At 48.1% G+C, this 121,896-nt stretch overlaps 3 protein-coding genes, 1 long non-coding RNA gene, 1 other non-coding gene and 1 pseudogene across 10 annotated transcripts; 3 read left to right on the forward strand and 3 right to left on the reverse strand.

Annotated features, from left to right (window-relative positions):
• Positions 1 to 41,298: 41,298 nt before the first annotated feature.
• Positions 41,299 to 41,859, forward strand: LOC118975775 (ADP-ribosylation factor-like protein 2). The gene has a single exon (XM_037029889.1). It carries the CDS (start codon positions 41,362 to 41,364, stop codon positions 41,830 to 41,832), a length of 471 nt encoding a protein of 156 aa, XP_036885784.1. The 5' UTR covers positions 41,299 to 41,361; the 3' UTR covers positions 41,833 to 41,859.
• Positions 41,860 to 42,737: 878 nt separating this feature from the next.
• SRL (sarcalumenin) lies at positions 42,738 to 99,181 on the reverse strand. Of its 5 annotated transcripts, XM_037029940.1 has the most exons (9): positions 99,167 to 99,181; positions 93,062 to 93,114; positions 82,177 to 83,057; positions 55,238 to 56,209; positions 53,280 to 53,381; positions 52,091 to 52,186; positions 48,960 to 49,076; positions 47,764 to 47,997; positions 42,738 to 46,016 (listed from the first exon to the last, which is right to left on the reverse strand). In XM_037029940.1, exons 3-9 carry the CDS (start codon positions 82,235 to 82,237, stop codon positions 45,205 to 45,207), a joined length of 2,394 nt encoding a protein of 797 aa, XP_036885835.1. In that variant the 5' UTR covers positions 82,238 to 83,057; positions 93,062 to 93,114; positions 99,167 to 99,181; the 3' UTR covers positions 42,738 to 45,204. The 5 variants fall into 5 exon arrangements, with proteins under 5 accessions (XP_036885835.1, XP_036885834.1, XP_036885837.1 ...); XM_037029939.1 differs by lacking the exon at positions 99,167 to 99,181 and having other exon boundaries at positions 93,062 to 93,304; XM_037029942.1 differs by lacking the exon at positions 99,167 to 99,181 and having other exon boundaries at positions 55,901 to 56,209; positions 93,062 to 93,296.
• LOC118975832 (U6 spliceosomal RNA) lies at positions 58,635 to 58,740 on the forward strand. The gene has a single exon (XR_005064146.1). It is a non-coding gene; the product is annotated as a U6 spliceosomal RNA (small nuclear RNA).
• Positions 87,514 to 87,667, forward strand: LOC118975838 (uncharacterized; annotated as a pseudogene).
• On the reverse strand, positions 95,551 to 108,090 carry TFAP4 (transcription factor AP-4). Of its 2 annotated transcripts, none has more exons than XM_037029945.1 (7): positions 106,460 to 107,203; positions 100,401 to 100,566; positions 100,185 to 100,283; positions 99,596 to 99,766; positions 98,506 to 98,646; positions 97,759 to 97,911; positions 95,551 to 96,866 (listed from the first exon to the last, which is right to left on the reverse strand). In XM_037029945.1, exons 2-7 carry the CDS (start codon positions 100,473 to 100,475, stop codon positions 96,672 to 96,674), a joined length of 834 nt encoding a protein of 277 aa, XP_036885840.1. In that variant the 5' UTR covers positions 100,476 to 100,566; positions 106,460 to 107,203; the 3' UTR covers positions 95,551 to 96,671. The 2 variants fall into 2 exon arrangements, with proteins under 2 accessions (XP_036885840.1, XP_036885839.1); XM_037029944.1 differs by lacking the exon at positions 106,460 to 107,203 and adding an exon at positions 107,803 to 108,090 and having other exon boundaries at positions 95,553 to 96,866.
• A 6,794-nt stretch (positions 108,091 to 114,884) lies between these two features.
• Positions 114,885 to 120,035, reverse strand: LOC118975812 (uncharacterized). The gene is made up of 3 exons (XR_005064143.1): positions 120,006 to 120,035; positions 119,684 to 119,748; positions 114,885 to 119,593 (listed from the first exon to the last, which is right to left on the reverse strand). It is a non-coding gene; the product is annotated as an uncharacterized LOC118975812 (long non-coding RNA).
• Between the last annotated feature and the right edge of the window lie 1,861 nt (positions 120,036 to 121,896).

Genomic DNA, 121,896 nt, shown 5'->3' on the forward strand with positions numbered 1-121,896 from the left:
ACTTTCTAAGGGTGAATTTCATGAGATGTGAATTATATCTCAACAAAAAGAGCGAGTGAGAGGAGAAAGAATAAAACCAGACAACAAAAAGTAAATGAGAATAATTAGTTAACCAAAGCCTTTTTTTATAAAGATTTTATTTATTTGTTTTAGAGAGATGGGAAAGGGAGGGAGAAAGAAAGGGAGTGAAACATCAATGTGTGGTTGCCTCTAGCACACCCCCTACTGGGGACCTGGCCTGCAACCCTGGCCTGCATGTGCCCTGAATGGGAATCAAACCAGCGATGCTTTGGTTTGCAGACCTGTGCTCAATCTACTGAGCTACACCAGGCAGGGCCTCCAAAGCCTTTTTTTACTTCCATATGAGTCCAATAAATTGATCTCTTAGCCTGAAGACACATGGTGGAAATTTCCACCAATGACAACCTAAATGTTTTTCTCATATTGCCTCTTCTTTGCAGGACTCCTCAGTGGTTATCCTGACATGGCTCATAAAGCAATGGGTAAAAAATGCCATTTGTATCCACATATCTTGAGACACCCCCAGGTTCTATAAAATAGCTTAGATCCTTTCATCAATTTGCAGTGTCAGTCCTCTTTGATTTAACATCTGTGATTTCCAAGGTGACAAAGGCACAACCCTGATAATTATATTATGTTCTGTTGCCTAGACTCAATAACTAAAGGAAACACTGTCTATTAGAAATGAATAAAAATAAAAACATAATTTTCCCATTCAAAAAAAGCCCATAAAGATGGATAGATATAAAGTATTTTGTGTAGTTACAGGTACATAGTAGGTGCTCAATGAATGTTAGCTATAATTATTACTGTACTGCTAGTGAATGTGTATAGAATTCACAGGCCTTCCATTACTTCCTCTGTGTTGACTTCCTCTCCTTCTCAAGGTTCCATTATTTGGCTTCCCCTAGTTAATCTTCCATGGTCTTGAGAGATGACTGCATAAGAGTTGATAAACTGACTCAAGCTGAGATATCAATGATTAATAGAGCCTTGTAGTCACTTACCTTGTAGTCACTTGCCACTTAGAAAGAGGTACAGGGGTTGGGAGCTCACTGAAGCTGAATGGATTTAGGAAGTTGTGAAGCATGAGTCAAGACCAGCCATTCATATGGAAAAGCCACTGTTAACAGCTATAAGTTGTGTGGGACATAGACTCAGGGGATCTCCAGGGTGTGGTAAACTGTGTTAGCCATGTTGATTAGCCTCAGATATGGAACCCTCCTGCCAGCTCTGTGGCTCTGTGGAGGAAGGCTCAGAAAAGGGACAATAGCCTCTGCCCATCTTTCTGTCAGGGGAAAAAAAGCTGTCCCCCAGCTGCTGTCTTGATGCCAGACACTTCAGGTCCCCCATGTATGCCACTGGTGCCTTCCAAGCTGCTACCCTTGTGCTGGAGCTCAGATGGAGTGAGTCTGAGCAAGTCCATGTGTGGGTTAAGAGGAATTGTGTGGGACTCTAGAATTTCTTCTAGTGACTCAATCTCTGCTGGTTTCTTCAGCCAGATATTATGAGGACTTACCTTCCTGGCACTGGAACCCTGGGCTGGGATGTCTGGTGTGGGGCTGGGACTCCTCACTCCCAAGATATCCCTCCCAAATTTTTATCCACCACACATGAATTGTAGGAGCAGCCTGTTCTGCATCTCTGCCCCTCCTACCGGTCTGAATGGATGTAGTTTCTTCAGACTTCCATCCAACTTGATTTCTGACAGTTCTGAGTGATGGTGGTTCTTTAGTTTGGTTTTAATTTTGATGTGATTGTGTGAGGAAGTGAGTTGTATTTATGTCTGTTGCCATCTTGACTGGAAATCCCAGAGATTTTTTTTAACAAAAAAAATGGCCAAAACTGACAGCTGACAGGGGTCTGGAGGGAGGCTTGTATGAGATTTAAAGACTCTGAAGTCACTGTGATCCACTGAGGGCCCCACCTGAATCCCACTGGTCTTCTTGCCATTTCTCAGACTCACCTGACAGTATCATGATTCTGTGTCTGTGCCCAGGGTTGGCCCTACCATCCCAAGACACCCTCCCTCTTCCTGAGACTGTCCTTAGGCATCAGGCTCCAGCTACACCACCACCACCCCACCCCCTAAACCTGCATCCAACACCAGGGGAAATTAATCGGTTCTTCCTCAGTCTCCTCTGACAGAGTGCAACCTCAGCTCATTGAATCAGGGGTTCATTGGGCCAGATCTTCAGCTTTACCCTCAAACTTTAGGCCTAGAAGAGTAAGCCTGGAACTGAATCTTTGATCTGCATGCTGAGCTCACAGGCTTGGATGGAGCTGTCTGCCCAGGAGTATTGGTTGAATCAGCTAGTGAATCCAGCAATACTTTTACATCTCACAAATGTTAATTCACAATATTATCTTTGAGAAATAATTGATAATAACACAATTTTTAAAATTTAGGACACCAATTAGATTACTCACACATAATTTTTAATGTGCCCAAATATACATAACACAAAATTTACCATTATAAACATTTTAAGTGTACAGATCTGTGACATTAGTTTCCTCATATTGTTGTGCAACAATCGCTACCATACATCTCCAGGACTTCTTCCTCTTCTTAAACTGAAACTCTGTCCCCGTTAAACAATTCCCTATTTCCCCTTCCCACAGCCCCTGGCATGCACCCTTCTACTTTCAGTCTCTATGAATCTGATGGCTTCATGCACCTCATTAAAACGTAATCATACAGTATTTATCTTTTTTTGTAACTGGCTTATTTGACGTAGTATAATATCCTCAAGGTTAAAGCATGTTGTAGCCTGTGTCAGAATCATATAATTTTAAAAAGGCATTCGCTGGATCATCCAAAGATGCTGATGACCTCCTGCTGTAAGCAGGGCCTGCACTCAAGACTCCGGCCTTAAAAGCAAAAGGTAAATGACAGAGTCTCCACTTCAAGGTGTCAGCCAACTAAATTCATTTTTTTTAAAGATTTTATTTATTTATTTATTTATTTATTTTTAAGAGGGGAAGGAGAGAGGGAGAGAAACATCAATGCAATGTATGGTTGCCTTTTTGTGAGTCCCCTGCTGGTAGTTAGCCTGCAAGGAACCGGCTTGCAACCCAGGCATGTGCCCTGACTGGGAATCGAACCGCGATCTTCCGGTTTGCAGGCCCGCGCTCAATCCACTGAGCTACGCCAGCCGGGGCTTAAATTCATTTTTTAAATCTCTTTCTGTTAAACGTGGCCCCTGCGCGCCCGAACTTGGCCTCCTCCCTCCTCCCCATCCCCCTCCTTTCTCCGGCCAGCGCGCTGGGCCTGTGAGGCTCCAGTTACACCCTCTTGGGGAGCAGGGAGCGCCGGCCAGCAGCGCACTGTGCAGAGGGAGGGAGGGAGGGCTGGTGTTGTACACCCGGCAGGAAGGGGCGGGGTGCGGGCGGAGAGGCCGGCATCGCCCCTGGCCCATGCCGGGCCAGGGCACCCACCCGTGCCCTGGCCCATGGCAGAAGCCCCAGGAGGCAGCCTGCCAGCCCCCGGCGACCGCTGCACCCGGCTGGGCTTCGGGACTGGACCACTAAATTCATTTTTAAAGGATCCAATGCGCTACCGAATGAGGGACAGGCAACAAACCTGGCCTTCCTCTACACCCTTGAAAATGGATTTCTATACTCCAGCCAAAACGTATTCCCGATGCGAATCTGTTGATTCCAGAAGACAATTTAAAAATGGAAATGACTAATGGGAGGAATTTCAGGCCACCTCAGGGTTGTAAGTAAACAAGTAACAGATGGAGTAGGGTATCAACTCCTCAGGTCATGCTCAAAATAGCATAAAGCGGCCACTTACTCTTTCTACGAATCTCTCTGAAAGTTCTAAAAGACACCAAGACTTTCCGTCCAATAAAACCGCTCCTTCCTCACCAAGGATCACCAGTGTGCCTGCCAGAGGGCAGCTAAGAAGGCTTCGGACTGAATGAAAATCAGAGTTCCAGGAAGTGATGAAAAGCAAAGAAAGGAAGGTGGCATTCATAGAGCTCCTACTCAAAGCTGATACCACACTGGCGTCTTCCACACAACAACCAAGTACAAGAGATGTCATCACCTTGTGATTTTAGATGCAGAAACCGTGGCTTAGATGAGTTAATAAAATACCCAAGCTAATTAGTGTGGGAACAATTCAAACAAATTCAGGCTTGTCCAACCTCAAAGCTCTTTTCTTTAGCCCGTGATGCCTCCCATTCCTTGATGGAGAATGATGTGTTTCTCATCTCTACCCCCCACACTGCTCCCCCACTTAAGAACCCATACATGCATCTTGAGAAGATAAATCAGTAGTGGGACCAACCAAAAGCACAAGGAAGGGGTATTATTCTCCACCTGCAGAAACCATGAAGAGGGTGGGGTTTTCTCCAAAGAGGGCCATCTGGAAAGGACCAGTCTACTGTGAGACCTTGAGTGAGGAAAAAGTAAGTTCCTACGGCACCAACGGCTTACACAAGGGCAGGACTTCTGACTGAAATAAAGAAAACTCAGCCAGCTTTTCCAATTAATGATGACTGAGTCATAAAAAGAAAGAAAAGTTGGCTCCAAGCTGATGCTGAGAGAAGGGTGCCTTCCACGAAGTGCCTGAATAGGTGTCTCCTGCAGCAGCATCCCCCACTCTCTCCTCCAGCCTCCATGCCACACCTCCCGACACATTTTCATGGATAGAGGCTGCAAAGAATCAGGAAGCCTAGCCCACCTGGTTTGGGAGACCTCACTTTGGCCAAACAAATGATTGGTGAGGATGTTGCTGGAGAAGGCATTTCCATGTGGTGGAGTGGGTCATGGCTGATCTTGTTTACCAGCCACCGTCTAATTTGAGGGGCAGTTCTGAGTCTCTAGCCAAAACTACCTCTCCACATTGATGTCTGCCCCTGAGATTTCATCTTCCAAAATATCTCTTCGGATTCTTCTCCCCAGGAGACATCGTCTTGAGAGAAGAACATAGATCAGCTCTTGGTAAAACGTTACACACAGAATCAAATGGATCTTGAAGGTCACATTATTCTGTCCAGGGCAGAAATCTCTGGGCACATCTACTAGTTTATTCCAGGGATATGGGAATCACAATCAGGTAAGGAATCCTGTTCCATGGTTGTACAGCAACTTTAAGGACTTTTTAAAAAAGATTTTATTTATTTTATTTTTAGACAGAGGGGAGAGGAGGGAGAAAGGAAGAGAAACATCAATGTGTGGTTGCCTCTTGCTTGCTCCCTACCGGGGGCTGGCCTGCAACCTAGGCATGTGCCCTCACTAGGAATTGAACCAGCAATGCTTTGGTTCACAGGCCGGTACTTAATCCACTGAGCCACACCAGCCAGGGCAAGTTCTTTACTTCAAGACAAAATGTTTGTCCTATAGCTTCTACTCCCCATGTGGCATCAGGAACAAATGTGCTCCTTCTTCCAGGCAGTCTTGCAATTCTCCTCTAATGAGCTCACTCCAAATTGTCAATTACACCTCTGCTTTTTGGTGTGACTAAATGGCACACAAAAGACAAAGTGTAGAGCCCTAGTTATTTGTGTTCACATGCACACATTTATACAACCTCACAACTGAGGGGAAAACAAAAAGCTCCCAAGTGAGGTAACACAAGAAACCCATAGAGATTCTCAGATGTGTGGGGGGCATTCCTGGATGCAGAAAGTAGCTATTCCATCATTAATTCATGAACGTTTTCCACAGTTAGGATACTTGTGGAAATAGAAACAGGAAACTTAGTCACAGAGCCAGCCCTCAAGGACCCCTGAAAAGTCAAACACCAGAGCCTTGTAGGAAAAGCAGAAAACCCAGGACAGCAATGCCTCCCAGCACTAGAACTGGAAAGCCACTAGAAATCCAGAGCAGCATGGGAACCCTCAAGCCTTCATGGCCCTGGACTTTGGCGCTCTGCTATTGAAGTCATTCAACTTCTTCTCATGCTTTGTCTCTTCTCATCTCTTTTCTACTCCTCCTCTACCAAGTGTGTGGTTGATTCTACTACATTTCCCAGCTCACCAAAGCACAGCTCTTCAAGCCAGCTGGCCACTGCTGCTCAGGGAACAGCTTGAGGAACCTCATCCAGAGCTGGAGGCATTACAGTTTCACCCAAGAGGGGACAGGAAGCAGGACCACCCTGTGTCTGATCAGCACAGTGCACCCAGTGTCCGGAAGGAGAACTAAGAAGGTGTTTATTTCAGTGTATGAAGAGAATAAGCAGACACAAGACTTCTTAGGAATCATGTTCCCAGACAGAGAACTGGCTTGATTCCGAGATCCAGGTGGAAGGGACCCAGTGAGAATCACTGTGTGACTAGCAGCTTCTTGTTGGTGATTATTTGGGGTGCCTAATAGAACCCCAACCCCAAACATCATTCCATCATCTGCCTATTTACCACTCACCTTCACCCCTCTGTGGCTTCCAGTTTCCTCTATTAAAATAAAAATAGAGGAAAATAGCATATTCCTGTGCTACTTAGGAATAAATTTCAGTGTAGACTTCTACACTGAAGGCTAACAAACATTATTGAGAGAAATTAAAGAAAACCTAATTAAATGAAGAGATGTACCATATTCATGGATTGGAAGACTCAGTATTGTTAAGATGTCTGTTTTCCCACAAATTAATCCACAGATTCAATGTAATTTCAGTCAAAATTTCATAAGACTTTTTCAAAGAAATTGACAAGCATATTTTAAAATTTAAGTGGAAATGAAAAGATCTTAGAATAGCCAAGACAATCTTAACAAAGAACAAAGTTGAAATGTTTACCCTAGCTGATTTTAAGACTTACTAACTATAGCCATGGCTCAGTGGATTGAGCACCGGCCTGGGAATCAAACAGTCACCGGTTTGGTATTAGCATTAGCATACACAAACAGATCAGTGGAATAGAAAACAGAGTCCGGATTGGCCAGTGTGGCTCATTGGTTGGAGTATCTTTCTGTAACCAAAAGTTTGTAGGTTTGATTCCAGTCAGGTCATACAAAAAGGTCTGTCCAAAAAAAGTCCAGCCACTGTTAAGATAATGAGAACAGTTTGTGCAACATCGATGTAACCTGGTAGCCAAGAAGAGTGGATTGGAATGTGCATGAGTGAACAATCACAACTTTAGTAGTCATTGGGGAGGGAGCTAGACATTGCTCAGTGAGCATGTGTACTACGTGGCTGTCACATTCAAAATGACTAAGTGAGTAGAGCAACAAATCAGCCTCACATTTCTCATTAAGCTTGAACATTCCTCTGTGGAAACTATTAGGATGATTCAAAAGGCCACAGTGAACAACTGGTGATTGGCAGCTTCACCACGACAATGCACCTGCTCACACATCCCATCTCATGCAGAGTTTTTTTGGCAAAACATCAAATCACACAGGTGCCTCAGCCCCCCTCTAGCCCAGATTTGGCACCCCCTGTGACTTCTGGCTTTTCCCAGAACTAAAATGATCTTTGAAAAGAAAGGGAAGAGATTTCAGACTGTCAATGAGATTCAAAAAATACGATGGGACAGCTGATGGTGATTGGGAGAACTGTGTGAGGTCCCAAGGTGCCTACTTTGAAGGGGACTTAGGAATCACTGTCCTATGTACAATGTTTCTTGTATCTTGTATGTTCTTCAATAAATGTCTCTATTTTTCATATTACATGGCTGGATACCTTCAGTACAGACCTCATCTTTGTCAAAACTTATTGAACTATACACTTAAAATGTATGCATTTTATTGAAAATAAACTATAATTTTTAAAGAAGTATTTTTTAAAGATTTTATTCATTTCTCTTTAGAGGAGAAGGGAAGTAGAGGAGAGAAATATCAATGTATGGTTGCCCCTTGTGGGTCCCCTGCTGGGAACTGGCCTGCAACCCAGGCATGTGCCCTGACTGGGAATCGAACCAGCGACCCTTTGCTTTCACAGGCCCACACCCAACCCATAAACTATAATGTTTTAAAAACCCCAAAATAAGAAGAATAAAGACAGAAAGAGAGACTATAGGAAGGAAGGAAGGAAGGAAGGAAGGAAGGAAGGAAGGAAGGAAGGAAGGAGAGAGGAGGGAGGGAGGGAGGACAAAACTTATTCTGACAGATGATTCTTCCTTGTTTTAGTCATGGCCATCATGGGTTATTTGGTGGGTGGGGAGTCACCCAAATCTACCCTATTGGCTTCCCCCACAGGCTATAGCAAACTGCTCTCAATGGAGATCACACTGTGCTCAGGATCACCCCATGACCCTGTGACTATCTGAGCATGCTCTCCAACCAATTCTCATCACCTTACAGGGCACATTATGTCCTGTAAAGAAAACCTGCCTTTTCTTCAGCGAGCTTGCTGGAGATAGCACTCAGCTGGGTTGGGGTCATCTACTTGGGGCTGGCCATCCCACCCTCACACAGGCCCCTGCTTCTGAACATTCTCCCTTTCAGATCATCTGCATCCACTAACCACCAAGTGATTTTGTGATGCCAAGTTGTCCTTACAGGGAGATTTCCTGCAGCAGGAGGGAGTGATAGCTGGTTAGCTGGACAGTTCTATCTTTTGATGAAAATCAATAAACTGACATGGGGTTTTATTTTTTATTATAATTTATTGATTATGCTATTACAGTTGTACCAATTTTCCCCCTTTGCCCCATTCCAGTCAGCAGCCCCCCACTCTCTCAGGCAATGCCCAGTCCATTGTTTATGTCCATGGGTCATGTGTATAAGTCCTTTGGCTATTCCATTTCCTATACTGTACTTTACACCCCCATGGCTATTCTATAACTCTGCACTTCTTAATCCCCTTACCTCTTCACCTATTCCCCTACACCCCCATCCCATCTGTCAGCTATCAAAACACTCTCTGTATCCATGATTTTGTCTCTGTTCTTCTTGTTTGCTTAGTTTGCTTTTTTAGATTCAATTATTGATAGGTATGTATTTGTTTACATTTAATTGTTCAGAGTTTTGATCTTTTTTTAAATATATTTTATTGATTATGCCATTACAGTTATCCTATTTCCCCCCTTCATTCCCCTCTACCTGGCACACCCCTCCCCCACCATTCCCCCCCTTTAGTTTATGTCCATGTGTCACAAGATCTTTAAATTCTATATTTCCCACACTATTCTTGCCCTCCCCTGTATCTATTTTCTACCTACTGTCTATGCTACTTATTCTCTGTACCTTCTCTCCCCTTCTCCTCCTCCCACTCCCCTGTTACTAACCCTCCATGTGATCTTCATTTCTATGGTTCCACTCCTGATCTAGCTGTCCTCTTAGTTTGCTTTTGTTTTAGGTGTGGTTGTTAATTACTGTGAGTTTGCTGTCCTTTCACTGTTCATATTTTTTATCTTCTTTTTCTTAGATAAGTCCCTTTAACATTTCATATAATAAGGGCTTGGTGATAATGAACTCCTTGACCTTATCTGAGAAGCACTTTATCTGTCTTTCAATTCTAAATGAAAGCTTTGCTGGATAGAGCAATCTTGAATGTAGGTCTTTGGATTTCATGACTTGGAATACTTCTTTCCAGCTCCTTCTTGCCTATAAGGTCTCTTTTGAGAAATCAGCTGACAGTCTGATGGGAACTCCTTTGTAGGTGACTGTCCCCTTATCTCTTGGTGCTTCTAGAATTCTCTCCTTCATTTTCATCTTGGCTAATGTCATTATGATGTGCCTTGGTGTGTTCCTTCTTGGGTCCAACTTCTTTGAGACTCTCTCAGCTTCCTGGACTTCCTGGAAGTCTATTGCCTTTGCCAGATTGAGGAAGTTCTCCTTTATTATTTATTCAAAAGAGTTTCCACTCGTGGCTGTTCCTCTTCTCCTTCTGGTACCCCTATAATTCGGATGTTGGAACGTTTAAAGATGTCCTGGAGGTTCCTAAGCCTCTCCTCATTTTTTTGAATTCTCATTTCTTTATTCTTTTCTGTTTGGTCATTTCTTTCTTCCTTCTGGTCCACTCCCTTGATTTGAGTCCCAGTTTCCTTTCCATCACTATTGGTTTCCTGTGCATTTCCCTTCATTTCAATTATTTTAGCCTTCATTTGTTCCTCTAATTTGTGACTAAAATCAACCAGTTCTGTGAGCATCCTGATCACCAGTATTTCGAATTGTGCATCTGATAGGTTGGCTATGTCTTGGTCGCTTAGAGTTATTGGCTCTGGGGCTTTGAGCTGCTCCTCTTGAGCCATAATGTCTCAGTCTCTTTGTGCCTGTTACATATGAGGAGTGGAGCCCTAGTTGTTCACCAGGGCGAGGCAACTCAGTTGCTGGATTGTGACGCTATATGTGGGGGTGGGGTCAGAGAGGGGCAATGGTGGTCCCCTCTGTTACTCCCCACTGCTGGGGCCTGCGTGGTCTGTCTCACTGCTTGCTCCTTTGCCTGGTTTATCTGCGCGCGCCCGAATGTGTGACCACAGTCAGCCTGCCACCTTGCGCCCTCACTGGGTCTGCCCGTTGCAACCCCACCCCTCAAATCCACCAACCGCCGCCGGCACACCTGGGTCTGTCTGGCCAAGTTTTCCTGCTCAACCCCGCTCCGACCCAGCTCCGCCAGTCGCTGGCTTTGCTCGTCCTACTGGTCTGGCTGAACGGTTTGTTGTTGTCAGACTTCCGTATAATTCAATTTTCTGTGTTTTGGTTGCATTTTTGTTACTAAAACTTTGTTGTCTTTAAACTTGGTTGTGCGAGGAGGCACAGTGTTTCCACCTATGCCTCCATCTTGGCCGGAAGTCTAATTGTTCAGAGTTTTGATCTTCTTTTTCTTAAATAAGTTCCTTTAAAATTTCATATGATAGTGGTTTGGTGATGATAAATGCCTTCAGCTTTTTCTTGTCTGGGAAGCTTCTCATCTGCCCTTCTTTCTAAATGATATCTGTGCTGAGTAGAGCAGCCTTGGCTGTAGATCTCTGTTTTAGTGACTTTTAATATTTCTTGCCAATCCCTTCTAGCCTGCAAAGTCTTTTGAGAAATCAAGTGAGAGTCTCATGGGAATTCCCCTGTAGGTAACTAATTGTTTTTCTCTTCCTGTTTTTAAGATTCTCTCTTGCTCTTTAAACTTTGGCATTTTAATTATGATGTGTCTTGGAGTGGGCCTCTTTACATCCATCTTATTTGAGACTCTCTGTGCTTCCTGGACTTGCATGTCTATTTTCTTCACCAAATTAAGGAGATTGTCTTTCATTATTTTTTCAAATAGACTTCCAATTTCTTGCTCTTTCTCTTTTCCTTCTGGCATCCCTATTATGTAAATGTTGTAATGCTTTAGGTTGCCCCAGAGGCTGCTTACACTATCCACATTTTTTTGGATTCTATTTTCTTCTTCTTGTTCTGATTGGTTATTTTTTGCTTTCTTCTGTTCCAAATCATTGATTTGATTCTCAACTTCATTCACACTGCTGTTTTTTCCCTATAAATCGTTCTTTATTTCAATTAGTATATTCTTCTTTTCTGACTAGATTTTTTTTAATGCTGTTGAGGTTCTAAGTTCCTTGAGCATCCCTACAACCAGTGTTTTGAGCTCTGCATCTGATAGATTGTTCATCTCCATTTTCTTTAGTTCTTTTTCTTGAGTTTTGATGTTCTTTCATTTGAGCTATGTTCCTTTGTCTCCTTATTTTGGTAGCCTCCCTGTGTTTATTTCTACATCTTAGAGTTGCTATGACTCCCTGTCTTGGTAGTGTGGCCAAATGTAGTAGGTGTCCTGTAGGGTCCAGTGGCACAGCCTCCCCTATCACCCAAGCTGAGTACTCGAGGTGCACCCTTTGTGTAGGTTGAGGACACCCTCCTTTTGTAATTGAGCCATGATTTCTTTTGGCAGGTCAATGGGAGGGATTTGCCTAGGCCAGTCAGCTGCAAAGGCTTGCTGTGACCACTGACCACCAACCTCCGCCCTCCATGTGCAGGAGCAGGGTAGTGGTGCCCCAACATGGTCTGTAGCTGTCCACTGGGTGTGCACCCTCTGAGGTTTCCCAGGTGGTACAGGCCAAGATCAGCCTCCACCTATATTTTGCCTAGAGCAACCCTACATGAGCTGCAAAGTGATCTAATATGGCTGCTACTTGTGCTGAGCTTGGAGATTCCCAGGCAAAGCCAAGCTGTGAATCTAGGCCAAATGCTGCTAGTGCCATACCTGGAGCTGCTTAGCAAGAGGTATGGGGTTGGGAGCTCACTAAGGCTGGATGGATTTAGGAAGCTGTGAAGCATGAGCCAAGATCAGCCATTCATATGGAAAAGCCAATGTTAACAGCTATAAGTCGAACAGGACAGTTTCAGGGGTTCTCTGAGACAAGGTAAATAGTGTTAACCAGGTTGATTGGCCTCAGATACGGCACCTGCCTCCCAGCTCTGTGGCTCTGTGGGGGAAGGGTTCGGAAAAGAGACAATAGCCTCTGCCCCTCTTTTTATCTGGGAAAAAGCTGTCCCCCAGATCCCATCTTAATACCAGACAGTTCAGTTCCTCCCTGTATGCCACTGGTGCTTTTCAAGCTGCTACCCCAGTGCAGGAGCTCAGATGGAGTGAGTCTGAGTAAGTCCATGTGTAGGTTCTTTAAGAGGAATTGTGTGGGCCTCTAAAAGTTTCTTCCAGTGACTCAATCCCTGCTGGTTTCTGCAGCCAGAAGTTATGGGGACTTATCTTCCTGGCATTGGGGAGTCTGGTTTGGGGCTGGGACTCTTTGTTCCTGAGCTATCCATCTGGATTTTTATCCACCACATGTGCAAGTGGGACCAACCAATTCCACATGTCCACCCCTCTTACCTACCTGAATGCATGTGGTTTCTTTAATTCTGTAGTTGTCAGACTTCCATTTAACTTGCCTTCTGATGGTTCTGAGTGATGACTGTTATATAATTTAGTTGTAATTTTTATGTGGTTGTGTGAGGAGGCAAGCTGTATTTACTTATGCCACCATCTCGACTGGAAGAAAGCTGGGTTTTGATATTTTAAAAGTTTGGATGTTTTTTTTTCCTTGAAGGGAGGCCATGTTCAGAGAAAAGAGGGAAGAACCTCTAGCACTGGGAAGTAGGCCTGAGGACTCAGCCATCAATTGCATCAGGACGCCCTCAGCAATTAGTACTTTGTCTCCGTGTCAAAAGACACTTAGGCCATAGCTGGGAGGCTCAGTTGGTTGGAGCTTTGTTCCATATGCCAAAATGTTGTGGGTTTGATTCCTAGTCAGGGCATGTACAGAAGGCAAAATTGATGCTTCTGTCTCTCTCTCTTTCCTCTCTCTCTAAAATCAATAAGTGTATCCTCAGGTTTGGATTTTTTTAAAAAGACACAGTATTTAGCAGGTTAAAAACAGTGAAACAATTGCATTTTTATTTGGCTCAACACTGTTAACCATCTAGTGGCTTTAAGACCCTGTATGCAGGGCTGAAGATCTCTGTCCTAATTGTATTTGAGGATGGGCTGTGGGCAGCAGGGCACCTGCAGGGAAAAAATAAAACTAATAATAGAAGGTGAGAGGCACCAAGTGCTGTACTAGTGTGCGTTACACATCATGTACACCATGAAAGATCAAATAGCAGGGAGGTGACTTTATACCCTTCACATGCTATGTACCAGTGCAATGGGTCAATGGACACAATGATTACAGGTGCAGCCACACACTCCAAATGCTCCCTCCCATGTAGAGGTGTAGATTATCTTGTGAACAAAAAATCAGAATGCTAGTGGGATCATTGCAATGAAGGGGTGTCTGAGTTCTGCCAACTAGGATTTGTGCCTGAGAGTGGATTGGGGTCAAGGTTCAAAGGTGGAGACAAGCACAGACCTCAGGGTGCACAGCTTCCCTGTTACATCCTACATCCAGAGGCAACAAGATCTTCCCATTGCTGAACTTCTTGAGTGAAATAAGGAGGAAGGGATTCCTGCTCTGGGAATAGGCTGGACTCTCAAACTAGGTTCTGGCGTGAGTCATTTGCAGATGGCTGATATCACAAACAATGAATGAGCCAACTGTATCATCATATCTGCATGCAAAAAAATAATAATAGTCACATTGCTGATATAGCATAAGATGAGCAGTAACTGGATAACCTTTGGTGACAACAGTGAGAAAATCTGGAAATGAAAAGAGGAAAAAGAAGAGAAAAAGGAAGGAAAGGAGGGTAAAGAAGGAAAAAAGAGTAAAGGGAGACAGTTGGAGAGAAGGAGGAAAGGGTATTTCCCTTTGCTCAAGGAGTGCAGGCCAGACTTTCCCAGATATAGAGAGCTTTCTAGGACTCCTGACCTCAGAGAGTGAGATCTGTGTCACAACAGAGGAGCAGGCTGTGAGCCCAAGGGGATGAAACAGCCTCTCCTGGCTTGGGTATCTCACCTATTTAAGCCACAAACCATTTCCATGGTACAAATCAGAGGAGGAGAGAATGGGGTATTACAGTTAAGTAGAAGATTTTACAAATCACTTTTTTTCATTGTCACTACTTAAGTGCTAATACTCTGAAGCCTGAGGAGCAACATTCTTCCCCCTAAGTAATCAGAAATAAATAAAATAAGAACACTCCATACTTGGTAAATCTGCATTCATGTGGGCCACAGAGCAGAACATGGTGGAGGGGGTGGGCAAAATTATGGAGTTCCTTAGCAGAATTACAATTCCAGATGGCACCAGCGTGGAGACTGAGTGGGATGCAGCAGAGAAGGCAAAAGGCAAACCAGGAGAGAAGCCCACTACAAAGAAAGCTGCAGAAGCTGCGTGTGGGAAAAAGAGTGGACATTTGCAGCTCAGTGGGCCTGTGGAGAGGGCTGCATTGGTGTCCATTGTCCTGGCTCCTCTTTTGCAACGGAGGCTCTGGAACCAGAGACTGTTGGCGGGGTTCTATCAGATGTGTGGAGCTTGAGTGGAATATGCACCAGGCAGGAGAGCTGGGAGCTCTGCCTCTACTGATTGACAGTACAGCCCTAGGCTGCATTTCCTCTCTTTGGGTCTGTTTCTTCATCTTGAAAATGATGGTGGATGAAGGGGAGACACTGTTTTTTGGTAATGTCTAAGGCCTATAGAACTATCAGTGTTGGAAGAGAGGGGCTTGACAACCCTGTACAAAATTCTATCCAAATATGTTTCTAGCACCTCCAACATTAAACTATTCGCCATCTTTCCTCTAGCTTACTTAGCCACTTAACCTTTTTTACCAGGCCAGTAAGCTTGCAAGAGGGCACCCTTTCAGATTCACCAAAGAGAACCTTCTACAAGGGATACATGCAGAGTGAAGGGGAAAGCAACTCGTACACATGCAAGTCTGTGACTTAAGCCCAAAGACTGAGAGCCTGAGAAAGCTCTGGGTCTTAGTGGTGTTTCCTAGCTGTCTAGGGGCTGACCTCATATGTGAATGCCATATGGTGACATATCCAGGACTACAGAACTAATGGTGCAACTCGGGCCATCCATGAGGGGGGATAACTTGGGTGTGGGAATTGGGAGGGCACATTTTAAGGCCCTATATAACACAGCTTAGGCAATTGCTTACGCCCTTCATGAAAAGACCCACCATGATATTCTCTCTCCAGTCAGCTTCTGCAAAATCAGAGGAAATGGGGACCAGAGATACTCCAGGCTGACTGACTCATCCTTGTCTAACTCAGTTTTTCTCCCAGGTGAGGTTCATTTGCCCCCTCAGATGAAATAGAGGTTTCCTGGGTTAGAAAAGTCTAAGGTATACTTATATAAGAGGATCAGACTGAAGGAATAAGAACTGATTTGGGAGAACAAAGGGAGAGAGGGGGTGACTGAAATTCTGAATAGAGATGTAAATTCACCAAAAACTTATAACACTCACGCCTACTCAATAGCGTTGGCCAATAAGTGATAATATTTGCTATTATCACCATTACTGTTTTAGTTCTACTTTCAAACGGCAACATTTTAAAAACATCTTTATTGAGATATACTTCACATGAGGAGCACTGGCGGGGGGGGGGGGGCAGGGCCGGGAATATAAGACAGAAAACTGTACTTGAACAAGAATTAAATAAAAATTAAAATTTTAAAAAAAGAGATATACTTCACGAGCATAAGATTCATCCATTTAAATTGCACAATTTAATGGTTTCTAATATGTTTGCAGAGTTCTGAAGCCATCACCATTTTCTAATTTTAGAATATTTCATTACCCCAAAAAGAAACCCCATACCTGTTAGCAGTCACTTGCCATTCTGCCCCTCTCCCCTCCTAGCCCTAGGCAACCAATAATCTACTTTCTGCCTCCATAGATTCCAAAAATGGCCGTTTGCCCCTTCATGTACTTTTCCTGTAACTAGGACATGGTAGACATCAGAGGGCACTGCTATCTTAACCAAGATCTCAAGATCTGACCGAAAAACACAAAAAAGGATGCTCAACATCCTTGATTATTAGGAAAATGAAAATCAAAACCTCAATGAGCTGTCACCTCACCCTCATTAAGTTGGCTACAATAAAATAAATAAGTAAATAACAAGTGTTGACAAGGATGTGGAGAAATTGGAAGCTTTGTGCATTGTTAGTGGGAATGAAAATGGTGCAGCGATTGAGAAAAATAGTATGGCAGTTCCTAAAAAAAATTAATAACAGAATTATCAACCATTTCACTTCTGGATATAAACCCAAAAGGATTGAAAGCAGGGTCTCAGAAAAATATTTGCACACCTACATTCATAGCACAATTATTCTCAAGAGTGAAAATATAGAAGCAACCTAAGTGTGCATTGACTGATGAATGGATAAATAAAATGTGGTTATCCAGGGTTGTTCCAATACACCAAGGTTGTGGGTTTGATCTCTGGTCAGTGCACATACAAGAAGTAGCAAATAAGTGTGTAAATAAGTGGAAAAACAAATTGATGTTTCTTTCTCGCAAATCAATAAAAAATAATATATTTTATTGATTATGCTATTACAGTTGTCCCATTTTCCCCCCTTCACTCGCCTCCGCCCTGCACATCCTCTGGCACCCCTATGATTCGGACATTGGAATATTTAAAGATGTCCTGGAGGTTCCTAAGCCTCTCATTTTTTTTGACATCTTGTTTCTTTATTCTGTTCTGGTTGAATGTTTCTTTCTTCCTTCTTATCCACACCATTCGAGTGCCAGTTTCCTTCCTGTCACTGTTGGTTCCTGTACATTTTCCTTTATTTCACTTAGCATAGCCTTCATTTTTTCCTCTAATTTGCCACCAAATTCAACCAATTCTGTGAGCAGCCTGATTACCAGTGTTTTGAACTCTGCATCTGATAGGTTGGCTATCTCTTCATCACTTAGTTGTATTTTTTCTGGAGCTTTGATCTGTTCTTTCATTTAGGCCTTTTTTTTTTGTCTTGATTTACCTGTGATGTAGTGGGGGGTGGAGCCTTAGGTGTTCACCCAAGAGGGGTAACCCGAATAGCTGCTTTGTGACACTGTACGCGGGGAAGGGGTCTGAGAGGGAACAATGGCACTTGCTCCGCTCTCTGCTGGCTTTTAGTCACTTCCCCCACTTCCCACAAGCAAATTGGGCCCTTCTGGTGCTGATTCCCAGGTGGGTTGGCTTGTGTAAGTTCTAGGACCCTGTGGGTCTCTCCAATGAACTCTCCTGTGAGGCTGGGAGTTTCTCCCACTGCAGTCTCAACCCTCACAAGTGTTTTCAATTGGTGTTTTGAGGCTTTATTTTCCCACACTTAAACTCTGGGTTTCGAGATCTGTCTCACCCCTCAGTTGTTCCTCCCGGTTTATCTGCATGTGAATGTGGGACCACCTGCTCCACCAGCCACCACTGCCAGCCAGCTGCAGCCTTGCGTGCCCCACTCCACAATCCAGTACTGGGTCCTCCAGCCACCGCCTTGCCACCGGTCCTCTTTGTGAGCCCGTCTCCATTCTTCCTACCGGTCTGGATGAGTGTGTCTTCTTTAACTCCTTGGTTGTCAAACTCCATACAGTTCAGTTCGATTTTCTGTCAGTTCTGGTTGTTTTTTGTTTTTAAATTGTTGTTATCCTTCTTTTGGTTGTGTGAGGAGGCACAGCATGTCTGCCTATGATGCCTTCAACTTGGCCAGAAGTAAAAAAAAATTTCTTTAAATGTGGTCTATCCAAGACCTAGAGGATATTATGGCAAGTAAGTCAGAGAAAAAAAATACTGTATCATTTTGTTTATATGTGGAACCTCAAAAATTAAACAAATGAACAAGCAAACAGACTCACAGATACAGGAAACAAACTGATAGTTGCCAGAGGGTTGGGTGGTGGGGCACCAGCAAAAAGGCGAAGGGAGTTAAGAGGTCCAAATTCCCAGTTGTAAACTAAATGATACACAAGGGTGCAAAGTATAACAGAGGGGAATACAATCAATAATATACAGTAACTTAGTACAGTGACAGATGGTTACTAGATTTCTCATGGTGATCACTTCATAAGGTATATAAATGTCAATCACTATATTGTACACCTGAAACTAATATAATATTTTATGTCAACTATACTCTAATTAAAAAGAGCTTTACATTTCTCAATGAAAAAAAGTGGCTTACCCATACAATGTGATAGTATACAGCCTGAAAAAGGAAAGAAATTCTGGCAGAGGCTACAACATGGATGAACCTTGAAGAGACTATACTAAGTGAAATAAGCCAGTCACAGAGAGAGAAATATATGATTCCATTTACGTGAAATACTTAGAGCAGTTAGATTTATAGAGACAGAAGGTAGACAGGTGGTAGCCAGAAGCTGGAGGAGAGGAAGCAGGGAGTTGTTGGTTAATGGAGACAGAGTTTCACTTTTGCTAGATGGAAATAGTTCTGGAGGAGATGGTGTTGACTGTGTGCACAACAATATGAATGTACTTACTGCCACTGAACTATACATTTGAAAATGTTTAAGATGGTAAATGTTATGTTATATGCATTTTACAATCTTTAAAAAACATCTCGTGACCCATACCAAAAGCCTTAGACCAGGGGTACCTTTCTTATGACACACAAAAAACCTAACCCTTTATTTCAAGCTAAACATAGGCTACTTAGCAAATATTTTTAAAATGTTACAGAGTATGCTTTAAAACAAACGAACACAACTTGTTCTTTTCTCACTAACCCTTAACTTTTAGCAAACAGGCTTTATCAATTATTTTTGTAAGGTCACATTACTGAATGCTTATATGCAAGGAAGGAAGCCAAGTACATACCATGCATTAATTTATGTAACCTTCCTGACACTGGGAAGTAGCTCCTGTTACTCATCTCATTTCACAGAAGCAGGACTGAGGCTCAGAGATACTAAGAAATTTGCCCAGAGACCCCAGTCCACAGTCTTCTATACCCAAGACAAGTATTGAGTACTATTTTTATTAAACAATGATAGTTCTCAAGAAAAAAATGAAAATGTTTTAATCAGTTAGAGAGATGTTTCAACAAACCCCCACAAAAATTTTTTCTTAGCAATTCTTTATCAATAATAGGTCACTAATTGCCTTCCAGAAATCATTTTTTAAAAGCCTGCATCTCTTACAACAAAAACCGTTCAGTGATTCAGTTAAGCACTTTTTAAAACATAGAATGTGGGCCTTTGCTGGTGTGGCTCAGTGGATTGAGCACCAGCCTATGAACCTAAGTGTCGCTGGTTCAATTCCCAGTCAGGGCATATACTTGGGTTGCAGGCTGGGTCCCCAGTGCAGGGCACATGAGAGGCAACCACACATTGATGTTTCCCTCTCTCTCTTTCTCTCTCCCTACCCCTCTCTAAAAAAGTTCTAAGATAAAATAAAATGGAATGGAATAGAATGTTATTTGAGAGCAGACACATATGATGATTTCTTAGCCAAATTCCAGTGCTCTCAAGGCCTGTACTGTAAAATTGGAGAACTCATGGAAAACTGAAGACCAGAAACAAGCCAGATTCATGTCTTTTACATAGTCCCTCCCATCACTCAATCTCCATTGCCACCACTGTCTCTATACAATGTCTCTTGTTCGTTGTGAAACATGACTCATTCCAATCAACAATGAGTTATTGACCATCTGTCTGTTTTGGCAAAGGGACACTTGGAGGAAGCCTCTTCTGATGATGTAGGCCCTTCCCACAGGCCAAGCCTCCAACAGCCAGGGTTTGTGTTCTGTGACCCCACACTGGTCTCTCTTGATTGGACTAAGGGCTGTTTTCCAGAACATATTTGGAATCTGAACTAACAGATCCTCATTTAGTCTTGGCTGGTCTCTTGAATGGAAGGAATTATAATTTGGGCAGATGGACTAGTCCTTCTCTGCCTCACGTTTGGACTGGAGGCAGAAGAGCCGATCTGCCACAGCACACATTAAAGCAATCACCCCCAGACAGTGCCTAGATGTTACTTCTTCATGGCTAGAAAGCTCCTACTTCATGTCCCTTCCTGAGCCCCCACTGGTATTCCTGTCTTTTGATCTCATGATATAACTCTGAGGCTTATTTTTAACATTTTATTTATTTATTTTTAGAGAGGAAAAGGGAGTGAGAAAGAGAGGGAGAGAAATATCAATGTGTAGTTGCCTCTGGTGCACCCCGCAATGGGACCTGGCCTGCAACCCAGGCGTGTGCTCTGACTGGGAATCAAATCAACAACCCTTTGATTCCCAGGCCAGCGCTCAACCACTGAGCCACACCAGCCAGGGTGACATCTCTTTAGTCCAGACCAGCCAAGACTAAATGCCCTGGGAAGGGGGACCACCTCCCTGTCATCAGTCTTGTCAGTGCTAGCTTTTACAATTTGCTGATTTTTTAGAAAGAGAGAAGACGGGAAAGAGAGAAACATAATTTATTGTTCTACCCATTTATGCATTCATTAGTTGATGCTTGCATGTGGCCTGACCAGGGATTGAATCTGCAACCTTGATGTATTGAGATGATGTTCTAACCAACTTAGCTACCCAGCCAGAGCTATCTCTGAGTCTTTTAAATATATTCTACTCTTTGGCTTAACCTAACTCCAGATGATTTCTGTGCATGTAATAACAGAATCCTAACTAATACTGTAGTAAACTAATTTCCTCACCATTTATATGATCACTGGAGTTATTTATTCCTACTGTAGTCAGATTCAAAGAAGAAGAAGGGATCTCCAGTCTGGAGTTACCCACCTGCCTGAAGAGGAAAGCTCTCCACATCATTAGGACTTGAAACAGGCCTCCATCTTCTTGCATGCCTCTAGAAAATGTACAATCATAAAACATGAAATAGAGTCATGGTTTCCAGAGAGAAGCAAAATAATGTTAGATAAACTATATAATGTCATTTAAAAGCATTCAACTTTAATACTACATTTGTCTGCAAAAATGGAAATGAAGCAAGTAAAGTTCCCTGGTGAAAGTACACATAAAACTTTTTAAAGAAAACAGGGTGAGGCCAAGGAAAGGATACTGCTGGGAGGCAGGAGTGAACCTGAAGAGAAAACAGTATTCTTCAGACATGCCCTTGAGAATGGGCCAGAAAGAATATGTTCCTATTGATCCATCTGTACACCTAGGGCAGAGGAGGAAGCTAAAAAGCCCCCAGTCTTCACGAAGGGAGAAAAGAAGGACAGAGAGTCATATCCTCAGGTTGAGGTAGCACTATATCTCTTGGTTCAGAGCACAGAGTTCACATCCCATATACACACCATGCTCATTCAAACCTGAGGTCTCTGTGTAACTCTCCCCACAGCCTCAAAGACCTTTCATTCCCCTACCAACCACCTCAACCTCAGTCATCCTTTAATGCCCTGGGAAGGGGGACCTCCTCCCTGTCATCAGTCTTGTCAGTGCTAGCTTTTTCAGATGTCTCTCCCCTCTCAACTAAATTCCCAAAGCACAGAGAATCACAGTTGGAATGGCCCTTACAGAAAACATTTAGCTTGGTCATAGCTCCTTTGAAGCTCTCAATTACAAGTTCTATGAATGTGTTAGTATCATTGAGGTTGTAATTCTTCAAAAACATGGCAAGGACAAAGCCACAGAGAAGCCCCATCCTCTTGTGCGTGGTGAAGTCCCACAGTGCAGAGAAACTGAGGGGAAGAAGCAACTCTGAAGCAACTGACATGTGCATTACCTAGTCCACCAAGTCTCTTTTGCAGAAAAGGGTCTGACTGTTACAGAGCTCTCACATTATGCATCAAAGCATCTTTGTAAACATCAGAAACAGAATGGGAAGAGACAGGAACAGTGAAATACACGTTGCCAGTGATCTAACTGATCAGAAATGGTATGTCCAGAGAAGTATCAGGGACAAATGTCATAACTTCATTGATCTGCATATCAACATCACCAGAAGACCCATCTATGCACTCTCAGCATCAGAGTCCAAAAAAGTCAGAGCAGCCTGAATACCGAGTGCTGCCCAGACACTCGACAAAGAGGTGTTTCTGTACTCTGCTCTGGTGTTGCCAATGACTAGTGATGACCCCAACCTCCTCACCCTTCTTCTTTTTGAACACAGCACCTGCAGGGCTCTCAACTATGCCGGTCACCAGGCATCAAGACTGAGGGCCCTGGCATCCTCTTGGCTGAGGGAACCAGGTTCTCTGAAGGGAAAAGGTATGGATGAACAGAGCATGGGGCTACTGAATATTTGAAATCCACACAGAAACTCAGTGTCCTTCCCATACACCACTGAATTAGCCCTTGAGTTTATGTCTATTAATGACACCACCATCCTCCCCTTCCTCTAGACTTAGTGCTTGGGATCATCGTAGACTCCTCCTTTTCCTTTCCTCACAGCAAATCAGCTGCCAAGAACTGTTCACTCTGTCCCCCGCCCCTCCCATGTGTCATGTCACCCTCTTTGTTTCCCAAAATGGTGGAATGGAAGGAAGAGGCTTTGGAATTAGAGCTGCCATTCAGTAGCTGTGCCTTTTTTTTTTCTTTGAGATTCAGTATTTCCACTAATAAAATGAAGATAATGATAACAATACCTACTTTACAGCTTTAATGTGAGAATAGAGACAACATTTGTGAAAATGCCTGGTAAAATGCTTACCGTATAACAAGTTCTTGCCATACCCTAGCTTCCATTCTCTCTTCCATCCCTCCTGTCAAGGACTGAGGTTAGCCCCTCATTGCTCCCTTTCTATTATTATATCGATGGTAGGCAGAATCTGAACATCACCATCCCCACGATTTCCCACGTGAATCCCCAGGACTGGCATTGTAATTATGTTAGCACATGGCAGAGGGGATTTTGCTGATGCAGTTAAGATTACTAATCAATTGACTTTAAGCTAATCAAAAAGAAGTTGTCCAGGTGGGCCTTACCTACTCACAAGGGTCCTTTAAAATGTTTTTTCCAGCTGATAATAGAAGAGGAAGTCAGAGATTCAAAACACCAGGGGTGTTTGAGGCATGATGCTAGATTGAAGATGGAAAGGCTTACATGGAAAAGTGATGGAGTGGCCTCTAGGAGCTGAGAGCAACCCTCAGCTGACATCCAGGATGTCCTGCCTGGACATATGACTTACAGAACAGTGTGGTAATGAATGCATAAATGTTTTAATTAATTTGAGAGAGGGGAAGAGGGAGGGAGGGAGGACAAGAGAGTCAGAGAAACATTGATTTGTTGTTCCACTTATGTATGAATTCAATTCTTGTATGTGCCCAGACTGAGGATCAAACCCACAACTTTGATGTATCAGGATGATGCTCTGACCAACTGAGCTACCCAGCCAGGGCCTGAATGAAAGTTTTTAACTGCTAAATTTGTGGTCATTTGTTAGGCAGCAATAGAAAACTAATTGGGCCAGAAAAGGAAAGCCTGCATTTTGAAGATAGAGATGAACCTCAAAGATTGACTTTGTCTTCTTCACATACTTCCACCTCCTCCAGAAAGCCATACATACCCTCTTGAACTTTTGAGGATTCTCTGCCTCTGCCTTCCTATGTCAGTAATTATCTACTACTCCCTTGGCCCTGCACACATACCAGCTGCCAGTGGGACCCTCCGCTCCTCCACGGTCAGTTTGTCTTCTTAACTCTGGTCTAAGTACTTCCAACACAGAAGCCATAACCTGATCTTTTTCATATTCACCAAAGCACCCAGGACAGGGCCAAGCACACAATAAATACTCACAAGTATTTGTGAGTTAAGCCATTTTCTTTCAGTTCCAATGACGAGCAGGGCCAATGAAGGGATCAAAAACCCATCTGGCCACAAGCACACAGAGTGACTTTCCCATTTGACTCTGGTTCCATGGCCTCCTGGGATTTACAAAGCACCCAGGTGGGGATATCCCGTTTCTGAAGCCTGACCTTTCAGTAACCTGGTCAGTCATGTTTAAAACATGAGTCAGGCTACTATTTCTCTAAATCATAGTCTTTTTTAAATTTAATGTTTACAACCATAATTTGCAAGCACAAAGGAAATGGAAATAATGATAACAAGGGATCTCACAAAATGCACTACCTATAGTTTGTACAATGACAAACTCATTCTGAATACCTACCATGTCTAGACTAAGAGCCCCTGGAGACAGAGAACTAAGAGAAGCCCTATCCCTGAGCACAGAGGTCATGGCAGCATGTTTGACAATTTGGAAACCAGGAGATTGAATGTTTTCAGGTCAGTAAAATGAGTGACAACAAAATCAGGCCTTCTGCAGGCAGGCAGTGGGTGAGGTTCCCTACTGAGTTCTACCTGCCCTGTGACTCTGGGCCTGCTGTCTCTGCCCCACCCCAGACTCCAATAACATGCATATGGTGTCAATGTCTAGATGTGCAACAGTCTTGGCAAATTACATCCAGAGCCCTCAGACACAGATGAAAATGTGAATCCGTTGTGTTTGAACAGACCTTTACAGTTTACAAGGCACTGTCATATTCATTATGTCATTTGATCCTCCCAGGAGCACTAGGAAATAGATGGGGTGAAGATTTTTTCTTTTTTTAAGTAGATTTTATTGATTATGCTATTACACTTTCCCCAATTTACCCCCTTTATCCCCCCTCTGCCCTGCACCCCCCAACCCTCCAGCATTCCCCCCACCTTAGTTCATGTCCATGGGTTGTACATATAAGTTCTTTGACTTCTCTGTTTCCTATACTACTCTTAACCTCCCCCTGTCTATTTTGTACCTGCCAATTATGCCTCTTATTCCCTGTACCTTTCCCCCACTATTTTTCCCCTCTCTCTCCCCACTGAAAACCCTCCATGTGATGTCCGTTTCTCTGATTCTGTTCCTGTTCTAGTTGTTTGCTTAGTGTTTGTTTTTGTTGTTTTTTAATAGGTTCAGTTGTTGATAGTTGTGAGTTTGTTGTCATTTTACTGTTCATAGTTTTTGATCTTCTTTAACTTCTTAGGTAAATCCCTTAAACATTTCCTATCATAAGGGCTTAGTGATGATGAACTCCTTTAACTTGACCTTATCTGGGAAGCACTTTATCTGCCCTTCCATTCTAAATGATAGCTTTGCTGGATAGAATAATCTTGGATGTAGGTCCTTGCCTTTCATGATTTCAAATACTTCTTTCCAGTCCCTCTTGCCTGCAAGTTTTCTTTTGAGAAATCAGCTGATAGTCCTATGGAAACTCCTTGTTGGTAACTGCCTCCTTTTCTCTTGCTGTTTTTAAGATTCTCTCCTTATCTTTAATCTTGGGTAACTTAATGATGATGTGTCTTGGTGTGTTCTTCTTTGGGTCCAGTTTCTTTGGGACTCTCTAAGCTTCCTGGACTTCCTGGAAGTCTATTTCTTTCACCAGAATGAGGAAGTTTTCCTTCATTATTTGTTCAAATAAGTTTTCGATTTCTTGCTCTTGTTCTCCTTCTGGCACCCCTATGATTCGGATATTGGCATGTTTAAAGTTGTCCCAGAGGTTCCTCAGCCTCTCCTCATTTTTTTGAATTCTTATTTCTTAATTGTGTTCTGGTTAGATGTTTATATCTTCTTTTCATTCTGTATTGTTGATTTGAGTCCCAGTTTTCTTCCTTTCACTTTTGGTTCCCTGGATATTTTACTTTGGGTAGCCTTTATTTGTTTTTTCCTTTTGTAACTGAGCTCAACCATTTCAGTGAGCATCCTGATTAACAGTGTTTTGAACTCTGCATCAGATAGGCTGTCTATCTCCTCATCACTTAGCTCTTTTCCTGGAGTTTTGATTTATTCTTTCATTTGGGCCATATCTCTTTGTCTCAGCACATCTATTAAGTTGTAAGGGGGTGGGGCCTTAGATATTCACTAGGGTGAGGTTCCAACTCTTTGCTGAGTTGTGGTGTTGTCTATGGGGGAAGGGGTCAGAGAGGGAACAATGTGACTCACTTGCTCAGCTCTAGTGCCACTTTCCAATGAACAACTGGGAGTTTCTCCCACCATGGCAACTCCTCGGGTAGTTTACAGCCAGCTTTGAATCTTAGTTTCCCATTCAGCTAGCCCTGCCTTGCCCACACAGTCCACCACCTTGCTTCCAGTCCTCTCAGCCAGTCCTGGTCTGGTTGAAAGCTCCTTTAATTTCTTGGTAGTTGGAGTTCCATGCAGTTTGATTTTCTGGCATTTCTGGTTGTTTGTTATTTTTAGATTGCTTGTTATCCTTCTTTTGGTTGTGCGAGGAAGCGAAGGGTTTCTACCTACACCTCCATCTTGACCAGAACCACTCCTGAAGATTATTATCTCCATTTTACAGTTGAGGTAATTGAGGCTCAGAGGATTGAAGCCATTTACCCAGAGTCCCTGGTTTGAAAGCCAAAAAACCATGTTCTTTCCTCTCTGCCACCTTGGATCTAGTCTTTGGGTCCAAGTGGGAACTGACACAAAGACTGGCTAAGCTTTCCAAGCTGGCCTTAATGGCTGGTGATTTGAGAATTTTTTTATACAAAGAATAACTTAAAAGTAAAGATTAGGAATAAGAGGAAAATACAAGAATGCTTAATGTTCTTGTAACACTTTATACTTTTCCAAGAACTCACATATTTCTTACCTTATTTGGTCAACAGAAGAATCTTGTAGGGTTAATAAAACAAGTATATCGTCACCAGAGATTGGATCAGAACTGGTCCCCACTTCTTTTGATTCCAGGACTCTTTCCTTAAGCTGGTGAGGGCAACCTTGCCACTTATATCCCACACTTGTACCTTTGATCCTGAAGGTCAAGACCGGGAGACAATTTAATACCCTTCTCTTGTGTGTCCACACAGGTCCAACATACAATGACCTTTCATCCAACTGTGGCCTCCCTGGCCAGAAATTGGTCCCATGAAGCAGGCATCTCCCCCTTCTGGTTTTAGGGTTACATTTACAGAACAGGATTTATATAACTGATTTACCAGGGAGAGCAGAACCTGTCGTACCATTTTCATCCATTTAACAGACATTTTCTGAGCAGAGTGAGTACCCCTCTAGGTTAGCCCCTGGGAGTTAGAGAGATAAATCAGACATATTCCTTGTTAACAAGAAGCTCACAATGTAGTGGAACTGATGGGAACACAAATACATGACAAGATCCATGACATTCACAAATAGATAACAGGATGGAATAAATGTCACAACAGAGGTATAAGCAAAGGGCTGTAGAGTTCATGAAATGAGAGCACTTGGGCTGGACCATATAGACAAATGGGGAGATGAAGACTGAGGCAACAGCATGAGCATCCGGAAAATAGGGACACAGCTCCGTAGGGGGCAGCATACAGTTGGCTTGTCTCCAACCTGGTATCGAGGCTGGTTGGAATCTGGACGAGACCATCAGCTACATCTAGTCTGTATCTTACTCTGAATATGAGGGAACCCAAGACACCTAGACCTTCCTTCTCAGGTTCCATGGTACTTGCAAGATGGCTTACACCAAACCTTAACTGCCCTCTTTGTTATTCATCTTTTCTGTTCTTTAGTTGGTTCTCACAAGTGTTTCGCTTTCCCAGCTAAACTACAATGCTGACTCCTGATTACTTGAGAACATAGCCAGGGGGCTTCTATCTTCTAGCCCAGTCAGCATGAGGCTAGGCACACTGTAGGTGCCAACAACCCACTTGTTGACTCGTTCAAGTCTATAGGCTCAAGAATCGTAAGATGACAGTTTTAAAGACAAGCACAGCAAGAAAGGGCAGTACTTGTAACCCCAGCCAGGAACAACAAAGAAGGGATAAGGAAGAGACACATACCATATTTTGCCATGTATAATGTGTACTTTTTGCCCAAATTTTTGAACAAAAAATAAGGATATGCATTATACATGGGAAGTACTAATTCTATATTTATATAAAGGCTTTTATATAATTTATGCTTATACATTAAAGTATAACTCTAGAAAGCAATAACAGTATCTGTATGCAAAATAATACCCTGGAATGTGATAATCAGTTTTGTTTCTAAATATAAATAAATAAATAAATAATTTAACTAAAAATGAAAATAAAAGCGCTTTTTTTCCCTGAAAGTTTGGGCCAAAAACGTGGGTGTACATGATACACAGGAGCACATCAAACATAGCAAAATGAAATACTTCTGGTTTCAGGGTTCCATTTTATAGAAGTGATCTAAATTATTTTTAAAGAGTTTATTTATTTATTTTTTAGAGAGGGAAAGGGAGGCAGAAAGATACAGAGAGAAACATCAATCTGTGGTTGCCTCTTTCACACCCTCACAAGGCACTGGGGACCTGGCCCGCAACTCAGGTATGTTCCCTAGACTGGCAATCAAACTTGCGACCCTCTGATTTGCAGGCCAGCACTCAATCCACTGAGCCACACCAGCCAGGCCAGAAATTATCTAAATTTAAATTGAGGCTGAGACTTGTTGGATCACTCTGTGGGGCTGCCCTGTATTGCACCTTTGGCTCTCTTACATGGAGATTCCAATTTCCCTTTAATCCATTTTTCTAGATCCCCCTCGTCAACATCTTCCAGTAAACATGGTGTCTCATCCTTTCTCTTGGAAAGAGTAACAGGAAGGATGGCTTAGTTGCCATTGTCAATTTGGAGACCTAAGGTCTAATGCCAGAGAAGAGAGCAAAGCCAGGGCCGGAGGAGGAATGGAAACAATCCCTGAGGCAGAATATAGCTTCCTACCAGTTGGTGTCTAAGAAGGTGAGGTCTCATCTGAAGTGGTGGGTGAACACAACTGACAAATAGGGAAAATGAATAGGGACAAAACCCAAACAGCACTCATCCCCCACAAATGGAGGAAGCATGAGCAAGCGATAAAGGTAATAAACTAAGAGTAGGGTGGTAAGGGACAAGTACAAAAAAACCAAAGGCCCAGGTAGGTTCGAGGGCAGACAACTTTAGTTTGAGGGATTATTTAGCCTAACCTTCTCTAACCCTATATTTGAAGTCCTCAAACAGCCTTGCCTGTGATAGTCTAACCCTTTTCTACCCAGTGTTTCTTCATCTTTAACTCTTCCCATTCATCTTCCACATTGCTACCAGAGTGATCTTTGTACACACATTGGTTCAAAGTCTCCCCTCTGTCTTCAGGGTAAGGTTCAAAGTGGCATGGCTGCTCATGCCAGACCCAGATAAACCTTCAAGTCTAACCCCTTCTCTTCACTCTCACTCCTCTCTACATTCCATTATCTTTATTCCACTGACAATATACAGCAAAATATTCGTCAAAGGTGCAATAGACTTACTCTCATCTGACAGGATAATTTCAATTTCAAGGTCCAGCTCAAGTGTCACCTCTTTAGATAAAGCTCCCATTGCTCACTCATTTCCCCTAGGAAAGATAAGTTAATATATTTTCCATGCTCCATAAATACCTCTGTATAGCATTTATTACCATGACCTGCATTGATTTACAGAGACAGAGAGACCATCCAGGGTAGGAAAAGGTTTTGACTTCTTTTTTTAAAAATATATTTTATTGATTATGCCATTACAGTTGTTCTATTCCCCCCTTCATTCCTCTCCACCCTGCACACCCCCTCCCCCACCATCCCCCCCCTTTAGTTTAGGACCACATGTCTCAAGTTCTTTAGATTCTGTGTTTCCCTATCTACTATTTTTGCCCTCCCTCTATCTATTTTCTACCTATCGTCTATGCTACTTATTTTCTGTACCTTCTACCCCCTTCTCTTCCTCCCACTTCCCTGTTGCTAACCCTCCACGTGATCTTCATTTCTATGGTTCTGCTCCTGATCTAGCTGTCCTCTTAAGTTTGCTTTTGTTTTAGGTGTGGTTGTTAATAACTGTGAGTTTGCTGTCCTTTCACTGTTCATATTTTTTATCTTCTTTTTCTTAGATAAGTTCCTTTAACATTTCATATAAGGGCTTGGTGATGATGAACTCCTTGAACTTGATTTTATCTGAGAAGCACTTTATTTGCCCTTCCATTCTAAATGAAACTTTGGATGGATAGAGCAATCTTGAATGTAGGTCTTTGGCTTTCATGACTTGGAATACTTCTTTCCAGCTCCTTCCTGCCTGTAAGGTCTCTTTTGAGAAATCCACTGACAGTCTGATGGGAACTCCTTTGTAGGTGACTGTCCCCTTATCTCTTGGTGCTTCTAGAATTCTCTCCTTCATTTTCATCTTGGCTAATGTAATTATGATGTGCCTTGGTGTGTTCCTTCTTGGGTCCAACTTCTTTGGGACTCTCTGAGCTTCCTGGATTTCCTGGAAGTCTATCGTCTTTGCCAGATTGGGGAAGTTCTCCTTTATTATTTGTTCAAATGAGTTTTCCACTCGTGGCTGTTCCTCTTCTCCTTCTGGTACCCCTATAATTCGGATGTTGGAATGTTTAAAGATGTCCTGGAGGTTCCTAAGCCTCTCCTCATTTTTTTGAATTCTTGTCTCTTTATTCTTTTCTGGTTGGATGTTTCGTTCTTCCTTCTGGTCCACTCCATTGATTTGAGCCCCAGTTTCCTTTCCATCACTATTGGTTTCCTGTGCATTTCCCTTCATTTCAATTAGTTTAGCCTTCATATGTTCCTCTAATTTGTGACTATAATCAACCAGTTCTGTGAGCATCCTGATGACCGGTGGTTTAAACTGTGCATCTGAGAGGTTTGCTATTTCTCAGTTGCTTAGAGTTATCGGCTCTGGGGCTTTGAGTTCTTCTTGAGCCATGTTTTGGTTTGTTTGTGCCTGTTACATATGAGGAGCGGAGCCCTAGGTGTTCACCAGGGCGGGGCAACTCAGGTGCTGGGTTGTGACACTGTATGTGGGGACAGGGTCCAAGAGGGGCAGTGGCGGTCCCCTCTGCTGCTTCACACCACTGGGGCCTGCGCGGTCTATCTCACTGCTCACTCCTTCGCTGGTTTATCTGCGTGCAAGTGTGTGACCGTGGTCAGCCTGCCGCCTTACGCCCTCACTGTGTCCACCTGTTGCTACCCCATACCTGGGATCCACCCACAGCTGCCTGGGCACCTGGGTCAGGGATCTTTCCTGCCCGACCCTGCTTCACTGCTGGCTCTGCCCCTCTTACTGGTCTGGCTGAATGGTTCGTTGTTGTCGGACTTCCGTATAGTTCAATTTTCTGTGTTTTGACTGTGTTTTTGTTTACTAAAACTTTGTTGTCTTTAAACTTGGTTGTGGGAGAAGGCACAGTGTTTCCACCTACACCTCCATCTTGGCGGAAGTCCAGGTTTTGACTTCTCATAGCCCTCCTTGGTCTTAGTAGGAAGGTGTAGGATGACTTAAAGAATGAACCCCTTTCCTTTATAGACACACAGGGAACTCCTGGCAGAGCCCAGTTAAAGTCTAGGTTGTCTGATCCCCAGATCAGGGTATTTCTTTCTGAGTTGCTTCTTTTACCTGTTTTCCATGACCATGCAATTGGGTGGCTCATCACTAACCTAGACTTTGAAATATTGTGGCAGTGACAGACTTTTGCACAAGCAGGAATCCAAGCTGCTCTCTCTAGCAGCCTTCTCTCACAAGCAGCCTTCTGTGCCTCTCCTAGGGAAGTGTTTTGATTCTGAAGGGCTTTGAAGCAAGCTGTAGGCAGCGACAAAGCAAGTGAGTCATCATCCCAGCCCACACCGGTTCTCTAGTTCTCTGCTTCTCTGCCAAAGGGCCCCAGCATTTGTCTGTTTGGGGTGATATAGGAAATATGTGCTCTTAGCCCACTGAGGTCCCAGGGAGGAAGAGCTGCCATTGTGGTCAAAGTCACCCCTACCACTGGTGGTGAAAGCAGGAATGATGGCTTTTGTTTATGGAAGCAAACATTAGGGAGCATGGGAGATGGCCTCAAAAAAGCCATAGCCCATGACAAAGGTCAAGGGACACAGCCCAGCACTTTTTACTCCCCATATGGACAGACAGACGTGTAGGATCAGCCACCTAAGCAGACTGTTCACTGCCTGCACTCAATGGTGTCTCTTCATTTCTTCAAATTCAAAGCACCTCAAGAAAACCACTAGATGCCCTCCACCACCCATCTCCCAGACTTAACCAGGACATTTATCTCACAGCTGAATCTTGTTTTAAGCAAACTCAACCTGTGGAGCGATAAATTGTCACTTCACAAACTCTTTTCACCACAAAGAACTCCCCTGATGCATTCGTTAACTGGTGGCTTACAGTATATAATATCCTCTGTTAGGAACTGAAGAAATACAAATACTGTTGCAGTATGACCTGGCTGGTGTGGCTCAGTGGACTGAGCGCCAGCCTGCAAATGGAGAGTTTGCCAGTTCAATTCCCAGTCAAGGCACATGGCTGGGTTGTGGGTGCATGTGAGAGGCAACCTACCGATGGATCTCTAGTGCACTAATGTTTCTCTCCCTCTCTCTCTCCCTTACTTCCCCTCTCTCCTTCGATGAAGATGAGAAAGAAAGAGAGAGAGAGAATGGCTTGCATGCACCCATGCAGGAATAGGTAAAATAGCCTTCCTGATGGTGGAGACATCATCGACAAAAGACTGAAGGAGGATATATGGACAGAATCAAATGTTAGACAAATCCACATGGAAATCCACAAGGATACACTGAAACGTTATATTTGACATGCTCAAGCCCTAGGACACAGGCAATTGCATACGAAAAAGCCTCTGAATAGCAAAAGACAAAAGAAATACAAAGACTAGAGCAGCAGGGCTTATTCTAGGTGAAAAGTGTACCAGGACGGGCCTTTGAGTTAGGTCAGAGCTCTGCAGTGAAGACAAGTTACCTAAACAGAAGTCTTGTTTTTTTTCATCTGCAAGTGTTACTGGATAGGGGACCTGGCCCTCTGCGTAGGGCCACATGGTAGTGTGCAGGTTCTTGACTTCCAGTAGGAAAGATTTCACAGCACAACTTCAGGTAACTATTAGGGTATGTTTATTAAAGCTGGGAATAGTGAAACAAGGAAGGGCGCAGCATAGAAGCAACAGGAGAGCCTAGGCTGTGTGGCTGTGGCTCACTGGGAAGTAAGAGAAAAGGGGGTCTTGAGGACAGGTTTAAGGGATTTGCCTGTGACGAACTGCTGTTGCCCATTGCTGTCCTGGCTGTAAGTCTCATTGGGACTCTTTAGAGTCCCGGAGATATGTGCCTGTGGGGAAAGAAGAAAGAGAAAAAGAAGGGCGAGGGAATGGCACCACTGCTCCCCAGAGGGAGAGAGTGCTCTGGGTCCTTTGTCTTGAGGCTTTTATCTCTCTCTTGCTGGTGGAAATTTCAGTGCAGGTCTCAGGGGAGGGTTTCAGCCGAATATTCATCAGTTTTCCAGGTGTGCCCTTTCAGGGTCGTGGTCTCCAGTGATTAGTCATAGCTGCCTGTCCTGTGGGTGGGTCCTGGCATCGCCCACCTGGCTTTGCTGCTTTCCTGGGCCTGGAGCTGAAACACAACTGAGGCCTAGATGTTATCTCTAGGGAGGTGACCCACTGTACCTGGCTATCAATTGCTTGGCCAGTTTGTTCAGCTGTCTGTCTCAGATTCCCTGTTCCGCTTGTCCTGGCTTACCGGCCTGTCTCACAGGTCCCTACCTACTAGATCACTATGAAATGAAATAACGGATATGGAGCATCTAGCACACTGTTGCGCACACAGCACGTGATCCTTAGGTTACTTTTCCTTGCTTGAGGGCCTTGAATGATAAACAACAAATGAAGGATTTTTATGGGACCCTCCAGGAAGAGGTCAATAAAAGGGGATTCTGAAGAGAGGGGATAGTGAAAGAAGAGAAAGTACAGAGGAAAGAGACTGATGCCTTTAAGTTGAGGCTTCTGCTGCACAGCAGGCCATTTTAGAAGTGCTGGTCAGACTTTCCACCATGCTAGTCATTGGTTCATCCCTGAAGAACGCTCTGTTCCAGGAGCTGCACCAACGATGCAAATAGCAGAAGTGAGCTTGTGGGCGGAGCAGTGTGGAGTTGAACAGGGAAGAGAGGCAACACCCTGGGCCTCTGCCCAGATTGTGGGGGCATCAGAAATCAGGGGGTGGCTTTGGAGAGAAAACGTTTAATTCTAGAAGCTATCCTCCACTAGAAAAACCAAGGAGTCCAAAGTTTTTAAAAATCACATCTATGAACCCACTTTTTTAACCTGAATGACCTGGCCTATTACAAACAAGCAGGAGAGATGCCAACAGGCACGGGACTCACCTCTGCCGAGAGCCTCCAGACTCCACAGCTGAGCCTCTCGGTCCATGGAGAAAAGGCACTGCCAAGGATGTTCAGGGATGTTTCCCATCGAATCCTATTTGGGTTTGTTCCTCATTTATTCATTCATTCATTCATTCCACAAACATCCACAAAGGAACTGCTATCCACAAAATAAGATCCCAGAGAGGCAAGTGGCAGCTTAGTTGTTCATATCTCCATTCCCAAGTTTGACTAGTCCCTTTCTTTATCTGCCAAATGGAGGAAACTAGTTAATGGGAAGATGAAATGAGATAATGGACATACCTGACACATATTAAATAGTGAAGAAATGTAAACCATTGTTTTGCTAGTAGAGGTAAGATTGCATGTTATGCTGGATAGCTTTCATTTGCCATCCAAGTACATTCTTCATTTTCCACCCTGCATTATTCTGTACAATTGACCTATATGGACTAATTAAGACTCACTCCTCTTGCCCTTTGACTTTTCAGTGGGTTTGGTCCCTGGGGTGCCTTGACAGATCAGAAAGGAGAAAGTGAAGAGGTTTTTATGCCCTCACCTGTGTTCCTGAGCCCTTTTGTTACAGAGTCCCACCTATGCTGTTCTGGAACACCTGTGGAGTTTAATTGCCCATCACCAAGAAGCACGACTCCCAATGCAAAAGTTTGGTGAAAAAGAAAAGGTGTTGTTTATTGAAAGGTTATGTACATTTAGAATAATGGTGATTTCTGCTGTTAAGTTCCACTCCCTCTAAAGCACCCAAAACTGCATGGTCCTGCCTCTCTTTGCCAAACCAGGGCAGTTTCAAAATATGCCAGTCAGAGGTACTATCTTCTATAAAAGCAGAAGTCTGCAGATCAGCATTCCCAGTCCCAGTTTGGCTCCAAGTACCTCTCATGAATCCAGATGGCTAGGCAGCTCCCCACGCAGCTCCATCAGCTCTGCCGCTGTCTTCTCCAGGCCCGCTTCCCAGCAGGCCTCCAGTTTCTTACTCTAAACCACATGGCATCTCCTTAGACACCAGACCTCATGGCAGACCCGACCCCCTCTCTTTCAGCCCTCCCTTATTTTAAATGCTCAGCCCAGAACTTCCTATGTGACCTCATAACCAGCCCCTCCTATGATGTGCCACTTTTGCCAATTCCCCCATATATTTTACCTTCTTTAAGCTGCCATCTTTAGTCAGAGCAAGAGTTCCCTGAGACACAGGGGCATCCGTCTGCCCTTGCTATGTCATGAGTCACTACATACTCTTAGAGTTGTTCTTAGAGTCATGCTCACCCTGGGTGGCAGTCTGCTCCCCTTCAGCCAAGGCACAGCTATTCATTTGCCATTGTTGTGCAAAGTATCTTAAACTCTAGGTATCATGCACTTCTCCCTTCCCCCAACCAAGGGCCGTGGGGAATATGCTCTGTTTGCAGGGTACCCCTGGTCTGCACTTCATTATACTGCACTGAAGTCCCAGCTCTAGAAGACCACCCTCCACACTGCCTCTCTGTCTCCAGGCACGGAAATGGCAAGATCCCCCGGTTACTGGCGCCAGAATATTTCACTACCCATATTGTTTCCCTACACCCTATCTCAAATTACCCAACTGAAATGTGCCATGTGTTTTTTGCTGGCCCCTACTATACACGGTATAGGAGAATAACAACAAGCCTGGGATTCAGGAGACCTGAATTCAAGTTCCATCTCTGTCACTAGCTGGCTCGGTGGCCCTGGACAAATCTCTTTCCTTTTCTAGGCGTCAGCTTCCTCTGGTGTAAAAAGAAGGAGTTGAACCACGTGGCTCTTTTGTGAGACAATTCCCTGCCCCTAGTAGGCATCCTGTTAAGTTAAACTCAGGAAAAGGACATGGTAAGGGAATAAAGCTTCCCGGTGCAGAGGGAAGGCCAGCCAGCTACGTGGCTTTCCCCAAGCCCCTCCAGCTCATTCTTCTCCAGGAATCACCTAACTCCTTACCAAAGACTTTCCTTTTCCTCAGGCTACCTGATGCCCAAATGATCTCTAATCCAAAGCAAAAGCCAAGAAAACCCAGGAGATTAAATTCCCCTTACTTTCACTAACCAACTGGTCGACCTGGTTTAACCAGGGAGGCCCCCTCCCGGGTTCTAGTATGGGAGGTGGGAGTGCAGGGGGTCCAAGCAGGGAACAAGTACTTGACGCCAGTGCTTTCTCCACAGGTTTGCAGTGGGAAATGATGTCATCTGACAGGTGGTGAGTAGGGCAGAGGGGCCACTGCAACCAGCATCCTGTCAGAAGGCACCAAAGGCCATGTACACATCCCTGTCACTAGATAGGTGTGTTTCAAGTGGAGGCTAGGAACCACTTGATGAGATATTACAGAGCCTCTGAAGTTCTTTTTAGCTTCTGAAATTGGTGGCTCAGGGAACTCCAGGAGCCACAAGGAGGATATTCTAAGAATATCAGCTTTCCTGTCCCCTCCATCTGGAGTCACAGCTCCCCTGAGTGCTTGCCCACGTACTGGCACCCAGCAGCAGGGAAAGTGGGCAAGGTAGGGCTGAGTTTCCCTACAGAGCAGGAGGGGAGGACAGTTTGGATTCCAGTTTCTGAGTTTCCGAAGAGGTAAAGGAGGTAGAGCAACCTCTTAAAATTCTCAGTTCCTGTTTTACCTGAGGGCTGGCCGCTGGTGAAAACCACAACATGAAAACCGCCAGCCCTGATTAGTCTTGGGCATTCTTCACGTTCTCCCAAATGCCTCCAGAGACCTGTGGCCTCACACCGCAACAACAATGAGCAAGTTCAAGGCCTCTCACGGTCCCAAATCGAAACTTCCGACAACCCCGCCCCCGCGGACTGGAGTGGCGAGTCCACGAAGCTGCGGACCTTCGCGGCGGCCTCTGCGGAGACAGGACACTCAAAGGCCCAAGGGGAGAAGCTCTTGGGCCCCACGGGAAGGGAACCCGCCAGCCCCCAGCGCCGCCCCCCCCCCCCCCCCCCCCCCCCCGCCCCGCCGGCGCACCCCACCTCCTCGCCTGGGTAAGTCACTTAGCTCCGCTAAGCCCGCCACAACTGAAGCACCGCTGCAAGCTTGCGCATGCGTGAGTCCCCACGCGTGACTCAAGAGGAGCGCGCAGCCCTGGAGGGGCTTGGGCCCGGCCTTCTCGAGTGGAGGCACATGGGAGTGGTGGGCTCCCGCGGGCCAGACCCTGCGGGGACTCGTGGCGGCCAGTGCGATTGGTGGGCCCGCAGATCGCGCTGACAACTCCCAGAACTAGCCTTCTGTGTGTGAGGAGGCGGGGTTGAGGGACAGTCCAAATTCAGCCAGGCTCCGACTCCCCCACCCTCACCACTCTGGCAGAGAGCTGCGCTGCTCCAAGCCCGGATTTCCCCCTTGAAGGTGTGAGGGTTCATGGGGAAGGCTGAGGTCCTCCAGCCGCAGTATGGACGGGAGCCAGGGAGACCTCTCCCGCGCAGGATGCCGCCCCCGCCCGTGTGGGGAGCCTGAGTCCCCCGGAGGGTGGCAGACCTGGAGTTAGGGGGCCAGGAGCAGCCCCACACCCTCACCTGACTCTGGGCACACAGGCCTGCATGTCCTCATGTGCGCTGTCCCTGATCATCCTGGATAGAGTGACCAAAATGTCACAGGGGTCCAGAGAAGAGACACAGATTTGGGTCTGCCCAGGGCTGGTGGAGGTCCAGGGCCCAACATTGGAGCCAGACTAATAGGGTGGGTTTCTTCCCACCACCTCCTTAAGGGGCTCCAGCAGTTGGTTCCCAGCTCCTCGGAGTGGGCAGGACAGAAATCCAGTGCCCCTTACCCAGCAGGCCACAGGGCATGGATCTGAGGGGCCCTGCCCAAGGTGGGGGCTCAGCGTTGCCAAAATAGGCTCCTTGGTGCCAAACCCTCACCTCTCCAGTCAGCCTCCAGGCTGTCAGACCTTTCCCTGCTTTTTCACGGTCCTCTCCTTTCAGAAATTAGTAGTGGCCTGGACCTCAGACTTCCTGGGCTTCCATTTAAGGGCTGGTTTTCCCCAGCTTACCTCATCTTACCTTGATCACTCAACTGCCGCACACAGAGGTCTTGCTTTCTCTGAGTCCGGCCCTTGATTTCCCCCAGGATCCAACCCCCTGGTCTCTGACCTTCCAAATCTGCCCATCCTTGAAGTGCAGCTAGAATTCTATCCCCTTCCCAGGCTTGGTAACCCCTTGGATGTCAGTATTCTCAGAAGAGTCCTGATGTTATGTTAAGTGGATTCTCCTCAACAAAAATAATCAAGGTAAGTGTTTAAATAAATTTAACAGTCTGTATGCATTGGTCAGTCTTCTCAGATAATCACATTTGCGAATGAGAAAGAAAGTCTTCTGCCAGACCATGGATTCCGACTAAGGATTTGGAAAGTGTGGTCCCTTGATCCCTGAGGACTTCCCTGATCACTCCAGTTCCACACCTTCTATCCCTGACTGCACCGTTGGCTCCCTGAGGGCAGAGACTATGCCTGAGTAAATATGTGAAAATTCTAAACCTTTTGAAATTGTGGTGGGGGGAAAAATCCAAAACTTTGGAGAAAATAGAAGTATATCAAAAACATATTTTTGCATTCTTCACAAATACAAAATCATTATTTTTAGTGTGTCAGAAAAATGTACTGGTCTAGGCTCCAGATTAACACAAATCAATGTGACTGAATTTAGAAATAGTGAGATGGGTAGAAAACTGACCTTTTAGTTTGATTTGTCATGTACCAGCTGAATGAACTTGAACAATTTCTCTGGCTTTGTAGTGGATTTGGATGGAGATATATACATGTAAATATACATATTTTAGATGATTGTGGTGAAAATCAAATGTGGAATGGAGTTGTGATTTTTTTTGTTCAGGAAATAATCCTCAGTAACATTTCTATTTTATTTTATTTTATTTAGAGAGAGGGAGAGGAAGAGAGAAAGAGAGGGAGAGAAACATTAATGTGTGTTTGCCTCTCACATGCCTCCAACTGGGAACCTGGCCTGCAACCCAGGCATGTGCCCTGACTGGGAATCAAACCAGGGACCCTTTGGTTTGCAGGCTGGCACTCAATCCACTGAACCACACCAGCCAGGGTGAACATTTCTAAAGAAAATGACTTTTAAATGATTTAAATGTTGGTACTGACAGGTTTCAAGGTGCTGAGCAACTCTTTCAAAAATCGGGCAGTTCTAAGTTTTTGCCAGTTTGTGTAGAGGAGGGTAAAGGCTTTCGGATCAGGGAGACCAGGTTCAGCTAATGTGACTCCAGGAGAGAAACCTAGTATGAACTGTATGGAGACCTGGGCAGCAGCTAGAATTTTGACCCTTCCACTTACACTTACCATCATCTTAAACACTCTGACCATCAGTAAAATATAAACAATAATAGTAATAGCATTTACTGAATGCTTTGTGTGGGCTGTGAACTATTTCAAGCATGTTGCATATATTAAGTCATTTAATCCTGACAACAGCCCCATGAGAAGGTAATTAACATGTCCATTTTATGGATGTGGAAACTGAATCACAGAAGCGTTAAGCCATTTGTCTAAGGCTGCCCAGCTAGTAAGTGGTGGAGCCCAGGGCGAATCCCAATCAATGAGTCTGTGCTCTTGTCAGTGCTGGATGGCTCTCTCCCTAGGGGGTTCTCCGAGAGGATTAAATGACACAATGCACACAAAGCACTTAATGTGTGGCCTGGGGCATAACTGTTAGAACCATCCCATTACTTTCTTGTTTGAGGGTATGTATGAGGCAATGTCTATAGATCTACAGCCCAGTTCCTTGCACAAAGGAGTGTTCTAGAAGTTGGTTCCTTTCCTCACAGACATTCTGCAAAAACAAAGAGCAGGTTCCACAGTGCAGGCAGACAAAGAAAATGCTAATTTATACATGTTCTTCTATCCTTTGGATAGAGGTGGGCATAGGCAATTCTTTAGAACCTGTTGAGCACACCTTTGCTACAGGCAAACTCATGTCTGCTCTCATTTATGTTTTTTCTTGTACTTTTAAAAAAATATTTATCCTCAAAATAGATCTAACCTTTCCCCTTGCAGGGCAAAGCTCCATGTGTTTCCCAGCCCTGGGAAAATGCTGCCTGCAGTCATGGGCAGGGGAGGTAAACTGGGGCAGAGGCGGTAGGCGACAGTGGTCTTATATCAGCTTGTTCTGTTGCTCAGACTGTGGGCTGTGGACCCCAATTATGAGGAGAACAAGGGTGAGGGAGGAAACCAACTTCACTGCCCTACTCATCAGGCCCTAAGAGCAGCCCCTTGTAACAGGAAAGCCCAGGGCAGGTGGCCATGCCACTGAATCTGGCATCTTCTCTGGCATAATGGTCCAGTCTCCTACCAGCTCCCAGGGCCCAGTTCTTTTCCTTTTCAGAAACATGCTCTCAAGTGCGTGGGGGAAGGGGAGGTAGGGTGGGGACTGGGAGTAATATCCTCAGGAGGAACCCAGCGATAAAACTTCAAAATAAAGGATCTCTGCTCTGAAGGGCACAGGCTTGGGAAGACAAAAAGTTCAAGTTTCTTTAAAGACAAGAATGGGCAGGAGGCCCAGGTTATGCTATAGAGGCACAACTTCCTACAGAAGCCAAGGGGAGGGCCCGACCTTACATTCAGGGCAGACCCTCCCTCCACCACAAGTGGGCCGCTACATGGCTGAGGGTGTGGACCACTGCATGGCTGAGGGTGTGGACCAAATGGTGTGACAGCCTGAGCTACCTCTGCGAGAGATTTGGGATGGATTTCAATAACTCCTGTTAATGGGCAATTGCCACAGAGACCAGGGATAATGACAAATTCTGGAGAGTGTTTCTTCAAGCTTATCATTCATTATACAACAGCTGGCCTTAGTTTCATAGCCAACTGAGGGAACGGGTCATCTTTGACACTGAGAACCTTGAAAGGAAGGCAGGTCTCGGGACTGGGAAGAAATGGCTACAGGGAGGGGGCTTTGGGAACATGGGCCTTCTGATCATCCTGAAGAAGATGATGCAAAAAGAGTGAGCTACAGCTGCTCATGCTCGGCCTGGACAACGCTGGCAAAACAACTGTCCTCAAGAAGTTCAATGGGGAAAACATCAACACCATCTCCCTGACACTCGGCTTCAACATCAAGACCTTGGAACCCCAGGGATTCAAGCTGAACCTCTGGGATGTTGTCAGCCAGAAGTCCCAGCACCCCTACTGGTGGAACTACTTGGAGAGCACTGCCAGCCTCACCTGGCTGGTGGACGGCACCCACCTCCAGCACATGCAGGGCTGCCAGCGGGAGCTCCAGAGCCTGCTGGTGGAGGAGTGCCTAGCCGGAGCCGCTCTCCTCACCCTTGTTAACAAGCAGGACCTGTCTGGAGCACTGTCTTCTTCTAATGCCATGCACGAGGCCCCGGAGATGGACTCCATCCACAGCCACAACTGGTGCATCCAGGGCTACAGCTCTGTCACTGAGGATGACCTGCTGCCCAGCCTCAACTGGCTGCCTCCTGGATGACATTTCCAGCCACATCTTCACAGCCAAATAAGCCTCTCCAGATGGCTCCACCTCATAGGCTGGCCCCCGACCCAGCCAGGCCCTCATGAACCACACTCATCAGGGGATGGGAATCAGCCAGCCCAACTAACACTCTGTCCCCCTCCATAATCTGCTGCCGCCGCCCACTGCACTCTGTGGTCAACCCAGCTTCCAAGGCTTCCAAGGCTTCCAAGGCTTCCAAGGCTTCCTTGGCTTCCTTGGCTTCCTTGGCTTCCATGACAGGTGGTGGGAGGGGACAGGGGCTGCTGCCCTTGCTGTCACCCTGGGTCCTGACCCACCCCATCTGAGGCTGCCACACCAAAAGGCAGGGGCTGGAGCTGGGAGGGGGCTGCCTCTGCTGCTATCAGAGGCTCGGTTGTGAGAATAACTTGTTCCTTGTCCTGTAAAAAAAAGAAGGGAGGGAGGGGCAAAGGAAGCCAATTATAAATTTTCAATCTATCCCCAAGAACTTAAAAATTAGTATATGGAGGTGGGAACAGACAGGAGGAATGAACAGGTGGAATGCAGGGGACTTTCAGGAGAGTGAAGCTACTCTGTGTGACACTATAATGGTGGACACACGTCATTATACACTTGTCCAAACCCACAGAACGTACAACATGTAGAGTGAACCCTAATGAAAACTATGGACTTTGAGTGACAATGACAGGGCAATGTAGCTTCAGACTGTAACAAATGTCCCTCTCTGTGGGGGTGTTGATGGTGGAGGAGGCTGTGCATACAGGAAATCTCTGCCTTCCTCTCAATTTTGCTGTGAACCTAAAACTCCTCTAAAAAGGTCTTAATAAAAATCAGTACACTCTACTAGATATGAAGGAAGATAAAGAGATTGAACTGCTTGGATACAATCAAGGTACAAGGTGTTAAAGAGAGATTGGAACTTTATTGAGACTTTCTCCCTGGTGAAATCAGAATGGAAAGAACACCGGAAAGGTTCCACTTTGGAGAGAAACAGCAACTGTTTAGGCAGAAATAGTTACAGATACTCCTCTTGAGAAATCTCTGGATCCTAAATTTCTCCCAGCTCTCAACCCACCCATCCGCCCACCCCTAAAAAAGTCAAAATTCTGCTTAAAATCCACTTTCACACAATGGGGCACCAAACAGCTCTTAAAGTCCTAGCTGACTGATGGACAAGCCTGCGGGCAGCTAGAAAAATGGTAAGTCAAGGAGTGAGCAAAGGAACAGGAGTAAGAAAAGGAAAATGGGTAGATAAAAGAAAAGGGGGGAAATCACACTGATAATGTCACCTCCTGAAAACAGAAATATTGTGTGAATGTCTTAGCCTTATTCCACCTTCTTCCTCCAAAGCAATGGTGACATCAGCAGCTATGACAATGCCCATACAGTTCTGTACATTTTATTTCCCCTACTGCATTGAGAAACACAGATATGCCAAGAGGAGCTCAAGTGCATTAAGGGGCATTAAGGAGCAAGGTGGGAGGGGGGCAGACTCTCGAGAGGGTAAATGACAGAGAGATGAAGAATTGGTTCTCGATGAGATGAAAAGAGGGTCATCAGGCCCTGACACCAGGCTCCTTGGACACACCTAGCAGACTCTTTTTCTTTTCTGGTTGGTTCTGTCCTTAGAAACAATGTCCTGGAGGCTTTGGCACCTCTGGCTTGCTTGTGGGAGGTTCCAGGTCCTCCACACAACCAAAAGTAGCAGCCTCTTTTGCAGCATGCACCACAGTGCTAATAACTCTGAGAAACAGGAATTCCGAAGTTGCAGTTCTCCACATGGACCTAATCTGGTTGCCAATTTACTTCCACTGCCTAACCCTGCGTGCTCTTCCTCTGCCTTCACCTTCACTTTCCTTCTGCACCAAGATGGCTTCCTGATGCTGGCAGGTCCTGACCCATGCCTCCTGGTAAAGCTCCCAAGAGAGGCTGGCTCAGTAGGCAGGCGGCCTTGAGAGCAGCCCTGGGCCAGGTCTGCAGGATTTGCACAGACTGTTCACTCACACACTTTTCGTCAAATGGCTTCTTCCTTCCAGGGTCCTTCCCCCATCCTCTGTCCCTCGCTGCTCTCCAGGGTGGCACAGTAGTCAGGCAGGACTCTCAGAAGTTCTTTCACTATGCCCTCTGGCATTTGTTATCTCCCTAATCTCTCTTGGACAACGTAATGCACACATATCCACACTTATTGGTATTTGAAGGCCCAGGCTTTCCTGCGGTGCATCCAGTGGGTATCAGCATCAAGTTCAAGTAGGAAACTGAAGGTGAAGCCTTGGTTGCCACTGACACTGAGTGGCTGGTACTGGTTCTGACTCCTGTGAGTTTTGAGTGTTGGCACATCAGGGAATGGAGAAGAAGGGAAAGGAAAAGCCACATTGATGAAAGCCAGGAAGGAACGACTCTTCTGCTGAATGCCTCCACGGAGACGTTGTGGAAACAGCCTCCTCTTACATTTGGAAAGGCCGACTGCCCAGAGAAGTCCCCAGTGAAAAGGGGCAAGGTCTCCATTGTCCCTTCTGAAACCCAGTGCCTTTGGGGTCCAAGTTTTCCAAGACATGCAATAGACAAAGACACACTGCAAACCAATTAACCCTCTGAGCCCTTCCAGTGTTGTCACTGAAGTCATTTCCAGTGAATGACCTGAATACACAGAACACTGACCCTCCTCTTTGGGCGAATACAGGGGCCCAGCTTCCTAGCTGGCTTAGAAGACCACATGAGAGAAATGGCACGGGGGAGGCAGATCCTTCTCTTAGCATGGGAACTCTTATCTTTTCTTAGCGTTCTGGTATCCTAACCCATTCCCTCCACCCCTTGAGGAAACAGGGAAGAGAGCCTGGGGATAGGCTCAAAACACAGGTTGATTCAGGCCCAAGAGATTGTCCCCTGTTGAAGTCCACCCAAATTTAGGAGACAGCTGAGGGCTGGGGGACAAACAGAAGACTGTGTGTGGAAGGCAGCCACAATGGACCTGGGCAGTCCTACAGAACTCAAGTCTTCTCTTTTCTGAGCTTACAGGGTGAAAAGGACTTCACTTGCTTTTAGCTTATTTAATGCTCATTAATTCAGTAGACACTAAAATTTAGCTGCTCTTTGTCCCTCCAAGATAGGACCCAGGAAAAGCAAGTGTGGCCTGACTTGCCTCAGTCAGACTCCCTAACTGAAGCAATGAGACAAGCACACTATAATTCACAGTTTCCACTCTCCTCCCTCGACCCACACTTTCCCCCACCACTGGCCTCAACTCCCAAATCTCCAACGTGTGATGACTTTTGTCAGTGTGGCTCAAAGGGCTAATAAACCAGGACTTCCCAAACAGTTAGGACACAAGCTCATTCACCAACAGGAACCCGAAAATGGCCATACAGTAACCTAGTGTTTTCTATAGCGATTCTTTGGGGTTTCACCACACCCTGTTTTGTCACAGTTGAGAGCACCTGGATTCTTCCCCAACCCCAGGCTTCCCAGGAGGCCTGGGAGCTCATGGGTGATGGCCCGCTCAATCTTCTCCAGAAAGCAGCCCCCCATGTAAGAACACTGTTGCGACAGGAGCTTGAAACTAGAAATGGGGTTGATACCAAAGAAGTCCTTATAGGCCTCACGGTTGGGAAGGTCAAATTTGCTGACGTTAGTCTTTGCCAGGATGGTCTTGAAGATATAGAATTTATCAGGATCTTCCACGATGTCCTTAAAGACCAGCTCTCCATCGCTGAAGAAGGTCATCTTGTCCTTGTATGTCTGCAAATAGCGATCGACCAAGAGGGCGTGGATGCGGACACGGATGGCATGCTGGCGGATGAAGGCAATCTTGTTCTCCAACCTGTTCTCAATCACCTGGTTCAGGTCTTCTAGGAGGGAGATCTCTTCCTTGAGAAACAGGTCCCGGTGGGTATCGGGCTTGTAGTCTTGTGGCCAGAAGGAGCTGACGTAGACCCTCGGGGGCTCGGTGACATTGATGAGTGGGGCCAAGCTCCAGAAGAGAGCCCCGTAGACCCGCATGAGCATCTGTGTGGCCAAGTTGTCAGCCTTGTTCAAGATGATCCTTATCTGGGATTCCCGCCCCTTCAGCTGGCGGAATAGCGTCTCCAGCTCCAGACCCACATCCAGTTTGGTTGGGTCAAAGACGACAAAGATGAGGTCGGCTCTGTCAATGAACCACTGGCACACATCGTTGAAGGGGTAACCTTGGGGAGAAGGGGTGAGAAGTCAGGCTGAGCAAGTGTTAGCCAAGCCCCTTGTGCCTCTTGCCAGAACCAAACCACTCCATAGGCTGAAGGAAATAACTGCATTAAAGATTTTCTGGTCTTTTAAACACTTTTAAAGAATTAACTGCATATCTCCTGGCGATTGTCAACCTTCAACCAAGAACAGCCTGGTCCTTGCTTTAATCTAAATAGAATCCAAGGCTCCAGGGGACCAAAATACTTTTTTGAAATGGAGATTTTTCCTACTGTCTAAAAATATCTGGGGCAGCCTGGCTGGTGTGGCTCAGCGGATTGAGTGTCAGCTTGTGAACCAAAGGGTCACTGGTTCCATTCTCAGTACGGCATATGCCTGGGTTGTGGGCCAGGTCCCCAGTGGGGGGCACTTAAGAGGCAACCACACATTTTTGTTTCTCTCCCTTCCCCTCTCTAAAAGTAAAAAAATAAAATCTTTAAAAAATAACAAAAAAAAATCTGGAGCATTGGTGAAGATGTTGAAGGAAAGAAGTCAGGGAATTAGAAGGATGTGAAAGAGAGGACCCATTAGTACTAGACTTATTGGGGTGATCACTTCATTAGTTATATAAACACCTAATCACTATTTTGTACACCTAAAACTAGTATAATATTGTATGTCAGCTATCATTGAATTTTTTTTTATTTTAATTTAAAAAATTTTTTTAAAGAGAGAATCCATCATTTAGGGGAAAGAAGTGTCCCAGCATAAGACACAGACTGGAGCTTTGTCAGTGGCCTGCTGAGCACTAAATGCTTCTAAGCTTTAGCATTTCAGCCACAAAATGACAAGAAGAACTATGAAGCCTAAGTAAGACTGCTGTGTTGCTACAAATATAGGAAAGCACATAACTAAAACTGCCACATAGTAGGTGCTCAATACATTTTCATTCCTTCAACTTCTTATTTCCAAAATGAGGAGACTAGGAATACTTCTGTTGGGAATTTTTTTACAAAATTAATCAATAATGCATAACATTATCTCACATGTACTTGAGCACAATAAAGGTTAATTTACTATTATAATTACTAGTGATAATATTACTACTAGCCATAAAACAGTGTCTGCTTATAACCAAAATGGGAGTGATAGCCATTAACTGAGATCTGTCATCTCCGGTCACATACCCTACAAATGCCGTTATGACTCATTCTCTGCAGATAACCTTGGGTCATGGCGACTCTCAGTGGCCCATGTTATCGTCTAGTGCCTGCCGGGCCCAAAGTGGCACTCCCCTGCCACGTGAAGGCAAGTAGGACTTTTGTTACAAGCTTATGTTGAAGCAGGCCTGGTAGAGCAGGAAGAATTAAAGGTCAGGTTCAACCCAGGCCCAGGTTAGCCAGAGGTCAAGTACACCTGGACTGGGATCCAATGAGTCCAGGCTCTTAATTAGCCAGAACAGCCCGGGCCTCCCAAAGACAGCTCAGGCCTAGCATGGGACCCTGAGGAGCTACTTACAGAGAACACTGGTTTCCTCCTAGGAAAAAATGATCACCTCCCCACCAGATAAGACCTTGGGGAGGTAAAAGGACAAGGTACTCCACACCTAAGTGATACCACAGTGACAATAGGAAGAGGCTGGAAGCAGAGACCACATCTCCTGGTGTTGGACAAGGCTGGCCATATTTCCTCTCCCCTGCTTGTCTACCACCCACTGTTAAAAAGTTTTCTAAAATAAAGCTCACCCTATGTCAGATATGAGCGCTACATTACCTCTTTCTTGCTGCTTGCGGTTCTCGATGATGCCTGGTGTATCCACAAAAGTGACCCGCTCTAGAAGTTTGTGTGGAACCTCAATGCCAATCAACTTTTCCAGGAAATTCTGGCCAAACTTCTCGAGGGGTGAGAAGGACCGGGCACTGTCAGCAGCCATGACAATACCCTCGATGGTTTTTAGCTTGGGCCCATGCATGAGGACCGTGAACTCAGAGGTAGTGGGCTCGGCGCCTGCACACAGAGGCATGAGGTTAGCAGGAGCACAGTCAGCTCTGGGGAAGAGAGCTACGCATCGTGGGTAAGCAACGTGTTTCAGGGTTTGCCACAAGAATCAGACACTATGCTTGCTAAGCTAGTGACTTTTTAACTGTGATAATATATATAACATGAAAGTGACCATTTTAACTATTTCATGTGTACACTTCAGTGGCATTAAGTACATTCATGTCCACCCATGACCATCATCTATCTCCAGAACGCGTTCGTAACCCCTGACCCACCCATGTCCGTTAAACACTAACTCCCCGTTCCGGCCGTCTCCAGCCCCTGGCAACAACCACCACTCTACTTTCTTTCTCCATTAATTCGGTGACCCTAGGGACCTCATACAAGTGGAGTCATGTGACAAATTGGTTTATTTCACCGAGCATAATACCCCCAAGTTTCATCCATGTTGTAGCATGTATCAGAACTTATAACTTGTCAGGGCTGAATAATATTTTGCTGTATGGCCCTGGCTGGTGTGGCTCCATGGATTGAGCACCAGCCTGCAAACCAAAAGGTCGCTGGTTCGATTCCCAGTCAGAGCACATCCCTGGGTTGTGGGCCGGGCCCCCAGTGGGGGGTATGCAAGAGGCAACCACACATTGATGTTTCTCTTCTTCCCTTTCTCCTTTCTTTCCCCTCTCTAAAAATAAATATATAATATCATTTTTAAGAATACATTTAAAAAATATTTCACTATATGGATGAACCACATTTTGTTTATCCATTCACCCATTAATGGATATTTGGGTTGTCCACCTCTTACATACTGTGAATAATGCTGCTACCAAAAGGAATGTAGCTTCTGGTTTATTGTATGCAATATTCATTATTGTATTGAAGATACATATAAATGTTTTGATGTTTTCGTAGTGATTCTACACATCACACTGAAGTACCAAGAATCACACAAGAAATCTCATTTTTACCTGTATAAAGCTGGTAGCGAGTGTCTTCCAACCCGAGGAGGTAGTTTATCATGGTGGATTTGCCGACGCTCCACGGTCCCAGAAACAGCACCATTGGCTTAGAAGTGATTTCCCCATCTGTGGGCAGCAGGAGTTAGAGATGGGAGTGAACCAACAAAGTTTCTCACTACAGGACTGACACAGTTCTTCATGCCACATCCCAGTCCGTCTAACTGGGTTGTGGAATTCTACGGCGGACCAGACCGCAGCTAGCGGTCAGTGGCACACCTCTCACCACACAGGTGCAGTCTCTCAGTTAAGAAAACACCAGAAGACACCGTCTGGGCCTTGCACAGATCCTCAGCACACTCACAACAGAAGGAGGCACTGAGTGAAGTCAACAGACGCTAACGCAGAGCTCACCCTGAACGAGGCCTCCTGGTTTAGATCTGGGAAAGGAGCGTTTGTAAGAGGGGAGTGGACAGCTGCCACTGGAGGAACGGTGGAAACTCTGCTATCTTGTTTGATAACAAAAGAAAGGGTTTGGGGGAGGCTTACACAATCTTCGGTGGCCTGGACTCTGATGCTGCCTGTTGCCAGACTCCATCCCCTTAGCTGTGCCTCTTGAAATCCCACCTCAGGCTCAGCCTGACCCCGAGGTCTGGGGCCAGTCTCCAATATTAGCCTCCAAAGTCCAAGACATATTTGTCAGGTCCCAAGACCAAGACCAGGCAATTCCTGGGTCCTTGGGCCTGATGGTAGAGAGAGCACTCCACATAGACCACTCCAGCTGAGGTCCCAATGCTTTCAAAACCAGCAGTCAGGAGGGGGGAGGGGACAGGCTTTTGACACAGGATGCGACCACCCATGTACCTGCTTTTAGGCCCCAGATCTTTCAACCCTCCCCTGAATCACATAGGGCCAGTTCTATATAATTTAGCGCCTAAAATTCTCCAGAATTCTTTGTCTCCCCGAGCCTAGCAGATAGGCCTCAAAACGGTAGGCACTCCACTTATTTTTTCTGTTTTAATTTATTTAATTTCTTGAGTCTAAAATCAAAGTATAATAAGGCACACAGTGAGAAGTCTCACATCCCTGTCCTCGGTCTGCCTAGGCCATAACACCCCCCTGCATATTCTTTCAGATATTTCCATGCATTTATAAGCAACATTAGAGAGCATGCTCTCCATCTTTTTTGTAGAAGGAGTATGGTATTCTTTTTCTGCACCTTGTTTATTGATGTACTAGCTTTCTTTCTTTAAGGTGGAACCGAGTCCCAGAAAAACCAAGGTGGTATCTCGTAAGTGGCAGACACATATTTATTGCCTGAAAGCAACACCATGGCTCTGCCCCATGAGTCCCTGGATCAGCGACAGCAAGAAATAGGCAGGTTAGGGGGGTGGCAGAAATTCCCAATGATAACACTGAAATCCTACAGAAACATTTTATTTTACCCCCACCCAGGCAGGGGACGCCAATGGGAACTGGACTTTCAGCCTTCACTGAGACAAATCACCACCAAGGCTTTCCTGGGCTGCTGTTTCAACCCTCTGCAGCAGGGGGCATTACTGGCACATGCAGGAGGCCGCAGGTGAGACACGGAGGAGCAGAGGTTGTCCGGGAAACTGCCCAAGGGCACAGTGGAGTCCCAGCACTGGTGGGAGAGGAGGGGAGAAGAGCCCAGCCTGGAAAGTAAGGCCAGGAGTCAGGACGCCCTCCGTACTGAGCGCTATTCCTGGGGCAGCCCACAGCCTCGGAGCCAAGCTCCTAGCACTAGGGACTGCAGGAGCAGGCAAGGGAGGAGGACAGGGAAGCAGCTGGGAGACTGTGACCTCACACCAACACCTGCACTTTCCCTGTGAAGCCAGAGTATTGTTGGCTCTTAGACTTGCACAAAACAAAAGAGAGAATTGTGAAATAGGGCGTTCTCTTGGAAAGGAGAGAGTAGCAGCCCCCATTTCCCTATATGATCCTGGTCAGACCAGCATTTCTCTGGGCGTCTGGTCCTTCCTCTGGAAAGCAGGAAGAAGGTGTAGAGAAGAAATGCCCATTCTGCTTTACAACCATCAAGAGCATCACGGGAGATAATACAGAAGGAGCCAACTAACACAAAAAGATGTGTTAATACCACTCACCATTCAAACAACAAGTAGATACCATTATTAAAGTTTTAAAAGATGAATAACACTTTAAAAAGGCATCAGTGTGGGGGAATAAGAGCCCTCATATCCTGCCATTGTGGGCACAAATTGGTAGAGCCTCAGGCAATTTGGCAACGACTATCAAAATGTTTAATTTCCAGTGTTCCACTTCTAAAAATTTATCATACAAATATACCTGTGTGAAGTATGCAGGAATTATAATAATGCTTATAATATTCTTAAAAATGGAAAATGGCAAACACCACATTTTCCATCACTAGGTGGTTCTCCAGTGCGATGCATCCCCACAGGCATCAGAAAGGGAGCTGGCTACACACACACAGAGTTTTGTGATGTGTGTTCACAAAGACACAACTGGAAAAGACAAGCTCACATATGCTCATGTATGCAGAGGAAATGTGTTCATGGGGAACCATAACAGTGGGAGTCTTGGGGAATGAAACTGGAGGAAATGGAAATCAAGAAAGGGAATTTTATTTTTCAATGTATACTACTTGACACTATTTGAATTTGGGAGATTTTTTTGGCAACAAGTACACCATATTTTATTATTCTGAAAACCAATTTTTAAAAGAATTCAGACCTGAGGGAAGCTGACCAAGAGGAGTTAACGGGAGGAGGTCAGGATTCCAGGCCAATCAGGGCACTTAAGACGTGATCACTACGTGCACAGGGAGCTGTGCGGGCCTTCGGGCACACGGGGGATAGAAACCGGCATCACTGCCCTTGGAAACCAAAGCTGTGCTACTGAAGCACGAGTGTGTACAAGCGAAATGACCTCTGGAAAACCCTGTGCCCGTTCTGGGGCACTCCTGCAGTGGAAGGATGGTTCACGTGACTGAGGTCGCCAAGAACTTGGGATCCTGAGTTCAGTTCCAGTGTCCTCGAGCCCACCACAGACAGACATGGGCCCAGCTCAGGGCCCTGACAGACATGGGGGAGAGTGGACGAGTTGGAGGTACAGGCCTAACCTTGGGACACGAGCTGTACCTGTGATCTCGTGCTGCCGAAGCTCGTTGTACTTGTACGACTGCTCCAGGGGTTTGATGGACGAATGGTAGATCTTTCGAAGCCGCTGCAGGACCACTGGGGATGGAGAAAGATGAAGCGGGGGCATCAGATAAGGGGTACTACAGACTGCTGACCGCCATGGGCCAGTTCACTTCTCAGGGCAGCTTCAGCTCACCCCATTGGGGAGCAGAGAACATCTGCAGCCTGGCAACTGCCTGCACATTAGCATTCAAGGGGGGAGTTGGTCCACATCCCAACCTTCGGAAGTCTTTAAACCCAGGGTATTCTCTCCCCATCCCCCAAAGTCTCCTGGGCTATTTGTTTTTAATCTGACCCTCGCTTCCCCCTCTTCAGCAGTGTGCCCTGAAGCACCACATCAGCCTTCAGCTAACTGAAGGCCACTTCTACTGCAGAGAAGAACCCCATCTCCTCTCTGCCCTCATCTCTAGTTCTGCTGGCCTTAGGCTCAGAGGGCAAGGAGGCATGGCACTAAGCAAGCCCACAGGATGGCCCCCCTGGCCCCCCAGCCACACTCCCTGGTGCCCCAGGAAGGATGCAGAGTCCCAAATGTCTTCTTGGGAACAGCATGACTCCATGGAGAAGTGACTCACAGGGGCGAGGCTGGGAGCTCAAAGGGCATGAAGCAGGGTATGAGGTACAAAGTGGGGAAGAGGGCCTGAGGGTCAGAGCCCACACCTTGGGCGGCCGGCCTCTCTAGCTGTGCGCCATAGCAAGTTCTGCCTTGCTCTGAGCTTTCACTAACTCAGCTAAGAGGAGATAGCAAGCTCCGCTGAAAGCCTTGGATTATTATGAGGGTGAAATGAAACACTGGGCACGAAAGGGCTTTATAAACTGTAAAAAATCAAAGCAAATGTGATGAACTCTATTGATGCCGCTCCCTAGCCACAGTGCGGAGACTGGCACCATGCTCTGTCACTGCCCTGGGATTTGTCCTCTCACCCTTGCCCTGTTCCCTCTGGCTGGATTGCATCTCCTCCTCCCTGCCAATCCAGAGTCCCCAGGCCTCGGACACTGCTTGCAGAGCCTCCCCTGCCAAGGCCCCTACCTCCAGGGCTTTCCCTCTGGGGTGTCCACTGGCCTCAGAGCCCCAGCCCCAAAGGCTCTCCCAGCCCCAGCCCAAGGCCCGGCTCCTTCTTCCTCTGGTTACCAGAGTAATCATCAGCTGGCTTGTCCTCGTCCAGCATCAGAGTTTTCTCAATGTGGGAGCGGTCCCTCAGTGGGGCTTCTTCACTCACATCCTCCGCCTCTTCTGGAGATGGAAGCAAAAGGCAGGGTTAGAGCTAAGCTAAGAGCCAGCTGGGCTCTAAGCCCCTCAACACGGACAACACGGACAGGGCCTTGAAGTTGCGCTGACAGAGGGCTTGCCAAGTTCAATGGAATGTAGTTCCATCTCTAGGAAGGACTATAAAAATCCAAACTCAATTTCTGTGAAGCCCCACCTTCCATTTTATGTATTCAGCAAATATGGACTAAGCCCTTGTGATTGCCAAGCACCAAGCATCTTGCTGGGAATACAGTGGTGCCCGAGAGAGACACAGCTCCTGACCTTGCAGTGTTCTCCTGCAGTATAGTGGGGTGAGGGGAGAAATAACCTTAAAAGTAATGCAGTAATTATAAACAGTGATGGGCCATGGAAGGGAAGATTCCAGAAGCTCTGAGGGCCTAAGAAGTGTGCCTAAGAAGTCTTATGGGGATGGGGGGTCACAAAACTTCCCAGAGAGGCCACCTGTGAGCTGAGATGCATTGTGTGAGAAGGTAATTAGGGAGAGCAGACAGGAGTGACATGGCAGGAAGTCGGGTTGGGCCTCAGTGGTGAGGGGTGCATGTGGTAGGGCAGGAGCACCCCACAGGAGCTAGCATGCACGGTCTTAGAGGACCACAGGAGTCTGCACTTCATCCTAGTGGGACTGAAAGCCAGGGAGGGACTCTAAGCAAACTGACCTGATCAAATGAGCATGTGATCAGGTCTACAAGGCTGCCATGAAGCACATGCAAAAGGAGCCGCTGGGAAAAGAGGGCTTCAACTGTTGCTTCTGACCAAGCGAGAGATGCCCAGGACTGCCTGCAGCTCCCCAGGGAGACTGTTTCTACCCAAATGGCTTAAGGATTTTACGTAATCAAAAGTGGGCTGGCCTTGGGCCTGTGGGAAAGAGGGAGACTAGTTCCACCAGGGATGGAAAAAGAAAAATCCGTATGTCTTGTGGAGCATCTTGGGTCCACCCCAGACCCAGGACAGGAAACATGGGAAGAGGGGAGGGGCTGGCTAAATGCAGGCCCTCCACTGAGGGACAGTGCAAGCAGCTGATGAGAGGTATGGAAACTGGACACTGCAGGGAAACCACAGAGAAGTCACATTGGAGGGTGAAGATTGAGCCCAGTTTCTCCATCCTAAAAGCCCCGCTCTTGGTACAGGCCACCATCCTCAGTGGAAGTGGCCGTGGGCATCCTGGCCATACCTGGGATTCAGTACCTCCCCAATGTTGCCCAATGGCTGTGGCCTGCCCTCCCCCTTCCCTGTTCTCCAGTCCTGCATCTGCAGCTGCTGCCGCCCCAGGGGGACAACTGTGGGATATCAGTGCCACAGCCAGAGATTTCTTACTGCAATCCTTACCCCAGTCCCAGTCCACCCCACCTGGCATGGCCTAGTCTTGAAGGAGAGGCTCCATGTGTCAGCCCAGTGATGTGGTCCCAGGGGAGGACTCCCAACCTATGCCCCCACCCATACATCTCTCCACCGGCCTGAACAGGGCCTCAAACCCTGCCACCATGTTCTTTGTCCTACAGGCTAAGGCACTGGTCAGTGTTAAATTGTATCATGGATCCTAAAAGACAGGCTCCTGAGGGCCTAACTCAAGAGTGACCAGGCTCCTCTGGGCCCTCCATGGTGTGGCCTGTCACCGAGTCCCTCCAAACTGGGAAGAAGTGGCTCACGAGCAGTCTGAAACCACCCTCTGGGCCAGATACCCTGGACTGGGCCTCCACCCCGCAAACCCAGGTTGGCTGGGGCTCTTTCACTCCACCCTGTCCCTGCCTGGCCCACTACATACAAGACCTGCAGGAAGAATGCAGCTGCCCAAATGCTGAAGCAATTCTGGGGTCCCCTACCCTGAGGCCCCTCCACAGGTTCATCTGCCTCGGCCTCTGGGACCTCATCCCCCTCGGGCCCTGGATTCGTTTCCTCGGAGCTCAGCTGGGCCCCCTCGTCCCCATGGCTTGGGGTTCCTGCTGCTTCCTGGTGTTCCCCTGCTTCCTCAGAGGTGTCCCCTGATTCCTCTGAACTAGCCCCGTGGTCGTTGTCCTCTTCTGATTCTTCTTGGGATGGATCTCCTCCTTCCTCGCCTCTGCTGAGGCCACCACCCTCTTCCTCAGAAGATGCAGCTTTCAGATCCTCCTCCAACGTCCCTGGCACCTGGCCCTCCAGGGGGTGGTCCTCCTGGGCGCCCCCTGTCTCCACAGCTGGGCTGGGTTCCCCCTGGTCCTCAGGCCCCTCCCTGGCTTTTATGTCCACGTCCATGACTCCAACTGGCTTTTCTGGCCCCTGATCAGGCCCTGGGATGCCCTCGCCTGCTGTCTCTACCTCCACAGGAAAGGTCCCTGTGCCTTCAGGCTCTGCAGTGCCCACAGCTGCTCCCTGTGCAGGGCTGTCCCCTAGGACCTCTTTGGCTTCCTCAGGGACCACGCCACTCTCAGCCTGCCCTTCCACCTCCTCTGCTGGGCCCTCTCTCAAACTGAGCTCTGGCCTCCCTTCTTCCCCAGTTCCCCACTCCCCTTCCGGAGTGAGGGAGTTTGCTCCTGGTAGCTCCACAGGGTCGCCCAGGGGAGCTGAGGCATTGGAGAGGCTGGCTTCAGGGTCAGAGCCTGGGCTGGGGGCAGCGGTGGAGGCCCCTGTGGCAGTCTTTTCCGAGCTCTCAGCCTCCCTGCCATCTGGGGAGTGAAGGAGCAGATTCTTCTCTGGAGGGGCCGCCTCTGCAAGAAGCGCCCTTTCCTTCTCCTCTAGACTTGCATCTCCAGCAGAGAAATGATTCTCCAACAAATTGCCAACATCTTCTGTGCCACCCGAAGCAGAAACTTGCAGTTCTAAATGATTAGAACACGATTAGTCAGTTTCACAGGGTTGGCACTCACTTTGCTTCTCAAAAGAGTCTAACAACCTAGCTCCCACCTTCCAGCAGTGAGGTGTGAACCTGCCATCAGTAGCATCTCCCTCCCTGGTCTTCATAACTGCCCTGAGCAGCAGGCAGGGGCCGGGGGTGTTACTCTGCCCCCCTCCTAAGACTTCCAGGCCGTGGCTGAGGGAGTTACAGACCCACTGTCTGTCACTGCTGGACTGACCCTCACCCCCAGCTCCTTCCTCCCCTGACCCTGAGTGAACCTCCCACTGGGTCCCAGTGACTGTGTGGGAATGGAAACTGGATGAGCCCTTCCACTCCTTCCTCAGCCTTGTCACAGGCATGCAGGCACATGCAGCCTGGCTCACTAGGAGACCTTTCCAAGATAGGACAGATGCCCTGTCAGTTCCTAGAGTCATTAACAACCAGCCTGCTTTTTATACTGCTATCAGTAAAGGAGTGCAAACAGGTGTGTGCAGGCCAGATAATCTTAGGTTACACAGCAGAGTACTTAGGGGATTACTTGTGGCTCTCAGCCTTATTAAGTCACACATCCAACTCTGTCCCCTTAAGGGCAGGCATTTGCTGGCCTTGCTACCTTAGATTAGGGGGGATGTGGCCTGACAAGAAAAAAGATATCCCAAACTAGAAGGGCCAGGGCTTCCCAGTGGCCTTAGGCAACCTCTTCTGAGGGGATCCCCTTATAAAACCTAGGAAGCTGAGACACAGGGAGAACAAAGCAGGAAAGAACAAAGTAGGGGCCTAGTCTGTGCTGAGACCTCTGTCAAGGGCCAAGTTTAATTCATTTGGAAAGTGGGGCCAGAAGAGATGGCTGAGCCTATCCCTTTTGCCCCCTTTCCAACCAGACGGAGACGTGTTTAAGGAGGAGGCTTGCGATGGGGGAACACTGCCGGCTCTCGGTGATGAGGGACCACAGGGCTGTCTGCCCTGGGGCAGCTGAGGCAATCCCTGGGCTCCCTGGACTCACAAGGATTCTTTTGAGGAAGCAGCCTCCCTCCTCTCTGCTGAGCCAGATACCCCTCTCTTGGGCCACAGCCTGGTCTTCCTGTCTCTGCCTCAACAAAGAAAAGCCACTTCTTGGGGGGACCCCTCTGCCTCAGGGTACACATGCAGCTTGCATCCTGAAAGCTGGGGTAGCCTCCAGGCACCAGGAACAAATCTATTCTCAATAGTCCCCACAGATGCAACCTATCAGATTCAGAAGAATAGGAAGTTTGAGCACCTTTTATTATAGAGGAGCCCTGTAGATTGATATCATACTTCCCCAAGCACTTTCACATATGTGACGATGTCCAAACCTCCCCCATTGCTGTCAGCCACATTTCGGAACTGAAGGTCCAGAGAAAGTCTTTGACTTAACCAGGACACCGGGTGTCTGGCTAGTGGGTGACCAGAACCCAGACCTTCCATGCCACCGCGTGTGTAGGGAAGCACAGGGATGCTCCTCCCCATGGGTATCTCACCCCTCCCTGCACACGCCTTCTCTCCAGGCTCACATTCCAGATCCCTCCTGGCTCCTCATTGCAGGAACCAAGGTTCAATCTCCCCTGTGTTCCCAGGGCTGGGACCCTGCCTAACACAGGGAAAATGCTACAAAGAGGTGAGAGTTGGGAACAATAAGAATTCATGGCCCTTTAGTGAGGGAGCTGAAGGTTACTTATTAAAATTTTATTTGGTTAACCCCTGAACCCCTATGTGCCTATGTGCCCTGATTCCTTTACCTACATAGTTATCCCCCCACCGTCACCCTCTGGGAAAAAGAAACTATTGCAGGAACTTGGTGTAACCCAAGAAGACTGCAAGTACTCAAAGCAGCAAGACACAGGTACATCAAATGAGAGACATCTGTACAATGCTGAAGCACTTTATACGTAAAACGTTAATTTACTTTATCTTACTTGACTTACTGAATCTTACTTGATTTTGTAAAACAAGTTTTACTCTTCTCCCCATCTTACAGATGAGAGCACTGGAATCAGACACTAAATGCCCTGCCCAACATGACGCAGCAACTGGCTGAGGCTGTCTAACTCCAGAGTTGCAGAGGAGGTTGCCTGACCCTGGAGGGTGCTACACCCAGCTGCTCAGAGAGTAGCACCCAAGGCATCAGCACCACCGGGGGAGGCTGGTAAAGATGCTGACTCTCAGGCCCCCGCCCAGACCCGCGGAACTCGAACCTGCATTTTAACGATCTGTTTTCACATTATAGTTGGAGAAGCTCTGTAAAACCTGATAAAACTGCCTCTAAACCAATGTTCTCAGTACTGAAACCCTCAGGTTCTTGGACTCATCCCTCTTCCCCTCCTCAAAGGTTCTGAATGAATTAGGGTATATCCCCAGCATCAGCACTTTATCAAAAAAGTTATTGGGTAGTGCTCTCTTTGGCACACATATACTAAAATTGGAATGACACAGAGAAGATTAGTATGGCCCCTGCACAAGGATGACACACAAATTCATGAAGTGTTACATATTTTTCAGCAGAAAGAAAGAAGGAGCTCCTACCCTTTGCAAGAGCATGTATGGAACTGGAGAGCATCATGCTAAGTGAAATAAGTCAGGCAGTGAAAGGCAAATACCATATGACCTCACCTATAAGTGGAACCTAATCAACAAAACAAACAAGCAAGGAAAATATAACCAGAGACACTGAAATTAAGAACAATCTGACAGTAACCAGAGGGGAGGTGGGATGGGATAATGGAGGGAAAAGGGAGAAGGGTTTTCAGGAACAAGAACATATTGTTCCTGAAAGGAACAATGTGTCCATGTCCTATAAAGGACACATGGACAAAACCAAGTGGGGGTGGAATCAGGGGAGGGAGGTGGGGAAGGCTGGGGTGAGGGCAAGTGGCGGGGAGTAAATGCAGACAACTGTACTTGAACAACAATAAAATGTTTTTTGTTAAGTCAAAAAATTTTTTAGGTAATTCTAATATTCAGCCAAAGCTGCAAACCACTGCTCAGCCAAATATTTCTGACCCTGAGGCTTCTGCTCCCAGCTTCTCCCCACTCAGGTGAGCACTGGGGGCTCCCAAGTTGGATGGATAAACTGGGGCTTGCCATGTGACCAACAGCAGCCGTCAAGGCTTCTCCTCTGGGGAATACAGTCCTTTCCACAGGTTCCTGTTGCCACCTGATGATGATGATGATGGTGATGGTGGTGATGGTGGTGATGGTGGTGATGGTGGTGATGGTGGTGATGGTGGTGGTGATAATGGTGACAGTGGTGGGGGAGACAATGATGACAATGGTGATGATACTGGGTAAATCAGACTGGGTCTGACTACCTGTGGCATTTTTTTTTAGATTATTTATTTATTTTTAGAGAGAGAAGGGAGGGAGAAAGAGAGGGAGAGAAACATCAATGTGTGGTTGCCTCTCACATGCCCCCCTCCACTGGGGACCTGGCCTGCAACCCAGGTGTGTGCCTAACTGGGAATGAAACCAGTGACCCTTAGGTTCACAGGCCCAAGCTCAATCCACTGAGCAACACTAGTCAGGACTATGGCATCTCTAATATTCTCAAAACACGCTCTGATCCTGAGGAGGGTGAGAGGGCTGCATAGTCCCAAAGGAGATAAGGACCCCAGACTATGGGGGTTTACCATGACCTTCACACTGTTGTATATTTCCATTCCTAGGTAGAAATAGAAGTCAAGTGTGTACATGTGTGTATACATATTTACATCCATCTTCTTCCCTAGTTCTTACGACTTAGTGCCAAGCTGCCCTTGACTTTCTGCTAAGCCGTTTGGAGTAAAAAAGACCAAGTGTGATGGCTTTATGCCCTTTGACCTTCCTTCTTGGGCTAAAAATAATTTCTTTGACATAAAGTCAGTGAAACAATCTATGCCATTGGGCCCCAGAGCTAAATCCCCAGGAAGCAGCTGTGCCATTGGGCCCAATCTCTCCTCTGAAAGATACAATCAGAGGCTTCGAGAGCTTCTGATTAAACTCAGTTCAATTCTGTGAAGTCAAACACAGTGTTTTCCCTCCCTCCCTGACCTCCCTTGCATCTCACTGAGGCCCCATGTTGGTCCCTGGAGAAGGATATGGGGGAGAGTGCAGAAGACCCAGGATACCCTGGACAGATTAAGAGTCTGGTAAGATGAGTCGTGGTCTATCCCAGGACATGTAGTACTGTACTGTATGTGCTGCTGCCAAGGCCACCGCCCCAGCCCCACACAAGCCTGGGTGCTTACATCAGGGTACATGAATAGCAAACGCCCAGTCAGCAGTGGAGACCATGGGAAGGCCCATACACCTAAGAAGCTGGTACTCCAGACACAGCATAGACTGCATCAGTTCTGCTTTCTCTCCCAACAACCCCTCTGCCATCAGCCTTTCTTTGGGGGTCAACCTCAGCTGCTCCCCTCACCCACAGTCTCAGCAGCAGTCCCAGGCTCAGTTCTTCTCTTTTCTACCAAAAAACACCTAATTATTTTCCCAGCTTCTAACTCCTTCCAAAGCACTTCTCAAGTGGGCTCAGATAATTCTGGAGTTGCCAAAGGCCTTGGTGGATCCAACTATAGAGGAGGAAGCTCTGGCCAGGGAGCTTTAAAGGCTTGCCCAAGGTCAGGGGTTGGGCTGAGACAGAGCCCAAGTTCATGGCTCTCAGCCTAGAGTTCTTTCTGCTCCCAAGTAGTTTGTAAACTGTGTCCCATGAAGGGAGAGCAGTCCATGGACATGACTAGAGAGTAAGGGATGATGAAAGAGCTGGGTTCAGTCACCATTTTGTACTTCCTGCCCAGCAGCCCTCCTTGGGTCTGCCTGTCTCACCACTGAGCCTGCCTCCCCAACCTTTTCCCTAAAAATTTCTGTAACCTCCTCTGGATCACTTTCTCCAACATCCCAAGGAGCCTCCCCCTTACATTATTTTTTCATTTTAACCAACATGTGCCAGGCACTGAGCTAGATGTCTTGCCTTCACACAGAACTTTATGCTTTCCAAAGCTGTTTCACGTTTTTCTCCTTTCATCTTCCTAGCAGTCTTCTGAGGCAGAGACAGCAAGAATTATTAACCTCTCTTGAAATGAGGAATCAGACCCAGAAGGGTCAAGTTGTTTGTTCAACAAGCCATTCCAAGAATGGGAGGGAACACAGGCCAAAAAACAAAACCAAGTGCCCTGGCCCCCATGGAGGTGGCGTCCAAGACCAGAGAGCTTTCCTAGCACAGATGCCCCATCTGCAGGGGTGCGTCAGTGTGAATCTGGTGTTTCACAAGGTGATTCTAATGAACACCGACATTTGAGAACCACAGCTCTGAGCCACCCTCAGTAGCAGCTGTCAGAGAGTTTGTCTTGAGATTGGGAGAAGAGAGATCTACTCAGAATAGAGTTTTATTAACCTGTTTTGGGTCCATCTCTAAGGGCTGAATTGATTCCAACTTGGTGGAACAGAGTATAAACTCAATTCCAAACCGTCCAAGCCTCTTTAGCACATACTTTTAAGGATCTTCCAAAGTTACTCCTCCACATGACTTCTCATCCATTTGAACTGAAACTATCAAGTCCAAAGTCAAACACAGGTAAAATACCTTTGACCATTACTTATACACAATTATGCAAATGAGTCACCAGTAATAAAGTCCCAGGGGACACTCACTTTCTAATTCTATGTGGAAGGATATATCTGCTCCAGGGGGTCGGTCTTGGCATCCAGGGAGTCCCGCACCTGTCACCGGCTGTCCTCCTCCCACACCTGGACATCTTACCAGCTGTGCCTCAAATGCAGCTGAGAGCACTTCAGAAACAGTGCTCACAGAGCAGGAGCAAGCCCACCAATCCTCGCATGTTCTAGATCTCATCTCTGAACACTCCTGGACTGGAAAAAAATAGCCACTGGCCTCTTCAGGCATCATACTGCTTCTTGATCTTAATTACAGAGTAAATGCTCACCACTCAGGGTCCCTTTTTCATTCACTAGTTAGATGAGCCTTCAGACAGCTTTGCAGATGCCAGTGCCAAAAAGGACTTTAGAAGGAAAATACTCTCAAGAGGCAAGGGTTGCCCACATTCTCCCAGCACTCCTGAGACCTTCTCTGTCATCATTCTGTCAGCCTTTACCTCTTCTCCTTCAGACAACAGGACGAAAGTGCAGTGAACAAGGCAGCCACTCTCAGAGGTTTTTTTGGCCTCTTGGCCAAGCTCCTAAAGTCAAGACTAATACCACCAGAACAGCCTGTCCCTGGCTGGACTTGAGCCCAAAAATTATTGATCCAAGGATAGAATACAATGATAAAGGCACCAATAAGAGAGAATCACGTGATTGGGGGTCAAAGGGGACCACTTCACAGACCAACTAGTTTAATTTCACTGATGAGAATCCTGAAGCGCTGATAAGTGATCATCCCAAAGCCACAGGGCTAGTTAAGTTAGTCGGCAGCAGGCTGGTTCCAGAACCCAGCTCAACCACCAACTCCAAGTCCTGTGAGCTTCCCTTGGCAACAGGACGCTGCCCCCAGAAACAAGAGGGGGTACGTCAGCCTCGGAAGGACAGCAACTTCTTAGTCTGCCCTCTCCTCCCACCCTTTAAAAAGGATAGCTTAAGACTTCAAGACAATTGTTTTTAACCTACAAAGTCCAGAGAGTTGACAGATCACTTCCTGTCCCACCTCTGGTTTCTGGGAATTCTTGGTTTGGAAGGTATAGAGAGAGAAAGTGCCCACGATCCCACAGCCACAGTGTATACTGATGCCCAGGGGATTGATGACTCAGTGAACATCACTTTCAAAAGGCAAATACCTTTGGGAGAAGTGGGACATGAAGCCCTAACCCCTCAGGGAGACTCAGTTATTAAAGGAACAAGCTATAGAGCCCTCAGTGTTCTTGGAGATAAGCCTGAAGGAACAAAAATCCTTGCAGGAGTCGGCAGGCCATACTTCCCACATTGAGAGAAGCTGAGTTGGACAGGAGAAGAAAGGAAGGAGAGAGATGCAGCCTAGATTCTGAGATAAACTGAGGCCGGTGGCTGGCTTCCTCCCACCTCCCACCCAAAGAAACAGAATCTCCCTGGGATCTGTGAGGATGACCTCTGGGACAATGATGGTTTAACTTCAGGGCACCAGGCAGGGAGAGAGAAGCTGGCTCCAACTGAGAACCAAAGAAGTCTGGTTCCTAATGTCCCAGTCAAAGTTGGGTTCAGGTCAGAGGTGTCATGGGCTTAGCAGGTTGAGGGAACAATGAGCCCAGGCCCACCTCATCCCAACCCAGGAAAGCTGAAGGAAGTCTGCTTGATTCTCAAGCTTGGAAATGGATCTGACACCTTCCCAGCTGGGCCAGAACATCTCAGGGCTTTCCTTTGCCATCCGTCACAGAGTCAGACTGGTCTCTCTGGATGCAGCTGAAAGTCGGGAGAGCTGGGACCTACCCGTTTACTGTCTCACTAACCAGCAATATGACCTTGAGTTGCTCCTCATTCTGCCTATATTCAACTCCACTTACCCACAGAAAATGCAGATAATAGCACCTATTTTGTCATTCCCTTTGGAATATTTTGAACAGCAAGTGAGGTTTAAAAGCATTCTACAATTGTCAGGTATTACAGTAATTATTTCCTAGAAGAGCAAAGATGCCAGGCCAAATCCCACGGTCACTGAGTGGGCCTAAACAGAAACAGCTTTGGACAGAAGCTGAGCTGGCTCACGTTCTCTCTACTCCTTTGACCCTCTGCTTCTGGGGGGTCAGTTAGTAGTCCAAGAGAGGTCTTTCTACCTGAGGCTGTCTCCCCTTTTCCCAGAGCCAAAAGCAGCTTAGACAAGGAGCTGTAGGCACCATGGGGGTAGCCCTATTCTCTGCATGAGGTTCCAGCTGGCCTGGGACAGGAATGGATCTTAGCTGTCAACACTCCCAGGCCCAGATCTTGTTCTGCTGAGCCCCAAGTTAACTCCCACAGTCATTGACCCCTGGTTTCAGCCAGCCCTTACTCATCCAGAAACTTCTAAAGCCTCACATGGTTTCCACTCTCCCCACTACCTCCTAGACCTCTTCCATCTGGCTACTGAAGCAAGGTGACCCTGCACTTCACCCAAATGCAAATGCACACTCAGGGGGTCATCTAAACACACCCACTCATCAGGGCATGTCTGAGAGAATGGATGAGAGGCCCTGGCTGGAGGCAGAGTGACTGAGGGCCCTTCACAACTCTCAGAAGTGGCAACACAACCAGAGAGAGGCCACTCGCAGTGCCAGCATGGCCTCATGTCCTTATGATAAGTGAGCACCGGATGCAGAATTGACTTGGGCCTCAAGAATAAAGCTTTGACTGCACCACAAAGATGGAGTGAGAGTGGTTCTAGCTCCCATTCAAGTAGAGCTATGCTTGTCCTGCTCGGCTGAAATCAGGCCTAATGCCTTCATAGCTTTGAAGGGCCTAATACCTAGGCCTGCACAGCCATAGGCACCTCTTCACCCCACTTAGCAGCACCAAGCCTCCCCCATATCCTCTCAGCAGTTTGATGTCCTTAGCAAATCTCATGCCCAGCTGCCTGAAAGACCAGAGATGCCACCCATCCCCAAGTCTTCTCAGAGAAGGTCAAGTCAAGGGCAGAAGCTGGGGCAACAAGAGCAAATGTTCCACCCTGTGTGCTCCCATCCATAAACCCTTCCAGAAAAACTGTTATCCAAGCACCAAGACACCAAGTCTTTCCACTTTTTCTCCCGCAGGTCTTTACCAAATCTGAAACAGATGGGTTACACTTCTGGGTCCAGACATTCTGACCCCGAACTTCACTTTGTTATTTAGTCCTATCGTTTTTTTTTTTTTTTTGGTAGAGACTTCTAGAACTGGAAGAAAACCTTAAAAACTCACTAGTTCAATTATTTCATTTCACAAATGAAACCAAGGCCGAAAGAGGGAAGAGAACCTGCTAGAAGCCACCTAGCAAGTTGAGGTCAAACACAGACGAAAACACAAGATCTCCAGATCCCCCACCCTGGTTTGTTTTGCAGGGTTCCAAACAGCCATGACTTCCATCTCTTCCTGATATTTCTAATTCTTTATATCCACAACTCACCTTATCCCTGGAACCCAGCATTCCTGGGATTACCCATCCATTCCCCCAGTTGTTCCTATGAAGAATGTTCCTATAAAGAATGCCCACTGAGGGCCCTGACGTCCGGCTGAGTCCCTGAAAAGAGCTCTGTACAGAGACCTGAGGAAGGACCAGGGTGGGGTTTAACTACCCAGAGGTCACCTTCCTCAAGCCACACATTTGCTGTTAGTGTGCAAGACTCCTGGTATTACCAGAAGAATGAAAGAAGACGTTCATTGTCCCCATAACCAGGAGACAAAGGACAGTTGGTTCCCAAGCACTTAGCTGTCTGAATTGAGGATGGCAGAGGCCACAAGAAGACTGGACCAGAGGAGCCCTCCAGACCCTGGGTCACTACAAAAAGGAAAGAAGACTGCTTCCCTGTCTGCTGCTCCATAAATGGGACAAACTCTCAACGCCTTCCAACAAATCCATCCATTACACTCAGTTATGACTCCAGGACTTGGAAAATGCCACAGGCAAAGATATCTAGAATACCCAAGCTACTCTACAGGGGAACATTCTGGAAATCCCATATCTCCCTAAGGAATAGACTTGCTCCCAGTTTGTATTTCCAAGTGGTCTAAACCCTTGAACCACAGGCACGTGATCAACTCTTTCCCTATCCCTTCCAAGGGTCCCCTCTCTGGACATCCCCTCCCCAAGGGGAATCATCACAGGCCATTACACTGAGAGTAGCGTCCTTCTCAGGTGGTTTTAGTGCTACCTTGGGCCTGGGTTCTCTCCCTCATCTCCTCAATACTGGAACTAGATGAGGCTCTCAACACCCGGGAGCTTTCTTTTCCTTTGGCAGCCTGGTGGCCATGCAGAAGGCCAGGGCAGGCACCTACTCCTTGGTTCCCACGGTGCTCTCCTGGGAAGAGGAAGGTTAGGGCCAAGGGCAGGCCAGAGGGTGGGGCCAAAGCAGGTGTACATTCCGCACTTCTGTCCCCAGGATGACTCTCCCTGATCAGTGCCAAGAGCTCTATGAGGCCACTGCCAGGTTGCATCTGAGGTGCTCCAGCAGCGCATGTGCCCAAAGTGTCCCTCACCCCCAAGCCAGGGAAGAGCCCCAAATCCCTGTGCAAAAGCCTGAGCCTGGCCATATATTAGTTTCCTGTGGCTGCTGTAATGAAGCACCACAACCTGGTGATTTAAAGCAATAAAAATATTTTCTCTCACAGTTCTGAGGGCCACACATCCAAAATCAAGCTGTCAGCAGAGCCAAGTTCCCCTAAAAGGCTCTAGGGAAGATGCCCTCCTGCCTCTCCCAGTTTAGGTCATTCTCAGCAATGCTTGGCTTGTCAGTGTGTGTTTTCTCCAGTCTCTGCCTCCATCATGCATGGCCTTCTCCCTATGCTTCTAATCTATGTCTCTTCTTCTTTTCTTGTAAGAACACCAGCAGATTAACTAACTCTGTATCTGTGATGACCCTATTTCCAATAAGGTCACATTCAGAGGTTCTGGAGGTTAGGACTTCAACATACCTTCTACAGAGACACAATCCAACCCACAACAGGTCTTCTGATGGCCCACACCACCACCTGCATTACACTCTCCTGCTTCTCCAGCCTTACCTGTCCTCTCCCTTTTGTGATGCCTTCTGGTTCTTACCCCTCCGGGTCACACGGATCCCCTTACTGACCTCAACTGACTCAGTGTCTGTAACCACCCACACTGAGCCAAATGACACAGCCCCTGTCTTGTGTGGCTGTGACCTTCAGGGGGTGTGCTTGTGTCCTAGCTTCCTTTCCAGGCTGTCATTCTTCTGGGACTAGAGATTGAAGCAATGCCTCTTTATGTCCCCACAGAGTCATGTCAAGATTCACATGACAACCACCTACAGAATTCTTTAAGAAATCCTTTTAGCCCTGGACAGGTGGCTTAGTTGGTTAAACACCAACCAAAAGGTTGCAGCTTTGATTCCCAGTCAGGGCACGTACCTAGGTTGTGGATTTGATCCCCCATCAGGGCATGTGCAGGAGGCAACGGATCAATGTTTCTCTCTCACAATGATGTTTCTCTCTCTCTCTCTCTCTCTTTCTCCCTTCCTTTCCCTCTCTCTAAAATCAATAAGCACATCCTCAAGTGAGAAAAAGGAAGGAAGGAAGGAAGGAAGGAAGGAAGGAAGGAAGGGAGGGAGGGAGGGAGGGAGGGAGGGAGGGAGGGAGGGAGGACTGTCCTTTTAGTTTGTGTGGATTTCCAATCAGCCTCCTTGAGTGCCCACACTACTCTGTTCTTCTTTCCCTCACATCCTTGGCCTGGCTGATTCTGGCTCACACTTCAGATCTCAGCTTTGAGGTCCATCACCTGCGAGGCCTCCCCTGATCCCTCAGTTCTGAGGTGCTTCTGCTCTGTGTTCCCACAGCACCTGTCACCCCATATAATAGCCTTTCTTTTAGTCTGTGTCCTCATGAGTAATAAGGCCCCTGAGGCTAGCATCTGTGGCTTATCCCCGTGGGTAGTTGGTGTCCAGCAGGGGCCTGGTAAATATTCCTATACAGGAAACATCTGATGGATGCCCTGAGAGCACCTGCAGTAAATGAGCCTCCTGCCCTGGGTTATCTCTTCTCACGGTATGGTTCAAGGCATAGTTCAAGGCCATTTGCAAAAAGATTTCAGAGGAGCTTAGTTTAAAAAGTTCTGCCTTGGCCCTAGTTGGTGTGGCTCAGTCGGATGGAGCATTGTCCCATAAACCAAAAGGTCAACCAGTTGACCAAAAGGTTGATTCCAGGTTGGGGCATATGTCTGGGTTGTGGGTTTGGTCCCCCTGTTGGGGCAGATGCAGAAGGCAACTGATGGGTGTTTCTCTCTTGCTTTGACATTTCTCTCCCCATCCCTTTCCCTCTCCCTAAAATCAGTAAGCATGTTTTGGGGTGAGGGTAAAAAATAATAATGATGAAGCAAAATACATAAAATGTTCTGCCCTGGCCAGGTAGCTCAGCTGGTTAGAGCACCATCCAGATACGCCAAGGCTGTGGGTTCGATCTTCAGTCAGGGCACATTCAAGAAGAAACCAATTAATGCATAAATAAACGGACAAGTTGACATTTCTCTCTCTCCCCCTCTCTCTCATATTAATAAAAATGAAATTTAAAACATTCCATTCCTGGGTCCCTTCCACAAACCCTCATAATCATACTCAGGGTGAGTGGGGCCTCAAGAGTCTGCCCTTTTAACAAGCACTCAAGTGATTTTCCAACACGTCAGTATCTGAGAAACACTGTCCTTGAGCCTTGACTATGGAGTAAAACTGTACCCATCCCCAGAGATCTACTGGTTGCAAAAGGTAGTACCCACCTATAGGAAGCTGTTCTATGCCTGCCCCAGCCTCCCACTCTCACCAGCCCAGGCTATGGTCCATCTCCAAAGCCACAGGTGGCAAACAGGGGCTGATACCATCAGCTCTAGGGACGTCACAGGTCTGGTGTCTAACTGGTCTTGCTACCCTGCAAGGGGATACTCCAGAATTAGAGTATAAATAGGCAGAATGGACAGCTCTCTGCAGTGGAGATCCTCACAGAAACTGCCCATGGGACAAAACCCTGGTGGTCACAAAGAGCTGCCCAATGGAGCAGTGTGGGGAACTGCCCTGGGGACCTGTGACTCTGGGAAAGTAAGAGGAGAACAGAGCAAGAAGTCTGAATTCATTCCCCTAACCAGTAGTGGGACCCCGAGTGAGTATTTTAGCTTTCCTGTGCCTGTTTCATCAGTAATAAAACAGAAAAAAAGAAATACCCTCCTGCCCACCTCCAGGTCTGATGTGCCTTCATCCCATTGCTATTGATGTACCTAGCACGTAGTAGGGAGTACCTACTATGTGCTAGATAGTGGGAGGGTCAGATGACATGTGATGGAATTCTGAAAGCTGTACAGTACTAGAAAAGTATAGGGTATTTCTAATGTTAAGACAAAATCTCCCCAAAACATATCTCCACACAAGAACATGTACACTGAAATTCACAGCAGCACCACTCGCATAGCCAGAGATGGAAACGACGTGAGTGTCCACGAAGGGATGAAGAGATAAACAAAATGTGGTATGTACATACAATGGAATATTATTCACCCACAAAAAGGAATGAAGTACTGACACATATTACAACATGGATGAACCGTGAAGATATTATGCTGAGTGAAAGAAGCCAAAGGCCACATACTGATGATTCCATTTGTAGGAAATGTCCAGAAAAGGCAAATCTATAGAAATTAGTGGTGGCCAGGGGCCAGGAGGTGGATGTGGGGGTGGGGAATGAGGAGTGACTGCTGAGTGGGTATAGGGCTTTTTGAGATGATGAAAATGTTCTAAAATTCCCCTGACTGGTGTGGCTCAGTGGGTTGGGTGTCACCCTGCAAACCAAAAGATCACCAGCTCAATTCCCAGTCTGGACACATGTCTGGGTTGCAGGCCAGGCCCCCAGTTGGGAGTGTGTGAGAGACAACCAATTGATGTTTCTCACACACATTACTGTTTCCTTCATTCTTTCTCTCTGCCTCTACCTCTCTCTAAAAATAAATAAATAAAATCATTTTTAAAAAAGGAAAATGTTCTAAAGTTGACTTTGAGATGGTTGCATATATTTGTAAATACAACAAAAATTATTAAATTGTACAATATTAAATATTATAAATATTATTAAATTTAAAAGGGTGAATAATATGGCATGTGCATTACATCTCAGTGAAGCTGCTTTTTAAAAAGTGTCATTAGCCCTGGCTGGTGTAGCTCAGTGGATTGAGCGCAGGCCTGCGAACCAGACAATCGCGGTTCGATTCCCAGTCAGGGCACATGCTTGGGTTGCAGGCCAGTTTCCGGCAGGGGCCAATTCCCTGCAGGGGATGCATGAGAAGCAACCATACATTGATGTTTCTTTCCTCTCTCCTTCCCTTCTCCTCTAAAAAGATGAATAAATAAAATATTTTAAAAAATAAAAAGTGTCATTAATTCTTGTCTTTCTCCCAAACATTCTCTACCAGCCCTTCCCTGGCCACCTGCTGGTCTTCCAACCAGCCTCACCCATCTCCCTTCCCCAGTCTCTTTTTCTCCATAAATATTTAATAAATTACACAACTTACTTATTTGGTTTCCTGTCTATCAAGGATTTCATATCCAAGCATCTAGAACAACCACTGGAGATGGCTAGATGGATCATGATGGCAAAATACGAGGCCAACTCTCAACTTAGTGGCAGGAGTTCCTTCCAGGAGTAAAGACATTCAGGACCAGGATTCAGAACCAGAGAAGTACCCATGGGCCAAGTCACTTAACCCGCTTGGGTTTATTGCTTTGTGAAGTGATCGAAGGGTTGGAAGTTACTGCCTCACCAGCTCAGAAGGTTGCTGCAGTATCCATGAACTGGATTCCCACATTTAAGATCCTCCTTTTAGCCCTGACAGGTGTGGCTCAGTTGGTTGGAGCATCTTCCCATAACTCAAAGGCTGTGGGTTTGATTCCCAGTCAGGACACGCATCTAGGTTGCGGGTTTGATTATCAGTCAGGGCACATATGAGAGGCAATAGACTAATGCTTCTCTCTCACATCAATGTTCTTCTCTCACATCGGTGTTTTTCTTTCTCCCTTCCTCTCTCTCTAAAAGGGCAATGAAAAAATGTCCTCTGATGAGGATTAAAAAAGAAATCTTCCCTTTAAAGACATTAGAATTCAACTGGAGGGGAGGTGGGCAGCATGAATACTCCTGGCTCCCCTGGCAGCAGAGAACAGAGCCTCAACTCTGCTTGGAGATGTGGACCCGGGGTCCCATCATAGAAGCTCCTGGTGGGAAGGGAAGTAGGACATTTGGGGTCAATGGCTGCAGGAGCCAAGCCAAGTATGTGCAGGAAACATGAGTCAGGAGGGTGGTACATGCTGGACAGAGGAGAGTGGTACAGCAGACTAAGGAGTGCAGACTGGATTCACTGATGAGCATTTCTGGAAAGGCTGGAGGCCCCTGGACTCTGTCCCCTCACCCCTGTTCTTCAGAAATGAGACAAACCACAGAGAGGGCAACAGAGTTGTAGCCACCAACTTCCACAGATGTGTGGACACCCGGACTCCAGGCTGGGGACCCCCGATTCTGCCATGAGGAGATCCAGATACCTGCCATTCCATCTGGGGGCTCCTGCTGCTGGATAGAGAGCACAGAAAGGCAACAGTGCCAAGATGCGAACCTCTCATGGACTCAGCAGAGGATCCATTTGGAAGTTCTTCTTCCAAGTGGCTTCTGCAGAGCATCAGGAGGTACCTGTGTACTGCTGACCCTCACACTGTGCACTGTGCCTAGGCATGTGAGGGGCTGTGAGGGGCTGAGTATGGGGGCACGCATGGGAGAGTTTCTGGGTTCTCAGTCCACTGCTTTCTCCACCACACAACCAGCCAGGAACCAAACACCCCTGCCCTCAGGACATGCCAATTCCAACTCAATCTGCACCTGAGCACACCCAAAAAAGGAGCTGGAAAATTCTCCCCACTGTCCTCCCCAGCATCACCACTAAGCTAGGAGGCTGCTCCTGGAATTCCCTGCCCCCAGCCAGCTGTCCATCCATTCATTCAACACACCTGCCCTGGGTGTATCAGCAGAGCTCCAAATTAGCTGCTGGGGCAATTGCGTGGGCCATGGGGCAAGAGACGACCAAGGAAACAGGTGCCATCTGTGGCCAGTAGAAGACTACCACCCAGTAGAGAGACAGGAACTAAATATTCAGAGCCAGCAACTGCTCAACAGTCTGGGTCCAGGGCTAAGGACTGTCATCGATGAACAGTTTCCCCCCAAATTCATGGACACCCAGAACCTCAGAATATGACCTTACTTGGAAACTGGGTCTATGTTGATGTAATTAACTCCCAAGATGAAGTTAAGATGAAGTCATACTGAATTAGCATGAATCCTAAATCCAATGACTGGTGTCCTTATAAAAAGGGGAGAGGACATGAGACACACAGAGAAGAGGCCGCGTGAGGACAGTGATTATAGAGACACCTCCGCAAGCCAAGGACTGCTGGGTCCACCAGAAGCTGGAAACGGCTCCCCCTGGAGCCGTCTGAGGGAGTGTGACCCTTCCAACACCAGGTCAGACTTCCAGCCTCCCAATTGGGAGGGAGTCATTTCTGTCATTTCAAGTCCCCTGGCTTGTGGTGATTTGTTATGGCAGCCCCAAGAAAATAATGTAGGAACTAACACCTAGGCCTGGCCCTACAAACTCTTCCCGACCCGCCTCACACTAAGCAGGTGGTGCTTTCACCAGCCTGAGGCCCCGTCCTGCCCCACCTGCTCCCCGTTTCTCTGCGCTCGGGCTACTTATTTTTAGCCCCTGATTACACCTGCCTTATATGGTTCCCTCCTCACAGCATGAGCAGGGCCTGTCTCTCCTCCTGGTTTGTAAGCTCCTTGAGGACAGAGAATCCTGAGGATTTAACAGTCCTGAGAAGAAGCAGTGATGCAGATGGAGTCCCCCAGTTGTTCATATTTCATGATATGTGAGGAAACCGGTGGCAGATCTTAAGCCGCAGCAGTACTGACTGTAGTGACTGTGTATACTTACAGTCATAGGCCTTTTAACCTTAAAAACTATCTGATAGCAAAAAATATCTTAGCCATCCCACAGCCATTTGCCTATGGTAGCCACATGAGAACCCCACACTGTAAATTGGGCTGAGTATTATTACCCTGTTTTACAGGCCAGCAAGCAGATGCAAAGATGGTAAGGGTTTGGTGGCAGATGTGTGACAAAGCCAGCACTCGTTCTGTTCTCGAGTCCCGGTATGCCTGCCACCCCCCACCCCTGGCTGGCTGCTCTGCCCCTGTGTGGGAAGCCTCGGGTGGGGTGGTCTGAGTGGAGAGGCCTCCAGCCTAACCCCCAAATCAGTAAGGAAACTAGGGAAGAAAAAGACAGGAGGAAAAGAACGCCTGTCACAGCTTGTATCTAACTAAGCTCACTCTGCTGGGCACCCGAAGCCAGAATGGGCTCCCCCAGGCCACAGTGAGCACTGTGACCCTTTCCTAATTTTTCCAGATGCCTTCCCAGATCCCAGAGAGCACTCCTGGTGTCCTGACCTCCTGGGATAAACTAGAGAAATAAATGACATCGTACTACCTAACACTTGGAATAGAGGGTAGGAGGAAATACAAGGAGAAAAAAAAAAAACAAGTAACCACAAAGGGGTCAGCACCCTCTCTGCTAGATACAGATGACCAGGGAAGGCAGCTGTGGTATCAGATCCTATCAGAGAGTGTTCAAGGCAACAATTTCATCAAGTCTTTACCTATTGCCATCTAGGGAAAATTCTATGGGAGACAACTAAGAGAGCTGGCTGAGGTCCTAACAGAATGGCCACTTGGAGGAAGACCAGGGGCTGCAGTTTTGGCAGCAAAAGTGGCAGTGGGGAGGGGGGCTCCCAAACCCCAGGGCTCTCCCCTGGCCTGGTTCTGGGCTGAGCTCCCAGCACAATCCACTTCCTGCGGGGCCCAGAACTCCAGGCCAGACTTTGTCTGCACCTGTTTCAGCTCAGAATATAGACCCTGCTCTAGAAGTATCCAAAAATATCTGGGAGGGAGGAGAAGGGGGAGGGACTAGCCACAAGGGGAACAGGATAGGTATGCGGAGGTCCTAGGGGGAGAGTCACTTGGCTCAACATCGAAGGAGCTTTGCAAAGGGCCCCAACCCATCAGGGTAGATTGACAGCCCCCAAACAGGAGCCCCACATTCTAGCCAGAGCTGGTCTCACCCTGCCCCTTCCAGTGCAGTGCTCTGAGCTTCCCTACTCCTGGCTTCAATCACCATTTCAGATGTTCTTAGAGCTCTGCCTGCACAAATCATGTACTCATTCATCCACATGGTTGAGAGCCTCCAATGAGCCAAGCGTATGCTAAGCGTTGGTGATGCAGTGGTGAGTAAATAAAACAAACACACAGCTTCTGTTCTCTTGGAGCTGACAGTCCAGTGACCAGCCCCTTAGACCCAGGCCAGTGGGAACCCTGCTCCTCTGAGAGGCCGACCTTCCAGCCCTCCTCTGAACTCTAACCAGAGCTGCCGGGGTGTTAGTTACATTTTTTTCAGTGCGTGTCATTTCCCCATGTAGGTCAGCTTCTGGGGGCAGAAATATCAGCCATCCCTGCCTGCACAGTGTGGCTGGGCAGGACCCCATGAGGGGCATAGCGTGGCCTCAGGCTGAAGAGCTGGGCCTTTCCGAGAGGGACTCTCATCTCCTCACCTTTCCTGCTTCTCTTTCAAGCACCCACTTTGTATGATTTATCAACCCTACTCTTCTCCCTCTAAGGTCCTGCAGCCACCCAATCTGCGTTGCCTCCTGCTGATCACACACTGCCCCTTACCCCAAGCATGATTCCATCCTAGTTCCTCAACCCAGGGTGGGCTCCCAAGAGACAGTTATATCTCCCACTTCCCCCGGACTCTGCGCTGAGCCCTCCTTCCAGCGCACACTCGTTCTGTCTGTCTCAGCTGTCAGAGGACTAGAGGACTAGCACTTTCAAGGTTGTGAAGGACAGAGACCTAGGCAGGGGCGGGGCAGGGGGTTGGTATCCACCCGAGTCAGAAGAGAAATCCTCTTGTCATCCCTTTACACCCTTGCAATGAGCCCGGGGAGCCTGCTTCAGCTGAGCCAACATCCTACCTGAAATCCTTCTAGGCTCCAGGATTTGGAACTGAATGAAGCCATGAGGACTCGGATTTCTTATGGTCTCAATGACATGATCCCAGGGGAACAGGCTTCTGGGATGGCCAGGCAGGAGCTGACACCAGCACCAGAGTCCCATGGTCTTCTTCAGAATCAGGCCTCTGGGCACACCCACCAGCTGGGCAGCATGTGGCAGCCTCACCCTTACACCAGCTAAGGAAGAGCTAGAGGCTGGGGAGAGGGAGCTGCTGTAGGGCCCATGAAGGCTGACTGCCCCAGGAATGAACGACTTCCAGCCATTCCAATTTAAAAGGCAGGAGCTGATTCTGTCACCTAAGCCCCCCTCCCCGAGGCTGGGCGGCTCAGGAAAGACGGTGCCTGCTCCAAGCCCTCTGTGAGAGAAGACAAAGAAGTGACAAGGACGGGCATGTCCCTTAGGCAAAAGGGTGCCTGGGACCTTGATTCTGAGCAAAAACCCACCTTTGGGGCTAGAGAGGTATGAAACTGAAATCAATAATGGAACAAGACTTCCTGATCTGAGAGAGAGATGACAGCACAGGCGACACACACCAGGAAAATGTCTCCAAAAACTCAGCTAAATGTGACCCATCCCATTTGCCAAATTATGTTGCCCCCTTTTGCCTCCTACAAAGGACACCAGGGCTGGGAGTGAGCAGAGCACTGGCCAAGTCCAGTTTGTCAGGCTTACAGCTGTGTCCACCATGGCTCTAGTTCATTCATTCACTCACTCTTTCAGGACAGGTAGAGAAAGCCCCACTCCATAGTTCACCCCTCCGTGCTCAGGTAGGAGGGGACTATATATTGTCTCGATGCTGTGATTAGGGACTTTGGGTAAGACTTCACCCACCAAAGCTGGGGGAAATTCCTTGTTAGATGTGCATTCCTTGAGCTAAAATCTTCTGACTCCTTTAAAACAAAAAGTAATTTGGGAAAGTGAGTCTAAGTGTTGAGCCATTGGCACTCATTAGAACGAGTTTCAGGGCCCTTGCCAATAAATGCCATGTCTTAAGAGGGGGGACAGTGCAGGGCCAGTGTGGGAGGAGGGAAGGGAACCACCAAGAGGGAGAAAAGGATCCTACAGGGCTGATGCAGGAGTCCGAAGATAGACTTCTAGCTTTCAAGTCTCAGAAGGCCCTTGAGAAGCACGTGAGCAGTCTTCAAGGGGCCTGAACCCCCAGAGTAGGTGGTGAGAGAACACAAGCCAGCCCACTGACTTGGCTCACTCCTCTCACTCAGTCCCCTCATCCCAAAATGAGCCACGGGGGTGGGGGGAGGTAGAGGCCTCCTCGACAAAAAAAGACCTAGGAGGGAACCTGAGCCAGGGCAGTTTCCATTCCGTAAGGAAGACTGAGAACGGAGGTTGTTACCCAGGAAGCTCAGGCCATGTGCCTCTGCACCAACTTCCACTGAAACCACTAATCCTGACAGAGTGCACACCCGGTAGTTTACCCATTGTAGACCCAGTGGACATCTGCTGAATGAACGCCTTAGGTGGTGGAGCCTGGATTTCGTCGTCTTCTCTACAGCACCTGTCTTGAAGGGTAGGCTCACCAACAGCAAGACTAACATTCACCAAGACTAAACTGCTAACTCACTGACTTCATCTCCCGGCCTCTGATCTCTTGGGCTCTGCTCTCCAGTACTGGGAACCAGGCTCTGATATTGGACCTGAGTCCAATACCTGACAACTCAGCAACCAGCTCCCTGTCCACCCCACAGGGTTCCTGGGAAGATCAGTCTAGTTCCCTCCCCTCTGTGGCCCTCCAGATCCTCTGTAGCAATCCCCAGTGTAGACCAGGATTCCTACTAGTTCATCTCCCTGGCTGATAGCAGGGCCACAGAGGAACAGGTATGTGTCCCTTAAAATCCACCTCAGACCTCATCTACCTTCCTCAAGCATCTGGCATTTCAGCCACTTCCTCACCCCCCCACCCCACTGGCCCACAAACACACCTAGTCTTCTCTAGTATGAAAAAGAAAATTCTCAGCCCTGGCTGGTGTAGCTCAGCGGATTGAGCGCGGGCCTGCGAACCAGAGAATCGCCGTTCGATTCCCAGTCAGGGCACATGCCTGGGTTGCAGGCTGGTTCCCTGCAGGGGATACACGAGAGGCAACCATACATTGATGTTTCTCTCCTTCCCCTCTAAAGATAAATAAATAAATAAATAAAATCTTAAAAAAAAAAAAAAAGAAAGAAAGAAAATTCTCAACCACCCCCACTCACTCTCACTGTCCTCTATCTGTCCCAAACTCAAAATGTTAAAAGTCTCACTTTCTGAACATGACGCCTCCTCCATGTCCTCACTAAATACACATAGGAGGGGACTATATATTGTCTCCATATATAATCGAGTCAGTGACCTCATAATCTGTCAGTGACCTCTTCTTCCTCAGCATCTCTGGAAATCAAATCCTGTTGGCCACCCCTTCTAGGAAACATCCTTTCCCTTGGCTTCTAGGTCACTGTCTCTTCCTGGAGTCCATTTATCTTCTTTCTCTCTCCCCTCCCCAAATCTGCAGCTCCCTCGGCAGTCTCACAGCCTCACCCTCATCTTTACCCAAACGAATCTCATTTCTGGGTCCCTGGGCCTGATTTCCCCCCTCAGCTCCAATCCTACTTTTCTGACTATATATCTCCAACTGGCACACAAAATTTAAAACTACCCACACTGAACTTTTAAAAAATCCATTCTTTTCTTTTATGCTCCTGGTTTCCTTTTCTGGCAAGATCATGCAACCTGCACTGAACCCACAAGGGCTCCTTCCCAGCCAGCTCCCAAAGTGAGGAGTGGCTCCGCCCCAGCTCTGTTAGGTCTGCCCCTCCTCTCCTCTCCTGCTCCCTCGCCCAAGCTCACACATGCATTTCGGACGTGGCCGTCTAATCCACCTTCCCTTGTTCTCCTCCTCCCTACAAACAACTGCCAGATGGATTCTTCTGAAGCCCTCAGTGATTACTCACTACCCACAAAGCAAAGCCCTTGTCCCCAGTCCGGTGCTCAAGGCCCTTGACACGCTGGCCCCAACCTAGCCCTGCAGAGAGACTCCCATGTCCCTCTCTTCTCTCTGCCCGCCCTCACCCCAGGTGGGACAGCGTGTCCTTCCCTGTTCTCCCCAGAGCTCCACTCTTTCCTGACTCCAGGAGTTTGCTCACTCTGTTCTCTTACATGGAATTCTCTTCCTTCCATCTTTTCATGTCTGAATCTCTTTCTTCAGGATCCAGCTCAAACCTCCTCTCAACTATAAAACATTTCCTGATCCACTCAATTAAAAATAACCTCCTCACTCACCTGCATCCCACCTCCATTCACCTCTTCCTCCCTAGGACACCTCCATATGTCTGACTTTCTTTTTTAAAAAGATTTCATTTATTTATTTTCAGAGAGGAAGCAGGGGAGGGAGAAATGAGGGAGAGAAACATCAATGTGTGGTTGCCTCTCACGCACCCCCAGCTGGGGACCTGGCCTGCAACCCAGGCATGTGCCCTGACCAGGACTTGAACCAGCAACCCCTTGCTTCGCAGGCCAGCACTCAATCCACTGAGCCACACTAGTCAGGGCCGTATGTCTGATTTTCACACGTACAGCCCTAAAGCAAATGACATCCAGTTTCTACTACTGAACTGTAAGCTCACCAAGGACAAGATGTCTATTTGAATTCCCCCAGTATGACACCTAAGAAATAGGCACATAATAAATCTGGGGTAAATGAGTAAATGGTGAAATGTGGCAAAGTGTTTGAATGAAAGGACTTCACATACTCCAGCCAATACTTAAATGAGGGGGGTTTGCAATAAGTGGGTCTAGATTTGGATTTGGAGCAGGAGAGGTGCCCAGGAGAAAGGGTTAAGCCCCACATCCCACAGTAGCAGACCCTGCTCCTTCTCACACCCCTAGGAACCATCCTCCTTCCAGGCCGGGAGGAGGCACAGCACCTAGCCCCTGTCCTCAGCCCCTCAGATCGGGTCAGTGGAGGAACAGCTGTCGTCCTCCTGTGTCCACAGGGACTGGGCTCCGTCCCAGCCCACCACACCTAAGTAAGCACCAAACTGCTAGCTCAATGCAACTAGCCTCATGGGGACCTCCTTCTGAGGGTGTAACCTTTTAAAAGCACTGGATGAAAAGTGAGGGAACCCAAATTCCAGCTCTGGCCGCACCATGAACTAGCTGCGTAACCTTTCCTGTCACACCCAGACATGGAGCAAAATCAGCATTTCCAAAATGCCATTCCACAGGCCACCAAACAAGGCATCCACATCTGGGAGGGCGCACCCATTAGCGAATCCCAGACTGGCACTTCACAGGCTTAGTGCGGGAAATGGTGAACTAGATGCTCCCTACGGACTCATCCAGCTACACTGGGCTAGGCATCGGGCGCCCGCTGGGGACACAGCTTACAGGGGCTGGAAGGTCTTTGGGATCTGCTCTTTCCTCAGGACCCCTGAGTTCGTGGCTCTTTCCCAGCAGCCTTCCCTGTGGTGGATCGCAGCTGCTGCGGCACGGCCCTGTTGAGGAAGTGTAAATGGGCATCTTTCCAGAAACAACCAGTCCGAGGTGGGTGAGGAGGGGATCTCGGGAGGGCACACTTCCTGGTGGTGACCACGCACCCTCCCTTGTCTCTCATGGAAGGGTGGGTCAGCCTCCACACGCACTGACCTCTCACCATTTGGGATATTTGCGGGGGGGGGGGCGCGCAGAGCAGACTTGCACATCTGCAACTGGGACTGGGCTGGAGGACAGGGGGTGCACAGACTCACAACAAACACCCCGTCTGTCCCCAGTCTCTCTTTGCACCCAGCAGACAACAGGGAGCAAAGATGTTCCAAATTCAGCCTAACAAATGCCAATGGCTTAAACCCAAAGAAAAGTTTTTTCCTCACTCTCCCCCCCCATCCAAGTAGTCAAAGAACCAATGGCATCATTCTTGTCCTTCGTCCTAAGGGAAGAAGCTACCCTGGCAGCCTCTCTACTACCCTTCACATGCCCTGACAGGCAGAGCAGTTCAGGGAGGCCAAGGGAGGCCAGGCACTCCCAGGTAGGGTGAGCCCAGCCCCAGGCTGGGTGTGCCTGTCACTGACTAGTAGTCTAATCTTGAACACATCTCTTCATTCTTCTGGCTTTTGTTCCTTTACCTTGACAATGAGGAGACAGAGTAAATCGACTCAAGGCTGCTTTACCCTGTACTTGAGGAGGCTTGTTCCCAGGCCAGGTCCACAAGACAAAGAGGAGGACCCCAGTGGTCACAAAGGACTGGGGTCAGAAGGTCGGGAGGCGTCTGGTGGCTCCATCTGTGTCCTGGCACAAGGAGGGAGCACTTGGGTCCTCACTTGGGGATGAGAAGAGGAGGCTGTGGAGTTCATCAACCCTGCCCAGAGGACCATGGGAGCAACGTGAGGACGAAATGAAGTTCAACTCTGTATGGTACTCCTGCCCCCAGGAAGCAGGCATGGGAGGGTAGAAAGAACACCTGCCACCCGATGAAAGGCAAGCTACATGGAAATGAGGACCCAGTGGTGAGATGGAAGTCTGGGAGCAAAGCTGCTGCCTATGGGCAGGTGGCACTTATCAGGTGACACAATTCTGAGAGAATACCAACCAGTAGGGAAAACTGTCATTATAGGGGTGGGGGAAACCACCCTTATGGTTGGAATCTCCCAGTGGGTGCAGGAGGGTATCTTTTGGGGCATACAACCTACAACTGAGTAGCAGTCAGATCCACATGGGTAAGAACCCACAGCCCAAGTTTGAGCAGGGTGAGGAGGGAAGGAACCTTGCCCACTGGCAGATAACCCCTCCCTGGAAGCCAGGCCAGGGTACAGCTCAGAGTCCAGGACGGAAAGAGCATGCAGAGAGAGAATCTTTGCACAAAGCGCCAGACTCCCTCCTTTCCCCATTGTGAGAGTCCTCCAGCAAGGCCTGAGGAGCTTTCCCCATGTCCAGTTCCCCTTGTTGGAAGGAAAGATAAAGGATGTCCCTAAAAGGCTAAAAGTTCCTGGGCCTGTCATGTGGAAGCAGAGAGAGGTGGCAGCTGGGGCTGGGCGGAGGAGGGGAGGGGCTGTGAAGGGGAGAGGGTAGCAGTGGATCGGGGCTCAGGATCCAATTACATGGCTGTTTCCATACTTAGCCACCTGACAGCCTCTTGGAATCCTCTACACTCCCGCCACTGCAGCCCCATGGAGCCCAAATTAACTCAAGGGCAGACAAGGGCAGCGCCCTGCAGCACATGCAAAGCTGGAGCCCCCCATCTTGGTCTCTAACTCCTGAGATAATGGCTTCTGCGGCCCCCCCACCTGTTCTCCTGGCTGGGATTAAGACCTTAAAAACAGAACCTCAAAGATTAGAAAGGCTAGGGCTCTGGTCCCCATGGTCCCCTGGACAGATAATGGCTGCAGAGTCATAGGAAGACAAGGCAGAGACCCAGATTCCTGCAGGGGTACCCAGGGCACCCCCCAGTGAAGCATCCCCAACGGGAACCCACCCCTGGAATCTTGGGAACAGAGAGGTGGCAAAATGCTCTGGTATTCCCTCCACAACTATAAATAACCCCCATGTTGTAACCAGAGCAGCTTCTGCCACACAGTGCCGAGATGTCAGAGGAAAACCATGGCACACAGGCCCCCAGCCACTTCTAACAAAGCCCCAAACAAGCCCAGAACAGTCCTGCTCCTCTTATGAACACTGTCCGATTCAGTTTCCAAGCTAATCCTCAACTCTCTCCCCAATCCCAAACTGATCCCCACTCTATCCCACTGCTCCCCAGACGACCCCCACTCTGTCCCCTGTCCTCAATCATGCAAAGCCAGGCCCCCTGCCAGGTTTCCACCAGGGGAGAGGGTCAACTCAGTGACTTCCAGGGGCCTCTCCAGCTCCAAGACTAGATCTTTTGTCTGGCTAGGAGGCTCCTCTACTCCCGACTTCTGGGGTCTTCTTCCCTAGCATCTACTGCCCAGACCTTCTCTCTGACCCCTGGCTGAGAATTCACCCCTTCCTGTACCTCTCAGTTCACTGTTTCTGCTTCTTCTGCCCCCCCCCCCAAGAGCACCCTGAATGCTCTCAGGTTCTCTCCACACCCAGTTCTTTCTCCTGGGCCCCAGGGGAGAAGAAAATAGGAATGACATGAGCTCAGCCATCAGCCCCAGGAATCACAGAGGCCTCATTCTCTCACTACCTTGAGCCCACCACACCACAGACGGGAACAAAGTCTGGCCTAGCCCACAGGGGTGGGGTCATACCTGCTTGTCCTGGGAGCAGGAACGACGCCACAAAGCAGCAGAGCAGAACCAGCGCCCTCATGGTGACTGCCAAGAGAGCCCAGCTGCTCCTTGCCTCTATTTATAGGGCTGGTGGCAGCACGGGCGGGGGAGAAGGGTCACACAGTCACTAGGGCAACTGGGCAAGCGTGATGGAGAAGCAGCACGGGCCCTGCGAGGCCGAGAGGAGGCTTGCTCTGCCACTGCTGTGCCAGCCACCAGGCTCCCGAAGGCAAGGCCCTGGCTGGTGTCTCTCCTACAGCAGCCCTGAGGTCACATGACATGGGTCACAGGGTGGAGGAAGCAGGGGGGAAAAGTGGGACGTCCCTTGAGTTAGGTCTGGGACCAGAGTCTTCCCAGTATTCACCCTAACTTAATCCAAAGTCTGAGGCAAGTCAACGACCTTGACTTGTCTCAGTTTTCTGAAGGAGGGAGTGTATAGGGCCAAGCAACAAGGACCCCATTTGAGAACCACGGACATATGTTTCAGCCCCTCTCCGAAAGTCAGGAGGGTAAAGTCATAAAGTTAAGGAAAAGCCTCAATGTCTCATCTCTGAGATCAACGGCTAGGAGTTAACCTTCCCAGACCTCTAGAAGAGACGGAATATTGATGGGCTGGGCAGGGGGGAGGAGCTAAGAGACACATGTGATGCTGTAAGTCAGAGGGTAGAAGGACAGAGATCCATTTCCAGTGGCACAGGGGTTCCAGAACCTTCTGTCACCTCCTTGATGTGCTATTTGATGCGATTTTCCTAAGGGCATGTGACAGCCCCTGCGAGCCAGATCTGAAAAGGTGAGGGTAAGCAGGCACTGGCTTGTCCGGCTTTGGGAAGGTGTCATCGTGAGAGCAACAGTCAGCACCCCTGAAAAGGAACAAGAATCCATTAGGCATCTTGTGTGTGCTTTACCTCTAGAACAGCTTTATTGATGTCTAATCGGGTACAGTCAAAAAGCAAGTTTCCTCACTCCCAAATTTTCCATTTGTCCCTTCACAGTCCCTCCCTTTATCCCTTCCCGGGCAACCACTGATCTGAAGTTACTGCACATTAGTTTGCATTTCCCAGATTTCTATACAAATGGAATCATGTCCATACGATTCCTTTTTATCTGGCTTCTTTTACTCAGCATGACTTTTTAGCTTTATTCATGTTGTAGCATGTACTAACAGTTCATTCCTTTCTATTCTATCCCATTGTGCGAATATGCAGCAGGTCCTTGAATAATGTCCTTTCATTCAACGTTGTTTCCTGAGACCATGGATGAGATGCCACAGTCACTTAACTCCTGTTTGTATCAATCAGCCTATGGTTCTCTAATTCAATCAACACTTGCGGTATGAATGTTCTGGATGGGAACTCGGGCTCTGCCACATCACAAGCAGGGCCTCAGCAGGGGAAAGGCGCCACATATGTCAGACCAGAGGGGGTTTTCCTTCAATACCCAGCCTGAATCAGGTCCTGAGTCTGAGAGAAAATGCTGCCCACAGTTTCCAGCTGGCTCCCCACCATGGCCAGGAATTCTCATTCATCTCTTAGTAGAGTAAAATATCCAGTCAGTGTTGACAAAAAAAAAAGTTAGCCTATGGTAAAACTGGTTTCATTACGTTGCTTCACTTAAAGTCACAGAACCTACTGACGACATTAAGTGAAGCCTTATTGTACCACCATTTGTTATCACTTCACCTGTTGAGAGACATTAGTTTCCAAGTTCGGGCCTTTACCAATCAGCTGCTATAAACACTCATATACAGTTAAATATATGGCCATATGCCTTCATTCTTCATGGGTAAATACCTAGGAGTCAAATGGCTGGGTCACATTATAGGTGTCTAATTTTTTTCTAAGATTGTACCATTTCATGTTCCCCACTACCAGTTCCTCCACATCCTTGTCAACACTTGGTATGGTCAGTCTTTTAAATTTTAGTCATTCTTATACGTGTGTAGTGATATCTCACTGTACTTCTAATTTGCATCTTCCTATTGACTAATGTTTCCATGTTCTTGTCGTACACATCTTTGGTGTTGCTTGTTGAAAGCTTTTGCCCATTTTTTCTGGGTTTTCTTTTATTGAGTTTTCTAAATATATATTTTATTGATTATGCTATTACAGTTGTCCCATCCCCCCCACTTAATTCCCCTCCACCCTGCATACCCCCTCCCACCCACATTCCCCCCCTTTAGCTCATGTCCATGTATCTTAAGTTCTTTAGTGTTTACATTTTCTGTACTATTCTTGCCCTCCCCCTGTCTATTTTCTACCTACTGTCTATGCTACTTAGTCTCTGTATCTTAGTCTCTGTATCCCCACTTCTCCTCCTCCTATTACCCTGTTGCTAACCCTCCATATGATCTCCATTTCTGTGGTTCTGTTCCTGTTCTAGCTGTTTCCTTAGTTTGTTTTTATTTTAGATGTGGTTGTTAGTAATTGGGAGTTTGCTGTCATTTTAGTAATCATGTTTATCTTCTTTTTCTTAGATAAGTCCCTTTAACATTTCCTATAATAAGGGCTTGGTGATGATGAACTCCTTGAATTTGACCTATCTGAGAAGCACTTTACCTGCCCTTCCATTCTAAATGAAAGCTTTTCTGGATAGAGCAATCTTGGATGTAGGTCTTTGACTTTCATGATTTGGAATACTTCTTTCCAGCCCCTTCTTGCCTGGAAGGTCTCTTTTGAGAAATCAGCTGACAGTCTGATGGGCACTCCTTTGTAAGTGACTGTCCCCTTATCTCTTGCTGCTTCTAGGATTCTCTCCTTCATTTTAATCTTGGCTAATGTAATTATGATGTGCCTTGGTGTGTCCCTCTTTGGGTCCACCTTCTTTGGGACTCTCTGAGCTTCCTGGATTTCCTAGAAATCTACTGCCTTTGCCAGATTGGGGAAGTTCTCCTTTATTATTTGTTCAAATAAGTTTTCCACTTGTCACTCTTCCTCTTCCCCTTCTGGTACCCCTATAATTCGGATGTTGGAGTGTTTAAAGATGCCCTGAAGTTTCCTAAGCCTCTCCTCAGTTTTTTGAATTCTTGTTTCTTCATTCTTTTCTGTTTGGTTGTTTCTTTCTTCCTTCTGGTTCACTCCATTGATTTGAGTCCCAGTTTTCTTCCCATCACTATTGGTTCCCTGTACATTTTCCTTCATTTCTCTGAGTGTAGCCTTCATTTTTTTCATCTAATTTGCAACCAAATTCAACCAGTTCTCTGAGCATCCTGATCATCAGTGCTTTGAACTGTGCATCTGATAGGTTGGCTATCTCTTGGTCACTTAGTTGTATTATTTCTGGAGCTTTGCTCTGTTCTTCTGTTTTGGCCATTTTTTTGTCTTGTTGCGCCTGTTACCTACTGAAGGGTGAGGCCTTAGGTATTCACCAGGGCGAGGCAACCCACATTGCTGGGTTGTGCCACTATATGTGGGGTCAGGGTCCAAGAGGGAATAATGACGCTTACTCTTGCTTTCTCTTGGTTTTCAGTCCCTTCCACCTCTTCCCCCAAGCAAACTGGGTCCTTCTGGTGCTGGTTCCTGGGTGGATGGGCTTGTGTACGTTCTAGAACCCTGTGGGTCTCTCCAAGGAGCTCTCCTGTGAGGCCGGGAGCCTCTCCAGGAACCTCAACCCCCAAAAGTTTTCCCAATCGGTGCTTTTAGGCTTTAATTCCCGTCGCTGGGGCCCTAGCCTGCATGGTCTGTCTCACTGCTTGCTCCTTTGCCTGGTTTATCTGAGTGTGAATGTGTGACCACAGTCAGGCAGCCACCTTGTGCCCTCACTGGGTCTGCCCATTGCCACCCCAAATCTGGGATCTGCCAACCGCCACCTGTGTACCTGGGTTGGTCCGGCCACTTTCTCCTGTCACAACCCCTCTCCAGCGGCCACCAACTCCACCCCTCTTACCGGTCCGGATGAATGGTTCACTGTTGTTGGACTTCGGTATAGTTCAATTCTCTGTCCGCTCTGGTTGTGCCCCTGTTTCCAATCTTTGTTGTCCTTAAACTTGGCCATTCAAGGAGGTGCAGTGTTTCCACCTAGGCCTCCATCTTGGCCAGCTGGAGGGTTTAAACAACAGAAATTTATTTTGTCACAGTACTGAAGGCTGGAAGTCCAAGATTAAGGTGTGGGTGTTTTTTTCTGAGGCTGCTCTCCTCGGCTTACAAAAGGCCACCTTCTCACTGTGTCCTGACATGTTCATCCCTCAGTCTGCATTGTGTGTCCTAACCTCCTTGTCTTATTGGGCTCCGATAATATCAGGTTAGGATCCATCTCTATGACCTCATTTCACCGTAATCACCTCTGTGAAGACCCTGTCTCCAAACATAGTCACATTCTGAGGTAGTGGAGGCTAGAACTTCAACATATGAATTTGAAGGGGGACACAATTCAGGCTATAATATACAAATATTGTAGGAGTCGATTCACATGAAGTACCTAGAACTTGGCAAATTCACAGAGACAAAAAGTAGAATAGCTGTTGTCAGGGGCTGGGGCGAAAGGGGAACAGGAGTTATTGTTTAATGGCTACTGAGTTTCTACTTAGAACAAAAAAGTTCCAAAGTAAGTGTCTTGGTTGCACAACACTGTGAATATACTTAATGCTGCTGAATTGTACATTAAAAATGGTTAAGATGGCAACTTTTATGTTATACACACACATGGCAAATTCATGTCATATATATGTTTGGCCCACACCAGTCAGGGCAAGACACTTCACTTTCTCCCTGTAGCCACTGGCGCCATTCAAACTGTTACCCTAGTGCTGAAGCTCAGAGGGGTGAGTCTGAATAAGTCCATGTGTGGGTTCTCTAAGAGGAACTGCTTGGGACTCCAGAAGTTTCTTCCACCAACTTAATCCCCACTTGTTTTTGCAGCCATAAATTATGGGAGCTTATCTTCCTGGCAATGGAATCCTGGGTTGGGGGGCCTCGTGTGGGGCTGGGACTCCTCACTCCCAAGATATCTCCCAAATTTTTATCCACCACACGTGGACATGGGACCAGCCTGTTCCACAATTCTGCCCCTCCTACCAGTCTGGATGGATGTGGTTTCTTTAATTCTGCAGTTGTCAGACTACCATTCAACTTGATTTCTGATGGTTCTGAGGGACAGTTGTGCTATATTTCAGTCGTAATTTTGATGTGGTTGTGTGAGGAGATGAGCCATGTTTACCTGTGCTGCCATATTGACCAGAAGTCATGAATTCTTAAACAGACCTCACTTAGGCTATTAAATCTCCCCACTGGTTCCATCCCACATCACCCACCACCACTACACCACCTTCCCAGGGCAAAGCCCTCCCCTCCTCCTAGCTCAGTCATGAACAGAGAAGCTGCCATACTTACCTGGCAGGGGAGACACCATGATCGTGAAGGCAGTTTTCCCAGGGCGAGGCTTATCAATTTCACTCCAGATGTGCTGACCCCTGGGATTTCCCCAAATGTGGGAAACTCAGCCACACAGTTTGTGGTAATAGGGGACGAAATTCAAAAACAAACAAACAAAAAAGCAGAAGCTGCCAGAGTCCTCAGCTAAGGGTCCTTACCCTCACATAGTTTCTATATTTTGATCCCTCTTTTGGCAACTGACTTGCTAGATTAATCCATGCCTGAAACAGCTCCTCAGGAGCTGGAGAAACCAATTGGAACCCTGACAATGCAAACCACTGTCTGGATCTGCTCCACACTCAACACCAATGCAGTATAACAAGTAACCCTCACAGGGAGTATTTTCCCATTTATCTAAGTAATTATAGGTCACCTACCTGTGAAGGACCCAAATTTCCAACCACAGCAGGAATTTCCTCCACGGTAACTCTGACAGATACGTATCCAGCCTCTGCTTGAATATCTTCAGTGACAGAGAATTCACTACCAGAGAGCAGCAGCCACACTGTTTTGAATATGATATGAAGTCTAGAATAAGCCACAGTGCTCTAGATCTCCTCTCCACCTGCCACCTCAGCTTTCCACCCACAGCCAGAGGCACACACCAGGAAGACCCTGTGGGGAATGGAGACTACCTCACCCTTAATCTCAGATAAGCAGCCCTTCACCAACCCCCAAGACCTGGCTAGACACACTGACATTTCCATTTACTTACAAGGGAACAAGAGATTTTCATCAATTCTCTTTGCAACCAGAATTTTCAGCGCATCTTGTGTATCTCTCACAAGACAAGAGGAATGTGAGAGAGACGAGTATCAACAAACTAACCTCGGCCCCAGCCAGTGTAGCTCAGTGGACTGAGCACGGGCCTGAGAACCCAACAACTATGGTTCAATTCCCAGTCAGGGCACATGCCTGGGTTGCAGGCCAGTTCCCAGCAGGGGACACATGAGAAGCAACCATACATTGATGTTTCTCTTGCTCTCTCCTTCCTTTTCTCTCTAAAGATAAATAAATAAAATCTTTTTAAAAAAAGAAGGCAAAAACACATTAAAAAAAAAACTAATCTCTGGTACATGTATCGTATCTGCAGCCTTCTCAACGCACTTTCCTGTTTCCTCTCTAATTTGATTCTGAGGCTATCCACCTAGACAGGCTGCACAGGAAGGACGGTCCCTGTGACTTGGGCCCCCAAGTCAAGAAACTCTGCAGCTGTAACTCTTAGCTCCTTTTCAACACCAGGGGTGTGGAGGCAACAGTGTGTGTGGGAGCTCATTCTTTTCTACAGCTACGAGATTTAGGGCTGGGCCTGCCCTGCAGCCCCTAGTCCTACCCCCTGCTCTAGGTCAGCACGTGCTCTTGTCAATCAACAGAAGAAACTTGCAACTCCGCAGGGCAAGAGAAGAGAGGGAACTAGGGCAGGGCATGGTGCTAACCCCACCCCAGTCCAGGACCTGTAGGGCACAGGAGGGCGTGCAGAACTGGAGAGTGAAAAAGACAAATACCACAGGGGCAATATCACACAGGAAAGCACAGGGGGGCAGCTGGATAAAGAAGGGACAGTGGGACAGACTTGGGTGGGACAGGGTGGAGCCAGAGCCAAAAAAAAATGAGGCTAAGGAATGCATGGCCAGCCAGCTCCAAGAGGCAGCTGGAGGATTTGTATGTACTTTACATACTGGTCCGAGCCAGTTAATCAACCACTAGAGCAGGCCAAGGTCACAGGAAGGCCCCCATTTCACCAAATGGCCTTCGAACATCTCAGGGCTGGGGTGACTAGTCTCTGCCAAAGATGCCCTACATCATGATGCAAGGAACATTTATTTATATGTTTTTGAAACTCTCTCATTTTAATTAATTAACTGAAATTCTCACCCGAGGACACGTTCATTGATTTCTAGAGATGGGGAAGGGTGGCAGGGGTGTAGAGAGAGGAGAGAGAAAGAGGGAGAAAGAGAGACACATCAGTTAGTTGCTTCTCATACATGCCCTGACTGGGGATTGAACCCACAACCTAGGCATGTGCCCTGACCAGGAATCAAACTTGTGACCTTTTGGTATACAGGACAACGCTCCAACCAACTGAGCCACATCAGTCTAAGTGGGAGTTTATTTATCATAACCTATTCCCATGCCACAAAAGCATATAGGTGTCTTTCCAAGTACTCATAAAATACAGCAAGAAAGCAAGAATGGGAAGTACAAGTAGAAGAAAACTACACAAAAGCAAGCACACAAAATGGAGTCATTCACAAAAGGCTGATACAAAAGCAAACAGCAGCCCTGGCTGGTATAGCTCAGTGGCTTGAGCGTGGGCCTGCGAACCAGAGGATCGCGGTTTGAGTGCCAGTCAGGGCACTTGCCTTGGTTGCAGGCCAGTTCCCAGCAGGGGACAGACACACAAGAGACAACCATATACATGATATTTCTCTCCCTCTCTCCTTCCCTTCCCCCCTAAAGAGGGGATAAATAAACTTAAAAAAAAAGCAAACAGCACTACATACTTAAGTCCCTCACATGTGTGTAACTTGATCACTTGCCAATTCACACTGTCCTTAAAATAAGAACAAGACAACTGCTTGGGAGAAGTGAAATAAGTTCTGCTACTGAGACTCAGGAATTTCTTCTGATGCTCTGTTTTTCTTTGTTGTTGTTGTTGTCTTTAATTTTTATAGAGGGGAAGAGAGGGAGAGAAACATCAGTGTGTGGTGGCCTCTCAAGTGCCCCCTACTGGGAATCGAACCGGCAACCCTTTGGTTTGCAGTCTGGTTCTCAATCCACTGAGCCACACCAGCCAGGGCCTGAGGCTCTTCTTAAAGAGGACACAGTGTAATGTAACCATTCTTGAGAACATGGGAGAAGACAGCCCTGGCCAGTGTGGCTCAATTGGTTGGGCATCGTCCTGTAAAGCAAAAGGTTGCGGATTCAATTCCTAGTCAAGGGACATGCCTGGGTTTCAGGTTGGGTCCCCAGTCAAGGTGCATACAGGAGGCAACCGATCAATGTTTCTCTCTCACATCAATACTTCTCTCTCTCTTTCTCCCTCCCTTCCTCTCTCTCTAAAAATAAATAAATAAATTCTTTAAGAATTTTTAAAAACCTGGCTGGTGTAGCTCAGTGGATTGAGCGCGGGCCTGCTAAACAAAGGATCCTGATTCGATTCCCAGTCAGAGCACATGCCTGGGTTGCAGGCCAGTTCCCAGCAGGGGACCCAGAAGAGGCAACCATACATTGATATTTCTCTCCCTCTCTCCTTCCCTTCCTATCTAAAGATAAATAAATTAATTAAAAAAAAAACATGGGAGAAGGACAGACATTTCTCATGAGTTTTATCCCTAATAGAGACCCTCGAAATATGACTGGGAGGCCAGCGGGTATCAAGAATGCCCAGCCCCCTCCCAAAGAAACCACCCCAAAGACAGTCAATGGCACTTGTTTAGGATGTATCTTATTCTCCACTGCCACGTTACCTCCTCACATTGGTGGCAGAGAGGAAATTGCTACAATTGATTTGGGGGATAGCGTCCACTAAAATATATTCAGAGTAGCCATAACTTAAAAACAACCTACTGCCCATCGCTAGGTGAATGGCTAAATAAATTGTGCCATATTCATACAGTGGAATACACTTAGCAATAAAAATAAACAAACTACTGTGATATACACAAAAAACGTAAGTGGTCCTGACTCATGTGGCTCAGTGGATTAAGCACCAGCCTGCAAGCCAAAAGGCCGCTCATTTGATTCCCAGCCAGGGCACATTCTTGGGTTGCAGGCCAGGTCCCCTGTTGGGAATGTGCAAGAGGCAACCTACCGATGTTTCTCTTACATGGATAGATGTTTCTCTCCCTCTTTGTCCCTCCCTTCCCCTCTCTCTAAAGGTAAACAAATAAAATCTTACCAAAAAAATAAATGAATCTCAGAGACATTATGTTAGGCAAAATAAGCCAGACAAAAAGAGTATATGGAGTTGACCCTTGAACAACGTAGTTCTGAACTGTGCGGGTCCACTTACATGAGGACTTTTTTCAATGAATATACTGTCAGCCCTCCATATCCCTGGCATTCATATCTTTGGATTCAACCAACCACAGATCAAAAAAACAGTATTCAGCATGGTGTTGGGAATCAATAGATGCAGCAGGCCATCCATATGTACCATCCTATACCAATTTATGTAAGGGCCTTAAGTATCATGAGATTTTGGCACCCACAGAAGGGGGGCGTGTTCTGAAACCAATTCCCCAGGGACACCAAGTGATGACTGTAATTAAGTTTTGGGGGAGTCAGAAGTTGTACACAGATTTTGACTGTGTGGAGGGTCAGGGCCACTAATCCCCCCATGTTGTTCAAGAGTCAACTACACACCATACTATTTGTATAAACATCTAAAATAGAGCTCTAGCTGGTGCGGCTCAGGGGATTGAGCACCAGCCTGCAAACTGAAAGGTCATGAGTTAGATTCCCAGTCAGGGCGCATGCATGGGTTGTGGGCCAGGTTCCCCGCAGGGGGCAGGCCAGAGACAATCACACATTGATGTTTCTCTCCCTTTCTTTCTCCCTCCCTTCCCCCTCTCTAAAAATGGTAAGTGAAATCTTTTTAAAAAATAAAGTTTTAAAAGAGAAACCACTTGAGGGCTTGGTGGGGTGCTGGCTACATGATTATGTATTATTTGTGAAAATTCACAGAACACAAGATAACTCCCTCTTCTGAGTGTACATTATACAATGCAATAAGTATTTCTGAAAAAAATGTTCTCAAAACGGGTTTTGTTAAATGTTGGATTAATCATCTCTCCCCTAGACCCACTCCCTTTCACAAAAAATAAAGTCCGAGCTTCTTAGTATGACTCGAAAGCCATCTATGATCGCGTTCCTGTTAGGACAAGAGTCTCAAGGTTTGGACAGTTCTAAACGTTATTTCTCACTAAATGTTAAAATACAACACAGTATTTTGTAGCTGCAGTTGTAAACTGGATGAGGTGACATGAAATCGAGGAATAAATGTAGCCAACTATAAAGAAGAAATCAACATGTAACTGACCAAACAGAGTGTATAAGCCATGGCTAAATCTCCCTTGGAGAAGGTAGAGCTTTGACAATGAATCCCCCACCTCCTTTACTTGCCACAAGTAAATAAAACTACTTTAGTTGTTTTATTTTTGTCTTGATAGGAGCACCCCAAGCAGCCAACCCATTGAGTGTGGTAATATTCCCACATCTTCCCCAATTCTTCCTCTTCCCAGGCCACCTTCTGCATACTACAGCACACCGTGCACTTTCTAACCACCAGGTCTGGCTCACCTGTGCTCCCAGGGCCAGACTGCACACAGGAAGCATGGCCGTGGACCCAGACCAGGCTCCTTGACCTCTCACCCACTTCCAAGACTCGGCAAGAACTACTTCGTGTGCTGTCTTACATTCCTCATTTCTGCTGAAACGACAATGTTTCAGATACTGTGGGTTAAAAGTATTCGTGTTATTAAAATTAATGTCACCTTTTATATCGCGGCCTCTACACAGTCGTAAGTCACGTGTGCGACACCTCGGACTTCCTCGGACAGCGTGAGCTCCACAACGTGGTGCTACACAACACGTCCTCCAGGTGCGCTGGCAGCTCCAGAAGGAAGAAGGCGAGCGCCTCTGCGCGGAAGACACGCGAAAGCGTCGCATTTGCTGCATCTGATTGCGGCACTAGCGCGCGCGCGCCTCCTGGAGCTGGAACGGGAGACAGAGCGAGGCCTAGAGTGTGTGCCAGGCAGCCTGGCCTGCCAGAGAGCATGCGCGCGAGGGGTCGGTGTGAAGCGAGTCCGGGAAAAGGCGGGGCCAGGGGCGGTGCCCTTAACTTCCGCTGCTGTTGGTGGGACCGCCCACAGCTTCAGGGTGCGCCACTGCAGGTCTGGGGAGGAGGGGATTTCCTACCCCAAGCTCCGCCTCTGGCCTATAGGAACTGAGGAGTCCAGCGGCCACCGGAAGAAGGTGGGGCCTCCACCCTAGACCAGGTGTACTGGAACCGCGGCACTCTGTTGATGCTCTTGGAAACTGCACTGAGGCTCCTGGGGCGCACCTTGCGCCTGGCCAAAAGGGGTTGCTGGACTGGACTTGGGAAGGGATGTCCCCGCCCATATCCTTGCTAAGCCCCTCCCCTCAGACGCGTATTCAACACCTAAATTAGCTGGATATACCCCAAAAGAGAAAATTAATTACAATGCTGAGAAGCCAGATTCAAAGAGCCAAATATTAAAAAGAGAAAAAAGTAAAATAATTCACAACTGCCCTGGTTGGTGTGGCTCAAGTGGATTGAGTGCAGGCCTGTGAACCCAAGAGTCACCGGTTTGACAGGGCTAGGACCCAGTTGGGGGAGTGCGAGAGGCAGCCACACATTGATGTTTCTCTCCTTTCTCCCTTCCCTTCTCTCTAAAAATAAAAAAAATCTTTAGAAAATTACTCATAATTTCACCACTCAGAAATAAATGTCTTTTTTAAAGCCAAATATTGTGTGACTCCATTCATAAAATTTAGGAAAAGGCAAACCTGTAGAAATAGATCAATGGTTACCAGGGGCTGAGTGGAGCACAAAGGAACATGGTGGGGACACTAGGGATGATGGAACTAATCTGGAGATTGTGGTGGTGGTTGTACAACTGTACGTATTTGTCAAAACTCACAACCCACACAACCCAAAACTAAAAGGTATGAATTTACCTAATGTAAATTAGTTTTAATTTTTATAATTACTAAAAAACAGAAAGCAGATTGGTGGTTGCCAGGGCTGAGAGGAAAGATAAATGAGGTGATTAATAATGAGTTAAGGGGCTCGGTTTGGAGTGATGAAAATGTTTCAGCACTGGATAGAGATGACAGTTGCACAATCCTGTGACTGGACAAAATGCCACTGAATCATTCCCTTTAAAATGGTTGACTTTGGGGGAATTTTACCTTTAAAATATATATAAAACTTTAAAAAATGCAGGCTCCTGTCTGCCTTTCTACTCACCAAGTTCATATCTGAAGGCACTCTTTGTGGGCTGAGAAGTGAACTGGTTAATTCCACTCTGGCCTCAGTCCCCAGGCATGTGCTTAAAAGGACCCCTCCCTCCCCCACATGAATGCATTGCCCTTGTGCAGTTATTGTCTCCAATTTGTGTTTGTTTTTTTAAAAAATTCCCAACTTTTTTTAATCCTCACTCAGGGACATCTTTATTGATTTTAGAGGGGACGTGAGGAAACATCAGTGTGAGAAACATAATCAGTTGCCTCCCATATGCAGGACCAGGGATGGATCCTGCAACCTAGGTATGTGCCCTGAGCTGGAAATGAACCTGCAACTTTTTAGTGTATGGGACAATGCTCCAACCAACTGAGCTAACCCAGCCAAGGCTATTCTCAAGTTTCAAAAAAGGAAACTGAGGCTCAAATATAAGTGGCTTTCCCAACTGACCATTGCAGACCAACTCCAGGACCTGCATTCTTTATTTTTTAATTTTTTTTTAAATTTATTGATTTTGGAGAAACATTCATTTTTTGTTCTACTTGCATATACAGTCGTCGGTTGCTACTTGTATGTGCCCTGACCTGAGATCAAACCCACACCCTTGGCCTATCAGGATGACGCTCTAACCAACGGAGCTACCACACCACAAGGGAGTGCTCCCTTCTCTTCTATACATGAGGAGACAGATTCAGGGAGGTCATAGAAGCTAAAAAAGTAGCAAAGCCTGGAGATCATCCAGGGGCCCTTGACATCCTATGTCCTTTCTTTATTTTTTTAAATTAATTAATTAATTTATTTATCTTTAGAGGGGAAGGGAAGGAGAGGGAGAGAAATATCAATGTATGGTTGCCTCTCATGGGTCCCCTGCTGGGAACTGGCCTGCAACCCAGGCATGTGCCCTGACTGGGTGTCCTTTCTTTAAGAGATAGGAACCTACGACTTGGTTGTTCATTCTCGCCTTGGCCCCCAACCAAGGACTTGGGAGCCACTCCCCTTATCCCCCTACCCCCCAACACCATCTCCCATCTTGGCAGAATCCCCAGAGTAATCCCAGGGGATCTGAGGACCCTGATTTCTCATTGCAATACCACACAAACTGGGGGAGTCATCATGAGCTGACTCACATCCAGTCCCCTCTGGCAGGCCCAAAGAGCACCCCACACTCTCCGTAGTGCAGGAAGCCCTCCCCAGCAATGCAGGACGGCATGCACCCAGGAGACACAACCTAAAAAACAAAGTACAAACTTTATTTTGTTTCTTTATAAAGGCATGGTGGCCTCTTGGTTCCCCGCCCCCCCACTTTCTTTAACAAAATATAATAGCTCTCCTTGAACACAAAGACCTCAAAATTGTAAAAAAAAAAATAATAAAACGAAACAAAACAAAAAATTCCGAAAACAAACAAAAACCAAAAAAAAAAAACCAATCAACAAACAAAACAAAAAGAGAGAGACAAAGACATTTTTGAAGGTCGAAGATAGGAAACCTGGAGGGAGAGGTGGGGGCCAGCTGGTAGTGGAAAGTGGCAAACCCTAGTGCTGAGGTGGAGCAGGGAAGGGAAGGCAGGGCGAAAGGGCAGCAGCAAACCCCAGTGAAGAAGCAACTTCCACCCTGGAACCCCAGAGAGTCCTGACCCAGCCAGCCTTCCCAGCCCATGTAAGTGCTTAGAGAAAGAGGAAAACCAAAAAGTGGAGGGAAAGGCGAATTAAAAACTGACAGTCCTAGGGCTAGCTCTAGGGAGGGCAGAAATCCGCTGGGGTTTTATTTGATTTTCCCTGTTCTTAAAAACATGTTTAAATGAAAAAAAAAAAAAAAGATTTGGCAGAGAGAGGCCAGGCACCTCAAGTGTCAGCTCCCCCAGCCTCCCTGTGAGGCCCAGCCCCAGGTGTCCAGGTGCTCCCACACACTCGCTCCCACCGCCCCAGCCCCCAGGACCTCAGGTTGGGTGGCCTTGCTCAAAGGTCGATTTACAGTATTGAAAAAGAGGTCATAAAAGAGACCCAAATGACGTTGTAATTTTGTAAAAATTCCTCACTCGCTGGCCCGCATGTATTCCCTGTTGCTGCCCCGGCCCCCTCAAGCCCCCAGAAGGGAGAGGAGGGCTGAGGGGGTGGTCAGGGAAGCCCCCCAGTCCCGGCCAGCTCCTCTCGGCTCTGGTCCATGGCATCGCTGTCCGAGGCCTCCGAATCGGAGGCAGTGTCGGAGGCCTGGGCCTCAGGGCAACTTCGGACTGGCTTCACAATTACAGCTCGCCGCTGCTCCTCTTCCTGCTCCTGCCTTTCTTGGGTGCCTTCAATGTGTTGGATCGCCTGGGAGGACAGGCTGTGATAAGGATGGCTGCAGGCATGAAGACAGCCAGCATCTACACACACACACACACACACACTCCAGAAAGGTCCAGAAGTAAGCCCGGCAAAGCAGCAGGGGGCCTGCTAAAGTCAAGGGTAGCAAAATCCTCTCCTTAGCTAAAAAACCCCTTGGAGATGATAGGGCAGGGCTGCTTGGAAGTCACCACCATTTAGTTTATTTACATACTGTAAAGTTGGTCTGTTTACTAATAAAAGGTTTTTATAATTAATTTTATTATTCAATTTGCTGGAATGATGTACAGCTAAAGGTCCAGGAGTTGATGGGCCTTTTTTGGTTTATGTTTCTTTCTTTGTGATGTCCTCAGCTCCCTAAGGGTCTCTGCCCCAGGATGGGTACAGCAGTGGATGATGGGTACAGCAGTGACTTTAGGCCTGACCTACAGAGCTATCATCTTCTTTTTCCCTCCTCTGTAAGAGGCTTAACTGTCACCCTCCCAGCCACTGCCACCTCCATCCCCATCCCAGGTCCTAGGAGATGGTGAGAGGAAGTTCTGGACCAAACCAAGAGCTGGATATAGGAACTTGGAAGCTGGGGGCTCTGGAAGCAAAGGACCCTCTCAACAAACCCCACATGGAGAGAAGGAACAAGGTTTTCCAGTCCATCCCATCCCCCATTTCTACCCCTTACTGTCCCCATAGAGCCCTCGCGCCAAACCCCTGCAAACAGAGAGACTCAGGGATGAAAGCAGAGACACACACACCCAGCTTCCACACCTTCCCTCATATACAAGCCGTATCTAACTTCCCTTCAGCCCCTGCTTTCTAATCTCCCCCAAAGGGTCTGTTCCCAGAAGACAACTCCCACGTGAGGCCCACTCCCTGAGCACAGTACCTGCACAATGGTGTCCAGATTTTGCCGGGACGTGGAAACTGAGTTGATGACTGAGGAGGGACCCATGGTGACGACGTTGATGTGGTGAGGAGTGGGTGGCGGCGCAGGCACGATCACCGTGGGATGGTGGGTGGGGGCCGGAGGGGGCAGGAGCTGTGAGACAGAGGCCCTCAGTCTTTCTCCAAAGGCTCAGGGAGCTTGCCCTTCCCTCTGGCAGTCACAGGGGATATATAGGATGTCCTCCAAAACCATGTCTCTGTGCCCACTGTCTCAAGACAGCCTCTGCCAACCACTCACAGAAGGCCAGGTAGTTTAGGGCCTCTTACTCCCTCATCTTAAGCAACAAAGGAAAGACAGCCTAGAGAGGGGCTTCCAGCCATCCAAGAACCCATGGCTCCTTCCCTGTCCCGTGCCAAGCAAGAACCCTGACATCTAGTGCAATGGTGGTCAGGAGTTCAGATTCTGGATTTAGACAGCCGGGGTTCAAATCCCTGCCCCAATCACTGAGGATCCTGGGCGTTGTAATTTAGCCTTTCTCAGCTTCACTTTCCTGATCAGTAAAACAGCCTCAAAGGGTTGCTACAAGGATTCATGTAGTAACGTGTGCAAGATACCTGGAAACTAGGAATGTCTTTACTATTACTCTTTAGGCCCTGTGACTGCCCTACAGGGCCCTGAGGCACCAATGCTGAGTCTGAGAGCTCCAGCCTCGGCCCACACAGCCCCTCCCAGGTGCCTCCCACTCACCTGGGTCCGAAGGTGCTGCTGTTCCCGCTCCAGCTTCTCCTGGTGAAGCAATCGCACCTGCTCCTGCTGCTGCTGCAGCTGCACCTGCTGTGCGATCACCTTGAGCTTTTCCGGGTACATGTGAGCCTCTAGCGAGCGAACCTGGGGACGGAGAGGTAGGCTCACGGGCAGGGCCCAAACCACACTCACTACTCCTTCAGTGTGGGGCCCTCAGGGCTGCTGAGGTCAGCCTCCCCACATTCTACCCCTTGAAAAGCAGGCCATTTGCTCCTGCTGCAAACCCGAGCAGGAGCCTGCTACCCTCAGGAAAAGACCTGGGATAGGGACCGAAGTCCTCCCATAGCCTGCCAAGCTCTCTGACTCACCTCCTCTCCTACCACGACCTTCCTTGTGCCATGCCCCCTCAGTCCTTCCATCCCTCTCTCCAGCCTCAGGGGCTCTGCCCATGCGGTTTCCTCTTTTGGGGGGCACCCTCCTCTCTTCCTGGTTAACTCTGAGAACTGACCCCCTGGCCCACTTCCCACAGTCAGCTCAAGTCTTTTGACAGAGAATCCATGGAGCAGCCTCTCTAGAACCAGCCCAATTCCCCCTCCCAATGCCCATGCTTCCTGCAGGACCCTTATCACAGCTGCATTTCGACAGTGTAAAATCCTGACTAAACCTTCCACCCAACAGCCCTGGCTGGCATAGCTCAGTGGATTGAGCACGGGCCTGCGAACCAGAGGATCGCGGTTCGATTCCCAGTCAGGGCACATGCCTGGGTTGCAGGCCCATTCCTTGCAGGCTAACTACCAGCAGGAGACGCACAAAAGGCAACCATACATTGATGTTTCTCTCCCTCTCTCCTTCCCCTCTAAAAATAAATAAATAAATAAAAATTAAAAAAAAAAAAAAACCTTCCACCCAACACAGATGGTGACCCAAGGGTTCTGCCCCTGTTTGATTTGCTTCCCACTGAAACCCCCATTCCTAGACCTGGCACAAAGCAGACGCTCCTGTAAATAACTGCTCAAGGGAAGCAGGGACAGGAGAAGAGGAAGAGAGAGGGACTGGAATTCCCCCACCACAATGGCCTGCTTGCCTGCCTCACCTGCTCCTCCAGCATCATGCGCACTGAGCGCTCCTTGTCCAGCTGTTGCCGTAGCTCAATCATCTCCCGCCGCAGGTCTTCTGCCTTCTCATCCTCCCAGATGTCTGGGGAGCCAATGCCCTCATCCTTGTCCTCTGCCCGCCGCCGCTTGGGGGACGAGCCACTCAGCTCCTGGGGACCCCAAGGGGTTGGTGAGTGTGCCTTGACAGCCTTGTACCACCACCACCAATGGGGAGGTTGGAGGGCTCCATCGCAGCCCCCAAAGCTGTCAACCCAGGTGCTCTGGCACTGGGAGCCCCATCCTGCAAAGCCAACAATGACCAAGGGCCAGAAACAGAGGCAGAATGGACCTGTGCTTGCCAAAAACCTTCTAGTTCTTTCCGGAGTCGCTCAACTGCACTTTATGGATGGGTTAACTGAGGCTTGGGCAGGAAGACAAGTGCCTGAAGTAGGTGTGTCAGTGGGAAGGGTGAGACCTGCGGCCTCATGAGAGTCCCAGGCCAGTGTTTGAGCCCAGACATGCCCATGCCAGGAGGAGCAAGCCAGGAGGACAGGTATTGAGGTGACAGGAGGCCTCTGCAGGTGCTACCTGGATGAAGCGCTTGAGCTGTGTGTTCTGCTGCAGGAGCCTGGTCTTCTCCTGCTCCAAGGAAAAGATGTACTCCGCCGTCTGCTGGAGAATGGCTGCCTGAGGGCGAGAGGGACAAGTCAGGAGCCCCAGCACGCAGCATCTACTGAAGTTCACGTCCTTCTCTCTGCTTGAGCCCACCACCTACTCCAGGAAGCCCTCCCAGCCTTCACCCACCTTGCTGAGCTTCTCTCCATCTGTGTGGGGGATGAGGGTCTTGAGGGACTGGAAGCCCGCATTGATGCTCTGCATGCGCCTCCGCTCGTTGCTATTGGCGATTTCCCTCCGAATCCGCCGCTCCTGGTCCCGCTGAGTCTCAGGGGTCAGTGGAATGTTGGCAAGACTGCGAGGAAAGGCAGGGACACACTCAGGCTAGGTGTCCTCCGTGCCCTGTCCCCAATGGGCCCCTATCTTTACAGTTCATCTCCAGAGGGCCCCCTGTATAACTTTCATTTCTCCCCCTGCAAAAGATGCCAGACCTGTCTGATGCCTAGACCCCAGCAGATCAGGAGGATGATAGAGCAGCATGTTTTGTGATGTCTGGGTATCAAAGTCACCACGCACACCCCAGGTCCCAGCAAGAATTCCTGTGACTCTGATGCAGGTAGGCTCAGGTGACAATAGGAGACACCTGCTCCTGGGACTCCTCTGAGATCCTTGCCATGCACCTGAAGAACTATCTCCTTCAGAGTCATAGTCTAGAGCCCTAAAGAAGACATCCCTACTCCCTTTGCATCCCCACAGCCGTGTCTCCAGCCATAGTGCCCCCAGCCCGGCCCCAGCCACCCTGTGCTAAGACTTCAAAGACAAGACAGATACCACTCGCTCCAGGGAGGGGATGTCAAGACAACCACCCCTAGGGACAGTTCTCTCCCACGCCCACCCACTCCAAAAGGCAGACCACCCTGTGCCAGAGAAACAAGGCTTCCAGCACGCAGTAGGCAATGTTATTGCGTATTGTGACTGCATCTTGCAGGAGCAGCAGCCTGTGGGGTGAGAGAGAAGGCAGCCAGTGGAAAGGGGTGAAGCTGCAGGCTGAGAGGCATTGGCGGGAAGCAGAGATGGCGACAGGGCCTGTGGGCCCAAAGCCACTGCTCCCAACGAGTGGGCCTCTTTGTGGCCTCAAGAAGGCATATCCCCCCTTCCCAGCCCTCTCCTGCAATACCCCCCCCCCCCGACCTGATGGCTTCCAGATGCTGGGCTGCCATAAGAGGCCACTAGCCCCACCCTAAGCCACAGCCCTGGCTCCTTCCTGAGCCCCCTCACCCGCCCTGGACTGACTGGCCCAGGCCTAGCTCACACCCTTGTGTCTGGGGTAATGGAGAAAGGATTCTGGGCAGTGCTATTTCCACAGATGGGGGGTCCTGAGCTTAAAAAAGGGCCTGGTCCTACTCTCCTGCTATGCCATGCCCCCACACCCGGCCCCAGAGAGAAAGGAGTCTGCATGAAAACCAGGAAGGGAACACATCTGCAACAGCAAGAGACAGCCAAGGCCTTTCCTGGCCCCACAGCCCACCGTATCTGTCCCTACAGGGGCTCGGCTCCCTACAGGACACTGCACTTGTCCTTGCCGCTTCCTGCACCTCGGCCTCCTCTCCAGCCAAGGGTAGTCAGCTGGGGACAGGCCAGGAGTGGGATCCACATCGGCTGCTGCTGGGGGTCCAGAGACAAGACCGCTCCTCCACCAGTCCCTGCAGCGCCTCGGAACGCCAGAACTATAAAGGGAGTTCATGACCCCCACTTTACAGATGGGGCTTAGGGCTCATAGAAAGGAAGGACATAGTTTTCAGGTCAGACAGCCAGGTGTTGGGCTCTACCACTCCTCCCAGCTTCCCTGCCCCTACAACGGGAGTGACTGGGCGGCTGAAGGAGACGCAGGTCAGAGGTCTGACATGAAGAGGTGTGCCTGCCCTTCGGGGAAGGGTGGGTTAGAGCGGAGTCCAGCCTCCCACGCCCAGCAGTGCCCTCCAGAAGCTCTACAGTGGGTGGATTAAAGTCAGGAGTCCTTGAGAGACAAGAGAAGATGGGGAGAGACGTCCATAGGCAGCCAGGCTACCAGTGACTGACTGTCTGGCAGCATCACCCTCCTTGTCAAGAGATATAGGGAGAGAACCCCACTCACCGAGTCCCTGGATCCCTCCTGGTGATGCCCAAAGGCCTGAGCAGGCCTGAGCAGGCCAGAGTAGTAAGGAGTAAAAAAGGAGCCCATGCCCACCCTTGGGCTGCCCTGAGTGCTAGTCCTTACAAAGGGCCAACCCGGAGGGCCTAGCAACAGAGTAATACTTTTTTTCTTGTTTCTGGGTTTTTTTGAAGTCTCTAAAGTTCTTACTACAATGTGCTAACGACTTGCTTTGCTGGAATTTTCTCACTGAATTGTCACAATCTTCCTCTGAGTTATGTGGCCTTACGATTCCTGTGTGTGATGAGGACACAAAGGCTTAGAAATAGAATAGCTCAGCAAGTGGTAGGGCTGGGACTTGAACCTGGATCCCGGGGCCCTGCTCTTACTCCCGAGAGGTCTCGCCACAGAGCAGAGTGGGCTCTGCACTGTCCCAGAGCAGCACGCCCCAACAGACAGGTGATGGTTACCCCTGTAGAAGGGACAAGCATGGCTATGCCTGGCCATCTCATTAACTCCTATTACCACCACAGAACTCTTTTACAGGCTTCCCTGTCTGACTCGCATGAAAATCCAGCAATGGGGCTGCATCATTATACTGCCATAAGGAACCCAAGGTCCTGTGAAGGGAAGTGACAGGCCCAAGGTCAGGAAGCCAGATCAGGGAGCTGCAGGCACCTGCGGGTGCCAAAGCTCACACTCTCCTTCCCACCAGCTGATGACACCCTCTACTGAGGGCCCGCACACAGAGCCCTATATGTGGCTGCAAGAGGCAGCACCCCAAATCCCCGACTCTTGCCCCTCAAGCCTGTTCATCTGCCCATGAAATCTCAGCTGTAGGGAGCACATCCTCCGCCTCTGCCTCTGCCTCATCCCCAGGATGCCCACGAATTGAGACCAAAGACTGCAGGGCCCCAGGCCTGAAAGCCTCCGACAAAGTTTCCAGAGGGCAGGGGTGGGGGGTGGTATGCAGGGGCCTATGTTGTCTCCTACTCATCTGAAGCTGCCAAATGTTCCACTCTGTCTTCTTCAACACCAAATTCATAAGCCCAGCCTCCTGGCTCAGGAATCAGCTATGGTTAACCTGGTGCGAACTTAAATCCCAGAAAAGACTTCTCCCCAAAGCTACAGTTCCTCATGGGGACCTGGGCTGCCACCAAGACTTTCCACCCTCACTCACCGAAGCAGCCCTGGAAGTACCAACTGACAGTTTCTTTAATAGATGCAACTAAGCAGGAGTTTGGACTGCTGGGTTCGTGGCTAACCAGGGGTTCTGATTGGTGAAGTGCTGGGCAACCAGGGACTCCTATGAAGAATAGCTAATCGGAATTTCCAGCTAATACTGTAAATATTAAAATACTTGCATTTCTTAAAGTGTTTTTGGCCCTGGCTGGTGTAGCTCAGTGGACTGAGCACAGGCCTGCGAACCAGAGGATCGCAGTTCGATTCCCAGTCAGGGCACATGCCTGGGTTGCAGGCTGGTTCCCTGCAGGCCAACTCCCAGCAGGGGATGCACAAAAGGCAACCATACATTGATGCTTCTCTCCCTCTCTCCTTCCCCTCTAAAGATACATAAATAAATAAATTTTTTTAAAAAAAGTGTTTTTGCATCTCTTTCTGAATTTTGCAAAAGTAAACATGATTTACGGTCATTATAAAAGTCTTACACCCACCCCCTCTCACCTTCCACATCAGCTTCAGACCCCTCAGGTGAGCAACAAAGGTGGCCCAGGTCCACTAACACCAGGTATCTCTTGCTTCTCACCCACCCACGTGTCCTCTAACAGTCTCATGGGGCTGGCCAGGGACTGCTACCCGAGCACCTCCAGACAGCCCCCTGGGAACAACACCAGCATCCCAGCCAGAGGCTCAGGGCTGGGAGCACGCTCTTCAGGTCTAGATCCTGACCTGCAGCTGCCCCTCATGCCCAACCCAAGGGCAGTGGGTGGCCCCCAACCTCCTTAGACACCCCTGCCAAGTTCTAGTATCAAATTAGCCACTGACAACTCTCATCTCACACTGTCCCAAAGTCACTCACACACCTGCCACTCAACAGCTACACAGTTGGAGAACCACAGGATTTCTCCTATATTTTCAAGTACAAGAGGGAGGAAGATGACCCCCACCAAGGATGCCCAAGGTGCTTATCCCTCTCTCTGCAGCAGGTACTAAAGCAGTCCAGGGCCCTGGCCCATTCCCGCTGCTTCTATCCATAGACCCCACTCCAAGCAGCCTACACGTCTGCCCTCAGTACCTGAACACACCACATCCAGGCTGTACCCAGCAGAAACACCTCCTCCCCACAGCTTCTCCAGTGCCTCAGAGGGAGTCCTACACTCAGTGGGTCAAGTGCCAACTCCAGCCCTGCCACTTACTAGCTGTGGAACCCCAGGCTTAGCCACTTCATCTCTCAAAGCCTCGGTCTCCCCATCTGTAAAATGGGGGGATACGGTCTTACTTCACAGGGTCATGGTGAAGTTTAAAGGAGGAGGAGGAGGAGAGCCCTGGATGGTGCAGCTCAGTTGGTTAGAGTGCTGTCCCCATAACCAAAGGGTTGTGGGTTCAATTTCCACTCAGGGCACACACTGAGGTTGCAGACCCAATCCCCGGGTTGGGATGCGTAAAGAAGGCAACCAATCAATGTTTTTCTCTTTCTCCCTTTCTCTCTCTCTAAAAACAATGAAAAATGTCCTCAGGTGAGGATAAAAAATAAAATAGGAGAAGAAAAGAGAAAGAGAGAGATTGAGAATAACAGGATGCCTTATTCTTCCAGAGGTAGTACTCAGGACTGCAGGATAACCCATGAGTCTCCCTTCAAGGGCCGTCAAGACCGTTCAGTACCATGAGACTGCAAACTCTAAGGGCAGGGGCCTGGTCTGATTCACTGTGATATCCTCAAACCTGGCACAGAGCAGGTGCCTTGTAAATACCAGATCAGGACCCAACTCACTCAAAAGCCCCTAATTGTTTTCAAACTCCTGAGGGCAGCTGGTCTCTTTCTCTGCTGAGGGCAGTCCCTAAACTCCTGGTTCTGAGAGTTTGAGAGCCATTTTAACAGCTACCAAGCATTTTCATCCGTGTAGCCACACTTCACAGGTGTTCCATTTACAGAAGCTAAGACCAGTTAGGTGACAGGTGCAAAACCACAGGCTTGTGAGGACCCTGCTGTGCACTGCAGTGGGGGTCGGGGGGCACCCTCTGAAGAGGCAGGGAACCCTACTAGTCTGAGAGATGGAACAAAGTCCACCAGCCCAAAAAGTGAGTCCATTTGGCCAGAACGTCATGTCCAACCCACAACCTCAATTTTCTACAGGTCTCCGACCTCACCCCATAACTCCTTCTAGAAATGAACAAACCCAGAGGCCCCAACTTCACACCCAGCGCACAAACTGACATTTGTCTCCCAGCACGGCAAGCTGAGTATACCTCCATGCCCAGCCCTATAGGGGGATCCTGCCACTTTGGGCACTTGGCCCCTGGGGGACAAATGGACTCCTCTAAAGGGGGCTAAGAACAGGGAGTGTGAAACCAGGATTCACCACACCAGGCCTGCCCAGGGTCAGAGCCTGCAGTGTCCTCTCTAGCATGTGGAGCAGCTCAACACCTCCTCCGCCGTGCAGCCCTCCTCTGAGCAAGGAGCAGCGTTTCCCCTTTCCTTTCTCAGGGGCTAAGAGTAGGGCCCTGGGATCATCCTTGAAGTTCCAGCCCCACCACTTGCTGTAACTGTTTCCTTTCCAAGCCTGTGTCTTCACACCACATAGGAATCATAATGCCCCTTAACTCAGGAAGACTGACAATTCACTGAGAAAAATCTAGCAAAACAAGTCCCTAGAATATACTGAATTCCAGAATTTTTGTTTTAACATTTTACAGCTAGGTATCCCAGGTGGCCCTTCAGAAGGGCCTGCACTCAGGGAGGCCCTGCTAATTTAAAAACCCACCAACTGGCCCATCCTCCCTGTACTAGAGAGTAGTTGAGGTGGGAGCTAAGTGTGGTGGGGGTTGGGCAATACACGTGCAGCGGCTTTCCCCCAACCTGGCTTCTGCAGTCACTGGTGTCCACCAGACTGGGCCACACCACCTGGGGGCTCCACCTCCCTCAATACCCGAGCCTTACCTTCCCCAGCGTGAGAGAGCACGTGGCCTCAACCCTAGGGAGCCATTTCACTCCTAGAGCAGTGCCTCAGCAAAGGGATCAAAGGTCCCAAACTTGGGCAGCGGGATAACCGGCCCCTGCCCCAACGAAGCAGAGCTGTCCCGCCGGTGGTGTTCAGTGTGTACCCCGCCAGACCCTTCTAGCGATAGGAGTTACAGGAACCGGCATTTTAACAAGTGTCCAGGGTGATTCTGGTGGGAGTATAGAGCGAACTCATCACCCTTTGGTAAAGGGTGGATCTGGTGCAGCCCGGGTCAAACTTGTGAAGTGGCTCCTGGGGTGAGCTGTAGACCTCGGACCACCCATCCACCCATCCAGCTGGGAGACCTGACGCTTTCGGTTTATGACTGGGGGAGGGCCGTGGCATGGGAAAGTTTGCGGTAGAGGCTCAAGTGCCGCGCCTGGTGAGACTCGGGATGGCTTCTGATGCCCACTGCCGCCAAAGCTCCCCAACCTGGCCTCCCTCGCCTATCCCGCCCGCGGTGGCGAAGCTTTGTGCGGGGAAAGCGTGGCCCCGGCTCGCCTACAGCTCCCACAATGCCGCACCAGAGGGACGCGGAAAACTACAGCTCCCGCGAGGCGGTGCGCGGAGGTCCGCCTACTCCAAGAGGGCTGCAGAGTCACGTCCAGGCCTCGCTAGTAAACAGCGCCCGGGCGCGGGCAGCGAGGGAGCAATCTAGCGGTCGCAACTTGCCCGTCCGCGGCGCTCCAGGCCAGCCGTGCTGGCCCCTAGGGTCCCGCCCACTCCCACACCCCCACGCAAGCACGCCCCCAACCCCGCTGCAGCCCCGCGTCGGGCAAACACGCACATCACCCGGCTCCCCGCCCCCCCCCACGCCCGGAGCTGCGGCGTGGCTGCATTGTAGCCGCCCGCCCGCGGCCCCCCGCGCGCCCCGGGGCCCCCATACCCCTTGCGGGGATCGCCCATAGACAGCGAGGAAGGAGGAAGAGGAAGGAAGCCAATGCGGGAGGGGGAAGAAGGACGCGCGGGGAAAGCCACCAGCACCAAGCATGGCCGGGACTGCTGCAGAACCACGTGGGTCTGTTTGCAATTACAAACGTCGCGACTCGCCCGCCTGCAGCGGACAAAAGTGACCAGGGCCACTCAGGGCCCCCACGTTCCGAGGGAGGAGAGTCCCCGGACGGCGCAAGACCACAGTGCAGGGCTGCAGCCGCCCCGGCAGCTAAGAAAGGCGAACGGGGTCGGCGGCGCGGGCCATGCGTGCGCACACGCGCGCCCGCCCGGGCTAGCTGGCCTGGGGCTGCAATTGTAGGAAGGGAATGGGGGGAGAAGGAGTACACACCTACAAAGCCCTCCTATCACTTCTTTCTCTGTTTTCCTGAAATGTTGCAAAGAGGGCACCTTCTGAGTGGGCACCATGAAATACTCCATAGCGATCGGCCCCCCTTCTCTGCACGAGCCGGGTCCCGCGGTCCACCGGAGAATGCAAGATGGAAATCCGAATAAAAGGGCAGCGCCGGACGGAGGTGCAGAATCGGCCAGTCCCAGATGCTGGCGGCGGCGGCGGCGGCGGCGAGGGGAGGGAGGGGCGGGAGGGAGGTCTCTCCGGCCTGCCTCCCCGGGCGCGTGTATGTATGTGTGTGTGTGTGTGTGTGTGTGTGTGTGTTTGCAGCTGATCAGATGTCTGTTTCAAGGCGGGAAACAGCTGGTGAAAACTCAGCACTCCCCCGGCCTCCTTCCGCGGAGTAAGGAATTGCATGTAAACAAAGGACTATTTGCAGCGCCCCCGGGGCGGCGCGAGGCCGAAGAGAGAAGGGCTCGGGCCCCCGGGGGCGGAGGGACAGCTGGGGTCCGCAGGCCTCCCCTGGGCGTTGGGAGCCAGGGGCAGCGGGCTGACTTGGAGGGCGCTGTGTGAATGGAGCGAACTGCGGCCGAGCTACATGCGCCACTATGGGTGATGAGGTCCATCAGCTGACAGGTTGGCAAGCGTTGAAAAAAAAAAAAAACAACCAGGCACAGCGAGGGAGCCCAGCCGGTGCGGCCGGGGTCTGGCGGGGACTGTCCAGTGCAGGGTCTGTGCGCTTTGCGGTCCTCGGGGGCCGGGGACGAGCAGCTGGGCCGGGCAAAGGCGGCCTGGCGGCCTGGGGTGCTGCTCGGGGCTTTTCCTTCTTCACGACTGTAACTGCACAGAGTGGAGCCACTCTGGCGCGCTCCCTCCGAGCTCAGGGCCCCCTAGAAACTTGCGTCACAGCCACCGCTTCCCATATGCAACTTGGGGCCGACTTCGGAGGCCAGCCAGCCTTCCACCTCCCACCCTCCTTCCCTGCCCCACCGCCCGGCCCCGGCTCTAAAGCCTGGGAATCCCAGAGCCGGGGAGAGGAATGTAAAGGGGGCGCGCCGATCGCCTCGGATCCTTGGGCAGCCCTAGGAAGCTGGGGCCCCGGCCGGGAGGGAAAGGTGGAGCGAGGCCAGGACAGCAGCGGCCCGGGGGCAGGCTGCCGGCCCGGGGCAGGCTGCCAGCCCGGCTGGGAGGTCTGGTGGCTGCTGCTGGGTCCCATCCTAACCTTCGACACACACACTTTCCCTCTTCGCGGGAACGCAGGACGTTAGGATTCTTGGCCTGGGCGGACGGAACGCTGCAGCTTCTCATTCATGGCAAAGCCAATGCGAGACTTGCTCCTCCGCCAGAGTGCGCTTTCTAAGAGGGGTGTTGGCCTGGGACGGGGAGGAGAAGGACACTGGCTACCGATGAACTTCCTCCACCCTCACCAGGTCCCTACCTTCCTTCCCTAGGCTCTCCTCGGACTGCTGGAGGGTTGATCCCTGACTCAGGAAGCCCACAACGGCCTCGGAATGTCATGCCTGCTGCCTACCACCTTTCCCAACGCGGTCTGCCTTTTAAGGTTCTGCCCAAGTCGTACCTCCTCATTGAAATACTCCTACTGATAACAAGGATTACCGTTATTATTAGGAAATATTATTGTTACTAGATAGTTCGAGCACCTTGTAGATGTTGAGCAGTTTTGCATGCATGTTTTCCAATCCCCAAAGCAACCCATTGGGCAGTTCCTCTAAAGACAGAGCCCAAGCCACTTAACCCACAGTCCCTGGAAGGCCTCACTGTGGGGACAGGGAATGTGTTCAGGAAACTATGACATCTGGGAACAACAGGATACAGAGCCCCATAACTATGCACTGAACAACATGTATAGTGCCTGGATGAATGAATGAGCTAATGAATAACAGCTAACAGGACTGTATCTACCCCCATGCTCTTTCTTCTATGGAACTGCCTTGACCAAGCCTGGCCCCTGTGAATTCCATCACTAAAGCCTGGCCTCTCCATTTCTGCCAAAGGCACTTTCTCACAAAGAGCCCTCAGCTGTCTCAGATGTACAAACCCCAAGTCCTTTGAGCAGCTCCTGCCCTAAGGCTTGAAATACCAACACAGCCCCCAGTCCTACTCCAACTCTCTCCCGTCACTATGGCAGTAACACAGTAAGTCCCCCAAATCCAGGCTGTCCCCCATCCCCAGGAGGTTCTGTACATCCCTTAATCTGACTTTGTCTCCCTCTCCTCCCCAACTGTAAACTCAAATTCACAGTGCCTCCTGGAGCCCTCAGAAGGTGTTCAGCAAAACCCATCAGAGCCTTAACATCTGACCTCCAATCACCTTCTTGCTCTAAATTAGGAGTCAGCAAATTTCTGAAAGGGCATGTAAAAGTTATTTGTATTAGTTTCCTACTGCTACTGTAACAAATTACTGTAAATTTAGTAGCTTAAGACAATACAAACTTGTTCTCTGGAGGTCAGAAGTCCAAATGGGTTATACATATTTGGATAAAATCAAGGTGTCAGCAGGGCTGTGTTCCTTCTGAAAGTGTGTGGGGTCTCTATTTCCTTGCTTTTTTTTTTTTTAAGATTTTGTATTTTATTTCCTTGCTTTTTTCTTACTTCTGGAAGTGGCTTGTGGCTTTTTTTCTCCATCTTTATTTTTTAAAAGATTTTATTTATTTATCTTTAGAGGGGAAGAGAAGGAGAGAGGGAGAGAAATATCAATGTGTGGTTGCCTCTCGTGAGTCCCCTGCTGGGAACTGCCCTGCAAACCAGGCATGTGCCCTGACTGGGAATCGAACTGCGATCTGGTGCACAGGCCTGTGCTCAATCCACTGAGCTACGCCAGCCAGGGCCTTTTTCCCTCCATCTTTAAAGTGTGTCATTCCAACTTCCACTTGTCATCACATCTTCCTCAACCCTCCTAACTCCCTTTTATGATGACCTTGGGCCAACCCATATAATCCAGAATAATTTCCCAATCTCAAAATCCTTAACTTAGTCACATGTTCAAAGTTCATTTTGTAAAGTAACATCCACAGATTCTGGGGATTAGGATACAAATATCTTGGAGGGGGTGCTGTCTACCACACCACTCTGTTTCTGAGCCATACAAAGCGAGGCAGCAGTTACATACAATATGCCACAGTAATTCCATTCCTAGGTATGTATGTCCAAAGAATGAAACGGAGACTCAGACATTTCATTGTACATGGTGTTCACAGCAGCTGAAAGGTGCAAACCATCCACTGCTCATCCACTGAGGAATGGATCAATGAAATTTTGTTGATCCATTCATACAATGAAATATTATTCAGCCCTAAAAAGGAATGAAGATCTGATACATACAACAACATGGATGGACCTTGAAAACAATGCTAAGTGTAATAAGCCAGATACAAAAAGTCATATATTGTATATTTGCACTCATGGGAAATATCTAAAATAGGCAAGTTCATTGATAGAGAAAATACATTAGAGGTTACCCATGGTTGGGGGATGTGTAAATGGGAAGTTACTGTCTAACAACTATAGTTTCTGTTTGGGGTGATGGAAAATTTTTGGACATTGTGGTGGTGATCGCACAACATTGTGAATGTAATTAATGCCACTGAATCATACATTTTAAAATGGTTAGAATAGCAAATTTAGTGTTATATGTATTTTACCACAATAAAAAAAGTTAAACAAGCAAAAAGTCAACAAAGAATGGTCAGTGGGCTGGCTTTGGCCTGTGGACAGCAGTTCTCCCGACCCCACTGATCCTCCCAACTTTCCTCATTTACCCTCGCACTTCCCTCCTTGTCTGGCTTAGAACTCACAGCCCATCAGTATAATCATCTTGCACACACTCTCCTGTCAAGTCTAACCACACTTCCTGCCCTGCCTCTACCCCCACCCAAGCTGGACAGGGCTGGAAAATGAAATCCCACAACCTTGCTGACTAATCTTATTTTTATATTTTTAAAGATTTTATTTATTTATTTTAGAAGACAAAGAGGGAGAGAAACATCAATGTGTGGTTGCCTCTCATGCACCCCCAACTGGAGACCTGGCCTGCAACCTAGGCATGTGCCCTGACTGGGAATCAAACCGGCGACCCTTTGCTTCACAGGCCCGCACTCAATCCACTGAGCTGCACCAGCCAGGGCATATGATCTTATTTTTAAATGCCAGACCAAGTTCTTAAGAGTGGATCCTTGTGCCTGGCAATCGCTTCATATTGCCCCGTCCATTCTCTCTTCCACCTTCTCCTCTCCACAAGACCTCCATCACCTCCTCCAGGTCTTCACACTCACGCTCAATTCATGACATCAAGTCCTGTTCCTATGAAAATGGGAGCAATTAGAAGAGAATTTCCACACACTCCACCACCACTTCTGCCTCCCTCCCTACACCTGCAATGTGTCTGGATGAATGTCTGTGCAGAGAACCTTCCCTGTGGTACTCAGAGACGTCCCTCCAGCGGCTGTGCCTCTATTGGATGGTTCCACCACCATGATCAAGCTGGCCTTATTCCCATCTGAGAAAACAAACAAATAAACAAAAAAAACCCAAGAGCCTGCATCCTCTTTCAACTACCACGCTTTTCCCAGTCTCCCTTACCACAAAACCTCCTGAAGTGGTTCTTGTGCTCACTCTTCCCTTCTTGCCTGCTCAGTCCACCCACACCCATGACTCCACAGAAACTGCTCTTGCTAAAATCACTGGTGACCTCCAAAGAGCTGTTTTCTGTCATCATATCTGACACTCTTGAAATTCTTTTTTCCTGAAATCTGGGACCCTCGCCCACTGTGGCCACAAGTCCTCACACCTCTTCGGTCTACACAAAGTCCCTGCTCTTCAAACAATTCCAGAAAGAAGTGGAAGCCATGCAGTGTGGTTCAGAATCCAGACTCTGCCTGAACTCCAGCTCCAGGGTGAACCCACACAAGCTCCTCAACCTTACGCAGTTTCCTCATCTGTAAAACAGGCTGTACCACACCCAGCTTGCAGGCTGTCACAGGTAGTGACATGCCTGGCATCAATAAGCAATCAATAAGCAGTATTTGATACATCACTTGTACCAGGATGCCATGCCATGGTGACAGGATGCCAGAGGTGTCTGAGCTGGGCCAGGGAGAATGACAGGGTTTGGTGATACGCAGGGAGGGACAGAGAGTCCAAGCTCTCCCCAGCTCCCCTGCTAAAACCACAGATGAAAGGGGAGAGAGGCGGGTAAAGCTGACATTGAATATGGAGTTCATCTGCTTTACAGTAGAGAGAACTACACAGGGGATCAAGTGGTGTGAAAATCAGACCACAGACTGTGTGCCCTTTAAAAATGAGGTTTCAGGCCCTAACCAGGTAGCTAAGTTGATTAAGAGCATCATCCAGATACGCCAGGGTTGTAGGTTCAATCCTGGTAAGGACACACGCAAGAATAAACCAGTGAGTGTGCAGTAGAACAAAAATCAATGGGTTTTCTTTTCCCTCTCTCTAAAAATCTATGTTAAAAATGAGCCACCTTTTTTAAAAAAGGACATCTCATAAAGAGTATACTTAATAACTGCCCATGGATGAACAGATGATCCCCGTTAGAAGTGCAGATCATAAAATAGACGGGGAGAGATTGAGAAGGGAATAGGAAACAGAAAAGTCAAAGAACTTACATGTACAACCCACAGACACAAACTAAGGAAGGGGGAGTGCTGGGGCGTGCAGAGCAGAAGGAGGATAAAGGGGGGAATTGGGAAAACTGTAACAGCATATTCAATAAAATAGACTTTAACAAAAAGAAACGCAGATCATCTACTGAGCTGGCGCCTGGCACCCTTCCCTCCCTTTTGCTCCTCTTCTCACTGCCCCACCCCCAAGTTCCAGTTAGGAAGAATGAAAGAGTCATCAACAGGCTTTAATGTTGAGTGGGTATACAAATGCGGCCCGTCTACATGATGGAATATTAGTCATAAAAAGGAATGAAGGGGAGAGATGGATGGAGGTGGAAGAGGGTATAAGGGAAATAAATAGTAATGGAAAAAATACAATAAAAATAATTTTTTAAATATTTTATTTATTTATCTTTAGAGGGGAAGGGAAGGAGAGAGGGAGAGAAATATCAATGTATGGTTGCCTTTTGTGGGTCTCCTGCCTGGGAACTGGCCTGCAACCCAGGCATGTGCCCTGACTGGGAATCGAACCGCGATCGTCTGGTTTGCAGGCCCGCACTCAATCCACTGAGCTACACCAGCCACGGCAATAAAAATAAATTTTAAAAATAATAAATAAAAATTAAAACTAAAAAGGAACGAAGTATTGACACATGCCACAACATAGACGAGCCTTGAAAATATGATACTCAATCAAAGAAGCCAGTCACAGGTCACACATCAAGTGATTCCAGTTCTATGAAATGTCAAGAATAAGCAAATCTGCCCTGGCTGGCGTAGCTCAGTGGATTGAGCGCGGGCCTGCGAACCAGACGATCGCGGTTCGATTCGCAGTCAGGGCACATGCCTGGGTTGCAGGCCGGTTCCTTGCAGGCTAACTACCAGCAGGGGACGCACAAAAGGCAACCATACATTGATGTTTCTCTCCCTCTCTCCTTCCCCGCTAAAGATAAATAAATAAATAATTAATTTTTAAAAAAAAGAATAAGCAAATCTATAGAGACAGAAAGACCAGTGGTTGCCAGGGAATGAGAGGGAGTTAGGAGGAAATGAGGGGTGACCCTTAGTGTGGGGGGTTCTTTGGGGGCAATGAAAATGTTACAAAATTTATTGTGGTGGTTACACAACTCTGAATATACTAAAACCACTCAATTATTCACTTTTTAAAAAATATTTTATTTATTCATCTTTAGAGGGGAAGGGAAGGAGAGAGGAAGAGAAACATCAATGTATGGTTGCTTCTCGTGCATCCCCTGCTGGGAACTGGCCCCTGCCGGGAACAGGCCTGCAACCCAGGCATGTGCCCTGACTGGGAATCGAATCAATTATTCACTTTATTTATTTTTTAAAGATTTTATTTATTTATTTTTAGAGAGGGGAAGGGAGGAAGGAAGAAAGAGAGGGAGAGAAACATCAATGTGTGGCTGCCCTTCGAGTGCCCCCTACTGGGGACCTGACCTGCAACCCAGGCAACTGCCCAGACCAAGAATCCAACTGTGACCATTTGGTTCGCAGTCCAGCGCTCAGTCCACTGAGCCAGGACTCAATCCTACACTTTAAATGGGTGAATTATATCTAATAAAGTTATTATTTTAAAAATTACTTTATTGACCCTAAAGATGGCCAGAAGTTCAGGGATCCCCCACAGTAAAGGGTTCCAGAGTTCCTTTCTTCAGCTCAAAATGGAACTTGCTGCTCTGATGATGCCACTGGCACAGCTTTTCTCAGAACCTGCCCTCATCCCATGATTTTGGAAGCTCAGGTGGCAGATACAAACCCCAAGAATGAAGGTTTAACTGCAACCAGGAGGGGGGTGGACTGTAAACAGGGCAGCTGCTGGAGGGTTTGACTCTATGTAGCACCCATGGGGGATGGGGTGGGATGTAAACTTTTTTCATTTTTATCCTACATGTGTCTAGAATACTATTCTGTTGCCACGTAATAAACTCCCACAAATTTATTGGCTTAAAACAGCACCTGTTTATCATCCCACAGTTCAGGAGGTCAGAAGGCCGGGCATGACATGGCTGGGCTCTCTGCTCAGGGTCTCACCAGCTGAAACGAGGTGTCAGCTGCAGCTTCCATTTCATCTGAGGCTCTGATCCTCTTCCAAGCGCACTGGATGTCTGCAGAGTTAAGTTCCTTTTGGCTACAGGACTGAGGTCTCATTGGCTTGCTAGCTACTGACTGGGGTGCACGCTCAGGTCCCTGTGCTGTGGCCCCTCCATCTCATCAAGGGAGCATCCCACACAAGGATCCCATGGATCCCTCTCTCAATTCAAATCTCTGTAATTTCTTCTTACAGAAGCAGCCAGAGAAGACTCTGTACTTTTAAAGGGGTCATGTCATTAGTTTAGATCAGGCTAATAGATATAGTTAGCCTGACACTGTCTCAATGTCAACTTTGTATATATAGCATAACCTAATCACGAAAGTCACACCCTATTATCCATAGGGTGCCCACACTCCATGGGAGGGGAGTAGACAAGGGTAAGGGTCACTGGAGGACTTACCAGAATTCTGCTACCACAAATGAGGGAAACATGAAAGAGGTGCCGAAAAAGTTGAGACTTTCCCTAAGGACATGCAGAGAGAATTGGAGATGGAACCTAAACCAGAATCTTGGGCCCCAAAACTAATTTGAGGCTTTTCCTCTAAGTGAATATGTCATGAATCGGGGAATGGGAAGTTGAGTGACAGCCCTTTGCACCCCAGAATGCTCTGATACATGTGGGGAACCCCAACCTGTTTAGGAGATGGGGTTGGTTGTGTAATGGAGGCCCCATAGAAGCAAATAGCCCCTGCCTGGGAGGGGATTCTGAATACTCACAGGAAGGCAGAAAGGGGGTTAAACATGCAGGGGTTTGGAGCAAGCCCCAATATCCCCCAATGCCCTGCTCCCCTCTCCCAGTCCCAGGACTCAACCTGGGACTAGCGCCCCGGCCCTGACCAAATAAAGGCAGGTGCAACAGGAGGCTCTGAGGAACCCAGCTGGGTTTACTGAGGAATATAGAGAAAGAAAACACTGGTTACATGAAAGGACAAGGTCAAGTCCACAGCAACAGAGAATCCACACTCTGTGGTCAACTGTCAGTGTCCAGGCAGCCAGAAGAAGAGGGTGCTAGACACAGAGATCGCTGGGCCAATGAGGCCAGGGTTCCCCAGCCACTAGGGGGGGCCTGGCACACATGATGCTTGCTTTCAGGGCAAGCAGAGGGATGACATTTGGAGAACTCAAGGCAAGGACTAGGGTGGAACGGCTGACCTCTGGCTTCCTGCACCTCAGAGGCCTTGCAGATCTTGGGGGGCAGTGGGCTTGTCTAGGAGCCCCCAAAGGCCCCGACCTCCAATGCCAGCTTCCTTTGTCCAGCCCAATCTAACTCACTCTGCTCACAGGCAAGCCCTTGAAAAGACGGCTGGAGTCCACCCGTGGCATGTCCCCTGTCCCCCTTCTCTGGCTCTGCTCCCTGTTTCCAGGCTCGCTGCTAGAGCTCACTAGGGTGGGCTACTGCCTTCATTCCTCTTCTCTCCCCTCCATATTCAGCATTCAGCTCCTCTCCTTACACTCCATGGTCAAGTTTCACCTCCCTCTGTGAGGGACTTTCCCCCAGGGAAACATCTGCTTTTCACCATATGAACAAGGAGGAACTAGGTATTCCCTGCTTCAGTTAGGTGCATTCCCTTTACAAAACTCAGCATATGACCACCAGGCTGGTGTTTCAGTTTTAAATCAAAATGGCTGGCCACTTCCTCAGTTGATCTCTGTAAGCACACAGCTCGGCTGTGATTTTCCCACCCAGCAGGCCAAACAGGAGCCTGAGGCCGAGCATAGCTGGAAAGCTGGGATCTGACACCCAGTCTGGTTCCTGCCCATGGGAGAGTGCAGGGGAAGGGGAGGACAGAGCTTGGGGCCTCTGGTCAAAATAAAAGGAGAGTGAATCAACCTAGGGATCAGGGGGTGTGGCAAGAAGGATGAAGGATCAGCAAAGGTGCGGTAAGAAACCAGTAAGAAACCAGGAAGGACATTTGGAGTTCAGGAGAAAGGATGGAGGGACAGAGGAAGAGGACAGCTGGGGGTGCTGTTGAGCTCAGAAAGGGTGTCCATTGTCCAATGTCTCTTTGGACAGCTGGAGCTTCTCAGAGGAACGGAGAGGGGTGAGGGAGAGCAGGCAGGGTGTCCAGTCCTACCTGAGGATGGAAAAGGAAGGGGCTGGGACTGGAACCGGCCAGGCCAGGGGAGGGATAGAGGTTTGCTCTGATGAGAAAGCAGACCTGGGTGGCTGTGAGGGGCAAGGCAACAAGGAAACTGGAGCAGCTCTCCCCAGGGAGGGGTACTCAAAGCTCCAGTATGTGCAGAGGGGAGGCACATGTGTATGTGGGCACAAGTGTTTAAGTGCCGCTAAGTGCCAGCTGCTGCTCTGGCGGCTTTACTTGAATTCCCTGTTTTGTCCTCACTATAGCACTTATACCCCAAGGGGCTAGCCCAAGATCATCCCAGTTAGTTTGTGCCAGCACCTGGCTCCCTACAGGCTCCTCACAACTTCCTGTGGCCTCAGGACTCACCTGGGACTAGCAGCCCAGCCCTGACCAAATAAAGGCAGGTGCAACAGGAGGTTCTGAGGAACCCAGCTGGGTTTACTGAGGAATATAGAGATAGAAAACACCGTCTACATGAAAGAACAAGGTCAAGTACACAGCAACAGAGAATCCACGTTCTGTGGTCAACTGTCAGTATCCAGGCAGGCAAAAGAAGGAACGATTCCTAGGGGTCTTTGGGAGGCTTTGGCTTTGACTTTGGGCAGATAGGGAGAAAGGAGACAAGATAAAGCCCAGGAGGGGAGCCAGGTTAGAGCAAAGCGACTGGTTTCAGGATGGCTTTTTCCTCCCTCAGCCCCTGTGGACCTTGAGCCCCTGCTGCTATTTCCAATAGTGAGCCACTGCCAGCACATGGCGGGGCGGGGGCGGGTAACATCTGTCTGGTGCGGTGGCCTCAGCTGCAGCAGCAGCAACAGCACAAGGTGGTGCCAGTAACTCAGCAGTTGAAATGTGAGAAGCAGAAGGAGAGGCGCAGGGCTGGGAAAGGCTGAGCAGCAGCAGCAGAGAGGGTTTCCCTGGCGGGAGCTGAAGGCTCCGCTCTGGTGGCCAGAAGAGGTCCTCCTGTCCTTGACCCACATCCCTTCTGAATGACTGCCCCTCTAGCCTCAGGCTGTGAGCTTTGGCACCCACTCAAAGTGGTCCCCGAGGGAGGCAGCAGGTCCATGCTAAAGAGCTGGGGAAGGGATAGCGGACCAGGCCAAGGCAACCACAAGAGAATGCATCAAGCTCTGCCCAGCTTTGCCAGGAGCACTGGATAGGGAGACGGGCAGAGTTGGGAGGAAGACAGGAAGGTCCCTTGGGTTTCCTACCTCAGAGGCTTGGCCTTGACTTTCCCCTCCTTGGGCAGAACTGAGTCATGGAAGCCCCTCACTGCTCCAGGGGAAGGGAAACACACAAAGCTCCTGCCCCTCCCAGGCTGCTGCCAGCCTGCCTTTGCAGTGAGGATGGACCAGAGATGAGTGGCTTCCCAAGTGTATGTGAGGTTGAGGTGCTGTGTATTGAGTGAGCACTTCATCTCCCTTCTCTTAGCTCCACACCCACCTAGTCAGTATATCAATAGGTAGTATTATTCTGACCCCCCACTACAGATGAGCAAATACAGGCTCAGCGGAGTTCAGAAACTTGCCTGAAACCACACAGCCACAGTGGCAAAGCTGACCTGAACGAGGGCTTGCCTGACAGCAGGACTTGTACACCTACCCACCATGCCATGAGGGAAGGGAGGTGGCAGAAGCAAAGTTCCCCAGCAGGTACACACAGGTCTGTGTGCCAAATCCAAAGCAAGAGACAAACGGCAGCCTCAGGACCTCCAGGAAAGCAAGGTGGTACAGGAGGCAGCAGTTAAATGCCTAGTCCCAGATCCCTGGATGAATCTGCCGCAGTAGGGACCTCCTGTAACCCCCTGAGGTTCTTCCCTGGGGCCATAGGTCACCACTGAGCAAGTGACTGGCACTTAACTTGACAGAACATGGAGCACATCTGGGCCCTGAGGTCTGCATGGCTCTGGTTGGAAGAGTCAGCAACACTTACTGTGGGACAGCGCTCAGCACGGCTCTGCGAAAAGTGAACAAAAACACCTCAGTAGGCATCGCAGGGCCTGGTGGCCAGGAGCCAGAGAATCCCAGTGCTTCCAACTGGACTCACCTCTACAAGCCTCAGTTTCCTCATCTGCACTCGGTGGGGCATGCCAGCACTGGCACACAGGGCTGCTGTGAGGATTAAGCAAAGCACTTGTCAAAAAGCACTTATGTCAAAGGACTCGTGGATGTGAACAATGGGGTAGTGACTGCAGGGTGGGGGGAGGGAGTAAAAGGGGGATACATGCTAATGGAAAGAATACGATATAAAGAAATAAATGAAATTTTAAAAGTATTTGTATTGAGCCCTAGCCAGGTGGTTCAGTTGGCTGAAATGCTGTCCTGTACACCAAAAGTTTGCAGGTTCGATCCCTGGTTGGGACACATACCTAGGCTGCATGTTCCATTCCAAGGTGGGGTGTGTACGGGAGGCAACAGATCCAGACCGATGTTTTTCTCTCACGTGAATATTTCTCTCTCTCTCCCTTCATCTCTCTCTAAAATCAATAAACCTATCCTTGGGTAAAGATTAAAAAAAATAAGTTAAGAAAACTTTTAAAAAGTATACTTATACTGAAAATCTTCATCTACACAAAAAATAAAAACTGCACACACACAGCAGCATTATTCACATTATTCAAAAAAAGTAGAAACAGCCCTGGCTGGTGTAGCTCAGTGGATTCAGCGCGGGCCTGTGAACCAGAGGATCGCAGTTCAATTCCCAGTCAGGGCACATGCCTGGGTTGCAGGCTGGTTCCTTGCAGGCCAACTACCAGCAGGGGACGCACGAAAGGCAACCATACATTGATGTTTCTCTCCCTCTCTCCTTCCCCTCTAAAGATAAATAAATAAATAAAATATTTTTTTAAAAAAAGTAGAAACAGCACACTCATCAATAGATTGAAACGATACACAAATTCTGATCTATCCACACAATGGAATATTACTTAGCCGTCAAAAGGAATGAAGTGCTGACAAATGTTACAACATGGATGGACCTTGAAAATGTGATGCTCAGTGAAAGAAGCCAGACACAAAGGGTCACACATCCAGAACAGGCAAATCCAGAGACAGAACGCAGACAGTGAAAGCCAGGGGCGGGAGGAAGTGGAGGAACGGGGAGTGAGTGCCAATGGGTTCAGGGTTTCTTTTCTTTTCTGTTTTGTTATTGTTCTTAATCAATTTATGTTTCAGAGCAATTTTAAGTTCACAGCAATACTGAGAAGGTACAGAGATTTCCCATATGCCCCTTGATCCCACAAACACACACACAGCCTCCTCCATTATCGACAGTGGCCCCCGCCATAAGAGTGGTATATTTTGTTACAAGAACCTACTAGGGTTTGTTTTTGGGATGATGAAAATGTTCTGACATTAGATGGTAGTGATGGATCACATCTCTAATATACTAAAATCCACTGAGTGTATATTTTAGAGGGGTGAATTTTGTGGTATGTTATCTCAAGTTTTATTTTTATTTTTTAATTCTCACCTGAGGATATGCTTATTGTTAGAAAGAGAAGGTACAGAGGGAGAGGGAGATACACATCAATGTGAGCAAGAAACATTGAAACATCCATCGGTTGCCTCCCATATGTGCCCTGACCAGGGATCAAACCTGCAACCTAGGTTTGTGCCCTGACTAGGAATCAAAACCTGCAAACGTCAGGTATACAGGATGACATTCCAACTAACTGACCCACCCGACCACAGCTATATCTCAATTTTAATTTTTTTAAATACTTTTTTTTTTATTTTAAAAAGATTTTATGTATTTATTTTTAGAGAGAAGTAAAGGGAGGAAGAGAGGGAAACATTAATGTGTGGCTGTCTCTCATTCACCCCTAACGGGGACCTGGCCTGCAACCCAGGGCATGTGCCCTGACTGAGAATCGAACTGGCAACCCTTTGGTTCTCAGGCTGGCTGGTACTCAGTCCACTGAGCCACACCAGCCAGAGCTATATCTCAACTTTTAAAAAGCACTTAGAGCTCAGAAAATGTAGCTACATCCTTCAACTTTAAAGAGTCTGTCGTAAAATGGAAGACACCATATGAACACATTTTATTTTATTTTATTTTTTATTTATTTTTTATCTTTAGAGGGGGAGAGAAGGAGAGAGGGAGAGAAATATCAATGTGTGGTTGCCTCTCATGAGTCCCCTGCCGGGAACTGGCCTGCAACCCAGGCATGTGCCCTGACTGGGAATCGAACCATAGCTGTTGGGTTTGCGGGCCCATGCTCAATCCACTGAGCTACACCAGCCAGGCATATGAACACA

The sequence above is a fragment of the Sturnira hondurensis genome, unplaced genomic scaffold, assembly GCF_014824575.4.
Source record: "Sturnira hondurensis isolate 20B ecotype Veracruz unplaced genomic scaffold, ASM1482457v3 Scaffold0020579, whole genome shotgun sequence".
Taxonomy (NCBI): domain Eukaryota; kingdom Metazoa; phylum Chordata; class Mammalia; order Chiroptera; family Phyllostomidae; genus Sturnira; species Sturnira hondurensis.

Coding starts and splice junctions, on each gene's coding strand:
- SRL (XM_037029940.1), bottom strand. CDS start 82,237: ATGAGGGCGCTGGTTCTGCTCTGCTGCTTTGTGGCGTCGTTCCTGCTC. Junction 56,210..82,176: donor CCTGCTCCCAGGACAAGCAG/GTATGACCCCAC, acceptor CTAATCATTTAG/AACTGCAAGTTTCTGCTTCG. Junction 47,998..48,959: donor TCGCTACCAGCTTTATACAG/GTAAAAATGAGA, acceptor CTCTGTGTGCAG/GCGCCGAGCCCACTACCTCT.
- LOC118975775 (XM_037029889.1), top strand. CDS start 41,362: ATGCTCGGCCTGGACAACGCTGGCAAAACAACTGTCCTCAAGAAGTTC.
- TFAP4 (XM_037029944.1), bottom strand. CDS start 107,891: ATGGAGTATTTCATGGTGCCCACTCAGAAGGTGCCCTCTTTGCAACAT. Junction 98,647..99,595: donor GCATGATGCTGGAGGAGCAG/GTGAGGCAGGCA, acceptor CTCCGTCCCCAG/GTTCGCTCGCTAGAGGCTCA. Junction 96,867..97,758: donor ATCTGGACACCATTGTGCAG/GTACTGTGCTCA, acceptor CTGTCCTCCCAG/GCGATCCAACACATTGAAGG.